This window comes from Trematomus bernacchii, unplaced genomic scaffold (assembly GCF_902827165.1).
Source record: "Trematomus bernacchii unplaced genomic scaffold, fTreBer1.1, whole genome shotgun sequence".
Taxonomy (NCBI): Eukaryota; Metazoa; Chordata; class Actinopteri; order Perciformes; family Nototheniidae; genus Trematomus; species Trematomus bernacchii.
In genome coordinates this window covers 9,716,399-9,860,577 of record NW_022987739.1, presented here as the reverse complement: position 1 = coordinate 9,860,577, position 144,179 = coordinate 9,716,399, and the positions used below count along the sequence as shown (strand labels likewise).

Here is a 144,179-nt window from a genome sequence, read left to right as displayed (position 1 = left end):
GACTATAGTAAGTAAGTATGTATTGCTTTTGATCTGTGATATTTGATTAGGGCTAGTGAAGAGTTTTCAATGTAATTGTATTGATAATGGGTTTAATACTTGATAGCATAAACATTTTCTTATACGCTGTATGTCCCATGTGGATGTGTATGTTGTCCATAAACATAGTTTATTATGTAATCCAAGCAATAAGAACTTTGCGCTGACCGCTTGCTTGTTTTATCCCAATTAACGTGTGTTTACTTTCTTTTTGGCTCATACATTGTCAAATGTTAATGAATCATGCCTTAACACCTTGTATTATGTTGTTTCTTTTCTCCTTCAAAAGTCACATCTGCCTTACCTCCGTCTCTCTTCTTTTACTTCAATAAATCTACATTACTGAGATGTGCTTTTTAAGCTCCTAGACGGCTTTATTTCTTTTGTGACCTTGCGTGTGTCTCCCCATAAAACAACACACTTTTAGGATCTAAATGAAGAGAGATGCTGCTGCTCTTCTTCAGCTCCCCCTGCATCCTGCAGCTGTTCTGCCCATTTGGACTATATTAACCTGCGACCCACAACTAACCCCTCACCTCCCAGCTGTGTGTGTGTGTGTGTGTGTGTGTGTGTGTGTGTGTGTGTGTGTGTGTGTGTGTGTGTGTGTGTGTGTGTGTGTGTGTGTGTGTGTGTGTGTGTGTGTGTGTGTGTGTATGTAGTGAGACGGCTTGTGTATGACCAGTGGTCCATACCTTTTCCACTGTGCACAGCCGTAGGGTTTGTGGATGTGTATGTTGCTATGTGTGTATGTGTGTGTGCCTTGGTGGTGCAGGAATGGCCGGGGGTCTCGCTCTGACGCCCCTGTGTGTACTCATTCAGCACAGAGGTCTTGTGTCAGGGGTCAAAGGGTCTTCGGGGGGGGATGATGGTGATGACTCAGGGGGGAGAGGGCGGTGGGGGGGTGGAGGTGGGGATGGGGATGGGGATGGGGATGGCGCACATGCCCCCAAGGTAGGTAGACCGGCTTAATTGGCCTCTGGAGACTTCAGCGACTTCAGGCGTGTGTGTGCCGCGAGTGTGTAAACCTATGTGAGTGTGAAAATGAATTGTTGTTGATGAGGATGGGGATGATGATGATGATGATGATGATGATTGAAGAGAGAAGGGTGATAATAAACCCAAAATAAGGAAATTCACACTATGTCGCTTGTTTTCGGAGACATGATTTTTATATTCAACACGGATTAAAGTCTTATTTTATATGAATAGTTTTGTTTAATTCCAAATATTAAAGTCTGCCTTCTTGAAATGTGTGTTTGTTTGTTTGTGAAAAGGGTTTTTATATGTTGTTTGGCTTGTGTCTAGTTTGTCATTCAGAATGGGCGATCAAACTAGATTCCACCCTGGGGATTGATAAAGTTATCTAAACTAATCTAATATAAGTCTAAACAAAACCTGAAAGGGAAACAGACAGATGAGAAATATAAAAAAAAAAAAAAAGTTTTGAAAATAAAGATCAAACCCTGTTCAGTTGCTTGTAATTTGGCAAAAATAAATCAAAAAGATGAAATTACAGAGCAAGGTGACTCATTTGTAAGAGTGTGTTTCCTCATCTTTAAATCCTCAAACAGCCCTGGAAGCTGTTTGTGTGTGTGAGAGAGAAAGGACTGAACGTATACGTTTCTTCTTTACGTTCTTTATCTCTTCTGTTTGGGAGAGCTATTGGCCCGTGTCTGTTTGTCTGTGTGTCTGTGTGTGTGTACGTAGGTTGCCATGAGCCTGTTTGCTCAGGGACAGTCAGTCTTGTGCCCTGTGACCACATTATCCACCAATAAAGTCCTGCCATTATTTATCTTCCTCCTCTTAAAGGGACGAGCCATGTCCTCCTGATGAAAGGCTGCAGAGTGCCTGTTTCACTCGAGGCTGGAGAGACCACGACGACTACAGTCACTGAGTGTGGGCAGAGCAAACATTCCTGAGCACCCAGGATCACACACACACACACGCACACACACACACACACACACACACACACACACACACACACACACACACACACACACACACACACACACACACACACACACACACACACACACACACACACACACACACACACACACACACACACACACACACACACAGCCAGGCCATAACTCTGAGAAACAATATAAGGCACATAAACACACTCAAACACATCCAACTTATAGCATTCACAAGCATGGGAATGGGAATTGAAGATATCTACTGATAAAAGAGACACATCTAATAGTGTTTTGTATGTGCTGTATACTAATAGTCACATGTAGAATTTTTTTTTTGAGATGCTCAACAAGATATGAACATGTTTATCATTTTGTAACCTAACAAAGGACGTTTTTATCCTTGATTGTCTCCTACATCATTTTTTCAGTTGTGTAATTATTATGTTGATATAATTAGGGGCCGGAATGTAGGAGCCACATTTGAAGTATTTTTCTGTGTTTGTTACGGTACATGTTTTTGAGTCACTATAGGTGGTGGGCGTGTCATTGAATTTGTGTGGTGACGTTTGCGGTTATATCCGGTTGCTTTTACCTGCGCACTTTGTGATAGATGGAGGGGGAGTGAGCTGGAGAAGCCCAATTTTTGTTGACCGCACGCACGCACGCACGCACGCACGCACGCACGCACGCACGCACGCACGCACGCATAAAAGAATATACGCATATGGATATGGACTATTGAACTTCTGCTTTGGAAATAAAAGGTCAAACGCATACTGTTGGAAAGACTGAGTTTTTGCGCGTCCACAATGTTTTTCTCTTGTTTAGTCCCTCGCGGCACTTTGTTTGGAAGATTACTGCCGCAATAGTATTGATGGGAAAATGATGTGATAAATGTGCTGACGGACACCATTGAAATGGAAATGTTAGTCCCACTGCTCAAATAATCTGTCAAAAGCAAAGCAAAACTATCTTCTCTTATTGTTCATTTGATTTCAGCAACCACTCACACATTTATTTTAAGTTTTAACAGCTTCTTGTTCTTTTGTGCATTGCATTGTAACAGCACAGTGACAAATCAGGTGGCCTAGTTTGCATGCTGACTTTTGAAACTATACTCTTTTAAATTCTGGACGCCAGAACAAGTTTTGATTAAACTGAAATAAAATTGAAAAAATAAATAAAAAAACTTTAAACAAACCAGGGATGACTGTTGTAGTACAGTAGTAGTATTAAAAAGTCTGATACATATGGCTCAAACTGATATTTAAAGAATGGTTTAAGTTGAGCATCCTAAGCCACACACACACACACACACACACACACACACACACACACACACACACACACACACACACACACACACACACACACACACACACACACACACACACACACACACACACACACACACACACACACACACACATTCTCTGTTGGTGGTGAATCTGTTCTTCGGCAACAGTCAAACACTCAGTGGGCAGCAGAGAGACCCTGACTGACTGCTTCAATATTTGCTGGTCCATGAGGAGGCGTGTGGAGGCTGCAGGGGTCAGAGGTCAGCGGGGCGAGGCGGTGGTCTTTCAGGCCGGCACGACTGACCAGCAGGTGAACAAACAGAGAGGCTGCAGCAGAGGGGGGCACCATGATGACCTGATAGGATGGCAGAAATGGATTTTGCTTTTGAAGTTTAGCTTAGTTTTAAAATATGTACGGATGAACATAAAAGGGAAAAAAAGCCTACGATCTGATGTTTTCAAAAGACAGCTGGCAAAAGTGTGTGATCAATGATGAAAACATAGTTTAAATAATCATGTTCACTCCTTTGGGTGGTATATTTCTACATTAGTATTCAGTAAAGGACAAGAGGGTTTCTACATAACGTGCACTGGGTAATTTTCCTGAACTTGTTCTTGTTCGTCTTTTAGTTTTAATTGAATTAACATCTTCTTATCTTATTTTCAACTCTAATTTGTGCAAAGGTCATGTGAAAGAATAAAACTGTTTTTGTGAAGCAAATGTGCAAGAATTCCTGACAACACTGAATATGTAACGTGGCAATTCCCTTGTCTCAATCTGATGAGGTGTCAGGCGGGTTGAAATGGAAGTATTCTGGGAAACACTGAACTATTCATTCAGATAAGCCTGTTTTACTGTTTAAGTCCAAAAACACATGTAAAACAGGCATGTTAGAAAATGCAAATCTAATTAAGAGTATAAGCTCAGTGGAAATGAGATCAGGACTTCCTGAAAAGAGACAAAGCTCACAACTTGATCACTTTACAGGGCCTGTTGTCATTTCTGCTCTGCGTTAACACTCGATGCTACAGAGCCCCGTCTCAAACATTCACACTCAGGCTCTCTGTGTTTGCTCTTGGTTTTAGCGCCTGCTAAGATACTATTGACGGTCAGTCAAGTAATGTCACCAGACCGTTTCTGGTCCAGCCTCACTGCAGCACTTAGGCGATGAAAGCCGGTCCTCAACGTCCCCCATCCTGCAACAAGTGCAGCCCCCTGTCAGCGCCACTCTGCAGATCAGCCTGACTGACGTAAGTAGTGTGGACAGATACAATTTCAGCCTGGCAACACAGCCAGGATCTGGCAACCCTACTCTGTGTTTACCTAAAGGCTAAGGCAGCTGAGCCCAGACCTCACCTGCTGGCCTCACTGGTTGCCATGAATGCTCACATAATCCCACTAAATCCATGCAAACCCAGAGCTGCTTCTTGTGCTAAAAACTGAGAGACCCTCCCACTCACTAAGACCTTCACTCGATTAAGAAACAGTTTGTGCGACGATCAGTTTTTCCATGGCAACTTTGCACAACTCCATTCTGCAGAGGAAAGTTCCCAGCCCTCAGTTGTTACACACACATCCCTTTTCCTTTATTCACCCTCTGTTACAGCATTTTATTACTCAAGTCACACTTTCCCCGTCATCTTGGGGTGCCTCATAATGAGTTCTCTAAGTGTTACAGTCTTCATGATAGTGTGCGCACAAGGGCTCAATTCTTTAAAAGGGCTACATTGTTTTTGCAGGTTTACAAAACATTTAAGTGGCCGTGTTTTTGACGACATTTAACTGTTAAACCAAGTCATAATAAATCAGCTTTTGCTGTTTTGTGCTTTCTTTTTCTTTGTGCTAAACTCTGTATGCTACCACTAGTTTAACTGAGCTGGTGTGAGTACAAATAAAGGTAAAATGACTGCTGCTGCAAGTGAATGTTTTAATTATTTAGTTATGGTTGTGGTGTCAATGATTCTGTATTAAGCATTGAAAATGTCCTTATTTTTGGTATGAAAGTCTTGAGGGAGAGGTAGGTTGAAAAAGCCATGTAATAGAACCAAATATATTATATATACCCCAGAACTATTTTACTGACCAGCCGACAAAATATTGACTCTTCATCACACTCAAATATTTGACATTAAAATGTTGTAGTTATAATCTGTAGTCAGTGTCCAGAATTCATTATTAGTGTATAAAAAACTACTGTATATATGTAGGGATCCAATTTAGTAGTCCAGGTTGGTATTTGGGAGAAATAGCCCCTTTAATCAGGTTTTTGCACAATTAAACAAACAGTGGGGCTCATTCTTCAATGTGCTATTTTAAGAAGCAGTGTGATGAAAGCCAAGCTCTCGTGATTTCTGTTGTATGGCGACCCCATGTGTGAGCAGACACCCTGCATCATGAAGGATTAGTAGGAATGTCTAGATCCACCATCAGGGATTTATTAATGGAGGCTGTTTTCCCTTTACAATGGGATGATTCATTTATGACGTCCCGTGCCATGAGACGGTGAGGTCATATTATGGATTCCTTCAGGGTGGACGTCACTTGAATGGTGAGAACATGCAGTGGGCCACCCCTGTGGAAACACACACACACACTCACACACACACTCAAACAGATACAGGACCACCACAGGATTCACACGGTCGAGCCTCCTTCAATTCCTGAAATTGAAGCACTGAGTACTGCCATAATTTATAGCTCGCACAGAAAAAGAAGAGGGGTGTGTGTTTGTGTGTGTGTGTGTGTGTGTGTGTGTGTGTGTTGGGGTTGTGACAAGAAAGGTCAGTGACCTCTGTGACTTGGCTAAAATCCCCATGGGCCTAATTCAGCATTGGAATGGACCCCACAGTGCAATGGGAAGATGCCTCTAACATAATGAACACAAAGGCCAATTGTGACTCTATTCTCTGAGGGCAGAAAGCAGCGGGCCCCGGGGACAGTAGAAGGTTTTGTTGGATGAAACGGAGAAGGAAGCCTGTTGCTCCAACAAGCTTCTGATAAGATTCATCAGCAATGACTCAACGCTGGCGGTTTGTCTCCCGGGGCGCAAAGTGTTAGATTTACATCCACTGTTTCTGTGCTGGTTGACTGAAGGGCTGATAAGTGACTCTCTTAGGCCAACTCACTGTCTTTTATGTGTTTTAGTGTCTCCTTAAAGAATATCTTTCCAGTAATGTCAATATTTGTTATGGTCCGTGAAACTGGTCCACTCTGGGATCAAGTGCCCTTTCTTTTACTGTCATAGATAAAAACAACCCAATGCATCATGGTCCTTCAGCGGTCGTTTCAACAACTTGGGTAGCGTTTACTGTGACGGCATGCAAAATAATAATTATAAACCAAGGACCATAATCCTAAAAGCTCCTTAAACAAGCATCTCAGCTTAAGTGTGTTTGATCAAATAGAAAAGGTATGCAACAGTAAAGAAAAAAACTTGTTTGCAAGACCAAGACACTGTTTAATCAGAACCGTATAAAATAATAGGGTTTTAGTGAAAATGCATGTTTGGTTAGCATACAATCACATTTTGCTAAACGTAATCCAAATGTACTTAAATTCATCAAGGCTTTTCTGGGTTTTTGTATTTAGTTTTCACAGCAAAAACATTAGAAAAGCTGAATATTCTTAATAAACAGGGGTGAGGTATTGATATAGAATTTTTTTTTTTTTTTGCTGAAGCATTCCTTTAACAGATTCAGATGTTCTGCAGTGCTGCACATTGGTCTGCTTTCTCCAATTTAAAAGGTATACATATCAACCCTTATTGTCTATTACGTTTTTATAACTTCGTGATTTATAAAAAGATCCTTAAAGTGGACTTCTTTACACTTTGATAAGTGTCTACCTGAAGATGCTTTAAAGCTATTCTGCAGTGACGACCAGCCGACGTGTCGCTGTCAGCTAATGAACATGGACATTAATATGGTCGCCATAATCTGGGCCTCTCCCACAGCCTCAACAAACAGCTCGATAACAGAGGGGACAGAAAGATGAGAACAAAGGCAGTGTCGCCAACAAGAAGGCAAACAAATGCTAACACTGCTGCTACCGCCAAAAAACGCCCATCCCACAATTTATTGCCCCTTTCTAACACTTATTCAACGTTTTCATCATATACCGACCAGCCACACCCCCTGCCAAAAGACCCAGAATGTGTCTGTGTGATGAGGTGGGGGATTAAAGAAACGAAGCAACAAGATCGGCCCTTTCTTTTTCTTAAGAAAGACTAGAAATGAAGCTTTGTGCACGTCCGCTGCTGTGGCACATTTGAAAAGTCTGGCCTGGCTGCTTTTGTGTCACCGACATAATGGGGATTGAAGGAAAACACAAACTGAACCACTGTGCCGTTGTGGCGCTGGCTATTAGTCAACGTGACGGCCTTTGCAGATGCTAATGGTGTATAGTGTGTCCCGGCCGGCCTCCCTCCTCCCAGAACGTGGCTATCTGATAGCACAAAGGCCTTCTGCTGGAGGTTGACTTTTCCCCCTTTCTTTTCACGGCTGCTACAGAGTCATTAGGCCTTTTTTCACTCCCCTTCCCTTGTTTTTGAGAAACCAGGGGATATAATGGCCGCAGAGAAAGTTGACGTGAGACAGTTATCTCTGTGTGTAAAGCCTCAGGTGATGGTAGAGAGGATGAGGCCTCTACAACCACCCCCTCCCCACTGTGCTTGGCTTTGAGCAATGTGGAGTAACAACCGGGCTCTTGTGAAAGAAGAGAGGATGCCCAGGAGTGGAGGACCTCTGGACTCTGACTTATTAATCAGGCAGGCCCTCAGCTGCCTCTCCATGGCTGCTGCCTCGGGCTGAGACGTGTCTTCAGCCTGCTCACGGTGGAGAGAACAGCCTGCAGAGTCAAATACTCTGAGGGTTTTAACAGACTGGGAGCAGTGGCCTCATCACAGGAGCACACAGGTCACTACATCCAGCTACATGCAACACAACTCTCAAAGGATGGGAATAATGCAATGCTGTAAAGGTGACTGCCCTTTAACTTCTGTATTTCTTTAGCTAAACATCTATGCGATCCATTGCCATTACTTTGTAGAGAAATCTATCGCCCCCAAAGGATGATTCGTGCAAGATTAGGAGATCTCTTTATTGCAGGGATACTCAACCATACTTTGCCTGGGGGACACTTTAACAAAATGACAGGAGGCCAGGGGCAAGCAAGTAACAATTGGGGATTAGCAAACATGATGTCCACATTTAATGTGTGTGTCTAAAGACATCCCATCAGCTTAAGCTCTTTGTTTGGTGCCAATTAGCAAATGTTAGCTTAGCTGGAAACAATGATTTGTGAACCGTTTGGAAGGTCAGACAGGATCAGACAAAATTGAAAAAATGTCCACACGAGCTGCTAATGAAGATCATATATGAGTGGAAGAGCTAATAAATAAACGTATAGGTTAAATTGTTTTGGTCATCTTCTCGTCAACAATTTATTTGAGTGTTCTCAGTGAGCGACTTCAAATGTGCAAATGGATTCACCACTGACGGGACAAGCTGACACGACATGAAAAAGCTATGTATTTTATTTATTTCAACTTTATTTTCGCTTTTAAACACAAATTCAATAAATAAAGCACATCTGATGGGGTACACCATGCAAACATTACTTTCTACAACATAAAACATTGTTTTGAACCAACTCACTGTTTCTGTTACACAAGTTGCTCCCACATGCTGTACATGATAATAGCTCCATGACCCTCCATTAACTTTTCCTGTACAGAATGCATGGCCTATTATATAATATATATACCCATATACACATGAATGAGTGGATAGGGTTAACACAGTCACTCACCCTTCTTTCTATCAAACACGTTTTCAAGCTAGGAGTAGTGAGAGGATGCCAAGGTGAGGGAAGGAAAGAGTCAGGGTAGTTCAAATGATGGAGGAACATGGGAGATAAGGGGTTTCGGATGAAAGCAAGGAAGAAGATTGTGAGAGGTGGAAAGACAAGAGGAATAAATGAGCTGACCAACACAGTGTATGTGTTGGTCAGCTCATTTGTACATTTAACACATACACCTTAAGTTAAAAATTACCCACCAGCATTTTGGATAATTTCCTGTCCTAGCTTTGGATATAGTTCCAGTTAATTTACAAACAGAGACAATTATTTCCCTTGGTTTTCAGGTGTTTGAGCTTATCCATGAAGCAGCTATCGGTATAAGATCTTAATGACCATTCAGTCACAGTCAGGAGAGAATAAGTGGATAAATACAAGTGCACCTGTGCTGTGTACATGATCATAGGCATAACTGCGCTGAATATAAACCAAGGAAATCCAACTTGGTGAGATTGGAAACCATTGAGACGCCCAAACTTCCCCTAGTGTAACTGCAGCAACTAATCATGATAGAGCGGGAAAGACTGAAGCCCAGGTCCAATGTTCAGACGTTAAAACTGACAGATAATGTCATAGCTTCTGAAAGTCTAATTGAAAGTACCTCTAAACTGCTTCAGGGTGTATTTTTGTATTTGTTATAATGACATCTTTAACTGATGATGCAATGTGGCTTTTGAGTATTGATGTCTGCAACACCTCAAGTTAACTAACTGGAAGCATCCACAATTAAATGGTTGATTACAGTTTAATATATAAAGAGTGTTTACTAATTCTTTTTTTTTGGAAGTTGTATTATGAGCTTAAAGTTGCAACATAGGAAGAATGTTAATGTACAATGATGGAAATGCAAACACCACACACACACACACTGAGACAAGGACAGAAATAAAAGGTAGCATGAAGGGAGGATGATGTGTATTTGGCAGACATATATACATAGTAATGTTGAATAAACGCCGTAAGTTCAAAATAATACGAAATATATTTATACATAATATTGTTTCCAACGCCTTCAGAGTTGGTAGTATCCTTTTTGTTGTTGTGGTGTTACAATGGAGAGTTTTGACGGGAGGGAAACTGAATATTTAACCAATAATGACTCAAGGTTATTATATGTGCTGAAACTAAACACTGTCTCATTTAGGGGGAGATGGAGCATAAATGTAGAGCATAGCTGCAGCTTGGAGGGATAAAGTAAGTGCTTGGGATCAGTGCAACTAAAAAAACGTATGTTAAATAGAGGCTAATTGTTGTGTACCAGGAAGCTATCATGTGAGGTGTGAGTGAAGACAGACTCTTCTAATGAACACAGACACGTTCTGCTGAAGAAAACTGGGGAGATTAACATGTACACAATCCTCATTTATTGAAAATGAGAGGTCAGATGTCTGATAACACTGTGCATGCTTCTCATTCTCCTCGTGATCTCACTGTGTTTGGGGCTCCTGTGCAGAAGTCCCCCTTTTGACCCAGGACAGTTTGCAAGAGATCAAGCAAATCAAAGTGAAAGCTTGAAAACGGTTTCCTTTAGTTCAGGTCCATCTTCCCATCAGCATCAAAGGGGGACAGCACGCCAAAGATGGGGAATTAAAATCAAGTGAGTGGTGCGGTCAGGCTCGGCGGGTGATGACGGTCATTTACAGGTTTAGTTTTCTTCGTTCAGTGCATTTCTCTGCTGTGATCCAATTTACTTTGAATGGTTCTGTAAGGAGAAAAAAAAAAAAATCAGATGCACATATAGTACACAGTCACTTTATTACCATATTTAAGATCCCTTTACAACACTTTTAATACTTACTTTTATTTATTAACTGTTCAATTCATAATCCAATAACAATTTTATAGAAGTGTGACTGATGTTTTTGGTCAATTGCCTTTACAGCACAAAGACAAATACCTGGTTCTCTTATTTCTCCTTGTGAAGAGCTTCGATGAAGGCTTCAAGTTTCTCCTGGATCTCACGGACTTTCTCTGCAGAAAAGCACACCGAGTATAATGGTTAGTCAAAGCCCTGATAAATAAATCAAAATACAAAAGATTGAATAGAAACAATGTCAATTCATTCATTAGACTACCTACAGAAATGGGCTTTCATTTGAATAATCCATATAATCAGTTTAAGTTATTTTTCAAGAAAGATATTATTTTATGAATGTGAACATTTGCTGCTTTTCTTCGTCTTCTAGGATCGCCATCTGTACAGAAAATTAATCAGCATCTACTATTGTAATTTAGTGATATTTACGTCATCTTTTAAACAGGAAAGTCAAACAATCTCTCACATTTTAATGTATTTTGGACTTCAGCTTGGCTTGTGGAAACGGCATGGGAAATTCATTTGTACTTTTACCTGTTAAATATTCTAAACAAACTAATGGATTAACAGAAAAAAAACAATATTTATATACGTCAACTATAAAATAATAATTGGTCCTTGAATGCTGAATGTCTTGGTTTCTGGACAATTTCTTAACATCACAAATGTCCAATTATTAATAATCTGAAAAATAATTGGCAGATTCATGGTTAATTGTTACGATTGATATCTGCAGCTCTAACCATTTCCAAAAGCATCAACTAGTTTCCTTCAAACAATGTCAACGTGGGTGTTTTTCTGTATAGATTAGTCACTAAAACACAATAGGTGTTAAATAAAGCAACAGGTGGGCAGCAGGTCATAAATCTGCTCTTTAAACAGAAAATATAAAACAATATTTCCTTCCCTTGGCTATTCTTCTGCAGGTAGAAATTCCCTCACATTTCCCCCCAAAACAGCAGATGGTCCCCTGTGACAGTGACAGCCAAACCTCAAGGCGGACCACCGTCACACATCTGATGATGAAGGCTTGTGTACCCTTTCCAAGTTAGCACAGACCACATCAAAGCTCCCCCCCCCCCCCCCCCTCCTCATGGTATGTACCTTACGGGCACATTGCTAATGGACACAGGGAGATACCATAACAACAACATTTCACATGAAAGGGGGGGAATCTACTGGAAAAACAATCATTCACTTCTTTTCTTGACTTCCCTCCCATTGTCCGAAGACTGCAAAAGACGAGCGGTCCTTCCACCCAACATGTACTGTCACACGAGAAGAGCGAGCCTCTAAAGCAGTCTTAATCGCTGATTAAACAGTGGCTGGAGGAAGTCTGTGGGCCCACACAGAGAAAAGGCTCGCAGCTGCACCTCCAGGCCTGGCTGGCTCTTCCCCGTCACCCACCCTAATCTGTCTGGATCTCCCCCAAGCACAAACTCAAACAGCGACTGAAAAACAAACTAGCACTTCTCTATCTTGATCAATCAGCCACACGAGATCCATAGGCGACCTATTGTTGGTTATTTTCCCAATGAAAACACAGCTTTAAATCGGACTGGCCCGTTTTCAGCGAGATAAATCATTGTGGTTTGGACTCCAGCGCTACAGTGTCCTAAGTGTCCATTTCAAGTCGGCACAAAGGTGATAACTGTGAGCGTGCTTTGGAGTGAAACTAAATATGGTACTCGGGGGCTTGTGTGCAGCCCCCTTTTGATGGAGCACGGCTGCTGATGTATCCTTTTCCTGATGGATGAAAAGCACACGGTTGTTGGGAGAGATGCAGGCACACCCCCACACACGTCCTGAAACACTAGCAGAGCTGGACACAGTCACACACATATATCCACTCACAGGTAGGCAAAAAAAAAAAGCTTGGCCCTGAAAGACACACAGACAGAAATGCCAATGTCTCAAAAAGCAGGTAGAGCTGTGCAGTCAAGCCCCCTCCACCTTTTTTCACCTTCCTACACACTCAGCGCTGGCAATAAAAAAATCCCCCACCTTTGATACTCTGTTAACACACTCAGGCAAAATGGCAGGGCGTCAGGTGGAGATTACAACACCTAATGGAGGCATTAAGGGGGCCTGTCGAGGGGCATGCTGACAAGTCACTGCAGCAGGTGTGGGGTTGAATGAAACGTAACCCTGCAGTGTGCCATTCCAACACTCAGCCCACCGCAGGGCACGGCTCAAAGGGAGCTGACAGAGTTCAGTGTGGGCTGCGTGCCCTGACCACAGAACAACACAGCTCAATCCAAGCCAATCAGAGCAGGATTACCAACATCTGTCCGACCTGAACAGAAAGAGATGTGTGGTACGGGGGTGGTGTGGGGAAAGGAGGGTACTGCCTGTCAGATCATCAAAACACGGGAAATCCCCTGTCTCAGGCTTCAAAGCTTCTGAGTGGGTTTAGATGTGGCTGATGATAAGGTGCTCTGTGCAGCCTCAGTGCTTCACATGCAGACCGCGGGTCAAACATTAAGGACCCTGCCAACTGTAGGGCAGAGACACCAAGCTCTGCTTAATCACCTGGGGCAGCAGCAGTTAGATTAGAGGGCTTTTGACAAGAAAGATACAGTTTTGATTACCAAGATTGACAGGGAAAGTTGGCTGGGAACGGGAAAATCAATCAATTCAGCAAACCATAGAACAAAACTGTGTTTGTGCTGGCAGCTCTTGTAAAGAAAGGTAAAGAAAACTACTTTATATGCTCTCCAATCAAATGTCACTCATCTCACTCAGAAGGCATTACACTGCACAATACATGACACCTCTTATTCAACTTCAGAAATGAGGTTGACTGGTACTGCATGAAAAAACATGTACAGTTCAATTTTCCTTTTGGAAGGGAGAAGCCAACAGAAACAGAATGGAAATATAAAGGAATATAATTACATTTTGGAGTAAAGTGTAAAGTAAATATTGCAATAAGTATAATCAGTGTCAGAGATGACTTCCAGTTTCATCCAAGCAAAAGACCTCCTCTGCCCCCTCCCATTGTTTGACACAATATTAAGAAAAAGCGCAACCATTATTTCCTGATATACAATTAGGCTTGAGTTTAACCTGCCGCTGGCTACCTGTGCAGGCACTTTCACCATGACCTTCTGAAGAGAAGACCTAAACCTAGATGAGAACAGAAAAACCTTCCCTTACAGCGGGATGCTTAATGACTTTGAAATGAGCCCTCAGCAGCTTCCAGGAGCCCAGGGGGCCACCAGTGAAAGTGAATGGTGTCTTTCAGAAAAGCTAATATTCTGCTCAAAGCAGACCTTATAGCCTTTGCAACATTACTAGCAAGACGTCTTAGTCTAACAAGATGGAAATCACCAACACCACCTTCCCACACTATGTGGATAAAGGACATTTTTAATCATTTGCAGCTTTCCATCCGTTACACATTGAGAGGCTCCTCCGGGAAGTTCCGAAGTGTCTGGGGGCCTTTCTTTGCCTATGCAGGGAGGATGACCTTCCCGGATATTCCGGAATAAGACCTGAATATGTATGTATGTGTGTATATATATATATATATATATATTTTTTAAATTATTTTATATGTATATATATATATATGTATATGTGAAACATTTTTATTTTATTTATTTGTACTCTTACCTGAAGAGAATGAGGTTATGTGTTTGTTTGTATTTTGTTGTGTGACCAAGCCGACTGTTTTTTTTTTGTCTTGTTGTAACGTTTCATATGTTATGTGATCTGCACAACTGTAATGTTACACTGTCAATCACAACCGCTCTGTCATCTCTGTTTAATTTGTGTACGAAAATCAATAAACAAAGTTTATAAAAAAAATAAAGAAAAGCCAATATTCTCTGAATAAAAACTGTGAGAAACAGATATTTATTTCCCCCACACCATCTGTTTGTCACCAAAAGACAGCAGCCAGAGGAAGAAAAGGCCACAACAAGGCTTTTCTTTCCTCTGTCCTTGGAAATGCAACAAAAAAAACAGTGGACAGAGTCACCATTGCCTGTTGCTCACTGCAGTGGGAGTAGCGATCTAAAACTCCATTTAGGCTCCTGTTTACCTAAGAGATGAGCCCCAAAACACAGTCATTCAACCGCTCACCCCTTTATCTGGTCATGAATATTCCCATAATCCTCTGGCCTCTATCCCAGAGGCCCCTTCTTTAAGATGCTGGGTGCTTTTGGGTTGGCGAGGATGGAGGGACTCTTGCCCATTCAGAGAAAGAGTGGGGAGCTTTTCCCCCCCAAATTCCCTCTTTCAGGGCCTTCTCTCGGCTGATCTCCACATGAAATGATATCTCATTCACTCTCACTCTGTCGAGTCTCCTAAGCTTGCTGCGGCCGAAGCACTGGCAGAAGGAGGGCAGAGCCACAAAGCCTTTAATTGACCTGTAATTAGACTGTGAAACTGCGTGGCCCTGCTGGACAAGTAGCCAACACAGGAGAGGGGGAACAGAGGAGAGGAGAAGATGAGAGTAAGGGAGGCCTGCAACGTACTGTGAGATAGAAGAAAACTAATCCTCTTACTTTGGGAGATAGCCACTCTCCTGTAGAGAAAGGGTAGCTGTTGTGGAAAAGTGGCAACAGAAAGATTTTAGCGGATGAAGTTTGGTCCCAAGGTTGAGGCAGTTCACAGCGTGGTCACCTGAGAGAGTGATTCTGAAGGTTTGGTTCCTGTCCCAACCTGTCAGCATTCATGAACAAACATTTTTATATTGCATGACTACCAGGGTCACAGTGTAGGTGGGGACACTGAATTGTTTTTAAGGCTCTGCTGTTTCCCCTCTTTGAAAGCCAATCTCTTAATGTAACAAACAGAAAGGCCTTTTTCCTCAGCTTGCTGCTTGATTTGTCACTAAATCTGGATTGCAATGCTATAAAACTGGGCCATGGGAGACATGGACACAAGGAGAGCGGGGATGTCGACGGCCCAAACGCCATGTCAGTGACAGAGCAATGAATCAGCCCTCGCACTCACGGCTCTTATCTAGAAAACAGATGCCTGGGAGTGAGCAGCCCAACCTGGGGAGAGACATGCGTAGGTCTGAACAGGTCAAAGTCTGGGGTCAGTCACAGGGCAGGCTGAACAAAAAAACAGCAACATGCAGAGAAGAATCCTTTGAAAGAGCCAGGTGACGACTGCCGTTGTCGGTGTGTTATTGTTAAGCATTGCTTGTGGCTTTAAAGGGCCAGACATCTCAGAAGATTTTAGTACTGGGGTAATAAAGCTAAGTATAGGGGTGACTTAATTTAGAAGGAGATGTGCTTAACTGAGGAAATAGCTCTGACACTAAGTGTAAATGATGATAAATGAAACTCATCATCCCAATATTGCCGCAAATACTTCCAATACCCATTCATAACATTGAACAGGTCTGGGATGGTAAGTTTCCAAGACTCACCTTGAACAGTGAAATGGAGCCCTGTGCTGTGGCTAAGTGGCAATCAATCTGAAGTAGTCACATGGGCCTGGGGATGAGAGTCTGACAAGTCTGGTTTAAACTGAGATCCTGCCGTAATTTCTCAGAGAAAACTTCCCTTTGCTGAATCTGCCACAGGTGTGTTGACCAAGTTAACTAATGCTGAACTCAGAGCGAGTGAGAACACAAAACAAACACACTCGAGTTAGGAAGGGCATGCACACATCCAGTCGTGTGGATACCTGGTCCTAAATGAAAAGGATCCCTTTTTAATAACCTTCTCCCTTCTTGACACGGCACTGACCCCTAACTAGCCGATCAAACGAGACGACAGAGAGAGATAGACGGGGGGGGGGGGGGGGGAGGCCCTCCTCTTCCCTCAGGTAAATACATGTTCCCAGCTGCTCTGGACCCCACACACCGTCACAACCATATAACGCTGAAGAGACAGCAAACGCACCTGGAATTCCTTTGAGCCTGTCCAGGCCCATAGGCTGGAGTCCCTGGACTGCAGGTGTTTTACTCGTAAAGGCCACAAAGTAGTACTCATGCTTAAAAAATGGCCATCTTATAAAATCACATTACTACACTAGAGAATCAGATTCTCCTTTTCATTAACTTAGAGATCAGAAATGGCAACATGAAGAAAAAGTAATAACCTACCCACACTACATTAGGAGGAGACACTAAAAGCAAAAACACAATTTTTTGAGCTGGGGTTTTCTGACCTTGTTTGCTTGCAGTGGCTTCTGTATTTTCAACACACACATATTAAACAACATTCCCTCAGCATAAACCTTAGACAACTTTGCTTTGAGGGTCTGAAAAACCTTCATAGCAGCATACAAGAAACGCATAGTATGGTCTTTTCCACTCTAAATTCAAAGTGAAATGTGTCCTATATGAACAAATTCAACTTGCAAAATGTTAAACAAATTAGACCCTTCTTAACTGTCAGTGCTGCAAAGTCATACCTCCACTGTATGATTCTTTCCCACATTGAATACTGTTTTACAAACCGGTCGTTTGCTTGTGCCACAACCCTTAAACCAATAGAACAGCTGTACAAGAGAGCTATCAAGGTGTTTGACCGAAAGCCATATTCATACCACCACTGTACCATCCTAGAGAAACACCATTTCTTGAGCTTTGACCATTTTAAGTCTGTTTTTTTTATAAATGTTTACATGGACTGGCCCCCCCCTCCCTTAGGGGAATTCATCCACAAACAACACACTGGACGCTGCACTAGGTCAGAAACCAGAGGAGACTGTGAAGTCCACCGCAGACGGACCATTTTTGGACAAAATGTACTCTCCATTAAAGGCAGCTCATTGTGGAATAGCCTCCCAACTGAGATACGGGACTGTCCCACTCTCAATAGTTTTAAAGGTCAACTCAAAGAATGGTTGAGAAACAAACAGACGTGCAATCACCGCTAAATGCACTTTAATACAGGGGTAACTCCTCTTGCACTTTATATGTCGTAGCTGCTACATTGTACTGCCATGTGGTAAATACTTGTGTATGCTGCTCTTGCTCTTTTTGCATATCATGTATTTGTTTTTGCTATGTTTATAAATGTCATGTTCTTAAATGTTTTATGTGAGGGACTGCGGATGGAAATGAGCTCAAAGCTAAAATCCGGCATATTTGCATTGTCCCTGTTCAAATAAACGATTAAATGAAATCGTCAGCCACAGAACTGTTCAACAAACAATATTTAAAAATGCTATATGTTAATGAGACAACAATATATCAGGAAGTGGGTTAGACTTATATCCTAGGGCAATATGGTCATGACAAAAAAATTCCAACCTACAGTTGCATATTTTCCGCACCTATCACAGAAAGCAAGGTTTTCCTATTACCTCATCTTAACCGGCATCTGATGTCAGACCTTTGCATGTGTGTGAGTGTGTGAGTGACAGGTGGATGAGTGGGAACGGGTCCCCGGTGGCCACACTGGGCTGGAAACATGTGAACAGAAGCACACACCTCTGCCTCTTTTCTATTTTCCCACACTCAGCTTTTCTTTCTCTCTCTCCCTGAGGAGAGTGAAATATTGCTAACATTATTCTTTATAGTTTACTTCTTTATCACTTCCATTATTGCCTGTTGCTTGGTTGTCATCTAAAAACACAGACCTCTCTTTCCTGAGATTGTATCTAAAGAGATTCAGCTGAAGATGGATTTCAGCCAACTAAAACCGACTGCAAATAGTGCAACAACTGGTACGTTTTCTAAATGTTATCGACCTTAATGTGAAGGAGCAGAGACCCTGGTGAACAAACACAGTTTTATTAATGTACTATGTTTTCTCATATTGAACTACTAGACAAAGATACCTTAATAATTCACTTAGCCTACTGGATAGCCGTGTACAATGTGCCTATGCAACATCTTTTGCAAAGACATTTCCCTGTTCCTGACATGACAGGAAGGATGGATGTACAGGAGTGACGAAAGGAAGCGAGAGAGACGGGGGGGGAAGAGATGGATGATGGGAAAGTGGAAGGAGACAAAGGTCACAACTTTGTTGAAGGAGGGCAGGTTTCTTGGTTGAAGCCTTGATGGAGTTAGGGAGAAGACAAGCAGAGGTGAAGCAGGGATAACAGTTTTAGTTTTTTAACAGTTTAAATTAAAATTCACAATATGTAAAAAAGTATTATATACATTAAGACAGGGGAGCTACAAGGGACACGTGGTGAAGAGTGAAACAATGAAGGGTCCCCTCTTTTCTTTGTCACACTGTTTATATTCTTGTTTTGTATTCTATTTATGAATTTGTGTTTGTATGAATTTGTGTATACACATATGTATATATATAAATATATAGAGACCATTCTCCTAACTTGCCTGTATATATTATATGAATGATTATATAAATTATTCAAGATTATAAGTATACATTTATATTGTATGTTAACATATATTAAGATGTAAAAAAAAAAAAAAGGGAGAAGGGGTCGGATTAAATAATTGTAAACTTCTTCCGACCCTTTTCGGACGTGTAATGAGCTAAAGCTTTGTTGTTTATTGATATCAGACAATGTTGATACTACAGATTATTCAATTATTAATTAAATGTTTCGTTTTGTTATTGCATTCATTTGTATAGTACTGTATCATGTCTGTATCACCTTTTGTTTCATTTGTATTTTCTTTGGTTTTACACGCTCGAAAAAAATAAACTAAACTAAACTAAACTAAACACTCTTCTGCCACGTGCTTTACATCAGTCATGCTTCTTGTGAGTTGAGAGAGGGACAAAGTAAAAAAACAAGAGATGTTCAGAAATGTGAGACAAGATGCAACAGTGGATCGGAGCCAGTAGGACGTGTGAAAACAGAAACAAGCCGACAGCTGGAGCAAAACAGGGTCAAAAGCCAGACTTTGAGGCTAAATGGTTAATTGATAAAAATGTAATGCGGTTTTTAAATGAAAACACGACGTGGAAGATCAAATTAGAACTTAATGGAAACTATATGCGCAGTACCAAAACAAGGCCAGCCAGAAATATTAAGAAGCCTACTGTAGTAAACCAGATACAATTACAAAAACATCTTTCATAGCGTTTAACCTTGCTCTTTTTACTTATCTACTAGTTGACGCAGTGCAAAGCTATCATGAGATGTTGAGGAAAATATCCAAAGACATTTACAGATGTTTTGGGGCACCTTGTGACATAAATGTCTGAGAACTTCGGAAGTCACTTTCACAGAACATTAACAGGATAAGATGAGATAAAACGCAGCTTCAACTGCACTAGTGTTATGACAACTGTGGACCTACTGTCTGTGTGCTTGATGCTCCCGGGGAGAAAAGGATCAATTGGCAGCAACTCTGCAGCCTGATCTTCCGTGAGAAAAAACAAAGCAATATTGTATCACCACTAAGGCTCCTTAGTTTACAGAGTGACGCTGTTTGCTAACTTGTGTCTATTTAAGTCAGAGACAAAAAGAAAGGGATTAAGTGTTACAGAAAAAGCAAGAAAGGTAAAAAGACAAATAGATCAGAATGAGAGATAGAAGCAAGTATATGCATTAGAGGGAGTGATGTGGAGAGTAGTAGCAACAGACTAAAGTGTAGATGGACAAACAAAACAACTAGAGGAAGTAATTCAAATTAATTCAAGAGCAGACAGTCTGCCCACAATCTTCCTGCAGAATCCACCCCCTCAGTCCAGGGTGCAGACCAGTTGACTCAGGGAGAGTCAACGATGATAACCATTTCTTTCAGTTGTGGCGGCTTTTAATCCATAACAGGGTGGCATTTTCATCCCTGGAAAGGAGATTTCCCCCAAAAAGCATAGCTCAAAGTGCACTATGAAGGATTGTGTTTTAGTGTGGATGGTGAAATGCATGATTTCAAACATACTGGTGTGTGTGTGTGTGTGTGTTTCAAGCTACAAACATCCAACTAAAAATGTAAATGCAAATGTCAGTAATGTCTATGAAGCTAATTGGCTGATAAAAAGTACAATGGTATTAAATAGCTGATCAGATCTGAGAGTCCCTGGATTTGGCGAATAATATTAATAATTTGCATATTGTGATCCCGCAGACACATGTGCACACAACACCTTAGGAGGATACGTCATCCGTTACAGAGGAGCACTTCTCATTGAGCGCTCACTAATCACTGTGGAAGAAGCTGCTCACGGCAGGAGGAGGGGGGGGGGGGGGGGGGGAGATGAAAGGGAGAGAAGTGAGCGTGAGGCTGAGAGGGGCATTCCGGCGAGCAAGCCCAGACAACCAGAGCTTTATAGATTTCTGCTTCCACACAAGTGAAAGGAACAGGAGAAAGTGACTGCATGTGAAAACACGCAAACACTTCACACATTATCACTGTTCTTGAGACCACCTTCTGTTGACGACTCTAATTCCTCAATACTAACAACAAAAAACTAAAAATCCTTCCTTTTGACAATCTCTGATAAATCAGGGTCAATACATTTGATGAACTTATTCTCTGAGTGGTGACCAGGTCTTCATTTAAATTGTGGTCTTCAAGAAACCAGTAAAGAGTGAAGCTAAAGGATTGGATTGTAAAATGCTTTGATTCAGGCATACTGGGGGAAATGTACTTTCCAGGATGTTTCAATAGTTAAACAAATAAAAAAGGAAACACTTACTCAGTCACCACTATCCACAAACCTCTCTCTGAATAAACTGTCATACCCATCTTTAAGGGGACAACAATGTTCATGCTTCTCGTTCTGTTCAATTTGCAAGAGTTTCTAGCTCTATAAAAAAAGAACTAGTGCAAGAGTACTGTGACATCTGTGCAAAAATCGAAACTAAACTGCCATGATATATTTAATATAACCTTAGAAAAATGAAGAAACAATACCAAATAGGCAAAATGTCTCACTTCCTTGAAGAAAACGTTCCCAATACTACAAAACCACATTCAAGTACAAGCACACGTAGACACACACATCCCATATATAATGGGTTTACTCTGTCAATGCCTCAGAAAACCTCTTTCCCATGACTAAACTAACTGACCTCAACTTTACAATGAAGAAAAGAGCTGATGTAAGAATGTGTCAAGCTTAAACATCATCTTAGACATCAGCTTAACACTGTATCTAATGTGAGCCTGTGAGAGTTGGTTGTCGTAATTGAGCTACAGTGTGTAATTGTGTATCTGAGTGTGTGTATGCATGTGCTTGTTCCAGTGAACTGTACACACACACTCTTCATCAAGTTGACAACACGGATATAAAAAGCCACCATGAGGGGAGTGACAGCCGGGAACCACTTCTTACCCTTCATGGGCGGCAAATAATGTGACGGGAAGAGGTGGAGTGGAGGAAAGAAAGTATTACTGCAATTTCAATAGCACATTTTCCAAAACTCTAACCAAAGTCAAAGGCTATAGATCACTGAGAAATAGGGCCAGTATTATATAATAAGGGGAAAACTCAAAAGTAATACTGAGAATACCAAATTGGTTTGAATACCATAAGCCTTATGTCCTAATACCAGCTCATTTGTAAGGGGATCTATATGTTATAAATGACAAATGCCCCATATGACATAACCAAAACTGTGCAGTCATGATTTATTTTGAGTGTAAGGTGTCTGGAAACTCACATTATCAAAGATGAAATCCAACACTTCATAACATAGTAGTAATTCTGGACACACTGTGAACAAATCAGACATCAGAGTACTTTTTCCAGTACAACACACACACACACACACACACACACACACACACACACACAAAACTATTTCTATGAGTGGCGATAGAGCAGCCAGGAGACATCCCAGTGGACTCCTTTGCTTGAACATTAGGACTGGGCTTTGCTCCAGAGACGGCACTGTGCCATACAGCTGGTCTGGCACACGCTGACAGACACACACACACACACCTCTCTGCAGTGTACATTGTACTACTCATTAACAGTGCTTTCACGCTCTCACCACCGAGGCACACACCTGACCTGTGTTTGTAACCTGAGCAATGCTGAGCCTGCCTGCGAGTCGGGGCAAACACAGCTTAACAACCCACTGCCTCTGGGAGCACATTTCTGCCTTTGTTAAGTGTGTTTATCCTTTCTCCCACCTCCTATCTGCACCTCTTTCCCTCATCTCTTCCCTCCTTTTCTTTTAGTAGAGGTTGTGAGGTGAAGGTGGAGTATTAACTCTGTTTCTCATTGTTTTTTTGGTTTCTTCTATCAGAGAAACAGCGTCAGTCGGACAGAATTTGACAGCGAAAAAGTGAAAGAGAGATCCTGAGAGATGGAGAGGTGGGAGAGAAAGCTGGCTGGATCAAGTAGCCTGTGGTATTAGCTGGCTGACCTGTGGGGTCAGGCCACAGTTTGGGCCTCAGGCAATCTGACCCACTGCCTTTTAACAGGATGAAGAATGAGGGTGGAACAGGAGCTCTGAGGAATGATGATGATTTCATAATGCATCGAGTAAGGTTGCTTCATAGACAGACACAAATCCCTTTAGCCTGAAAAACATTGCACGGCTGGAAACAGGTGTGTGGCTCCTATCAAGTGCCCTAAACACCCAATTTGAATAACTACATTAAAACCTATATTTTCAACAGGTTGTTGTTGAAGTCGGTAAGATACTTTTAACTGAAAACCCACAGGTTCAATTAGGAATAAACGTTATGGATACTTTTTTTAAGGCTGATGAGATATTTCTGTTTCTTAAAAGAAGTTAATTCCCTGTTTATGTACACTTTAGAGAAAGATGAGCCCAGATCTTTTGAGCAAAGGTGGATGATTTAATATTGCATAGCTCCAATCTTAACAAATCTGACTGGCATCACTATCGCTGACATGAAAAAAACAAAAATCGAATCTTGACGTTTTGAAATGTTTTTTGACAGTAAATGTAATCAAAAATGTTTTGCAATTGTATTGCTTTTCTCTATCTAATTGATCAGCCCCCATATTTATCGTGCATCCCTAGGTTGGATGCTTGCCGACAGACTTAATATGTTTTAGCAAAACACAGTGACTGGGTGATGCATTCTTCCTATAAACTATCAATTACAAATAATACGTAATGCACACAGAATCGATGCTTATTATCCCTCCAGACATCTTTAATCAGAGTCGTTAAAGCTAAAAACTTGCGTGTCGATGCATAATAACAAATTGAGGATTAAACCTGAAGTCTTTTAAAGACATGTTAAGAGCACCACAAGTGAAAAAGTTTCTGCAGATAAAACTTCTTATGAACTTGTTAGTTCACAAGACTTTTGGCCCTCAGAAGCTCGCTCACTTTGTGCTTTGAGGCGTGTCACTGAGTCAGCCCATCAGCCATGCAGTTCAGTCTAGACTGATGGACCCTCACACCCACACACACGGGTCCAAGTTGCATCACACAGAAAGGTCTGCTCAAAGTGTCCGACAGCTAATGACCCAGATCCTACACTCACCCACTAACTCGACTAGACAGATTGACAAAGTTAAAACTCTTGACACGTATTTTTCTTGGTAAAATGAATAGAAAAAGGTGCCATAACCACAAGATTAGGGCTTACTGATGCAGGAAAGCTTAGGGGCATATAAACAGGGAATATGTTACAAAAAAATAAGGTGTTGACATTTTTCGGGGTAATTTCATGCAGTCGCTGAAGAGTAAACAGTAGAGACAGAGAGGAAATGAGGGGAGAGAGACAGATGGAAAAACATGCAACAAATGTCCCCAGCCCAAGGCGATCCAGGAAGGTTGTGGTTCAGCGCCTTAAACCCCTAGAGCACCAGGGCGCCAAAATGGTTAGGTTAGTTTTACATATTTGCATATTTTCTTAAGCTCTTATTTCACTTCCTTGCAGTTTTACATCTCGCCACCATTGTACAAAACAGGAAGATTTCTATACGGCCATGACATGAGTGCTTTGGTTTGTATCTTCATCTCTAGGCTGCCTGTATTGATGCAGAACCTGAAAGGATCTTTCTGCTGCATGAACAATGGAATTGGTCAAATATTATAACATGATAATAATAATAATTTACAAGGCAAAATTGCATTAAACCAGCTTTATATGAACTATTGCATCCTAATTTAAAACTGTTTTGGTATTGGTTTGTAGTTGCAAAGCCAGGCAGGTCTTGGCATTTCCTAAAGTGTGTGGACTGGACAGATTATTTATTGTGTGTGTGTGTGTGTGTGTGGGTGTGGGTGTGGGTGTGTGTGTGTGTGTGTCTACTTGATTACACAATACGGTTTGTATCCTGTTCCTACATGATCAGGAAACACTTGTGTTTTTACTGGTAGTAATGTAGGGTAAAGTCAATGAAGGTGTGTGTGTGTTTTCTCAAGGCGATAGCTGAATCTTGGTCAACCAAACCAAACACAGATTGACCAACCATTGAAAGTTTAACGTCATTCATTTGTGGGCTTTTATAACATTCGTCTCCTATCAGTAGTAAGGGATATAGAGACAGGAAACAAAAGGAATTGTGTGCACGTGTTAAAGTTTAGTTAAACGTAGAGCACTCTTAAAGGGTTAATGTTTGATGGGTGTTACTGGGGCCTCAAACCATTCAATTAGACTCTTTATATTGAAGCCAAGAATATCTGACAGCAGGAAACAACACAATGAGGTTTCTAATGCCAGAGGGCAGAACACCTTGAACTGATGCCTGCCACTACATTCACCAAATCAGAAATATGACATACGAGTCATAAGGTCAGGAAGAGGCAAAAACTGTAATTTAAACACTTTTTAAGCACTTAATATTTCACTTAAAGTTAGATTCAACATCAAAATCAAGTGACATCTGCTGATTGAGAATATCTAATGAAAAGTCTTAAAAATACAAAGATTTGGTTTAAGGAAACATTCATAGATAACAGCCATTCTTGACTGGAATTTTCAATAAAAAAAGTAAATGAGAAAAGACTATTGTAGCCAAGTCCAATAAAGAAAGACCTGAGTTTCTTTTTTCTAGAATCAAGCGTAATTTTTGTTTAAAACTAACAGCAGAGATCTGCACCTTTATTTCAAGGCACTTACAATCCATTACATAAGAATAATTAAAACAAAGAAAATTGTGTTGGTGACAAACAATGGTAAAACATCTGTGCTGTTTTACTGAAAAAGCCCTGTTGATTCGATTGAGATTGGCCGACTTGTTAATGCTAATGTATTGTGTAGCTAAAGGAAAAAAAAAAACATTCATAAATCAAATTTTAAGACATTTTAATGATATTTAGCTCACGCAATCTTTTAATCTTTAATTTTAACCATTTGTTAGTGTAAGTGACAGAATAGTGTCATGTGCAACATTCCAGTAGGTGTGTGTTAATAATGCTTGCCAGTGTGTATGCCTTTGTGGTGACAGGAACTATTATTATGCAGGGGTGTCGGTCATACAGAAAGTTCAGGAAAGGCTGCACGCCTTGCATGCTCCTTTGTAAATACAGAGTTTGCTAAGCAAGCAAAAGTGTTTCTGAAATAGACCAAACGGGAGATGACTCAACCCTCATTGTACTGTAACACAAGCCCTTAGCAAGCAGACAGTTAAACATTAGCAGAGGGCCTAACCCCAGGATGTGTTCTTCTAAACTACCAATGGTGCAGAAATAGTTAATTCACACAGTATAATTGTACGAACACTACATTCATTACATAACTAAATAAATTGTATCAATGTAAATGAGACACATTTCTGTACATTTACTGATTCTTAAAAAAAAAAAAATCACATTTAGAAGATTAAACATCTGCTCCAACAGCATCTCCACAGAGAGTTTAAGGCTTGAATCATGCAGCAACAGGGAAAGATAAGGCAAGAAATGTTCATGTGTAGCACTCCCAACCACTGCTGTCAGGGGGTGCAAAACAGCAGTGGGCCTCAATCAACCCCCTGTGGATAAATCAAGATGTACAGATCGATAGAAACACCAGCCAATGGTGTACAGATCTGTTTGTGGACTGGTTCAGTACAGACATGACTAATACTCAACAACTCGAGGGGTAGCCATTGATGCCAAAAAAAAGAGAAAAAGCTTCTCCATCCGTCTCTGGTTAACATTAATGCCAGAGTGGAGGTCTGACTCATAGAAGTCTCATTCGACCAAACACACAACAAATGAACATGCATGCATGTGCAGTATTGTGTGCCTGGGTCTGGTCCATGACATTTGAAAACACGAGTATTTTCCAAACTATGATTAATTTTAATTAACTGTGCTTTCTAAGAAGAAAACACCCAAATTAATGTTGCCAAAACAACAACAAAAAGCCAGCAGGCCCTTTTTTGAAAAATGAGTGTCAGTCATTGAAATTGTTGGGTATCCGATTTTTTTTGAAATTCTGAGATTTTTATCCTGCAAAATCAAAAAAGTGTAATTATAATATATCTACGCTGAAAAATGATAGTCAACATGTGTATGTGTTTCATAAAGAAAGTTTGATGGACACACGGAGACAGAGAGCGAGTCTAGGCTTGTCTTCTAGGCATGCGGGCACTTGTGCTGTTTTTAATCAGCAGGGCTGTGTTAACAGAGCGGCCGGTGGCTCACCCTGACAGGCAGACAGCCGGCACACTGCTGCTACCGTTCAGACTGACACACTCCCACTCACACCCCAATTTAGGACTCAAAATATTAAGTGAGATCATACAGTATATTTCCGTGTAAAAAGGATTTCATCACCAAGACGTATCATCAGCATATAGGGATAAACATGTCTGGGGTTAGGCCTAAATATAGCAGGGAAATTAAAACGATTAACAAAGTTTAACACTGTTACACCGCTCCTTCACCTCATGAGACCAGAGCCAACCAGTGTGCACAACCCTGTTTACAAAGCAGCAGCATTAATGCTTTTTATAATAAGGTTTTACCAAGTGTCTGAGAGAACAGCAACAGTAACCTTAGAAATAAGCTTAAAGGTAAATTGTCTGTTGACATTAAAGCTATTTTAACTCGCCTGCCCTGAATCAGTTTGCTGGACAAGGCATCTCCTTTAGCACTACTGCCACCTACTGACCACTTTAGGATTTTCTATAAAGAAACCGTTTACTAAACAAACCACAAGTTGAGGTAGTCAAGCATTTCAGATGCACTGGGGTCTACTCGTGTGGGAAATTCAAATCACTGTTATGATCCCTTCAATAACCAAGAGAAATAACTTGCAGTGATAAATGGCCTCCTTACTCAAGTGCACACTTTTGTTATTTTTTTACTTATTAATAATAATGGTATGTGTCTTACTGAGATCCTCGGCCAGCTGGACTCTGCGGCCGGTGATGAGGTGGGTCTTCTTCTCCTGGTCTTCCCCAAAGTCCTCCAGAACCTCCTTCACATTTTTCTCCAATCGGCGCACTGAGAAGAAGAATGGAGGAACAGACACACACAAAGCATAACAATCAATATTTAATCAATGAGCATCAACAATGCATCAGATTTTTGGATGTATTGTTCAATTATACAATCAAAACATTTTACGATCATAACAATGGTTGTGAGCTGAATTGGTGTTTTTTCATTATTAAATGGTTACGGTGAATCGTTAATGATCTTGGGTTAATTAAATACCAAAGCTCTTGCCAGCTATAAGACCACATTTCAATCCGTTTTAACTATATGGTTTTGTCTGGCTGCTTGTGGTGATCGTCCAAAAAACTTAAAATAATTCCTCCTAAATGACTGAAAATGATATTGTTGCAACAATGTACTCCTTTAGAAAAAGGAAAATCATGAGTATGCCGTAAAAACCCCAGCAATGACCTGACAGTATTTTGGAACAGCTCAAAATAACTACTGGTAGCCAAAACCAACTACATAAAGACTACATTATTTATCCAAACCAAATAGGATTTCCCAAATAATACATATTTTCCCCTTTAAACGATGGATATCATGTTCTATTGCCAACCCTTACCCTCAGTGTTGGTGAGCTGCTGTCGGAGAGTGTTCCCTGTGATGACCAGCATTCTCTGGATCCTCCAGAACAGAACCACATCATTGCACTCCAACTGGGGAAGAAAAACATGCAGGCACAGGGCTCAGCTTCTTCACACATTGACATTAAATATATCTGAGGGTAAGTAGAAGAGAAAAAGTGAACTAAGGATAACTCAAACCCTTTCCTTACCTCAGAGTCAACAAAGTGTCTCTGGTAGTAGTAGAAGCCTCTCTTGCAGAGGTTACAGTGAGACAGCGCCTTCTGCAGGAAGTGTCGGCGATACAGCTGATGCCACGTGTCTTTGATCTGAACAGGTACGAAGATCAGTAACTCAGCAGTTGATGGATGATAAGCATAATTAAAAAAGGGGCACAAACACTGTATTCATGCTACAGCTAAAAATATATCAACTTGTGTGGCAATTAGCCAAGACAAAGTCGCATACAAACCCCAATTAACTGAGAAATAACAAGAAGCATTGGATTTATTCTGTTAACAAGTATAACATTAACATATAGAGTGCAACAGTGACGTGTCCTAAAACCCGGAAGTAAGTTAGCATTTTGCCACTTCCGGTTCCTTCGACAAAAACCAATGCAATTTTTCCATAGGATTTTGGAAAATAGCTCGACACAAGGTCTGTGGTTGACACAAATTGAAGAGACAGATCACGTTTTGTTCAGCCGGATAATATCCACATGTCTACCCTACTTTTATAATTTTCGAATCATAAATCTATCGATCATAGATTTATGATTTGCTGAACAAAACGTGATCTGTCTCTTCAATTTGTGTCAACCACAGACCTTATTTCGAGCTATTTTCCAAAATCCTATGGAGAAATTGCATTGGTTTTTGTCGAAGGAACCGGAAGGAGTTTACTTCAGGGTTTTAGGACGCGTCACTGTGGCACTCTATTCGCCCACTATCTAAAACATCTCACCAGCACAGGGTCGACTAACACAGATCGTGCCTCCAGGTTCTTCCTCACTGTGGTGACCTCGTCGTTGGCTAAGTATGCTGTGTGTTCATCGTGGAGCTTCAGCAGGCGCTCCAGCTCGTTTTTTGTTTCATTACGAACGTGCTGCAAGGTTAAACGAAAAGGAAGTGAGCGCCGTCCTTGAGATGGTGAATGGGTTTTAAGATATTGATGATTATTTCCTGTCCTGTGTGTAATTAGGGATAGCTCAACGAAAAGGATTACTTGATTTAAACTACCTGTTTTATAACTGGTATTATAAAAGTTTGACATATGCCTCACAATCTTTCTAAAGGCCTTGCGGTTCCTCTAAAAATTTAACAACCTGGAATTTGGGGAGACCCCTCGGACTCTGACCTGATCTGGAGTGCGACTCGTCCAGTTCATCCATCTCTGCGTCCAGCCTGGACCCACCATATCTCTGATAACTGAATCAGCTACAAGAAGAAATGTGAAGAAAAGAGAAAGAAAAGGAGAAAAGACATATTAAAAGAGATTGCTATGTTTGTTGTGAGTAAGCTACCTACATTAGCAGCCCCTTCTATCCACATTATTTCAAACAAAAATGAGATCGTATGTCAAGATGTCACATAAGTATGACCATGTCTCACAAGCTGTTCTCTTGTAATATGTGTGTCTGTGACTTGTTAACAGTTTACTACAATGTGCCACAGCAAGCGTAATAATTCATTCTGTAATTTACATGGATGTTGATGTTTGAACGCTAACCTTGTATTCTAATGGAGAGGAAATATTTAAATAGGGCCAGCCAGGTGCAGAAGACGCTGAACGTGGCTGCTACTTCAACAATTCTACTCACTGATGTGAAACTGTGTTATACTTAGTCAACTGATCTTCAAAACAACATAAGGCAATAGAACAGGCAGGTTTATAAGTTGTTTAAGACAATGAAGGGAGTCTAATGTTGGCTAGGTGACACTGTATGAAGCCATCATGGCCAACATACTGTCTTTGAGGCGTGAATGCAGGGTTTCCTCCATGAACATGATGGCTGCATCCCACTGGGGCTTGTCTGTGATGGAGCGGTCTTCCAGGGCATTGTGCTGGATCACCCTCTGATGCACACACATAGGAGAAAATAAAACACATGTTCAGCTTCAAAGTAATTGCTAATGCATATTAAGTGTGTTTTGTTTCATGGTGTTTTAGTCAAATGTCAAATTTCCTAATACGTTTTTTATCGTATTAAGTCAATCCCCTCCTGCTTTTTACAAGTTAAGTTTAGTTGACTACAAGTCTGGTGATTTAAGAATCACCTTAGTCAAAGACACCATCACTCTTTTGGTGGTTTAAGGAATACAAAAATTGTGGACATTTTAGTCTTGTTAATTCATCAGATTATTTTGAACATTCAATAAATGGCGTTTAGCCCAAATGTCAGCTCATTTCCATAGCCTAAATCTTGCTGTTGATTTTGTTAGAGTGACTTACCTACTTTAATTCAAGTTGAGTACTGCTAACATCATTTTTTATAATAATCCATCATATTTAGTCTCATCTTTTTTGTCCATGAAAGTAAAACGTTTTTAGTTTTTTTTAAAATACATTTCAGAATGTCTTTCCATGTGAAGAATATATATTGTTTTATAGACAAACATATGTAGTAAGATCATTCATAAATACAAATTAACACTGGTATTTTGTCCTGTACCAGAAGTTCAAATAATTGGCATTGATGGGTCTTCTTTGCTTGATCAATTTCTGCATTTTATTGATGATGAAATGTCTGCTTTAGGAGATGTGTGCTCAGAGTGTATTTACGGTGTGTTTACCAGGCTGTCCATGGCCCTCTCATTCCACTTGTGCCTCTTGATGCTCTCGTCCTTCACAGCCTCCTTCAGCTTGTCAAAAATGTCGTCTTGGTCTTTGCCTTTGTATTCAGCCATAAAGCGGGCAAACTCCTCCTGCAGGGTCTCCCAGGCAACCTAACGGGAGGCCAAGTATAGAGGGGAAAGAGGAGGCTCATATTACCACAAGGCCAGTGCCTGATTGAATATTTCTTACATTTCTGTTCTCTGTGGCTAGTAGATGGACCCAATATATATATTAAGGAACAACAAGTACAGGCAATGCTTATTCTAAGAATGTGATGATCAGTAAAAATGGCAAATGATTTAGAAATAACCTTTTGAATACCATAATGATCAGGTGTAAGCCGTTACCTCCAGTGCTTTGTATGGAAGCTGCTTGTCGGTCCACTGCTTGAGCTTGATGTCAACGGTGGTGTTAAAGGTACCCGAATCCATCGTTTGGGCTGCAGGCAGGTAGATGTTCTCAATCACATGAGTGGAGACACGTTCCCACATCTTCTTCTGCAAGATGGCCTCCCTGGAAGAGAACATGTCAAATAAGGGCACATTTCAACTTGGAGAAGGAAGATATCTCTTCATTGGTACCTCTAGCTTTTGTTGACTCCCATACCGTAGAATCATGATTATTTTCAGATCTATATTTGAGACATATCTAGCAAGCAAGTGTGTTTGTAACAAAGTTGGTTCCAGTAGAGTGACCCGGTCGGGTAAGAACAATGAGTGAAGGATTGTTCTTATGAGCTGCTTTCACTTGTGAAGTCAGTGCTGCTGTAATTACACTTGACTGTAGATTCCACTACAGCTCCAGTGTGACCCTGTTAGCAGCTAACAGCCTCCACACTCTCGCTCTTTCTCTCCAGGGGAGCGTGACAATGGAACAAAACCCTAACCAAAGTCCTCCTGAGAGCAGACCATGGCTGTGCCTCTCTCATTTATCATAAACGACACTCATATTTCATTAGGCGCCCCTTTTGTTCCGGCTAGCACTCCTCACTGTCAATAAGCGTTATCTCCAATAGTGTTGGCTGGCTGCTGGCTGGTTAACAGGGCCACCCCTGTTCCCTTCCATAGGCCATTCATCAGAGTATTGATCTGGGAAACTGATGGCACACACACTGGGGATGGTCCCAACACCATGCATACATCTCATTTAGCAAGGTTTTCCTCATCGGGGTGAGGTATAACTATATATTCATGCAAAGATAAATGACCCAAGAGATAAAGACCCGCAGTTTGCTCTAAAAATAGCTCTGTACTCGTGTCTGGTTGAGTCCTGGGGCAGTGCAAATGCATGATCTTATAGACTTTCAGCAAAGGCCAGGTTTAACACCATTCAGTCCTAAATAGGGTGCACCTAATTAAGATAAATATCCTATATAGAGTAGATAAAACATTAATAGTGACAGTGCTAAAATGATTATATACAAATAGAACGTTTGTTTTAATAAATAGTTGTACCTGTATTTGAAAAGAAAAACGTATTTTTTTAAGATAATGAGCACACAAAATGAACATTAGATATTAGCTTATCATTTACTTACCAGTGTTGTGGGGTCACTTGACTCAAACTAATTACTTCATCCAAAATTTCATTTTTGGCCTTTTCGAATAGTTCATTCTGCAAAAGAACAGAAAGGAATTGTTACGGTCAAATCTTGAAAAGCTTGAACAGCGTGCAACAGTTTTAATATATTGTTTTGTTTTATATCTTTAGATTTTTCAGAACAGGGCCACAATATCAATAATTTGGCTTTTGTTGAGCCTCTAGTTAGGAGCATTATAAATGTGAGGTGTAGTTGCTGTGTGTCTCTCACCCTGTCCAGCTCTCTCAGGCGAGGGTAGTTGTTCTTCCACTCTGTCTCCAGGTTGAAGCGAGATGCTGGGATTGGAAGAGACAGTGAATTTGATGAAACAAACCTTTCTCAGAATGGACAAACTTTTCATATTTACAAAATGTAAATGATAATTGAACATAAATAGTGGTATCATAAAGCTAACCTGGCCACTCAAAAATCTACCTTAAAATATCTGATTTGTTATTTAAATGTCTGGAAGATCATTTCTATCCTGCACATTTCTATTGTTCACATCTGATGTTCAGCTTCATCAAAAATGAATTCTCTATATTTAAGAGGCAATGTCCATACAGGGACAGGGCCTGTTTTCTTTGATCCAAGTATGATATAAAGGCAGCTTTCAGACTGCAAATGGTGCCTATCCTTTAAAAGAAGTGGGTGAGGACTTTGCACACTCGCTGTCTTAACTGGTCCCTCGTGAGGAGAGGGGATGGGTTTAATCACACACTCTTTATCAACAAACAGTCAGAGTGTAAGTTCACTTTTTATGCATGCACACAGACAAACATACACCAGGACCACTGTCCCTCTCCACAGCTCCCTATGCACAATGGGGATTAGGCTAATTGCCGGTTTGAGGAGCCACAGTGGCGCCAAGCATAGAGGACGGAGGCCGGCTGTTTGTGATTTGATGAGATATGGATCGATACGCCACACAATGGGCCTATGGGAACTGTAGTCTCACCGCCATAAATCTCCTGTGCTGTTAGCAATGGGTTTGAGATTGTCTAGACTAATTGCAGTTGAAAGTCAGGACTGAAAGAGTGGGAAAGTGTGGCAGGGCGGGCAGAGTAAGGTACAAGGCGCTGGGAGAAGAGAAGAGGAGAAGAAGCACCTGTTCCCTGTACAGTTAATGGGGATCAAATGTCCATTCACACTGTTTAAACATGCCAGGGACTGTAAAATACATTGAATATTAACATTCACTCAGTAACACAAATAATAAGGAATACAGTATAAATCAGTCAACCCTTCCTGTGAGAGGGCTAGTCCTGTAAGTGAAGTCCTACCTTTGAAGACGTCCGCCTGCTGCTCCACAGACTCTCTGACCATCTTCCAGAAGCAGTCAGAGACGGCCAGACTCAAGTTCTTCGTGGTCACCTGGTGGGCCTTCAGCATGCCGTCCCTAGTTGCATAAATATATTAATTGTCTGTTTTAAATGAATTCCTTCGATGAAGCATTAATATTTGGTGGATCACATGGGACTTACTTTAGTAATCTGGAGTTCTGGAAGAAATCTTCCTCATAATCTTTAATGGAGTCGATGCTTTCACTACTGCTCCCTGCACACAGGAAGACAGCACAACAAGGTGTGAATAAATCACAATTCAGTTAATGTGTGTTCTCATTCAGAATATGTAAATATATGTCATTATGGTACAAGTGCTACATAATTCAGGTTAAAGTGGGTACAAACGTTCTTACAAAACAGTTTAACGATATGCTGTGAAACAAATTAACCTGCAACTTGCTCCATGATAATCATAGTCGGTGTACAATTGAAACCAAGTTCAGACGTAACCATGACCTGAAAATCCTCATTAAATATTGGGATATTAAATGTAGCATGATGGATAACTCAGTAGAACATGTTACCTTTTCCTGTCACCACTGCAAAGTAGCCCAGGGCCTTCATTGGAAACAGCTTCCCTTCCACTATTTGCTGGATCTGAAATAAAAATGTAAACAGAGGAATTTAATTCTTACACCAGTCTACTCTGCACAAGTTTCCCTAACATCAGCTCATTGAGGGGCCAACGAGTTCAAATAAAGGTGCTGAGCTCCCTTTTGTGGAGCAGCTGCATATCGCAGGCACTTTATTCATCAGTTTGCAACTGTTTTGAAATCTACAAATGCAACTCCTTTACTCACTATTTCTGCAATACTAATGCTATTCAACTATGGATGACAAATTATGATTGATTTTTATGACTTCTATGAATTGACTGAACTGTGGCATTGTTGATCCTTTTTATGATAGAAGACAAAGCAAGTAAACATTACAAGTAACATTTATAAGAGCCAAGGTATAGGGTGCAAATATAATCCTTTACATTTATAAGAAACATTGTTGCTGCTTTGTATTTTCTGGATAGTTAAGCCTCTTACTCTGTTGGGGCTGGCCAGGTTCTTCTCAGCCAAGTCCACCTTGGTCAGAACAAAGATGGTCCTCTTCCCCTGGGGGTCCATCTGGCTGACCAAGTCCGTTACGATGCTCCTCTCTGCATCCACACTGCCATCTGGAGGGAGACAAGGGGAGCACAGGAGGTATGATAGTGATCTACACGCCAAAGGCGCGTGTCTGTGTTAAATCAGTGCGGGATTTCATTTAATATACAATACTCTTATTTGCCAAACATGACTTAAGCCTCTTTGGCTCCAAGCCCTGATTGTTGTTACTGAATTATACTCATGGCTCACCCTGTATACAGAGGATGATCGCATTGGGGTTCTGCATGTAGGCCCTGCTGATGCTGAAGATAGTGTCCTTAGTATCTGCCGCCATGCCTGCAGTTACAGTCTGAGAGAGACACATATTTGAAATATGATTAAAAAACCTTTCAAACATTGAATTTGTATTACCATGTTTATAAAGACAAGTTTGGTCAAATAGCTTTAATATTACAAAGCTTAAACATTACAAGGTCATTAAGTATCTGAAATGGATATCCTGCATACATAATATAAAACTTTTAGGAAAGAATTGTAAAAATTCTGAAAGTATACAGTAAACAGCGAAGGAAATGTGTAAACATTCCCATCCTTATTAATGTAATAATGTATACTCACGCTGATGACTCCTGGTAGGTCAACAAGCACCATCCTCTGGATGCCCGGGCCTTTGACACTCAAGGATATTGTCTGTCAAGCAAAAAATAAACATCAATTTCCATGAGACATAAGAGACTCAAATAGGCAAGTAAGAGCTTTGTTTTCTAAATGGAGGCATTAAATCTCACCTCACAGCTGACGGTCTGTCCCGCCTTCACACTCTTCCTCATCCTCAGCTCAATCTCGTGCCTCAGAGCAGCCAGCTGCAAGGCAGAGCAGGACACACCAGATGTAACAATGTATAACTAGTAAGAAGGAGCTGAAACAATCATAAAAGTTGGATGGAATTCATGACTTACGTCGTCCTCCTTGGTAAGGTCAAACTCTCGGCCACTGTCCTTAAACATGGCCACGTGATGGGGGCCTTCGCTGAGTGTTACCTGTAGAAAAAAGTAACTCCATCAGAACTGTACTTTTTCATCTTAAAAAAATACCTCGATTCTGGCTCACAATGGTTGTCAACTCTTATAACTCTTATTCATTTAAGAGTAAAGACTACACAAACATCAGCCAGGTTTGTCCTACACACCTTGACGGGAGAGCGTGTCATCATCTCTCCAGAGCCCCGGGGGAAGATCCTGGCCTGAGCGATCATCTCCAGCACGCTCGTCTTTCCAGCACTCTGATCCCCGACCACCACCACCTGAAACACAAGAGGAGGAAATGGATGATATATTACACATAGTAGGCAGACAAAGGACAGAAGAGGGTATAAAGGACAGACAACATATACCTTTATGTCTTTGATTAAAAAAAGCTAATCTCCTATGAGCAGTAGAAGTACATGTGACTGCTCCTTACCCTGGGTAGATGGTCCTGAGTGTTGTAGTTGGCATCGTAGTCTGACAAGATGTCCAGGACTTCAGAATACAAGTCAATAAGAGATTTCTAAACGAGGGGACACAATGGCAACACATATTATGGATTTGTAAATGTACAGTGTAATTACTTTATCCAGAGTGACAGTGACGTCAAGAAATATCTAAACTAATATAAGAGACAGCAAACAGCAGTGAAACAGACCCAAATAATCTAAAACATTTTAATACAAGTTTAATAACGTAATCCCAATCAGGAAACATTCCAAGCCTAATAGGGACACTTTAATGTTCACATGTGCAACCCACCTTCACTTTCCTTTGGTGGATCCCCTTATCATCTTTTTGCAGCACCACTTTCCTTAACTCTTTATTCTCCTTCTCCAGTCTCTCCAGCATGCGTTGATATTTAAGCTACGGGATAAACCACAATCAGGTACAACGTAGAAGTTTGGGCAATTTCATGATTCCCACAATTACAAACATTCTTCTGTTCCAATAGAGTTAATCAAAGTAACACAGAATCTACTGTACCTGGGTACGGAGCAGTTCTTCTTGAAGTTGGTCGAACTTTTCTTTGTCTGATGGCTAGAGGTTAAAGTAGAAAAGATAGAAAAAAGAACAGCAACAAATTGAGTTAATGTTTTCTTTTAGGTTTTGAACAATAAGGGCTCCCCGTGCTCTCACTGTGCAAGCATGAAATCCCACCAGCACCACGAAGGTTCATTATGTGCACACTGTATTACAGAAAGAACCAGAGTTAATCACATTATTGCATAAAGAGAGGAACAAAAAACAGATTTCAGGCAAACACTAATCATTCTGGTATTCCTTTGGTGCGATCAACAAGCTATTATTATCAAACGGGCACAAATCATCAGAGAGCCCTGAAACACAGCCGATTTAAATATCAAAATCATTTTGTCATTACATATTGATTTCTCTGGATTAGGCAAACCTCATTTGATTGTGTATTTTGTTATACTTCAAGCAAATTGTTAGAATGAGAGACAGGACAGAAAGCAGGAGACACAGCAAACATGAACAAATGGGATTGGCAGCAGAGGAAAGGGAATTTTAAAAGACTACAAAACTACTGTTAACTATTTTGTACATTAAGAATGTGCGGTCATTTTCTTTTTAGCAATATTTGCCAGCAAGATTAAATTGTTTTTTGAAACTCCATAAATAAGACACTTATTTAGACATTAAAACAAACTGCTCATAAGCTCGAGGCATCTACCTTGTTAGTCAAATCTCAAATTATATCACACAGCTGGGTGCATTCATGGTATCTTCAATAAAAGCAGCGCACACCATGCAGCTGGTCTCCACTCCACTCCATGCAGTGTGTCCGTACATTAATGGAGTGCTGCTGATGATTATCCGTCCATGTGCATGAGAGTGAGACTGAGCTACGTCACTGGGCTGCTGGGACCAAGCTATGGAGGAGCATGCATGCCTTCTCCACAACCGACGCTTAGCCTGACACTATGGGGTGATACATGGAGGCTACTGTTGGATGTTGTAGGGGACACACTATATAGTATTGAAAGGCCAATTTGCCTGCACTACAAATATTATAATATGAGCTATACAAAGTAAAAATATATTTAACATTAACGCCATTGCTTTAATAACAGGGCTAGACACGATCACCTGTGTATAATGCAATCCGATGCACTAACAATGCAATAAATACATCGAGTCAGGGAGTTGTGATTTATGGTGGTGGATTCTATCCAAAGATGTTACCGTCGATGTGGTCTACATAACAGACAATGTATTTATTGCATCGCCAAAGCACTGGAATGCATTCATTTTAATGAATTATTTGGCAGCTGTTCATGTTGTTGTGTCTACCATGCCCTGTGTTAGAGAGTAACAAAGCACTGCTGCTAAAATTTGGATTTTCAATTATTGTATGAAAGAGGTTTATTCAATTAATATAATTGCCAGAGCAACTTAACATCAGCTTAAACTCTTGTGTTTACCAACCTCCAGTGGCTTAACTTCTCACCTTGCTGAACTATTGTTGGTTGTTATAACAGGTGCAACAGCCTTTAACACATCAATGCCATAAGATTATATTTTGTAGGATAAAAATGCTTTGTTCCGATTTGTTTAATGTTTGGAAATATGGTATGGATATACTTTCGGCCAATTTACAGTACAACTTTGAAATGTTTAGATGGCATGAAATATCACGAAAGCACAGTTGTTTAAAGGCTATATGATTTAAAAAGAAACCTTTTCAGCCAACAAATGTGTTCAGATTGTGTTAAGGCAAGCTCAGAGAACGCTTTCACCAATGACAATTTAAAATTCCAGTTGCGGGCACAAATCGGTTAAACCATTACCACAGAGGATGTTAAACACTTATTTTCAGCTTGATGTTACGGCTGGTTAATTGAAATGATCCTAGAATATATATATATATACAGTATATATTTTGAATACTGTTTCTTCTCTGCAGCTGTGGCCTTTAGGAGACTTTGGTGGGAGAGGGCGGATCTAAGTGGAGTGGGACCTTCACCTTGCGTTTCTGTTGAGGGGGGCTGGGTTTCGGAGGCGGACTGGGAGCAGGCTCTGGCGGTGGGGGACACGCAATATTGGCTGCTGCGGCCCGCTGGACCTCCTCCTCGTGCTGCTGGATCTGCTGCTGAATTAGAATGAGCTCGCCCAGCAGACCCTGCTGGGGTACGTCATAATGAGAGACATGTAGGAGCAGCAACAAACACAACAACCAGCCGCTGGGCTCAGCCATACGAGCTAATGCTGCATCCAATCAATGGGCTACAACAAAGGAAACCTGGCCCATTATGGCTGTTCAAGCTGGAGAATGGTGGCTCAGTCGAGGCTCAAGTTTAACAGAATCAAGGCTTTTTTTAATCTTGCAATCATCATTAGTGCCACCCAACAAAGTCCGTCTCTCTCGAACACTAAGGGGAGATGCCAAACTTTGCCGGACTGAAGGTGGAGGAGGTGACTGATACTACAACCCACACCTCCCAGCATGAGGCAACAACAGTGACTCTTCCTTCGCCATCAAGCACCAATGTGGACTGATGAATGTTTACCAGACAACGCTACGTTTATACTTAAACTCAGGATTATAGAATAGGATAAGAGATTGGAAACTTGTGTGCTACAACACAGTGATGTTAGGTGGTTCTGAACATCATCGTCCTGATGATGCTGAACATGATGATTAAAATAAGCAAAGCTAGCGCTGAAACATAGCTCTATGAGGGCAAAGCGTACAGTACAGCAGGTGAAATCTACTTTAGTCCCCAACATGACATCATCATTTTACTTGTGGTGGCTTGTGCTTCCTTCTGCTCTGTGAAATGCAGATACAATATTTTATCAATGTAATTTGAATAGAAACATCAACTTGTTGTGTTTAGTTTGTGCTCATGTTGGAGACCATGATTAGAGATGAGAAGCAGGAAGGAGGAGAGGAAAGACTTCATCATATTTGTTGTCAAGCCATCTTGCTTTCATCGTTAAAACTCTAAGTATGCATTGACAAAATAACACATGAAAACACAATAGGAAAACAGAGGGACACTGAAACGGGTCACTTACTGGAAAAGAACAAAACACAAGATGAGCAAGACGCAGAGAGGATAACAGTGATGAAAACAGATGAGTTCTGTCAATGTGCTGCAAAACATAAAGCTAGAAAATGAATGGCCTCCATGAAAGTCATTTCTGAAACAGTTACGATGCATGACAAATAATAGAGGCCCTTTTGCAGCAATGACAAATATTAGTGTGCCTAAACTATATGACCATACCATTTGTACATTACCTTAATGACACTAAAGCCTGCCAGCATGTGAACCTCAAAATCAACTGAACTGATTGAATCAAAACACACTCAAAAGGAAAAATATTTCCCTGCATCACACAATATATATGCCATTTTGATTAAAACCTCTTTGTGATTGAATAGGGTTATATAAATATACTTAGGGCTGTGTTTAAGGGCAACTTAAAATGGTGTATACAGTATGATGCTTTGAGTAGATTTTGATTAAATCGACCAGCGTTCTTGCCACTGAAGTGGAGAGTTGCCAGGTCCAGAGGAAGCCGAGTGAAACGGAGCAGTGGCAGAGTACAGAGGGCAAAGATAAGTGTCCACAGGTTTAAGAAACTTGCCTTTTTATATTGCTTGTCGTTGGCATCTTGCTTGGCTTCAGCAGAAGAATCTGTGGCCTTTAGTGGAGGATCGCCTGTCGTTTCTACCAGTGATACACAACAACACAGAAAGAGGTTACTTGTGAAAATGAAGATGGAGAGATGGCAGAAAGCTATTATATAAAGCATGCATTAATATAGAGAAATAAAGACCGGAGTGATTCAATTTCAAATGCTTGGAAAATGTTGCACTGAACATATATCTAACAATATAATATAATATAATATACAATATATAATGTAAATAAATAACTGTAAAAGCACAAAGACCAACAGTGGATACAAAAGATAATATTTTGTTGTTATTTAAGTATTTTAATTATTTTGTAGTGACTATACTTTGACATTTATTTATTTATTTTTCTGCAGCAGTAATGTTTAAATAGTGCAAACTACTTAAGATTATTTGAAGAAATCATGGCTAGTTATGTAATGAGTAAGAAGAAAGGGTGTCTACAGAAGATAAGCAGATACAAATAAGCAATATAAGTTTAAAAATAGTTATAGCTGGTTACATTTAGGTTTACGGTTAGACATTTTGTATTTCGTATACCCACTTTGAATAAAACTAAAATTCTCATGATGTGAAATGGCATGCTGTTATTGCCATGCAAAATGCAAACTCAGCTTAGCAAAATAAATGAAGCAGGTGTTTACAGAGCCTGTGACCTGCATGGTAACAATTAACATTAAGTACACTTAATATATAATATGAAAACTTAAATCAGTCATAAGAAAGGTATTTCCCTTAGGCTATGAAAAGGGTGTGAGGTCGAGAGGTTGAAGACAAAAGAGCCAGGAACACTCCTTTGCTGATTGTATGACTCACAGCAAAGGTGTGGTCCCGTCTGGCAAAGTGTCCCCAACTGTAGAGGACCATAACACATTTTAGGGTTTTATTATTATGATTATTTGTATGTTTTATTTAAGACAATATGCATGTTCCAATATCTTGATATGTTAAAACATCAACTGATGTTCTATGTAACATTTATTCTGTGTGCATTTTCCAAACATTTGAGTAGAAATGACTGAAAGCAGAGTGAGCTCATCCCAAAGAACAGTTAATGCGAGCGTTATTAAAAAGAGAGCAGCCCATACAGGCCAGGGGAGAGAGGGTGGAAGTCAAAGGAGGCAAAAACCACAAAAGTAGGACAAAGTACAGCAAGGACAGTCAGGTTAAAGAGTCAGAAGGGAAGAGGGGGACAAACTAAATGCAAACACACTGGATCTGCATTTAAGTGCTTTTCAGACCAGGAAGAAACATTTACTATTATGGCATGTCATTGCCACTATTTAACACGCTAATATAACTGCACTTGTGCATATGTATGACGTTTGGAATATTAACTACGAATTTTGAAAGAGTTCAGAAAGGAGAGACACATAAAGAGTTCTGATTCAGTAAACAAATGTTGAGTCACAGGGTTAAGTTGGGAATACTTTTTCGCCATCCTGGTGACAGGTCATACATTTCACTGAATACAGAACTTGTGTTAACCATGAACACTGTCATTGTTGACAGCAGCACTGCTCTGCAACCTGGAAGCCAACGTCCTGGAGGAAGCTCTGCTACCGCCTTTACAGCCGAACCATGGCAAGCAGGAAGTCACAACCAAGCCAATTTTGTGGCAAGGTGGTGATCAAACAGCGACAGAGAGAAAAGAGGGGCAATGCTACAGAGTGCTGGGTTTACACACCTAACAACAGACGCAGACCAGAAGCTCCTTTGACTTCACTACCCAAACTCACACCTGTGAAGAATGTGGAGGAGGACAGGAGGGATGGGGAGGAGGAGAAAGGAAGAACAACACAAGATAAAAAATCATAAAAGACAGAAGCAGAGGGATGGTGGTCAAAGCAGGGGCACAGCTAAATGATGTGTATTAAAATCAAGCTGCAGAGTGCAGTAGCCACAGAAAATGAGTAAGCACAAACCAAACTGGTCCTCAAATGAGAGGTTACCTTTACTCGCTAGTGGTCTATAGGCAGAATAAAATATATTTGTCTATGTTTCATTATAACATAAAACATTACCACTTCTTTTACCATACTTTATGGAATAAATCCTTTTTGACTGAATCAAAAATAAACCTTGACTTAAGACTGGCATTCAATTATAATAACTAATAGCTTTGGATATATTATGTCATTGTTTACAAATCTTAACAAAAAACAAAAGCCAAATTGCTAAAAGAATCTCAAGGGTTGTTTCAACTGACATGGTCATGAGTAGATACTTTTATTTTTAAACCATTCTTCTATTCAGTTCAGCTATGGGTGTCATTGTGCAAAGAGCACATTCAAAACCAGCAGTGCAATACAAAGCAAACTACACAGCACTGCCCAGCCATGTGCACCACATCCCATAACAATAAATGACTATATGCATGTCATATTTTGTATGATTGTCTTTGAAACCACTCTTCGTTCTTTGGTGTAAACGAGGCTTTTTGTAGAATATTTTAGCAACCACAACCATAGGCAGATAGACTATTGCAGAACAAGCAGCACTTAAGAGGATAAAGCAGGTTAAGTCATTTTTATAACTCTTTTATCTCATTCCGCTAAGGCCACTTTGTGGTAGGTGAATTACAGATACCACACTATAAGCAAAGCATATGGCATCCAAATGTACTGTTAGATATATTAAATAAAGGTAGAGACCAATGCAGATGTCAGAGAGAATTTAGCTTGGATACAATTATAGTTTTTTTTATTTGAAACCTCTCTGACATACTTTGATGTCGTCAAATAAGAATCTTATAGTTTTGTATACTCACCCGAGGACAAGAGGCTTTTGAGGAAAGAGAAGTTCTCGCCTATCTTGTCGAAGTCAGGTAGAAGTTTGACTATTTCTTCAATCTCTGGTAGAGCTTTGGTCAGTTTATCTGTGGATACAAGAGACAATATGGCAAGTGAAAAAACACTAAAAGTTTGTCAGTCTTATCTCACGATGCATTGTTGTGCAATTTTTTTTTATGTATAATGTATCAAAAATGGTCTCTGTTTTTGTAACTAAACTCAGGGATTCTTTACAATGAAAAAAACATATGAAATACAACACATGTTTTTGAATAGTGAGATAAAACTTGAAACACTTACCAAGATCAATTTGGTTACTTAGTTCCCTGACGAAATCGGGAATGACCCAGTTGTATTCACTAAAATCCGGCAGCATATCCTTCCACTCCTCATAAGTCTGGAGATAAAATGACAGACTTTTGTTATTTTCATTGATGAATTGTTTGTTTTGATGGTTTCAGACTGCAATTACAGCTAGTGAAGGCTGTCTGCTTTTCAACTCTCTTACTAAATAAAAATGTATTAGAAACACTGAATATTTACCTTTTTAGCAGTATAACCTCCTCCCACTGCCGACCCGAGCAGAATGTATCGGAGCTTCAGCAGTCGGGCAGCGAGACGAATCGCCCAGAAGTTGCGCTGCTGCTGGTGGCCCCGGCCCCCAGACCCTGGGGGAGGCTTGGGGGGCCGCATGGGCAACCGTGACATGGAGGTAAAGTAGCGCGCTGCTGCGCGATGAGGGGGCCGCTGGGGGTTGCTGTTTCCAGAGTAACGGTGGTGGATGGCACGGGACAGAGGGTGCAGCTTCTGCAGCGGCACCCGAAATCTCACCCCCATGTTGGTGGAGACCAGGTTCCTGCAGGCCATGCTGAGATGACAAAAATATTAACACAAAAATGACCAAACCTCCCCTTCGTCATTGCATAAACATCATAACCCCTGAAAATATATTCACAGACGAAAAAGTAATCCCAAGGCAGTTACTCGTCAAAGAGCAAACATTAAATCAAATTCTACTCTCAAGAGAATATTTCACAGGACAGAATTGTGATATTTTGGAACAAGACAATCTAAAGCTTGTATCATTAGTACATGTGTTTGTTGATGAAACAAAAACAGAAGAAGTAGCAGTTGTAGGATTAGCAAAATATAGCACTATACACTAAAAGTTCTTAATATCTAGCCTGTAAGCCATCATCAGTCCTAAAGTAGTGAATTGAACCAGCCCATGGAATACTGTAACAAAGAGAAGCAACTGATAAGTGCCATACAGTACATAGTTAAGTGAATGTTGATAACAGGGAGCTTATCTTTGTTCCCAGGGTCCTATGTTCCCCTGCTCAATATACCTCAAATAAGACATATTAAGGACACATTTAAAAGGGTTTTATATTCACAGCAATGTTTTCCATTCCATGTTCAATGTATGTTTCCTTCTGTCAATATCTTAACATCATCCACCTACAGATGTTAACTCCTTAAATTCTAAAATAGGACCATTCCTGAATTAATCTTTAAAATTGTAAATTATTTTTTAATCGACAATCCATTATTGGTTATTTGAACTGCAATCCACCCCTTACAATGTTATTTATAACATAGGTAAGTGAGAACACAGGGATGACCCCAAGTTACAACGTGTAATGTCACCAATAGACATTCAAATACACTGCAAAATCCATCAAGTTCAAGGTATATTACCATTATAATGTTAGCTAAACAACCCGTTATAAACTCATGTCAGCTTACAGTAAGTGATATTAGTCTGTAAGTCCACATTTGGGTAGACTCAATAGGATAAACCACAGTACCCTAACACCGGGTTAGCTAGCTTGGTTAACTGGCAAACATTAAGCAGCGGCACATGTAGCTTATCAGTAATAGTGCTGATAGATTATGGAGAAGTTAATCAGCATCTAGTTAGCGAGACGACATCTATTAACACGAAGCAGGTAGCTAGCTTCACTGTCCTCCTCAGCTGTCAGAATGACCAGCTAGCAGCTGTGTGTGCTTTCCTTCTACACAGCTAACACACTTAGCTTTAGCTGCCGTTTCCTTTATTAAATGTGAACTTACCAGGCAGCTTTATCCCCGACACGTAGCATGGTGCTGTTAGCAACAGCGGGTAAACACAAATCTGTTTCAAACTCACTCTTTATGTACAACTTAATTCATCTTTCCAAATGGTACACATTTGCTTGCCTGTTATGGAAGGCAGTTAGCTCTTAAGCTAACAAGGACACAGCAAGACTGACAGTCCACTTCCTGTACACGGTGCTACATTCAAATCAGCACTGACAGAAAATGCATCAATTAAAGAGTTCCTATGTTTAGGAGGGTTCGCAGTGCTTGCTAAAATGTAGCCAACATTAAGGTAATCATGGCTTACTGTCAGCCGATGCTTTTAGTTTGTAACATCAGAATGGAAGGACATATGGGGGTCACAAATACAAAATGTTGAGGGCTACCTGTTAGTCGGGACATTTGCAACTGAAATACAGATAACATTCAGATAAAATGTCATTTGAATAAACAGGTGCAGCTGTTGTGGACAATTAAGATTAAATATGTTAACTTAAATACATTTGCCTATTTCAATTATTAAAATATGTAAAGAAATGTCTGCAACCTGGTTTATAGGCAACATGTTGCATGTCTCACAAATGTAATGTGTGTCAGTGTCAAACTTTCCCTTTTACAGGACATCCAATGTAAGCATATATTCTCCAGCCTTCTGATATATTAAAGGTGGGGTAGGTAAGTTTGAGAAACCGGCTCGAGATCGCTAGAATTTGAAAATACATAACCGGAGAAAATCTGCCACTTCCTTACAGAGCCCCTCCTCCAACACACACGAACGCGCACATGACCAATGAGGGCACGAGATAAGTTTGTGCACAGATGGAAGGCTGACAGGCAGGTAGGCCATCCAGTTATTTTAGCCGGGCCGGCTAAAATGATTGGTCGTACTTTTTACAGTATTACGGCTTCCACAGATGACATTTTTTTCATGGATTATTTGTCAAAGCACTTAAGATATTCATTGCTATCGGGATGTTAAGAGCATTCCATGGAATATAACAAAAAGTGATACTCCAGCCTGTATCTCGAGCCGGTTTCTCAAACTTACCTACCCCACCTTCAAGGATTTAATGTATCAGAAAGCTGGGAAACCAAGTTTAATTTGGTGGAGACCAAATTAAAAGAGGTGACTCGGGAGAACGACGACCTGGCCAAGAAACACCAGAGCAGAGAGAGTGAATTGAAAAAGGTTCAGTCTAAATAAAAAATGGTCGAGGATGAGGAAAAGGACTCGGCCAAGAAGAACCAGAGCATGGAAAGGGAAGTCAAACTGTTGGAGACGAAAGTCAAACAGTTTGAGGAGGAGATGAAGGAGCAGAAGGAGATGTTCTCCAAAGACCTGGCCCAGAAACACCAGAGTTGGGAGACCAAGGTTCTTTTGACAGAGACACAACTGAAAAAGGTACAGGAGCAGAGGGACGACCTGGCTCAGAGACGTCTGAGCTGAGCAACGACTGAGAAAAAGATGGAGGAAAATAAACTTCTGGGAGACCTCTGTCTTTACATGAAGAACAAGAGGAGAGGTTTCTTCTCTCGCAGGAGGGACACTGAGGATAGAGACGTCATCTTGCAGAAAATGCTAAGCAAGATGCAAGAGAAGGAGATGAGGAAGAAATCAAGGAGGGAGGAAGCTGAGGCGAGAAACAACTCCTCAGAGGAGACGATGGAGAAAAGGGAGGCTACTGGTGATTCAGCTCCGGCTGGACAACAGTAACTCCATCCCTCCAGCCTCTACTTCCCTCCTCCATGTCCCCCTCCTCCTACCTCACCCCCCTGCTTCACTTTTTGCTCAGATGGGTTTTCTCCTGTTTTATCAGGTTTTCCAGCAATCCATATTACAAAGGATTAAAAAAACATCCACACTAAGTCCCTCCTCTATGTACCTCACCTCCTTCCTCCCCCCTCTCCCTCCCTCACCTCACTCCAACCTCCACCCCACAATACAATTAGGATTAGAAAGACTTGATTTAAAAATAAAATACAAATTCAAATCTATCTGTTTATGTGTGCCTCACTGTGTAAACATATACAGTATGAATTATTTACTGTATCACATTTTGGTTACTAAAGTACTTATATTTATTCATTGTATATTTCATAAATAAAACAACCCATGGTATGAAATAGAAAATGGTGTATTTATACACAATGTATGCTGGTGTTGCAGCAATATCAGATCAGCTGTTCAGGGCCGAAGCATTAACCATCATGTGACATTTAGGGCCGTTTGCAGCACGTCAGCTGGCGTTATGATATTGTGATCCATGGCATTATGACAAGTTGCATTCCACCACTTAAATAAATACATACTTTGCTGTAGCTTCTGCAGTATAATGGTATATCCCATTCATGCACACTTGACACAAATTACTCGTAGACAGGCTAAAGACCGTTTTGAGAACATTTATTGAAAAGAAAGAAGTCAAGATCAATCTGAAATACAATCTTCAGGGAGAAAGAAATTAAAATAAATAAAAAATAAATTATTAAGTACAAAATTCTCCAAAAATGTACATATCTCTGCCAATAAAAAAAAATACATATACCCCAGATTAGCCTCTTGTTGAGGTGCGGGAAATGGAAATTGAAAGCACATTAGATAAACTGTGCGGAACGAGCGGACATACAGATGGACCTAAAAGTTTCACCAACAGTATGTTTTCATTCAGTTTGGGTTTCAACTTTGATTTGCTTTATAATTACAAATAGACACATTTCCCTGAGGGAACATCCACATGAGTCTGTATACAGTATACTCAGTGGCTGACTCAATCTAAATGCCATTGATGGTTTGTTTCAAATACTGTACATGATGCGAGTAGGCGGCCAACTGTCAACATTCGGTATATGTTGTACCTTTAGAAGAGCGTAGAGGTTTCAGCATAAAAGCCATTGCTGTGTCAGAATAAAAGGCGTAGCGTAGAACACAAGCAATACTAGTATTTACACTTTGCACCTCATGAAATTGTTTAATTGTCTGTACGAAGGTGCACAGTTATGACTCAGCTCAATCATTTAGGCCCTAGCAGCAATATAGTAACTTTTACAATAGACAGCTGATGTAGAGCAGCAATGCACATTCTTTTTGCCAATTACAATTTAATGTTACATGGATGCAAATGATCTTTAAAAAAATACTAGACAAGAAAAAGAAAATACGTTCATTGGATGATCAAACAGAAAACTAACAAGATTGTCAGATGTTCTGAATTTGCTGACGAGCACGAAATTACAACAGTTTAATTCCCTTCTTCTGTCAGGTCCTTAAATGTATACAAAGCAATTAGAGAAAACAGAAGCAAAAGAAAAACTGATAAGTAAATGTACTTTAAAGAATCTGCAGAGATAAATGTTTCTACGAAGGACTCTTTCTTTAAACTCTAAAGTAGACATGTGCTGCTTTCTATTTTAACCAATACTTAAGTTCTAATACTTCACATTAAATGTTTAAAATTGTGAAATAAATGCCCAGAATTCATGCCCAAAAAAGGAAGAATAAAGCTAATGCAACTCCATAGCAACATTTTAAACAAAAACAAATCACAGACAGTACAAATCAAAAGTAGACAGACAACTGATTGAACACAGTACCAAAATAGTAGAAAAACACACCAGCCCTTTGATAATCCAAAAACAAACATTGATATAACTAAATATTTTGTACTTGTAAGCACACACTAGAAATGTACATCTCATATATACAGATAGAATCCAACATCTCTATTATTATTATTATTATTATCACCTTTTTAAGTCCACTTTTCTGCTGGACAAATCAGATTTGACAGAACTAAACACAAGCTATACGTTCTTTTTTTTTTTTTTAAATAAGCAATACAAATGTAATGAAAAGTCTTTGGAAAAATAATCAATAGCTATCGTATTGCAATACAATAAATGTAGTCTTTTTTTTTATACAACATTCAGTTTTAGCCTCAGTAGGTATCAAAAGAAGAAAAAAAGAAACCTGAACGCAAATATAAAACTGAGAAAAGCCACTGATAATCCAGAGGCATAGAAACCCATGTTGTTGACAACATATAAGAATCTTTCTGCAAATTGGCACAATAATGTCCATTTGAGCCATGTTATGCATTTTTACCAGTTTCATCTACAGTACTATATATATATCTACAGTACTATATATATATATATATATATATATATGTGTGAGGCGGAGTAGATACCTGTGTGTGTGTATATATATATATATATATATATATATATATATATATATATATATATATATACACACACACAGGTATCTACTCCGCCTCACACAATGTACCCACTACATCCTATAACAAAATACTCTCATCAATTAAACAATGTATCTGTGAAAATTAAAAGCACACATTTGAGCTCGTCATACAAAATTATGGATCCCAAGTTTCATGTGCATTTGTAATAAATATTACAAGCATCTCAATAGACAATGGCTTTAAGGAACTGCGCAGACTTGTTATTGTGGATATTGAGTAAATCTGTTGATCCATCTTTGCTTTAAAGTGATACTCCAGCCTAAATCTGCTTTTTGAGAATCAAACAATATATTTTGTGGCTTTAAAGGTTGTCCTGAAAGCTTTTCCTCCTTGAAGTAGCTGTGGTCAGCTTTAATTCAATTAAAGTACAGTCATTTCCATTGCTACCAATTGTAATTGCTGAATCAAGCAGCAAAATGCAAACTAAAATGGCTCAAACAATTCCAACAATGTACATTTTTTAAGCATGGTGTGCCATTATTATTGTAATCTTCAAATAAATGTACACAGTCAAGTTTACATTGAATAATAAGCAACCCACTAATACAGCCACCTTCAAGATGCACAAGGAGTGAATGTTTGTTACTCAACTCGATTTTTGCGAGTATCCCTTTCAACATCAAAGTTAAATCAGTGAACATAAAAAAATAGCCCTTAACTCTAGGCAGGTAGCCAATGTGTAATACATGAATTTGCATGTATATGGTAAAATACAGAATCCATCATTACCAGCTTTTGTTGTTGCATGGATGTTTTGAATGTGCTGCAAACTGAGAAGATGCAAAATGCTTTGTCCTCATTTACTACCACACTTTTAATCAGTCTTCCATAGGAAGAAATGTGATTTTTATAGAAAATAAATGCAAGTAGCACTGCTGGCTTACTGAGCCAGTCTGACATTAGTTTTGTAAATGTAGGATGCTCAGATTTGTATGGTCTCATGTATGTGCACTATCCATGATAACCAACCAAATTCATGCTGTTCTTGTGCAGATTCATTTGATGAAGAGATGTTTATGTAAATACTCCTTCATTTTACAGTAATGCTGTGTCTGTAGTAATATTTATAGTATTGCAACCATCAAGTCTTAAACTCGATCGATAGGAAGCTGGCATCATGCGAGTCTTGTTATGTTTTCAATCTCAGTCTGATGACCAGCCATAGCTCATAGATGCAAAATCACAAGATTTAAAGTGTATAGCCGTGCTGGTGGCTCATGCGAGTAAAATACAGACAGGTTGGCTGATGCCACATTTAAACCACTGATGGGGCAAATGTTTGGCCTAAGGGGAGCGGCAGAAAATAAAATACCTTTTAGAATGGTATGCAAGTATAACACGATAACATTTCATATGTTAGCATGCTTTGTTAGAAAAGTACAGTTGAGGAAGTGGAGACTTCAGTTATTAGATTCAAGAATAAGAACCGTTGAATTTACATGCCTTGAAAAGCGCAAATGAAATGTATGCATTTGTTATAGTCTGGTGTTTTTTGCCATTTCTACTGTTCTAAATAATACTATTTTTATCAAAGCTCCTTAAGGTAAACTGAGAAACTGCCAAAGCAATGAAAATCCTACTAGCTGAAATGTTTTAACTGTTTATGAAACTTCTGGGTGAAATATAAGAAAAATACAACCATAGATTATTTTCTGAGGTTCATAACTTTCTAGTTGCAATCATCAATCTGATGTATAACGTGCTGAAGTTTGTGAAAAAGGCTTCCCATTTTAAAAGCACACTTTCCCTAAGTGTTCCTTACTTTTAATGTGAACAAGTTCTATGTCTGAGGGTTTAAAATAAAGGTGGCCGGGTACAACAGCAAGATTTTATGGACATGCAACATTATGGATGATGACTACATTTATACAAAAAATGTAATGTCTCCCATATTTTCAGACCTATTGTGCAGTTTCCAAATCTTAAAAAGTCGGGATATTCCCCATTTAATTGTCTATACTTTTTTTAAACCTTGACCATTGGCGCTTGAGAGGCAATCAACATATTCTTTGTGTTTGTCTTTAAATAGGAATATGCCTGAGTTGTGCAATTGATCAACAAGTTGACAGAAGCTGATTTAAATCTGCTACAACTCAGTGAGAGTTGACTATATGATTTCTTGTCTCAAGTTAATAATTTCATGTATCCCTGGGGGTTCATGGCAAGCATAAAAGCTTTCCTTTTGGTTATGGTTCCATGACTATATATAAATTATATAGGTTAGCTGTAAGAGACGACTACATAGTAGCAATCCGAGTATGGTAACTGTGAACATCGTAACAAGTGAGGTTGTGGCTGCTGTGAATTAAAGCATACAGAGTGGACTTCAAAACAACCAATAAAGTAATCGCTGTTTTGGTAATAGTAAGTCTTACTTTAGAGGGCCAAAGTACAACCTAGCACCTGTTTGATAAATATACTATACTTCTACTTGTTTTTTTAGGATCATTCTCAAAGGCTATGAAGACATTGTTCCAGAACATTTTTGATAGCACATGTCAGACGCTAGCTCTGGAGTGGACTTGGAAGTCGATTTGAAAAGGTCAAAGTTATATTAGACCCAGCCTGCTCAGACATTGCAATAAGGAAAGAGACGTACATTAATGTTACTGCTGTTTAAATAACAAGCAACAGAGACCTGAGAGAGTGCAAGTGGTTGAGAGAACTGACACTATGTTTTGTAGTCATGTGCAATCATAAGATTTTTGCAGCAATGTCTCATGAACTCCAGCATTAGACTGAAGTCGCTGTGAACCGGAACAACAAGCAACCTTACTGTAACGGTTTCATTCGAATAATTTAAAGGTGCATTCACTGAACGCGCCTAATATGCATACACTTCTCCTGTAGGTCATGTATAGAGTACACACTGTGGGGGGTGCTAGGAGTTTTTCATGATTTGATAGGTGGATCCATTTTCTGGGAGGGTCTTGGCTTCAGTTGTTGTCGTTGGCTTTGGAGGCCAGTCGGGGTCCACCCTGAGCTCCTGGGCCAGATGCATGTAGCGAGCCTTGGGGGTCATCCGGCTCGGGCAGCAAAGCCGGGTCAGACACTTGTAGTATCGCAGGTCTATACCACCCTGAAAATACCACAACCCCAATAAACAAACAAATAAAACAAAAAATACCAGGGAAACAAGGAAAGGGAGGGATGAGAGATGCCATTAACTGTTTTCATTTTATTGCTCAGGTTTTCTAAAACCCTTTTACTGACCAATGCAAATCTGACAGTATCATGCTAATGCAACCATTGCATGCAAAATATTTAACTGGAGAGAAGCCATTTGCGTTAAACGCAGGCACATTTCTTTACACTGATAACTTGCAACAAGAATTTATGCATGCAGGTCATTCCAAATAAAATTCAGCATGATAATAGTTTAAAGGAGTTGGCAGCAGACGGCTTAATGACTGAGCCCACTCCCTAAAAACAAGCTCATGGAGTCAAAGATCAACAAACAAAAAAAGGAGTTCACAACATATTTTACAGATGTTCTCCTTAAGCTTATATATTGGACATTCAAGGCTAGCCGGCTTGGATTTGAAAAACACTGTACTTGAGACCTACTGTACACTAAGAGTGCAGCAAATGGGATTAATACGGCCTTTACCAGCTTGCTAAAGGTGTTAAAGGCCTTCAGCACGGCAGCTTCATGGTGGTTTCTAAAAGTGGCAAGAGCATTACTCATTTACTTAATCAAGCTGCAAACCGATGCTTTGCGTTAATAAACTTTTGTATCTCAATTTAAATACAGTAACTACAGTAGCTCTAAGTTTGAAAATAGCATTAAGTTTGACCTTATTTTAAATAGAATATTTGTCTTTAAAAGCAGTTATGAAGTATATCTTAAACACAGAGCAGGAGAATATAATGAAGTAAAACGGCAACTGTTATCAAGCCATGAACAGCAGAGGGTCACGAGAGGACAAGTCAGAAAGAGACTGACGTCTCGCACATGCACGTCTTGGTTAGTACAAGAGAAAGGTGTGCTCTGTTACTTTAGAGAAGGAAGTTGGAACAGAGAGAGGGAACAACACACAAGAGGAAAATGAACGGGCGATAGAAGAAGGTGTCTGGTTTTCCCAACCTGTGGTGTCGGGGCAACAGGAGTGACACCAAAGCTGCCCTGTTTGTCTCGGCTGAACACAAGCTTCCATAAGACGATGTCAAGGATGAAGGTCTATGGAATAGCGCAGTGGGCAGGGGAAAGAATTAAAGAGAGGCTCATTTGGTTCCTAATATCTTCTGCATTGTCTTTTGCACAGAGGTCTACAATTATTTTTGCAGACCCACCATTTATAAAAGCTTGTGTGGCAACTTTTTCCTTCTATCAAAGGTGTGTTAGTCATTACATGTGATGTTACAATTGAGTGAAACAAATGAGTAAGATAAGCATGGATACTATTGCCACTTAAAACTGAAAAAAGCTATTATTCTTAAATGTTGTGCGAATTTCCTTTTGGTTATATTTCTGACGCACTAAAAACTGAAAGGAATATGCAATGTTTAGGAAATAGCATCACCTCGGCAATGATGCTAAACAATGCATGTATGCAAGGGCAGTCATCTTAAAGGGAAAGCAGACATAGCTATACTGCTCCAAAGAGCAGGGGCAAGCTAGCAATAGATATAAATTGCCGTGCAGTGGCACAGCAATTTATTTTCTTAAAGAGCATCCATCTATCAAGAGACATCTGCTCAAAATCTGCTTCAAAAGCCCAACAAACTTAAGCAGTTCTGTAAGTGTTAACCATTACAGATACCTTAGTTTGTTTCTTTAAAGACAAGAACACTTTACAACATAAATTCTTCTCACAACACAAGATTGATCTTGCAGTCCGGCTAAATGAGACAAATATGAGCACACTGCATGAAAAAACAAAAAGCTGAACATGAGAAAAACACATCAACAGAAACCATGTGAAGTGTGTGTCTTACCTCCATCACAACAGACACTGCAGCATTGACTAAGATGATGAGGAAGAGCTTTACCCTCCAGTCAAACGGGACACAAACAATCTGTAGACAGAGACAGAAAACAAACACTCCAACGCTGACCATCAGAGAGTATTTACAAGGAGCCTTGTTTTAAGGCTTTATGTGTCTTCATGAACTTACAGAGTAGGACTTTATATAATATCATAATTATAAAAGAGTATAGAGCTTGCCATGAAAAAACAAGATACTGTACAGCAAGCAATATATTTCTTGTGTTTGACATCTTCTTACCTCTAGAAACTCGTCAATGGCTTTTACAGGGTAGAACATGATGAACAGCAGAAAAACATACAGAGTCAAGGCAGACAGCACAAAAGGCCCTAAGGAGAGAACACATAGCAAGCACAAACACATTTATAACATATAACAATAACTTTGCAACTATTTTAGGACCGATTTAATAGGAAGTAGGTTTCTTACAATTCTTGTAGCTAGGCTGCCTGAAGGGTTTGCCCTTTGAGAAAACGATGGCAACAACGAGATACTGGAAGGAGGAGACATAAAAGAGGCTGGTGTTCTCGTAGTTCTGGATGTTGTGGTCGTCAATTTCAGTGTCGTTGTGGCCAAACATGTTAATACGTGATGAGTTGTTGCAGGCACTGGGAGAGAGGGGAGATCGATTTGAGAACAATCAAATAACACTTTCAGGCTGTGGTTAAAATACAGAAATCTAACATTTATGTTTTGATGTTATTTTTGTTTGTGTGAGGTACATGGACAAGGACTCACTCAGAGAGCGGCGTCCACACTGTGTACCACGGCTGCTGTCGGACCCAAAGGAATGTAATGGTCTGGAAGCCCAAGCAGATGAGAATCTGGGTCAGCACGGAGAACAGCAGAGGCCCTGAGATCAGACCTGAAGGGGGACGACGAGACACCAGGTCTTTCCACGCTGGGTTCAGACTCACTGAAGGTGAAGATGGGCAGGGTGGGTGAGGAGAAGAGGCAGAAAGTAAGATAGAGATTAAGAAAAAGAAAGGGAGACACACTACACATTACCTTATCCTTATACATATACTTACTAGTAAAGACAATAAGAAGGATGATGGCAATATCGATGAAGAGGAACTGGAAGTCTCCAAGGTTACTGAGGATCTAAGAAATGAAAACAGCACAGATCAGAGATGGGATTTCTCCTTTTTCCCCCATCACCTACCATTGATTGTGAAGCAGCATTACGTACAGAGTAGAGGAGAGTGACACTGATGTACTGGATGATGCTGTAGAGGGCCATGAACTTGAACACACAGAAAGAGGTAATGAGAGCGGCACGCCCCTCCCTGTAAAGGAAAACAAACACTGTGTCATCTCTCCGTGCAACATAGAAGCTAACATTGTGTCATGTGGCTAAACAAACACAACCTGACATAAAAAGGCCTTTTCAGCACTATGAACAGGTCCAAATAAGGAGGATTTTAAAAGCATGGGTTGGTTTTCTTGTGTTAAAGAATAGGAATTGAATCCATTTTAAAGACGAATACATACAAAAACATAATTGCCTGCTAAATCAATAGCACTTTTCAATCAGTATATTAAGTGTTCATGCATCATTACCACCCCATCTAAAGAGCATGTAATGACAACGATATTGTCCATCTTGGTGCTTTTGAGGTGAGATAATCCTTCTGGTTTCCACTGTCCTATTCATATTTCCTGTGCCCTTTATTTATTGTGTGAAAAAAGAAGTAAAGAAAGACAGACCTGATGAGGCTGGGGACACAGGAGATGTTCGGGGTCTTCGAGGTGAAGGGAGAGGCTACTGAGGCTTCGAGCTCCGACAGAGAGATGCCACCATGAGCCCTCTTCAGAGCCTAATGAGAAAAGTGAGAAATATGTCCAGAGAGCAATTCATTAATGTCAAACTCTCATTGCCTCATTAAATGTTACTTTTAAAAGTTAATGTACATACCCCACAGTCGTTTGCTCCATCTCCACACATCCCAACAAAGTAGCTAGGAGCAGATAAAGAAGAACAGTGACTTTGTGCTCAGTGTTAACACTTTTTTATAAACAGAAACAATACAAATCATCTATACTGACTCTACCACTGAAGTTTAATTAAGTCGTTTTATTGTAGATAAAATACTTCTTTAAACTTTGGGGGACTTGTCAAAGTATTTCCCATCTCTACATCATGTGTTGGGACTAAACACTCACTCTACGCCCTGCAGAGCCTCAATGAGTTGAGTTTTCTGGTCCGGGGCCATTCTTGCAAACACTGTCCCATGTAGCACCAGCTGCAACGCAGAACACATGATCATATCAAAAGAAGTATTAGTTAGCATGGAGGTAGATCATACAGCAGCAGGAACTAGAACATTTCTACTCCAGTTACAGGTAAGGAATAAGTGACACTCATTTAAGAGACCTCACCTTTTGAAGCATGTCAGGGAAATGTTCAGAGATGACGGCAAAGGATTTTCCATTCATGGCAAAGTGGTACAGCTCCTTTTTGGGCTCATCTATGTGACACACATCATCCAGAGTGATGTTCACTTCCTGTTGGTATAATAGAGCATCAATTAGATCCAAACATTTTTAACATATTATTAAAAAGTTGCCTCAAAAAACATTAGAGTTGAATCAACCTATCAGAGTGTATTAACATCGATTAAGAATGCTGTGTTTCGCACAGGTCATATTTTGTCATTTAGTTTACTTATCATTCACTATGTGGACACATGTATTCTTGTTAGCCTCACCTCCAGATGAGATGTCTGGCTCGCCTTGTCAGCGTATCTCCAGGTGATCTTGGCGGCCTGTCCATCATGTGGAGGGAGGGCATCAGCAATGATGACTGTGTCTTGGGGAGGAATCATTCCACAGTCCCTGGCCACAGAGATGGCTGTCAGCATGTTGTCACCTGAATGTGAATACAGCACACATTAATAAATGCACAAGTCTACAGAAACTTGTTTTATAATGATCAGCTAATATAATAATATATAGATATTTCTTTTGTAATGCTACTCTGTTCTTTCATCTCTTTCTAATTTCTTCTCCGTTATACCTTTCTACACATGCATTACAAAGATTCTATCTGATCCACTACTCAACAACCAATATTGGTATGTCATAAGTATGAGTCAATTGTAGTCTTTAACTGATGGTTAGGTAGACAATGGGAAGAGGAGCCTTTTGTGCTAGGACATTTGAAGAACAAGACTGGTTCTGAAATGGTGCCTTATACTGTTTGTGTAGAACAGGATTCACAAATGAATAACTACATGTATTTTCAGCTTCACTTTGTTTCCTTTTATGACCAGTAAAGCAAACTTTAGAAAATAGTTTAAAAGGTAAAAGTTAAGCAAGGACGTAAAAAACAATTCTAGTGGATATTGGAGTTTGTGCCAGTTACAGTGAGCAACCCAGAAAAGTAATTAGTCATGATATCGCAGGTGCAGCAGATTAAATAAGTGCCAATACGCAGATTACCAAACCCACCGGCTGCCTGTATCAAATAAATAAAAAAGTTCTGCAAGCAATTTGCGTTGGCATAACTGTATGAGTTTTCTTTTGAGACTATAATGGTGCCGTTAGTAGTGGTTTTGATAAAAACCTGTGCAAATGTGTGTGTGTGCATGGCCTCACCAGTAACCATGACAGTGCGGATGCTGGCTTGGCGGAGGTCCTCCAGCACTGCTGGGGTTTCTGCCTTCAGCTTGTTCTGCATGATGATTAGACCCAGGAACTCCATGTTTGCCTCAATGTGATCCCTATTTCAAAGAGAAAGAATAACTTATTTATCATTATGGATAGGTTTAAAATTAAGGTCAAAGGCAATCTTATCAATAATGTACAAAACTCTACCTGCTGATGTTCTGGACTTTGTGCCAGCTGAGTTTGGATTCAAGTCGTCGATGAGCCAGAGCTATGACTCTGAAACCCTCCTTGGTGTAACCCTCTAAAACATCTGCAAAGTTTTCTGGCACTGCAAAGACACAGAGAAACATTTATGAAGTGAATAAAGCTAGAGAAGGACAGATAATTAATTAACTTCAAATATCTATGGCTTCGTTGGAGGAGAGGTATGATTCAGCCTTAGCAACAGTGTTTACCTCATCCGTAGTTTACGTAATTATTGGCTGGAATTGTAATTCTTAAACCGTACCGAAAATCAATTTAGCTTATTTAAATATATTATGCATCTATTCATTTAGTTAGTTACAATAACTTTGCTCCTCACCTGTGTCTTTCTTGCAGAGGCTAGCCACTATCTCGGGGGCCCCCTTCATGTAGGCGTCCATACGTTTCTCCCCTAGCAGACGAGCCACCACACACATCCTCTGGAGGGCTGAGGAAAAGGGAAACTGGCGCACGATACCGATCTCATGCGCTGACTGCATGTGCACACGGACACAAGGATACACAAAAACAAATACGGTTCTTATTAATAATGTCAAGAAGGACAAGAACATTTAAAATAAAATAAATATAGAAAATGTGTTTGAATACAGCGGGGAAAAAAATATATTTTTAGGTAAGAGGTAACTCACCGAAAGCTCATACAGTTCCTAGAATTGGAAAAGAACAGAGTGGGACGAGTCCATGAGAACACAATATGTGACCTGCTCCATCGAAATCAGTCGCATTGACCCAAAGACACATTTTGAGTTGTATACACTGTTGGAAAGAGGAGATTCCTAGCTTTCTAATGATATCAGGATTGTTTTTGTACTCCAAATATTAAGCAAAATATGTCACATTATATAATGACTGTCACCGAGTCATCATTTTGAGAAAAAGGCCTTCAAAGTTTCCTCTTCTCTGGAATCCATCGATCTGATTGATTATTAGCGGAGCAAATGATCAAAATACTACGGAGGGAAGATATTTTCGTTTGGATTGCTGGTCTGGGGGAAGCTCGCGAGTGTGTGTGTGTGTGTATACGTGTGTGTGTGTTTGTGTAATTTTGCGTTTCTGTGTATTGTTTGATTCCCGGGGAAAACACTCACGAGAAACACCGGCTGTTGTTATGCCTGCTGTGACGTCAAGTTACTCCGTTCTCCGCTTGTAATTATGCCGTTACAAGCTTCAAAGTTGTATTTATCATCTGAATTTGCCGAAACAAGTTTAATATTCTGAAAGCCAAGACCTTGTTTAATTGAAATCAGATGAAAACAAACTGTAACGGACCCTGCCGTGTTATCTATTTTACTATACGCCTTACATTCATAATGTCAGCCGGAGGGAGGGGAAGCTGCGCTACGGAACAGCAGAGTGGCGAAGGAGAGCTGTCATCTTCCATTTACAAGCTTCAAAAATGTATTTATTGTGTGATTTTGGAAATAAAAGTTTCATATTCTGAAAGCCAAGACTTTGTTTATTTAAAATCAAACAAAACACCCGAACCCCGAAAAACTATTTCTTTACGCAAATCCACGTTTATTTTGAAATGAGCCGTTGCGACTTCCGACTGATTTCGATAGAGCGGGTCACATATGTCAAAACAACCAATACAGTAATAGCTGAAAAATGTTTCTATTAACTGTCTATTACTTATATTGCATTAAGGCAACATAAAAATTCTGGTTTTATTTATAGCCAAAATACTGTAGAGTAAGACAATCTTTTATCACATGTATAAGGATGACCATTAAAAAGGAAGAGATAAAAAAAAAAGACTACACTAAAGCTATTGTTTTTTTTATAATATCATCAGGTTTATACAATTTTAGACATTTCCCATATATTGAGGAACTGTGGTCATCTTTCTGAACAACTGGGTTAAATTCCGTACCATGTCCTGCTCTGGTGTTACGGCAGGCTCTGGGGGCAGCAGCTGTTTTGGGGGTTTAACCACAGTGGGCATGATACGGTTGTGGAGAGATGTTTCCTCCTCGGTGGCCTCCTCCAGGATCTGTGTAGACAAAGGTTTATAAAAAATGTCTGTCATATAGATATCTTTTTTTATTCCATCTTCTTCTTTCTGTTGCACACTGTCAGCCTGACTCAAAAGGCTATTTGCCCTCATACACCCTTTGAAGGGTGCTATTACTAATCTCCTTCCCACTGCGTTGCCCTGACCATCCTCATGCTTTAGGATGGATTCAGAACCACTCACCCAGCCTGTGGCCTCAAACATCTTAAGGTCCAGTGGGTCTCCGGACAGCTGGCCCTCTATTTTGGTGAGAGAGTGGCAGGTGGCCATACATGCCACAAACTGGGACTTGACTAGATTTTCCTTGTATGCATTTTCCTCTGACAGATGGAAACTGGAGGCAGAAGAAACATGAGGTTAACAAGAGACCTTCAAAAAAACAGTGGATTCTGAATCCTCTCACCAGGGCCCAGTAGTTAAAAACTTTTAATCTCAATCAGATCCGATCAGATTTTGAAATCCCATTTTTTGTGATCCAGGATCAGACAACTCGGCCAGATTTTGTCCCAGTATTTCAAAGCAATTCAGGATAGGATCACCCTGATCCAGATTCAGACTTTTCAAGATTACTAGATCCTGAATATCAGTGCTTTAATCCTACCGATCTCCATCTAGTGGATATGAAAAATAATACAAGGAAGACAAGAGACCACATTGCAGAGACATCTATTGTCCGCAATTACTTTTGAAAGGTGATGACAGATGGACTTTTTTTTTGTTGAAGATATTTTTTCTTTAATCTAAATTACATTTGTGATTGACAATCTTTGTTGTGATAATTTTATGAGCATAAACATTTATGTCATCAACATTTGGTTGAAAACAAAATAGGCCACCACAAAAATGGTGTATTATTTCAGTTAACAAACTTTGCTATCTTATTTATATTGAAACATATTTTTAAATAAATTGTACATTACATTTTGCTCTGGTAATCCACTGGAAATCCACCCCTCTGATGGGATCAAGATAATCCAGTTTTTTGGGATCAAACTGATCCCAATCCTGTGTTGTCGGTTTGAACTACCCGTTTTGAAGATTTGATCCAGATTAAAGCTTGGATTTGATTTCCTGATCTGATCGGATATCAAAGTGATCCTAATCCTGTTTTTTGGTTTTGAACTACCCAAAATCCAAATCTGATCCGATCAGATAGGGATTAAAAGTTTTGAACTACTGGGAGGTGATCAGCAAATCCATACAAGTTCATCAATGGCTAACTAAGAGAATGACTTCTTTCTAAAAACCTTTAAGATAATGATTTCTTTGGGGTTTGAATATTTTGGATGCAGCTGAAAGGCAACGAAACAGTGGCAGTTCCCTGTTAGATAACCAGACCAGCTTACCTGCCGTTCTCTACCCTCTGAACACCCCATAGGTCTAATCCATCTTCTGTCAGAGTTCCAGTCTGTAAACAGGAAGAAAGTTTAATTTAACTGAGTTACATGTAATCAAATCAAATATAAGAGGTACAAATATCTCTCTATTTCTTCATATTTTGTTTATTTTCAGTTGATATGTAAAGTTAGAGCTGACTACTAGCTGAATACAACCAGAGGTACTCACCTTGTCAAAGCAGACCAGATTGAGTTGACCGCAGATGTTGATCCTTTGTGGGCTGATGCAAAAAATGCCCAGGTTTTTGAGGCGTCGCTGGGCGTACACAATGCCAGCTGTCATGGCGGCTGGCAGCGCCGGGGGCACAGTAATGGTGATGATGTCCAGAGACTCTATAATGATGGTTTTAGCTGGCACCTGGGGGAGGGCAGAAAGGACAGAGTAAGGGCACTTTGAAATGGTTGATAATCACATTGATCAGAAAACTCTCCAGCTATAAATCAACATGCTGATGCTTATTCTGCTGTAATGCAACAAGCGATAGGGAGACAGGACAACTGATGTCTCAAACCATTCATGTTGAGCACAATGTTGCACAGAGGGAATGAAGGGCTTGACACAGGACATCATTCTTTATTTCACAGAGCCAGTGAATCTTCTATAGGAAAGTATGTGATTTTCTTGCAGTTGCCCTTTCACCCCCTCTTTTACTTCTGTAACACACAATGCTTACCTTGTTCATGATGCTGAGGACAATGGAGTAGACAAAGCCAATTCCAGCTATAGCCACCAGACACAAGAGGAAGAGGTAGGCATCTCGGTACAGCTTGAAGTCGGTGGGTTTTGGGTAAAGGATGGAGCGCACCAGCTGGCCTTTGGCTGTGCTGAAACCTGGGTAAAGAAGTTTTTATGAGAATTTTTCAAATATTCGATTTTACACTCCTTTCAGAAAGGGTCTCTAAACTGTGACGAACAAGGATTAAACTGCAGAGCACCTAATAAGGTGACTCCCTGAATAAGAGGGATATTTCCAACCTCAGAAAGGCTGTGTTGATCTTTTAACAAATGGCAGTAGAACCTTTGATTTATTTCTTTAGACAACAGATGAAACCCTTGTATTTCAGTCAAGTATCTAAGTACAGCTTACTCTATGGAAGTAGCATCTCCAGCAATAGAATAAAGTCCTTACACATGGGCTGAGCATGTATGTAAAGTTATAACATGCATAAAGTGAATAGTGTCTCATTGTAAAATATATAAAACCACTTTTGAATGTCACTGTTTTAGATCCAAAGTTTCTACATATAGAACATTTACACCAATTTAGAGATGATCTCAACATTACATTCCTAAATTAACATCCCCGGACACACACACGTACCTGTGCAGACCACCACAGCCTTGACCAGGTCGCCTGTGTAGAAGCGGGTCTGGATGACGTGGGTGCCACAGAAGAGTGTGTGTCTCTTATGCTCCTCTGTGTTGAAGACACTGTCATTATCCTCCCCCCTGTCCCCAGGCAATGGGTCTGGCAGGTTGGTCTTTGTCACAGGAACACTCTCACCTAATTAGAGGTTAGACTGATATTAGCACTGGCAGATGGAAAATTAACAAGAAGAGCTGTTGGCTGTTTAGAGTCTCCTATGGCCGGTTGTTAAGCCAACAGCCGCGCTCTCTCCTGAGTTTCTTAAATGTTCAGATGTCGCCTCTAACCTGTGAGCATGCTTTCATTGACGATGCAGGTGCCGCTGACCAGCACGGCGTCACATGGCATGATGGTCCCATTGATGGGGATGACCATCACATCACCGGGCACCAGATCAGTAGATAAAATCTCTTCGATTTCTGTCGGGAAGGGGGGTGCAGGGGAGGAGTGGAGAAAGTAAATGTGTGCATTAAATTCAGACAAGTGGAGTGTGGAGTAAAACAAATAGGAGACTGTTAAATGAGGAGTGTGGAGAAAGGTGAAAAGTGTAATTCAACAACAGCAGATGGAGGATGTGGGGGGGAGAAAGGAGACATTTTGTGTGTCAGAGCCCCAGAGCCTTGTTCAGCACTTCTCTCATTACTCATGCCTAGGAAGGCAGCAGGAAAAAGCTGAGGCATCACAAGCAGGGGCCAGTGCAGTAAATGGATGCATACATAAAAGTATAAGAGTGTTCAAACTTCCACGGCAATGTTTTCCAACTGAGCATGAGTCTAATTTTGTCTTTTGGCCAATATTCATTTTAATTGGCTACAGCTGATAGGACACTGGATGAGAATGTCAAGGCTCTTCAGCAGATACTATAACCCACACAGACCTATAATATTATGTGCAGAACTATTAACAGGGATGCAAACTCATCAGGTATGAAAAAGGTGACAAGGATCCGAGCCCCCCGACCCCCATATCGGCTTTAAAATTAGGAATAACAGAGGATTTTAGCAGTCAGAACAACTAAAGCAGTTAATAATAACAGAAACGCCAAAGAGTCACATCTAATAGAAATGTATAAAAGCATTTATTTTAATTGCAGCACTGTTGAACATTTTGAAAATGTATTTTCATGCCTCTGTGCAAGGCTTAGTCTTTCTATCTTTATAGCCAGTGGTGTAAAGTAACTAAGTTCATAAACTCAAGTACTATACTTGGGTACAATTTTGATACTTTATTTAAGTATTTCAATGTTTTGCTACTTTGTTCTTCTACTCCTCTACAGTTCAGAGGTACATGGTGTACTTTTACTCCTCTACAGTTCAGAGGTACATGGTGTACTTCTACTCCTCTACAGTTCAGAGGTACATGGTGTACTTCTACTCCTCTACAGTTCAGAGGTACATGGTGTACTTTTCCTCCACTACATGTATTTAATACCTTTAGTTACTTTACAGATGTGGATGAATGATGTGAAATATAATCAAGTGTTAAATCAGACTTTAGTTCCACCTGGAGTAAATTCACAAGCTACCCTGCAGTATACAAAGTCATTCAAACTAGCTGCACCTTTACCAGCTTTGAGAATACTTTCATGATCAATCATTATAAAACATATCATATATATTATTCTGAAATGGACCAATCTGCACAATGACTACTTTTACTGTCGCTACTTTAACTATATTTTGATGAGAATACTTTTCTACTTTTACTTGAGGAACATTTTGAATGCAGGACTTTTACTGTAACAGAGTATTCCTACACTCTGGTACTTCTACTTTTACTCTAGTACAAGATCTGAGTACTTCTACTTTTACTCAAGTACAAGATATATACTTATACCACCTCCGTTTATAGCCTATGAAAAAAACTATTTTTGATAAGGCTAAAGCTAACGTTAGCAGATAGTGACATTGTATGCTAGTTAGCTAGCTCAACGATTCATTAAATAATATTGCGACAGAAAAATGTTCAGTGCACATCACGCTCTGCTGCTCCGACAGGTGAACACCTGAACGGCCAGTTCTAACAGCTGTTCACCAGCGGTCCAGTCTGTGCCACGGTGACTCCGGACCGCACAGTTAATATTAACGAACGCACCCGTAGGTAATGTAGCTGCTGAAGCTAGACCCTCATCCCGGAGCAGCAAAGCCTTATTATACATCCATGAGCAGAGCTGACAGGCAGGAAGACTTGTGCTCGCGCTGCATTATAATATATAAAAAAAGAACACCATGCGTGTCATGATGGCACATAACAGCTCGCGGCCGCAGATTACTCCGGGTCCCAGACCCCCCCCATACCCCAAAAATATTTTTATTGCAGATCTACACGAATCACACAAACGACCTATTTTGGATTCAAAACGGCGAATTTCGCCGAAAGGTGACAAGTTTGCATCCCTGATTAAAGAGTGCTTAAAAATGAATGCATTTCCCGCCATCTACAATAAAACCTATCTCTCTTTAGATCTGCATTGTCCCATACTAGCAGCCATCTGAAACACAGCCAATGGGACTGTGTAATTGAGTCTGGGCTAGCACACAAGCAAACAGAATAAAGTCTACTGCGAGGTTACGTTTGGAGAGAATAGAAAAAAAACGTGGTGTACTACTATTTAAATTACCATCTGCAACAAACAACAACAGAAGAAAAGAAGGACAACAGAAAGGTACAAACCATTGTTGGGTCGGCATACAGACACACGGACAACACTGTGAGTTGCCACCATATCGTGGAGCATGATGTATTGCTGGAATAAAAGAACAAAGACGACAGACTTTAGACATTTTTTTGATTCGCATATTTACCGGAGTATAACTATGTAGCCAGATGTGAGGTCAGATAAATGTCTCTGAATTTATTGAAAGTCTCAAGATTTGTGGAGCCCACCTTTTTAATGGTGTACAGAGAGGTAGCTATGGATATGATCGACATGAAAAGGATGGCCACAGCATAATAGTAATACTCATCGGCACTCCACAGGATCACACTGAAGAGCTGGAAGATGTAGAAAGGGTTTAGGACCTGCAGGAGGGAGACAGAGAGAGATTAGTGAGGTTATTCAAAGACAGAGATGTCTACTTGAGGATTTAATCAAGATGCTTCCTTGACAACGAGAGGGAAAAAGAAGATTAAAAAAAAGTTTGCATATGTCTGCATAAATTCCCATTTACAAGATGTACATATATTTATTTATGTAGCTTTAGATATGTTACATGCTGTACACAAGTTTACTGTGTAAGGGGATGAGATGTCCCACTTTTGTTCATTGTGTTGCCTGCACGGGGCGGTAGGTGTAGTATTTATCAACGTACCTATTACATACTGAAACTAAACTCGTCTTATAGAAATACAGCAAGTAGATATCTAAAACAGTTTCCTTAAAAAGAATGCACACAACTAGAAAGGTCTCTTTATCTACTAGCTGGGAAAATATTGGTTAGTGTGGTATTTAATTGTTTGAAGGAACTGAAATGCAGAGATAAATTCACAACATTGTAACTTTAATATCGGGCACACAAAAGTCGACAAGGAGTCTTTAATTCAAGACAATTCAAACTTCAAGTCAAAGACGTGCTGCCTGTGTGAAGGCAAACCGGGCCTTACCTCTTTGATAAGCAGCTTGAAAACAGAAGGCACTTTCACTGCAATTTCATTCACTCCGAAGAACAGTCTCCTGACAAGAGGTGAAAGAGACATTAATGAGCAAAGTGTTGTAAACAGCACCTTCTTATCAAAACATAACCACATACTCAAACACACATCCAAGCATAAACATAGTAATATGTGGGCTCTATAAAGTCTGACTACAGTTAGTTTGTGCCACCTATCCTTCAGACAGGTGAGCTGTACCTGTACTCCTGCTGGTTCCTGGTCAGGCCTACACTGTGCTCCGAGTGGAGGGTGGAGCAGCTGACCTGCAAATCCTCCAGGCCGCTGCAGGGGTCAATGCAGGGGGGCAAAAGTCAAGACTTTTAATTACACATAATGGTGCAAGCAATGCAAGTCTAATAATTACTGCAGTTGTAAAAGGTTAAGGATTTCAGATGTTAATGTATTGGTCTTTACAAGTTAAAACATAATTACAAATGGAGTTATAATTAATCTGCTTACTCTAAGGGAGGAGTTTTCAGAAGCAGTAGCACCTACAAACTGGAATAAAAAAATGCCCATAACATTTCTGTAAATATCCAAAGAATGCTTACGTTAAAACACCAAAATTCTGCACCTCGTCGCTCCAATAATACGTTGTGCTATGGAAGGTAAAGTAGCGGATCTAGCAGAGGGAAATACAAGAGGGAGGAGCAGGGAGAAGGGATACATGTTACTTTTACTGTATTGCTGTCCACATGCTAAAAGGCAATAAGTAAATGTGCATGAAAGAGAAGGGTAAAGCAGAATTCAGTTTTATGCAACATATTTTTGACAATTTGCAGCATCACTATGAATATAGAATGTGATTAAACATTATTAAAGCGTTGTAATACTTTGATCAACTGTGGAAGAACAAACACCGATAGGTGCTTGGCAGCCAGTTTATGGTTTCTATCATCGGTGTGTTCAGCGTGTGTGTACATACTGTATACTGTGGAGTTTGAGCCTACCTGTGTGGGCTGGTAGTCGGCATATCTTCTGATGAGCTCCTGGTCGGGGTTGCCATCAGAGGGGTGGGGGGTGTGTCCATTGCCCAGAGTGGGGGAGGAGAAGGGGCAGGAGGGAGAGGAAGGGGAGGTGGTCTGGGTCTCCAGGCTGTGGAAGGGGTTCCTTCCCGGGGCCAGCATCACTCGTACCCTGGCCAGGAACCAGCGCCGGAACTCATCCTGGTCAAACAAATACAGGCAAGGTTGTTGTAATGGACTTTTTATTACAAATTGACCTACATTTTCTGCTGAACTTACAGTAGGTCATTTCTATAAAAGGCAGCATCACTAAAGAACATAAGGTAGCCAGACATAGCATCAATCCTTATTTATCCATCTTCAAATACTGATCTGCATTTGGTGAAGACACTATGTATGTCTCCTAAGTCAACATTTATTGTCAAATGGGTTAATACAATGGGGATTTAGCCAATAGCCCAATGATCAAAGTATTGCGATATTAATATATTTTATTGAAAAAGAGTTGTCAGTGGCAATATTCTTCAATAAATCAGAATAGGTTTGGTACATATAATATATTAACAGGGAAAATGCAGACACATTCAAAGAGACCAACACTGCGAGATAGGAAAGACACAAATGACACATATGGGTGTTATGAACACATGGGCTGACACATGGCAAATGATCTGTGTATTTCTGCTGGTGTGACTCTCAGTAGGATCAGCCAGGCTCTATTTACTCTGCTTAGACAACATATACTATAAATAATGTATACATTCACAGCTTTAAAAGCTGAGGTTTAAATATTCTGCATAGATTCATGATACTGTTCTATTATTAAAATAACTGAAATAGATGTATAATAATAATAAATGAATGAATGAAAGTGCAATTTGAAAAGGGACCACTTGTTTTCTATACAGCGTAGGCTCTTTTATACCAATACTCACAATTACAAGGACTGAAACAAAATCAAATGTCCAAGTATTTCATGAACTATTGCAGCTGTGTATTCTACCTACCGTGGAGCGCAGCAATACCACTTCAGCATCGCGGGCTGTGGTGCGGGTGCAGGTGGATTTGACGCACCACTCCGGCATCCAGTAGAGCAGCAGGAGGAGGAAGCCCCCTGTGAACAGCACCCCGAGGCCCACAAGGGCCAGCCGCCAACGACACAGACGGTACCCCTGCAGCTCCTAAAGGGTGAAGGGAGAAAAGGGGGAGAAGTCTTATAAGCAAGAAAAACACTAATTCCAAAATGTTCACGAATGTAAAATGATATGGAGAGCCGTACCAGCTCCTCCTCTTCCCCTTTGTTGAGGACCTTCAGGTCTTCTTTCTCCATGCTGCACAACAGTTTGCCAAGCCCCTCCTTTAGTCACTGCAAATAAAACAGACAAAATGTCAGAGTGGACAGTGTGGGAAAACAATATAGCTCCACAACCGCAAATCAAAACAGTGGCTCCACACCACAGGGTCAGACATCTTAGGCTGGGTCACAAGAGGCTTTCTAATGATAAGTGAGTTTTGTGTGGAAATGCTGGGTATTTCTCATTAACAAATGTATCACATGTTTGTGATATAGAGAAGCAGAGAAAAAAACTCCAGATAATCATTTGCTTGTTTTTATGTTATGCAGTTAACTCTACATTTCTGTGGTTGCAAAATCATGCATACAATACAAATAACTTCATAGTTGAGGTTTAGGAGCTGAAAGGATTGAGGACCATCACTGTTTCCAAGCCAATTAACATCAATTCTGGAATGAAAATCTAGTATTAAATCCATAATTACAATAATTAATGTTCATGTGTCGTACAATAATCCGATAACGTTATCATCTTGACAAGCTTAGGCCCTAATAAAAATATGTATCAATACAGTGTACTTGTTTTCACCCAACTGTTGGATTGACATGCTGGTCATCAGTGGGTTCTGATAACACAGTCCATAATATTCAGGAGGTGTTAAGTGGTAATGTGTCAGTTCCCTTCTATTTGATGTATTTTTAAAACATTCACTCTCCTTTCCCCATGCACACCCTACGCTATCTTTTGAATGGTTGTTGGAAGCACTTGCCCATAGTAAGTAATCTACTATAGATACAGAGTTATGTTTAGTCAAATACCTACAGTAGATGGAATGCAGAAAAGAGTCTTGTGATAAGAGAGAATCTCCTGTAAATAGAAGAGTCAATTGTCCACACACTGTAAATGTCTGTCCACAAGAGAGCCAAGTACATTGGCTAAAGGTCTGAAATACATCTTGTCCTAATGCAAAAGTATTTGAGCAGTGAAAATAAGTCCGTTGGCATATCAGAAACTAGTGAATGCATCCAACCAATCTTTCTAAAAGCCTTAGGCATGAGAAAACTTTTCCAGTCTTTGCTTTTGCCTATATCTATGTGAATAACAAGCGCACATTTTCTACCATAGACGTAGGGCTGTGCAATTAATCGTATTTTAATCTCGATTACGATTTTGGCTTGCAACGATTACAAAAACAATGTAATCGAAATAAAACGATTATTATTTTAATAAAAAAAAATAAAAAAATGTAATTTTTTTTTTTTTTTTGGTTTTTCTGTTGAATTATACTTAAAGTTCAGGGTAATCAACTGTTCAAAACATACTGTTCAAAAAAAAATTTCAATATATGGATGTTTTCAAAGTAAATGGATAATCGTTTTTAATAATCGTGATATCAATTATTGACCAAAATAATCGTGATTATGATTTTTGCCATAATCGCACAGCCCTACATAGACGGATGTTGTTTAAAAAGCACATGAATGTCAATAAAAACCAGAGTGAGCAGGGATCAAAATGTTTTTTTCCGAACTCCACCTATTTAACCCAAGTTGACCCCTTTAACTGTCTGTGGGGAAAGAGCTATAACAAAGGAGGGTATAACTGTCTGAGGACACACATTGCAGGAAAGCTGACAGAGGTCAATAGTTCATTTGAGCACATGGGAACTGCTCCAACTACAAGAATGCACAGCACTTCACAGACAGCTGCTAATTGTCAAAAACCTAAGTTCACTCCCAAAGATTGTTAACGCACCCACACACAGAACAACTGAGTCATCAACCTATTAACTCCTCCCACTTGTTTCCAAGGAACAGGCAGATACCAAGGAGGGCACACTGTGACTCTTAACAATTTATATTTTATGCTGCGTTTATATAGACTCAGAAGAGCATCTACGACAAAAATATGTTCAATCTCTTACCAGTTGTGTTACAGACAAACGGTCTCTTTGGCTAATAGCAGAACCAACTCTGCAGGCTGCTTTTTTCCATTTTGCTCTAGCATAGTATTATACAGGGAGATCCAGTGAAGCTGAATGTGTGTGGAGGCAAACTGTGTAAGAGGTTAATTCGACTACTGGCTTTGTGGTCAGGAGCTGCTAATCACTAGGTCCACTGTGGATTACACTTGGGCTTCTGGGTGACATCTCATCCAGGGCTTAAAACTGCCAGCATCTCCTGGATCTGAATTTGAGCCGGTTGTAACTCATATAAACTGTTGGGTAAATTTGAGTTTTTTTTATTTTATAAGTACAGTACAGAAAGGTTTTGGTGTTATTTATAGTGGCCTCTCCTGTCTGTCTGTCTGTCTGTCTGTCTCTCTTCTCTGTCTGCGTTTGTTGACCTAGTCCTAGGGCAAGGCTCAACTACACCACACATGCGTGCACTACCTTTCAGGTGGTACTGTTCTTCATTCTTTTCAAACTTCATTTATTGCCAGGAATACTATTTACCGTATTCAAATGTGTTATGGTCGAGTTGATAGCGTGATTGTGATCTTGTAAATATTGCTGTAGCTTTTTGGATGAATTCTGATCCAATAGTCCAAATAAATGTACTAGTGATTTGAATACAGTTCAAGTTTTCAGCAACAAACATCATACAAACATACATGCTATGAATAGAAACATGCTAATGTAAACCAAAAGGTCTCACTCCTTTTACATATTCTCTTTGATTATTTAATGGTTACTTCCAAATAGGTAGTGTTACAATATGCCGGAATTGACCATAACGGTAGTCGTTTAAAAACAAAATATTGTTATCATGTTAATCCTTCATGTATTATAAAAGTGTGTTAAAAATAAAAGCCTCTTTTAATCAATTCCTTTTTCTTTCCGTTTTGTCTCTCTCACCGAACGCCCCACACACACATACAGAACATTTGTTTAAATGTGCCAAACGCGACAAAATGCACATCAAACAAAGTAAAATATAACTGTAACTAATATATTTTTTTTTATGATTTTAAGTTCTTTAAGTATTCTGTAAATATTGTACAAATATTGGTATTGTGAGATGTTTTGGCCATGATAATTGTGTTGTGTATTGAGACAGCCCTACTTCCAAATATTATATTATAATATATTCTACCAGTCTGTCTGCTTTAGTGCTCTGCCTTTACAGTACAACTGAACAAGAATTGCTGGCAGTAAGCACCAGTTTACCCAATACATGTTTAAGAAAGTATAGCTACATTCTCCATTGAAAAACAATGGCCATTCTCTGTGCTCTCTGTTCTTTGGTGTAAAGGCTAGTACACCAAATAAATAAAAAAGAATGATACAAAAACCATAGGGTCACCCTGCTACAGCCCCCACTGATCCTGTATCACTGCCCCCCACACTCTGATTTTATCTGCCAGCTGCACCCGGGTGGACTTTTTCCCTGGCATACAGCGGGATATTTTGCTTAGGACCAAGCCCTTCCTAGTATTTTACAATAGCAGCCCCCTGGCCGGCGCTATGCAGAGGGTGCAGTGCAACGAGAACAATCCCTCCCCAAAACCTGCTATGACTGGAAATGCCGACACCAGTGCATCATGCACACACTCTTTTACAAGATGGTTGTCCTGCCATGGTGACTAACAGATAGCACTCAAAAAGGGTTTAAAAAGTACCAAGCTTGTAGTTACTGTCACCAAAAAGTGTTACATAGTCTGTCAAGTTGGAATGATTACATAGAAGACAGAGGCTAGTAACCTTCGAAATCATTCAGTGTCCAATAATGACAGGCTCAGAACAGACAGGAGGCCAGAGTTGAAACTTAATGGTAAAGGAGCCGGACACGTTAACCCTGTTTATGACTTCGGTAGTAATATGTTACACTTTAACTCACGTTGGAGATAAAATTATACTTTCATTTAGGGGAATTTGTGCAAAAGTGTCAGGATAGGGTACTGTCGCACAACACGGCTATACAAATTGCAATTATAATGTACATCAGAGAAAGAATAAATAAATAAATACAATTGTTAAAACAAAGACACATCTTTCCCTAGCCCTTACCAATCGTATATCCAAAAAGCCTTGAATGACCCCTTACATGCAATAGAACTGTCTTTTAATGGGCAAACCTAAGGGATGTAGCACAATGATTATATTTATACTGTTGCAATAAGTACATTTCCTCCCGTGAAATTATCTCCTCTAATTATAGTGCAGTATTAAATTGTATTTACTATTCCGAAACCCGTGTGTGTCAACAGTGGATGTTTGTTTGCTGAAAGTGTTTTGTTTTGAGGAGGTTTTCTGGTTTTTAATCTGTCTTTAAAATGTACTCATGGGGAGTAGAACATGTTGTTTGCTATTAGATGCTGCCAAAGTCACTTCTCAAAGTTTTATAGCATTTGTGCAGTGCCATCAGCTCCAGGAGATTCACAGCCTTTGTGTCTGTTTGAAGGTTCTGTGGATGATGTGTCTAAAAATTATAGCAGATCACTACAACAGCTATAAATAACAATACTAGCCCGGTAAGATCTCAAAACAAGAGTTTAAGGAATATTTGGATCAAGTTAATGGGTGTACGACTGAGTCGCATCAAAGATGTTGCACGTGTTCCTTTCAACAATGTGTCTAATTTAGACACTAAGGATCGTTCACTCTTCCAGGCTGTAACTCCACAACAAGCGTAATAAAAACAGGTTTGCGGTTGGTCCCTACCTAGAAAGCCAGGGACACGATGCCCCAGGCGGTTCTCCTTCCCGCAGTTAGCTTGCTCTCTCAACACAGCAACCTGGAACCCTGTGGGGGAAAAAAAAACACAATTGTACATTACAAACACAGCTTTCCAAAACTTCAGGTCTTTATTCTAAATGAACTGTGATACGCTGGGAAGAGAGACATTCCCAAAACAGTAACATATCATCCAGAGGGGAAAAACAATGATGGTTAATGTGTATTGAACAATCTGCAGAACAATTACCAGGTAATGTAATGCACATTCCAAGGTGTTCTCTGGTTTACTGTTTTGAAGAGCATTTAATGTATGCAATTGACAAACAACTGAACATCATTTGGTTGTACCTACAGGTAGCAACAAGATTTTGTAATTTTAAAAAATTGAGAAAAAAAAAGGTTCTATATATGTCATTCAGAATATTATTATAGCAAACAACTATTTGCTATGTTTAGAATGGAGAAAGTGATCCTCAGCAGAGAATGAAGTCAAACTCGCAGTTTGTGAAACAATCTGAGCTTCTCTGTGTCTTGATTTGATAGAGAAGCTTGGCTGTACATGCATCATGTAAGGGCATGCGAGTGTTTCCCACTGGCTAGCTAATTGCTGCTCTTCTTCGCGGGCTCCGACAGCAGATAAAGCTGATAATGTGTCCCGACCCATGTGGCTTTGTTGCAGAAATGTAACTGCCACTATCCGGTTCTCCTAGTTAATTTACGCTATTGGTTTTGTCAGGACTTTTGCCGACCTTTGCACTGTTAGCTCAGTTAGCACTGTAAATTGCTATATACTGGATTAGCCTTTGCTAAACTGAATCGTAGATATGCTTTGCATTTTATATTGAGCCCTTAAATAGAAATGGGAAAACAGTCTGGAATTAAATCTGAAAACAATCAGCATCATTAAATAACCTACAGGGAAGTTCAGGTACCAACACCAAGTCTATGTATACAAATGCAGATTTTTTTTAAATAATATTATCCTACTCGCATAAAAAGGTTCAAATTCAGATTTATATCTTCCTGTACAGTATCCAACATCTCCGGAAGACTTGTGTTGATGATAATCCTGTTCTGCTCTGGACCTGTTTGTTTTATGTTTTATTGCCAGTAATTACTTGCGCTTAATAATTAGCAATGGTAGCCTCATACCGAAATAGCTGCAGTATATGGAAGAACTGTCAGGTGATTCCTCCTGACTCAAATCCACTCACAAGGCTTGTTGTTTCTGTCCTTTTCCAATGCCATAATATGATACATAAGGATGACAGGAGAAACCACTGTATTTACTGGAATATAGAGGACCCTCACGGGGCCTCTAAGAGTCAGCATGACTTCACAGATATTTATAGAGTCCTCCAGCCCTTCCTAAAGCCACATTGTTGTCTCTCATTTGATTAGTCTGCTATTGTATTAATAAGCAAAGCTGGCTTTGGAGAGAAGAAACATGACGCAGCTGTTGTTTTTTTTCCAAACTACAAGATTAAACCTGACGATCATCAGAGTTCCTGAAAAGGAATTGTAAGTTGTCAGATATAATATCCGCAGAGTACATGTTTATCAAACCACAACAGAGTTAGAAACATGAACAGCTATGAGTTTAAGAGCAGATGTGATTCTATTATTAAGCACAGCTTTTATACAGGTCAATCACACATGTATTATGATATGACTACCTGTTGACACAATTAATGATTAATTTAGTTGACTGTACTATGAGCTGCCTTACTCCAAATCATCAACTGCTTTCAACCAACCGTCATAAATTCATTTTAATTTGCAAATGAACCGTTGCCAGATTAGTGAAACAATTAACATTTGTATTTGTTCTTTATTTTTTCTAAATAATTACATTCTGAATGATTACAGTAGCACCAAACCTCCAGGTCAAGGACGGCTGATATAAAAGAGTCACAATATGATATTACTGATAGTTTAACTGAGTCAAAAGAGTCATGTATTAGACTCAACAGTAGCATAAGCACAGTCATGCTTCAAGTCCAATGCTTGCATGGTATGAGGGATGTTAAACAAAGTGTCTCAATATTGTTTTGCTAAAAATATTATCTGTACACATTTCACATGTGAGCCTGAGCCTTTTGTAGCACTAGACACTTAACATGCATGAGGTAAAAGTATACAAATAAATATCTTCAGTACAGCTGAGAGTAGACATATTATCCTTTCCCTTTCTGTCCTCTTATTCAACACACCGACACAGAGGAAAAAGTGAACAATGAGCCATGACCTAATGACATAAGTCTATAATTCATGGAAGCATTTGAAGGAAAACGCGTTTTGTTGCCATCATGCTCTGAACTCAATGTGCTTTCTTTATCACTTCCCCTCCTACTCTCGGGGTATTATAGCCAAGCTTTGTTTCCCGTCAAAGGCCAATCAAGCTGTTTATCACTGTGACCACTGGCCTTACTAAGAATCTATGAGTATCTGCCCTTCCTCTAGGGTCGGGACAGCCCACCATAACTGATAACATCATCAATTTAACAATTACATCTTAACAAATTGCCTAAAAAGAAAACTAGCATCAAAAGGTATTCATAAAAGAGCTCATATAGCAAGGCAACAACAACTACAACTGAAATAATAGGCAGGGTGAAAAAACCAACAGGAGGACAGAATTAAATGGTTTCTTGATTCTAAAACTTTAAATTCAGTGCAAGCTTAAAGAGGAATGAATCAACTGGGAAAACTCACCTATAGATTGAGGAAACATCCACACCTCTTACAAATAATCCAGAGCACTATCCTCAAAATGCATTGTAGTCAGGTATGTTTTGAGATGACATACACACACTTAAAATCACAACCAAGTGAGAAGAATTGCTGATCCTACAGGCTATACGACCAATCCAGAGGAAAGGGGAGTTAACAGGGATGAGATCAGGGAGCAGAGGACGACGAGAAAACAGATCTAGGAGTCTGTATGTGAGCTCCACTCCTGCGAAAGAAATCGAGAGAAAGAGCTGGGAAAACAGCAATAATCCTACAGATCAAAAGTTTTAAGTCAGACCACATGCTCTTGGATTAAAAGGGGCATTGGTTACAGTCTATGAAAAACAGCTGATACCAATTTGAGAAAGATTAAAACACCCTGGGTGAGAAATGTTATTTCTATATGGGAGGTAATAGGTTGAATTATTCATAGTTTCCTTATTATTAAATGAAGTTGCTAATGTCAGGTCTTCAGCAAAAACTAGGTGAAAGTTCAGATTAAGTTTATAACAATCATACATACTTAAATAGAAAATGATTTATAAATATAATTCCAACTATTTCTCACTGCCTCAATAAAACAACAATTTAATTTACCATCTAGCCCCACAAAAACAGTAAGACAGAGATCACCTTTGTGTTGCTATTGCCTGGCAAATGGCAGGGAACTGTGATATCATGATGTAACCAATCGGCAATTTCTTCAAAGATATTTTAAAAGCAAAGTTTGCTTATGAATTGTTGTTTTTTTAAAGAAGATGCAGTAGCTGGTCATCATCTGATTAAAGTTTTGTAACCATGAAATGAACCGCTCTGTGACTCAGGGCAAGAAGTGTGTTGCTGCGTCACTGTTGTAATGCCGGATGGATTAGTGGTGTCAATTGCATCTATGTTGTTGTCATCTCTTTTCTGATCTCATCATCATGAGAAGCATTTTGGGGAGAGAACTATTGAGAGATGTGTCCTGAGCTTGTGTGCTGAGCTTTCTGTCACACATTCTTAAAGCAGCTTCTAATATGTTTGAGTTGGGACTAACAGTGCGGACAAAAAACAGAAAAACTACCAACGATGGTCCTCTACACATTAGGTCAGCAAACAGCACCTGACAACCAGGAGCAAGTCGTTCAGTTAGTTAAGACTTTCTTGTCTGCATCCTTGAAGACTAGAAGCAGATTTGTAAGGGATTAAAAGCTTTAATTTGAAGGGCCAGGCTATGCAAATAATTTGAAGCGCTCAGTAAAATCTTTAATTCAATTTAAAAAAGGACTACCTGAGTTGCTGGACAGTGCTGATCAACAATATGATTGAATTAGCAAGGCAATTTCAACCAGTGATTTACTCAGTCCATCTGCAATGCCCGATTGATTCACCTAATTGCACAATTATATTCTCAAGTTTGGGTTACGGTGTTAAATTTCAGTTTCTATTTTCAATTCAAGTGTTTTATCTCACTTCCACTGATGGAGGCCGCTGGTTTGTGCTGCTCTTGTTGGAGGAAAAGCGCTAGACCGGCACTAGAAAGATATGTTTCTCTATCACGCTGCTGTGGGAATCCCAAACAAAACAGTGCTATGCTGCAGACAGGACTTTTACCATGTCAGGATATTTCTCACCTCCACTCTGAACAAACACTGGCAGGCCTTCCATCCCAGGGTGCTTTCTTAAAGCTCACATGTGAAAAGTCTTGAGGCATTGACTCAAAGGCCAGTGGAATATTGGCGCCTCACTGCATCTTTGTACAAGACCTCAAGTTCTCTCACAGATAGGAAGAAAGTTCAAAGGTGAAAAGGGCAAGTTCAATTTCTTGATTATAGGAATCCAGACATAAACAATATGTGAAACGGATCCAGTATCTAAACAAAGTCATCATGTCAACTAGTCCTAAAAAAAAAAAAAAGCATTAATACAGAGAGTATGTCTAAGTTCCAATTTGGCCAAATATTTAAGTAGACTTTATTCTGGCAGAAGACAGTGACACTTAAACTAAATAGTAGGACTACAGTGATTAGTTGATTATTTGTAAGACTAAATTGGAATTCAGTAGATGCTTTACAAAGAATGGGAAATCAGAGGACTCTTTACTCACCAGTTAGGCTTTTCTCTGAATGCTGCACATACACAGCTAGAGTTTGTCAATAATGCTGCCAATTAGAATTATCACCTTGCAAGTTTCGACCAATCAGTTTACAAGTTTCAGTTTATGTCATCCCCCGTCATTATATCCTATCAAACATTTGATTCTCTTGAGTAATGACAATAAATGCATTTTACGGCCTGATCTTTCATCTCTCAACCAAATTCTAATCAGTTAATCCAAGTTGACTTTTGTGCCAAATGTAAGGAAATTCTCCCAAAGCTTTCCTGAAATAATGCCTGTCTATCCTTGACTCCAAGTGGAAGTTTGTGCCGTATGTCACCTGTGAGATATTAAGTGTTTAGTGAAAGGTTGCACTGGGGTATTTGTGTGAAGATTCTTTATTTGGACTACAGTTAGTCATTCCTTCAACTCAAAGGTCACATTTTGATTATAGCCACACACACTAATCATTTAATTTAATTGTCTCTGTTAATGTATAAACAGAACAGACAATGAATACTGCACTGTGCAAATGAACCCGACAGGACCTCTGATAGGACATATTTATATTGATTGTTGTTGGTGATGACAAGAAAAATCCCTTTCTGGTACCTTGTTAACTGAAATGGGTTAGGTATCGCAGGTGTGTGGGTACAAATTGATGAATGGCAATCAGTTTGAATTACTGATATACACATGGACAGCATGCAGCCTCAGCCACTTCAAGACTGATTTTAAATCAAAGGAAAAAATGAAACTAAATTAACAACAGTTCAAGAATTGACAAAACAAGAATAACCCGTTCCCTTTGCTTTAACACACTTAAATCCTCCCAATGGTTGCCTGAAGTTACACAAAACTCAATGGAAATCATAGTTGCAAGTTAAGTTGTAAGATTTTTTTTTTTAATAAATAAGCCTGCCTCTAGAATGCCGATTAATCAATGATCTTGTTAAATATGTGAACCATCCCTGTTAGAATACAAAAAAGGCACTGGATGTTCATTGAAAGTAAGGCCAATGACAACCAAATGGAAAAGCAAAAAGTAAAACAGCAAAGCTGTAAGACCATCAAAATGCAATGTTTTGAAAGAGTCCACCAAGAGGCCTAACGCACCTCTGAATGAGCTACTGTAAAGGATCAGAGATATATTCTTACGACCATGGTGCTTCACCAGTCACAGCTCTATAGATGTTCAGAGAGAAAGCCACAGTTGAACATAACTCGCATGATATCGGCTACCATTGGAAGGCTTGTGGGATATTCAAAAATAAAATGTTGTGGGAAAGTCACAGTCCAGACCTCAAATCAATTTGATAATTTGTGGCAAGACATTAAATTACTGTTCACTCTTGGTTCCCATGCAATTTGACATTACAATTGTATGAGGCCAGAAGTGCAAATCTAAGACTTGTTTATAAGCCAAAAGGTGACTATTTCACAATGTGTAAACATAATGCACATTTTCTGTCTAACAAATTGTTTGTTCAAAATGTAAAAATGTTCTTCCCTCATAATCTTTTCTATCCTAAATTAACTTCCAGAAAACATCTCCCTCAAATTATTGGTATTCAGTTAATGTAGCAGCAGGAACAGGAAATATATAAAGCTTTATTCCAGCTATTTTCTGACTAGCTAGAACAACTTTCTCATACAGTTTTGATGCTGCAGTGGGATTTCTTCTTGTTGACCCTTTGCTGGCTAGCTTTGATTTCTGTATGCATTCAGGCAGCTAGTCTATATCATGCAGCACCTAATAAACAGTGACAGCTGTCCCCTCATGACAAAAGGATGTCTGCACACTGTAATGTTTCACAAATAAAGTGTGTTCCTCTCCTTTTACATTTTAGGGTAAAGTTTTAACCTACAAGATCACCCTGAGGCAAGCGTGAAAGAGACAAACATTTCATTTATTGAAGAAGGCATGATCATGCATTTACATAGTTTGCTTAGGTTTCATACAGTTTTATTTACATTTTGGAGTGACCAGTATCAATACTTTCGCTGTTGGCAATACTGTTTTTTCATTTAAGAATGTCCCGGGAAGGATCAGATTCATGCTTTTGAATTTAATTAACTCTCAAAAGAGATGATAATGTCAAGTGTTAATGTTCAAGGTAAAACAATTAAACAAGGACATAGTTCTTACAATAAGTGTTTGTTTATATGACAAATTACATGTTCTCATTACTTGAATTCCTGGCAACTGTTTAATAGGTACATAAGATGGCTTGCTTGTGTATTGTACATCATTGACTCTTATATCATTACAGACTTTATTTTATTATAACTGCTTCCAAAGAAGCCTGTCGTTAAAGACACTGACACATCACAGCTGTTTCCCTTCAGCAATTACTCACCACCACCCATATCCTTCTCCATCTAACATTCCCTATGTTAACATGTGTCCTCCCCTTTTTCCCTATCTATATGTAATTTCAGGGTCTATGTTATTAAAAATAAAATAAAAGAAGAATTTACTGCCTACACTAAATGAAAAGTAAGACCAGTAACTGTTAGCAACCACCCCCAACGGAAGAAAACTCAGTCTTAAGCCAATTAGGACCAAATAAATACTCTTACAATCACACCTGTGTCCTGTGTTACTGTCACTTATCTACATTGTAAGAACATACGTGTTTTATCTTTCACTATCTCATGTTTCTGACAGACCTGATAACATTCACTAGCGATTACTGGTGACAACCAACCATGGCTTCAAGACATCGTTGGCTAGCTGGCTAACGTTAGCCGATATCCATTGTTAGCCCGCTACGTAATACTACCTCTAATAACAACCTTCACGTGTCTTTCACTGCTCATCCTTCTTTCGGTTTCAGAAACTATTTGAGAGAAATAGAGTTTCAATATTAAGCCAGGCCAGTTTTCCCGGAAACGCATCAGCTAATGTTAGCTTTTCCCCCCAACTGCAGCTAGCCACATGGGTGATGATGACAGCGATGAAGGCAAACATAATCTAACACACTCACCCAGAACCACCGGGACACTCTGAAGATCACCTCCGAGTCATGGTGAGAAGAGAGGAGCTGTTATCTGAAGGAAAACGTCGTTGAAGAGAAAGAGGGACTAGGTTTAGTAGGAAAATGTTGTCGCAACAGCCAGGTTGCAGAGTGGAGGGCTGCTGTGTTGACAGCTCAGTGGGACAGACTGAGTACTACAGCCGTGGTGAACTGGCCTGAACTGGCTGTCTGACGGCAGGAAGTGACTTCACTGGGGGGAGCAAGGTGGAGAGCGAGACCACCCCCATGTAGTAAATGTCATTTCAGCAATAAAAGGAAAGCGTATATTGTCTTGAGAAAATATAAATTCACGAAACATACGGTTGTGTTGATTGTGACATATGTAGCATGTGTTAAAGTCTGTGTTAGTAGCTAGCACATGGTGTTATGTTATGTCATGGTTTACAGAGTGGAGCCTTGTCTTGATAGACCACACAACAGCATTTTTTTCTAAATAAACAAGTTATTCTGGATAATTTAAAGGATATCTAACCCAAATACACGTTTATAATGCTTTTTGATCATGCTAAAGTGATTTTGAGGTGTGGCGAAAAAATCAGTTTGAAAAAAGTTGTAGTTTTGTACAATAAGTAATGCTACTTTATTATTGTAGGCCTATACATTTATAAAACTATAACATTATTGTAAAACAATACATATTTGAAGAATACTATGCTTAAGAGACAAAAAGTGAATGTTAAATGTAATGTATTTTAAATTAAACACGTTGCAACCGTCCCTGATATATTGCAACTTTCCACGGATTGGGGTCAGTTGCAACATCTGACTTTCTTCCATTCAAATGTATATTGTGAACAATTTGTCTTGTATATTCATCTTGGCCACAGAATAGCACATGATGGTAAGGTAACAATAAAGGTTTTATGTATGATCAGTGACACAAATAATTCATTATAAGGATATACCATTTTTTTTTTTTTGTTCAATTGTATTTAAAATTCAAGAAAGGCTAGATTACCAAATGGACAAATCAGGCATTAGCTCAAAGGGCCCATATTTGAGTTTATGTATTGAAGGTCATATAGGCCAATGCTTATTTTTGCAATTTTGGGATTTTAGCCACACAGTTGAATACTTTTTACCTTTTATTTTTAAAAGGATATTGGAACATTAATATGTCAAAAATAGTCCCCCTTCTTATGCAACTCATAATCTTTATTCAAGTATTCAGTAAAAACTAGGTATTTGTTATTCAGCTTTCTGTTTATGATTTATTGCTCGCACATTCTCTGCAACCATTCAGTATGTTGTCTCACTCCTGAACATTTCCCCTCTCCCCCTGTGTGAGGTGAACAAAATGTCCTGCGGGCTCAAATCAGCCAATGTCTTCCATGTCCTCTTCAGTGAGGCGATCTCTGACGCATGGGCCAAGAAAAACAGAAAAGGCTGTTTCCCACTGCAGCTTCAGATGTGCTAATCCGTCCTCTTCATCACTTCTGCAAACAGAATTCCACCTTTTTACATGGGACACGCGGTTTGTTTTCCTTTGGCCTAGTCTCAGAAGGGACAGAGATGAGGCCCAGAGATGTAGCAATGCTAGCTCAGCACTCATCATGACATCAGACGGCTTAGTACAAACATGTCATTTTTAGTTTATTGAATCTGTTGGATATACAGATAAGCCATTTTTTAAGGTCCATTTACATGCAGGCTAATAGCTTAAGTTTTTAACCAAAAAGATTAAACTTTTACAAAAATATTGACCCCAGTGAAGTTGAGGAAACATATTTTGCAATCTGAGTTCCAGTTAAACAGCCACTATGTGAGTAATCATTGATCTTATTCTGCATTTCAGATGCCAGGCTTCTTAACTAAGCAGCACACATGGGATACATTCCTATCCATTAGCAACACTACATTAGCCTATGCAGCAGGAAGCACCCAAGGCATTTCTATGTGGGTTGATTAATCACATCCCAAATTCATTCAAACAAAAATAACTGAATGAATTTAGGAGGTCAAATGTCCACTGGCAGTAAGGGTGTGGTTAACATCACATTATTAATAGGGATTTCCTGACATGATTGTATATAAAACCACATGTGAAATAATTATACAAATGTTTAAAGCATGTATTTTTTACAATGTTACATGAGACCTGAGGCCTGTACTACGAAGCTGGATTTTCGCTTAGCCGGCTAACTTCAGGGAAATCTCGGGCTTTCCTGTCCTACGACGCTGGTTCTCTTTTTAGCAGGCTAGATGTCCATGGTAACTTATGCTGAGCGGCAAACCTGCTCCGGAGCAGGTTAGGTTGCAGGCTAAGGCCCCGGCTCCACGAGGACGAAAACTGGTTGAATCCGCATATTTCTCATGCGTATAGCCCTCTAAGCTCCACGACGCCGTAAGGGAAACGTAGAAACAGACCCCGCAAACGACAACGGGTCCAAAGGTGGATAGATCTGGGAACAGAGCGCTCTGGGGGGTCCAACGGGGCCGTGGAGTCGCCTATACGGTCATTCGTTTTTATAGCCCCGCCTCTCCCCGGCAGGGTTGCTATCGTGTTCCAGTCGCTACTGACCATGCTACAGTTCTTTGTGCAACATCTACAGGAGCTCCTCCTTGAATTCAGATTATTTATCTTTATCTCGATATGGACATAAACGCGAGTGAAGTCTAATCTGACAGGACGGAGACACGCAGCTCCTGCCGCTGTGATGCAGCGGGAGCAAAACACACAGTTCAAGTCAGATCATCACCCTTAGCTATTTTAATTACCTCTCAAACTACCTAAACTAGTTATAAATATGTTCATTTTTACTGTCGGGTCACTCATTACAGGATCAGCTGCTGCATGAGACAGACACTGACGCTGTGAGAAGAGAGGAAAAAGAGACAGGCTCTGTGTATTTGATGATTATATATCATTATATAGTCGTTATTCATTTGTTTTAAAGCTCAATAAATAACAATGAAGACCTTTGACCGGCACTTTTATAATTTTGTCCGGAAGATTTAAACTTTAACACACGCTGACCGGCGAAAAACTCTGCCCGGTTCTGTCGGCCCCCACCGCTGAGAATACACAGAAGTGCAGCCATGACAACCATTCTTCTTCGCTGATTTTGTGGAGGAAGTTGCTGCTTTTGTGGAGGAAGTTACAGCGCCACGTACAGGTTCGGCATATGTACTGTAGCTTTTCCAGCGTTTGGATGTAAACGGAGCCGTCTCGTGGAGCTTGACACAATCCGGTGTATATTGCGTGGGGACGGAAGGTTTTTTGCGGTTGCATTTGCGTTTCTCCGATGCGTTTTGCCGTATTTGTCCTCGTGGAGCCGGGGCCTAAGAGATCAACTCAGTGAAAGCACCGCCTGCTGACCAATCAGAGCTCCGTGTGCGGAGTTTAAAGCGATCAATTCATATTACAGGATAGAGGAAATACAGAAAAACTGCCGTTGCAGGAAAGACGGCCGGCCAAAATCAACTGACTGTGTGAACGTGAAAATTAATAGAATATCCCCTCCCATCTTCAGAGCAATCTGACTATTATAACATTAGCGTTAAGAAAGCTTACTTAAATATCTGCCACGACATAAGTAACCGGATCAGAGTAACATTAAGTACAGTCCGCAGCACTGTGAGTGCAGACGTCGATGTGTCCCATTATCATTCATATCATATCACATCATAATGTATCATATATTTCCTTATTTGAGTCAGCTTCTTGAGCCGTATCTGGCCGTGCAACACTCACAGTGTCACATACTGTATGCAGAAGTATTATTTTAAGCAACACATTAAGTTGACGAAACACTCGAGTCAAATGTAATTAAAGTCAGATCGTGTCTTGGACGGGGCAGTGATTTCATAAACCTGTTAATGTACGCATTCAAACGCTTTTTCTTTTACCAGCTGTATTCACCTTGCAGGTGCAGCTATGTGGCTTTTATCCTGGATAAAGTGTTTAAGTCATGGATGTTTAAAGTTTAACTTCTTCATATTTGACTAATATTAAAGTTCACTTTTCATTCAGGAAGTATGACGCTGCGCTGTCAGTACGCTTGTCCATGTTTGTGATTGGTCGAATGCTCCAAATACCACCCCTTTCATGTGAACGCGCACCTAACTAGATAGGACACGGCTGGCTTGAGCGATCCACCTGATATCCAGCGTCGTAGTAGTTTAGCCAGAGCGCGTATGTTTTGGATTGGGCCAACCGGCTAACTCAAACATATCCAGGTTAGGAAAATCCGGCTTCGTAGTACAGGCCTCTGATCTGCAGAAACTAATGCACAAAAAAAGACCTCCTGCTTAAAATGTAACCTAATAATTTACAACAACAGATAGAACAATATGAGATTTTATCATCTTGACATGGATAACCCATATATAACCATAAGTAAACAATATTATTGAATTATCTCCCAGCCCGACCTATCATGTCACGTTTACACACCGAACAAGGTGTTGAATGACATTCATTTCTACAGCCGATGTCAGCAATTGCTGTTCAACTTCATTAGTTGCTTCCCCGTAATTTGTCTCAGACAGGCATATCACTTAGGGAAATGTAACAGGGAGTAGTAAAATGTGCCCCATAACTTTGCTCTAATCTGTGTATTGTTCCGTTATCAGTTTTAGGAAGTCCCTTCAGTTAAAAATGGCCTGGTCTGTTGCTCCAGCATCGTGGTCTAAAGACTGGGAGCAGGCAGATGGAGCTCTGAGGGATGATGGAGAGGACGGGGGAGTCATGGCCGTCTAGTCTGGGGCCTATCTGCTCTGAGGGGCCTTTTCCCAGTCCAGCCCTGATAACCTGGGGCGACTAGCAAAATACAGGATATGACCCCATAACCCTGCAAGGCAGCAGGGTCGCAATATTGTTTTATTAGGGAAAGACTTCTCTCAGTTCTCAGAAGGCTTTGTGAATGTAGTCAAGACAGAGCTTTGACTTAGTTAAGCCACAAGCTTTAGTTAAAGGTACATTTATATTTAAGAGACAAACTGCACAATACAAAATCACTAACCACATGATCTGCAATTGTAATCGTCATTTGATCAACACTGGCCAGTCGAGTTGACGAGAAATATACTGTTTATTGCATCACACACATCAGCTTAAGTAAAACAAGACAGATAACAGGTTAGTGTTTTATCTTTTTATTTCCCCTCAAATAAATGCACCAGATGTGTATCACATTAGTAATTGATAATGACATTTGTTTGTTTTTCTGTCAAAGCTGAATCTCATTCTCTTTTCTAGAAGACAGGGATTTCTGTGGGAATCCAAACATGGCACAGGTGCAGAAGGGTTTGGGGTTTGTTGGCCTTTGAGTCGGAAACTCTTCTCCCTCCTGTTGATTTGCTGTTGGTTCTCTCCACGGGGCATTTGCCTCTTCAAAATCCCACTGAAAAATACAGAACAGTCAAGATATTATTTTGAAGCATTTTGATGGGTCATAGTTTACAATGCTTAGATAACACTCATACCTTATTAACCATCCCTGTAGCTATTCATTTATTCTGTTATGTCTTAGGACACAATACAAACATATTGTGCTTTAAAGACATCCATATCGGTCGGTTTCTATTTGATTAGCCATCAGACTCTTTCCAAAGCTACCAGACACTACTGACAAAAACACAATATTCATATTTTTGTCATATCTTTCATCATAAAGGCAATCTCACAGCAAGTATTAAAGCAGGATAATATTCTAAATATGGCTTATGTTATGTTGTGTTTTTTTTCGATGGGGCTTTTATTTTTCTTTAAAGTATGGCTATAATACTTTAATCAGCACATCAGCACATTGATTTTCTTTTTCGCCTGCCCTCCTGTCTGATCCTCTAAACTGGGAGTATGTAGACCTTCATCTATTGTAGGTAATAAACAGACTATGGATAGTTACCTCAATCCACCCATAAATCCAAACTATCCCTTTGGGGCCTAAACATTGGTATTTTTTTGGGTGACAGATAATGTCTCAGTGGTTACAGTGTGCTCACACCATCTAAACTACATGCGAGCAGCTAATACAGTCCATTTAGCACTTCTTTGTCTTGCCTTATCATTTCTGGAGTACAGAAATACTTGTGGTTACTTCAGACCCTGATCCTTATCCCATTTAATACTGGTTATTTGTAATGTCCGAGGTCCTTTTTTATGACTCATGTTGTGTAAGAGCATCAGTAAAATGTCAAGAATGCAAAATGCCTAGACTTGCTCACACACACACAGTTAGATCCTGGCCAGCAGGCATCACACAGGAGACCATAAACATCTCCCAAAATAGCAGCGAGGGTAACACTGGCCCCCTATAGACAAGCAACTATTTTGCACTACTTCCTAGGCAGACAGGCCCAACCCAGTGCTGGTCTTTAATCAAATATCCTTTACAGGAGAACAATTGGGCCACAAAGCAAATCTCAAACAATTCTTACCCTTGCTTACACCCCCTCCCCTCACCTCCACCTCAGCGAAAAACTGGCGCTCAGCAGAAATGTGCAAGAAAACAAAGGGCACAATAGACAAGTTGGGTGCAGTGAACTCTGACTGCTCGCTGTATGCAAGAAACACACTGCAAAAACTTGTGTGGTTTTATCATGATCCGCAATTATGGTGATTTCACGAGAAGCAGACAACTTTTGTATTCATGTATACACATCTAAAATTGTTCCCTAGCACTATGATCTGTTTCTTTCTTTCCTCGGCTGGCTTTTTTACAGTTGGGTGACCTCTGCGTTTTATGTAGTGGAAAAGTTTGACAATCAAATATAAAGCGAGAGTTTTCAAAGCGCAGGCTGGAACTCATCTGTATATTTTGTGTTGGAGATTACACATTAGACACTGTGGAAACCAACTTTCCATTAAATCACCAAGTAAACAGCTTCTGTTAATAATAACCAGCAAGTGGAAAACCTGCCAGAAAGGGAGGGGCCAATCTATGAATGTACCTGCTGTCTGTGTTTAGAAAAACCTCAGACTGGTGATGTGTTGATCAGAAAAGATTATCAGATAATATCAGGAGTTTACAGATTGTGTATTATAGCCTCGCAGACTAATGTGAGCTGCACCCAAAACATTGAATATTTAGAAGCTCCTGACATTTTCCGGGAAACAAACCTCCACCAACCATTGAGAGTTTAGATTAGATTAAGGTACAGAGGAGGAGTTTTCACACAGCCAGATACAACTGTACACTCTACCACATACAACATAACCACATAGTACATTTTGAAACCTTTGTTAAAGGCCTCTTACTTCTCTTACATGTACTAAGGGGCATTCGCGTCATTTGCTTTTTCCTGTTTCATAAATGGAATCAAGATGCAATTGTTTGCGCTGACACCATTTGCCTTTGTTTCTGATTAAATTACATCCTCCATAGCTTGGTTTTCCACAGCAGAACAGTAAGGGAGTTTCTCTTGTGGCTCGAGTGCCTGAAAAAGAACAGCCAGTAATTTCACTCTCCCTGCAAACTCAAAACAGTGGAGTTTGGAGCTGTCGTCTCAAACAAGTCTGTTTTTTGCAGTGTAGAAGATGTTTAATTCTGGGCAGATATTGTACGCTGTAGAATAAAGCCACTTTTTTTCACTTCTTCAAATCATCATTGAAATACATACTCTGCTTCTCACAAATATTCTCCTCATAGACTTTTACCCACAAACCCTCACACAAACAGGTGTCTCCAAAGAGTTTGACTCATCAATCCAACAAGAGCATGCTGACTGTTGTCTTCTTAAAAGAACCTCTGATGACTGTCTGGCTTACTTCCCTCAGGGTCACATGTGAAAGCAAAAAGCTTGATGTCCATTAACACAAACTCCTGACCTCTCCTGACAGTTACTTCTTCTTATGACTAAGCTCTGGACGTTTCATTTGCTCAATATAACTTCTAAAATGAATGAGGCATTTCATCTATCTTATCTCAATAGGACAGCCCTTACATACTAAAAGTATATTATCTACAGACACTGGAGGTACAACCGTATTTTTTCCACCCTTTTAGTAGGTCAATTATAATGTTTTGACTTTAACCTCTTTATGAACTTCCGTGCTGTGCTTTGCAGGGAAACCCGTTACATAAGCCCATCTATAAAAAGGCAATACAATTACAGATTCATGAATAACAGCAGTTTACTCGAGGGGGATATTGCACAGCAGTCAAACACCCTGTTGTATTCATTTATGCTGTCGCGGTAGGCATTCAATACTAAGTATTGTCGCCCCCCAGTGGCACATAATGATAATTACACTTAAAAGCTTGGTCGGTCTGAGATTATAAAGGTTTTCAGTATCCACAATTGCTGAAATATTGCAGAAATAATATGGAAATAATATATGTAAAAGTGAAAATTAGAGACTTTTTCCCAAGATTTTCCCTTTTGACAACAGGAAATACCAAATTGAAGTCACTGTCGCACTGCTGGCTGAAATCAAATAATGGGTGAAATATCAGTTTCAGATAACTACAGGCTTAACATTTAATCCAAGGGGTTCAACTTTGCTTATGCAGTTGCTGGCTACTATATTTTGCATTAAATGTAACGCATTTATTTTAGACCTGTGCTCTGACTGAATAGCTTAACCTCTTAAGCCCTGAGCCAGTTTTTCAGGTCTCAGGCTCGAAAATGACATTCCCAGAACAAATGACCATATCTTCCCTTCTAAAAGGGTTACATTAATAATCTTTATTCTCAAAGTAATGATAAACCTGTGAGTTGGATGTAGAAAAGTCAGAATCAATATAGATGTTTTTTATTTTAAAGAAAATTCAGATTTTACATAGTAAAAAACTGTAAATTATAGTGTCCGTCCAAAAATAATGTTTTACTTATAGTGAAAACTACTCTTGGATGATGGGTTAGTAGACTAAAAGCTTTAGGAATCCAAAGTACAACATATAATAAGTACCCTGTATCAAGATTGATGCAAAACAAGTGAAATTTGACCTTTTTAGAGAGATTTAGCCAAAAACCCCCACTTCTGGGGTCATTTGGGTGGATTTGACCTATCTCTGGCCCCCCTTGGTCGATTTTGATGAATGAAAGCTCTTTATAACCGCTAGAGCCAATGGAATCGAGGGAAAGTTATATACACACCAACACGTTAACAAATAAGGAGTGAGAGTGACGCGTTACCAAAACCGGAAGCTGCATACACTCTGGTGGCTACCATTAGCAGCTAACTTTTCCGCTCCGATTTTTACATAAAAAATGGAATTATGGATTATAAATAATTTCTTCAAAGGCACAGGTACATTATCAACCTATGGATCAACAGTTGTAGACCTTTTTTTTTTTCGTTTTAATGCCATTGAACACGTCTTTTGACCTAATTGACAGCTACGGTGAGACGATCTGCCGTAAAACCTCCGTAAAGGTACGTGTTGTGATGTCTGTGTTTGCTTCCCCTGTCACAAGTTCGGCTCGCTCAGTGATGATACTATACCTAAATAATCAGTGGAGTCTCAGCTTTAATAGGCTATATTGTATGTGCAGCTACGATAAGTAATAAGGGTATCTTTATCTTGAATTGTGTGCCGCAGTGCGTTAGAATTTTTTCGCTCAGGGGTCATTTAGACGCTTCTTATGAGACTTGTGTTTTGTTTTGGTAAAAATGGTTCATATCTTCAGTTAGCTGAGATTCTTCCCGTTAATCTGGTGCTACACATTAATAGTTTCATAAATGTTAAGAAGCCCTGAGACATTATCTTGAAAACAAAAAGGTGGGAGGGGTCCAATGGGGGGACCACCGTGCTTAAGAGGTTAAAGTTTGTAAGAAGATGTCATACTGCTCACCAACAGGGCTACACAGGGCTCCAACCCACCTCCAGGTCAGAGCTGACCAGGGAAGACTCACAGGATGTATCTGAGGAGTAGAAACAGTCACCTCCGATCACTCGCAGCGTCCTGTTGAGAGGCAGGTCCTTCACCTCGGACAACGCCACTTTCTGAAGGCAGGTCTGCAAAACAAAAATAAATATATTCCAATGCAAGAATTGACCGGTGATGGAGGTGCAAAACAATGTAAGTGAGCTTGCAATCTGTTCCACACCAGATTATTCGCTTACTTTTTCCGCAGGATGAAGACTGACATCCATATAACCACCCATCTCAGTCATCCTCTGGACAGGATTTGTCTTTGAAAAAAGTTGTAGAGAATTATGCTCAAACTAGAAAACAGCACTGGCATTGATATTATAAAACTGACTCATGCACATCCACACAATTAATGAGTAGAATGAGTAGAAAACATCTTATTGTCATTGTTTATATAAAACAATCAGTTCAGAAGTCTTGTATTGTTGTTAAACATACTTTAGTCCTTGCTGAAGAATGAACTTGCTGTTTTCTTTGTCTCTTCATGACAGCGTTATCCTCAGTCGGGATGCCTGATCCTCCTAAAAGGTTTTCTCTGTCTGGAGAAAAATGTACAAGCTGCCGTGTTGTTCCTCTCTTCCACCAGTGGATGACAAGAATCTGATGTTAGATTAAAGGTCAACAGATTCCAACTGGTTGAAAAACCATACAATTCACATACATTCAAGCATTTCAAGACATCATAAATATTGTGAATCCTACCAGAAACCCTTTGCAACACTGTTCCCAATGTCCTGGTTAAAACCTTTTCAGGAGTGTTACGCTGGAGTGTAGCCCTGAGCTAAACGGAACGTTTTTCCACATTTCTGCACAAACCTAACACTTCCAATTTCTTTAATAGCGTTATTTCTCTTCTATTTTATATTGTTGATTATTAAGTGCTCCTTCACTTTTAAATAAAAGTTGTTTGATTTGTTTTCCTTGTATGTGAAAACCTACAGACTGATTGTGAGCAAGTAGTATGTAATCACACTTTGATTTATGAGGATACAAGAAGGTCCAGGGTGATGCAGCATATCGCTGACAGCAGCCACGGCATGACTCTTAAAATAAACCCAAACCGAGTGCTGTAGAGGAGTATGGCCGCAGCGTACAGGGCACTAGCCAGGGAGCACAGGAGCCCAGAGAAGATGTGGGCACAGGTCAACATCTCTCCTCTGTACTAAAGGGAGAAAGTTTGAAAGAGATGTAATACTGGGACCAATTTTGTGAATGCAAGAGAAAGGTGCTCTGACATCTTGTGTACTGTCACTTACTGTTCTACAGAGGGCAGGGAACCTGGAGGTACAGGCGATGACAGAAGACAGCAGGCCCAGTATGTAACCCAAGATTTCAGTGTTGTCCTGATGGGACAGTTTTAGGTTGTTATTTTGTAAAAAGCAATACAAGGAAAGGATATTTAGATTTTAATAAGCTGTGGTGAAGAGCGTGAACATGAGTGTGAGTAAAAGGTTAATGGTCAAATGAATACACTAGCAAATGTGTTCAGTACAGTCTTCCAGTCACTACAACTGTTAACATATTTGAGCAACACAGTCTCACTCCCTGATAGTCCAATAGCGACGCTTGGTCAGGGTCCTTTGGCGTGCAGTTGTGACGCGCCGAGTCTCCTTCAGCTTCATAAACGGACGCAAAGAGCTTTCAATGTATTCCCATGAGCGGCGGTATTTGACGCTCAGGGAAGCACCGCATCGGTCCATGTCGGCGGCAGTTAAAGGCAATGTGAGCGTCCATTCCCATTGGATAACGGAGAATTTTACAGCCGGAAGTAAGTATTCTCCTTACTGTCGATTGATTTTACAGTGATTGTTTTAAATTAAACTCACTCTCCGTCGCAATTAATAACTCAGCTTTTCTATAGGGTCAAATTAATATATTTTCTAAACCGTCTCTGTACTGTAGCTCTCACTATGTATGTGCTCAACTTCATTACTACGAGGCGGCGGTCTATAGCCGAATCACAACCCCACCTTCACTCATGTCACATTGACATTGTGTCACGTGAGCTAAAAGGATGGTGCCTGTAGCAGCTGAACGCCCAGCAGGGCAGCGAAAAGAAAGAAAAAGGAAGAGAGAGTGGCGGCTGCATTAAAACATTTCCCAACAATAAATAGCTTTTTTTTTTTTAAAAGCTAAAAATTACGAATTAGGCCAGCAACCACAAGGAACAGTCACGGAGCCTGAGGATGTTGTTGAGCTAGCGTGCAATGTTAGGATTTTGATGAACTTGTCACAGACTTTGCAAAGAAAAGGGCAAGGAAGAAACACTTCTAAAAGGTAAGATCCACTAGTGATGTGTCGGTCGCGAACGAGCCGGCTCTTTTAAGTGACTGACGGGAGCCGGCTCGCGCCCGCGAACGAGCCGTTTTTTTTGTTGTTATTTTGTTGTTGTTAAGTAATACAAGACAGAATGATATGATGATCTCCGCGCTACAGCTGCTCCGTGCATGCATGCAGTGACATGTAATATCCAAGGATTAGAGACTGTTGGATGCTGCTGTTTTGAGCATTGCAATACATTTATTTTTATTATGTTTTTTTATGATTAGAGACGGTTGGATGCTGCTGTACTGAGCATTGCAATATATTTATTTTCACTATGTTATTTATTTATGATTATCCTTGGGCTCAGCAAAGATTTGATGTCAGCTGTTGCTGTCTTTTTTTCTATAGTTACTACTGAAATAGAGCCCTGCTGTTTTGTCAGGGCCTTTTCTTTAAATATAATTTTAAAATGTCGATACAGTAGCCCCTTTTTTAAAATGTCTATGCTTAAGTTTTTATCTCAATCTCAATCTTTATTTATTTATATAGCACATTTAAAACAACCTTCAGTTGACCAAAGAGCTTTACAGGCAATAAATATTAAATAACACAATGGGAGTACAATAATAAAACAATAATTAAAAACATGATAAAAAGCACAATAACTAGAAAAATATTTTTAAAAAAACACATACAAATGTAAAAATGTAATTTTCAACTAGTATTAAAAGCCAGTGCAAAGAGGTGAGTTTTTAGCTCAGATTTAAAAAGTTCAATAGACTCAGCAGTCCGGATATGTACTGGGAGGCTGTTCCACAGTCTGGGAGCTGCAACACTGAAAGCCCTGTCACCTCGGGTTTTGTTATACAGTAGGTGTTGCTATCTGCTTTGTGTAGCGTGGTTCTACAAGCAAGTCTGTGCATTCATTGGGTGGTATCAGAGAGATACAAGGGTCTGTAAATGCAATGAAAACAATTGGCCACAGCAAATAATTGATATTAAACATGTAATTTTTACTTTTGAATACTTCAGTACAAAGGATGTATTGAATAATTTAAGTGATATGTGTACACATATAAATCATTAGTCAAAACAGGGCTACATTTGATTGAATTATAAAGGTATAATATGTGGTAAACTGAAGAGCCGTTTGGGAGCCGAGCCAAATGATCCGGCTCACCAAGAAGGGCCGGAATTCCCATCACACACACACACACACACACACACACACACACACACACACACACACACACACACACACACACACACACACACACACACACACACACACACACACACACACACACACACACACACACACACACACACACACACACACACACACACACACACACACACACACACACACACACACACACACACACACACACACACACACACACACACACACACACACACACACACACACACACACACACACACACACACACACACACACACACACACACACACACACACACACACACACACACACACACACACACACACACACACACACACACACACACACACACACACACACACACACACACACACACACACACACACACACACACACACACAGCTCTGAAGTTTTGAGTGATATTACCTAGGTCTTCTTGAGCCATACACTGTCTTGAGATCTTATCCATTGTATACTTGTCTTGTGATTTTTGACTGAGAGGGCAAAAGGCTAGACCTACTTTGGTTGAACTATGTAGCTGCGTCCCTGCTTTTGACAAATAGGTGTGCGATTGACATTCCAGATTGAATGACAATGTAAAATATTGTTCATGTTGGGTAGGCGTGTTGTTACGTGTTGGAACGTGGGTTGAGGGGCCCTGAGCTCAGTGCCCAGGGGCCCCTGGAGGTACTAATACGGCCTTGCCCACACCCACTCGATCGGCGATCGGCCGATACTGATTCCGGCGATCGGCCCCAAAATTGGCGATCGGAGCATCCCTAACAAAAATTGTGGAAGTACTGTCACTTACTTTTGCAGACACCAAAATACATGACGTTGACCTACAGTAATACTCACATTCATTATATATGTTGAATAAATAGAGATTGTCTTTGCAATGGTACTAAATAAATACGTGTTATATATAAATATATGTTTTATTAATAAATTGCAATTTATTTAAAATGCCAAGTTCAAGGAACTGCCTTGTCACTTTGATCATACATGGAAGTGGAGCCTATAGTTTTCATTTAAAAGATTTATTTTTCAATAAATAAATCTCAGTCACATTTACATAACATACATTAAATATAACACTGAAAGTCAAAAAAACGCAAATTATTATTAATAATATCAAATAAATGTCAGTCACCCAAAATTACGTCATTGGTGTTACTGCTACACAAAACGCTTTTATTTTTGAAATAATGTACTGTCTCTGAAGAGCTTCCTGTAACAAGAGATCATTTGAGGCAGTGCAGTGGATAGGGTAAGTCAGATACTTCTTACTTTGTTTGTTAAAGATGTCATTTTATCTTCAAATTTTACGTGCAGCTTTTAAGTCTGTCATTAGTGTTACACATTTCATAGCCCTAGGGGTGAACATTTGAACGGGGAAATGTATTGCATTGAAGAGTTAAACAATTTTGATATTGACTGAAGCCATGTGGTCTGACACATGTTAAAATGGTAGTGTTTTCTCCAAATTGTCACTGGTGTTACTGTCACTGGTGTTACTCTTCTTCCTGGTAACACCAGTAACACCAGTGACGTTCCTATATAAATAAGCTTTGTATAATGTATAAAAATACTTTAAGCTCTACTTGTTGTGGATTCATCAAGTTAAGAAGTTAGTTATTGCTATTCAACAGGTTTTAGATGTGTAACAAGGAATGCATTTCAGCAGATTTGTATCACCCAGATTCCACCTTTTCTGTAGAATGACTCATTTGTATATGGAAATACACTAGTGCTGCAATAATTGTTTATTGCGATTTGCAAAATCGTTAAAGTAATCTTCCATGCAAAAATGGAAGAAACTGCCATCTGCTCCCTAAATATCAGAGTTATGCTACCTTTGTCAGTTTAAATCATGATAAAGTAAATATATCTGAGTTTTGGACTGACAAAACAAGACATTTAATGACATTACATTATATTTGAGAAACTGGGATGTTTCACAATGTAACAAACAATCACACAACAAATGATTGTTAGTTGCACTGTGCAATGGGTTGTACAATTACAACTAGCCAGCATGGTGGTGTGTTCTTACTTGGAAGGTGGCATGCAGCAGCTTCCTCCCGCTGAGATGCCCGTCTACAGGGTGGTGTGAGTCCCTGGACTTCAGAAAACCACCAGCAACCACCATCAGTACACACACTGCCAGGAGGTGCTGCCTCCTCCGCCCCCTTATCATCCTCAGCCTCTTTTCTGAGAAAGAACACAGACACAAGAGGAGATGTTTGCATTTGGACTCAGTTCTAACACAGTCTATTCATGTCTTTGGTTATCTGTAGAGTTTCTCTGATAAGTCTCCTAACTGTTTTGCCTAAAAGGTGTGGGCCTGGGTATTAGTACTACCTTACTCCACTCTGTTTGAATGCTGAACAGTGTCTGGGAATGATAAAGTTTGCATTATTGTTGAGATTAGGCATTTCTCTTAACGTACCTGCCTTTGAGTTCCAGCACAGGAGTACAGGTAAGCAGCAAGAAATAAAACCGATACCATCCATAGCAGCAGCAAAAGCACCCAAAACAATCTAAACAAGGGAGCAACACATTATTATTATCACCAGTGCATGGAAAATATCTTAAAATGTATGGTAACTTAAGTATTTTACCTGAATATGAAGCTGTCTGGACAGAATGGCTCCACTTGTGCTACACAGGTTACCGAGGAGGCTGTAGAGGAGAATGATGCTTTCTCCCGGATTTTTCCCGCGAAATGTGCACCTCTGATACACGAGCCTTAAAGAGTTAACAGGGTTTTAATGGTAGAACATTTTAACATTAAAATAACTAGAACAAGTGCAATAATTACTTACAGAATGCATGACAGCAGTAGAAGCAGCGCAGATAGAGAGCTCAGGCCGATGGGGACGCAAAGTTTGTCAGCGCCATGAGAGAAACAGGTGGTGACTGCATCGACGCAAAATTCAACCAAATTGAAGAGAACAAAGTTTGGATTTCCTCCTGTCTGACCGTCTACGGTCAATATACGCGGTTCCATATTGATTTCAAATAGGTTTACATCTTCTGTTACTAGAAAACAAATAATCCATGCAGCACCTGTTCAGCCATGCAGCCGCCTGACGCACAGTGACCTGTTTATTTTGGGGAGGAGTTCACCTGGCTGATAGACACCTTACAGAATACTGGAGGTTGTGGAAAAGTACCTACAGAAGTATCACTTTAGGAAGACCAATCAAACAAAGCTTGAGTTTATCATTTAGTTGGAGATCAACCTGTCATTATTATATTATGTGATCCTAGTTCTTCCTTTTAACATTAGCTTGTGTTTGAAGAGTCATGGCCTGTTGTCATCAATATGCTAATGTGGGTGCTAAATTAAAAACATAACCTCTAAAACATACAAATAAACTCTAGATGTTTCAGGTTTGTTAGCTTTTTATTTTCCAACAATCAATTCAACACTTCTGCACATTTTTTAATTTCATGAGTTTAGGTCAACTTAAGGTGGGGTAGGTAATTTTGGAGAAACCAGCTCGAGTGCTCTAGAATTTGAAAATACACAGACGGAAAAAGACTACCACTTCCTTACAGAGCCCCTCCTCCAACACACGAACGCGCACATGACCAATGAGGGCACGAGATAAGTTTGTGCACAGATGGAAGGCTGACAGACAGGTAGGCCATCCAGTTATTTTAGCCGGGCCGGCTAAAATGATTGGTCGTGCTTTTTACAGTACTACGGCTTCCACAGATGAAATTTCTTTATGGAATTTTTGTCAAAGCACTTAAGATATTCATTGCTATCGGGATGTTAAGAGCATTCCATGGAATATAACACAAAGTGTATCTCGAGCCGGTTTCTCAAACGTGCCTACCCCACCTTTAATACTCAACACAAGAGATGATCCTTTTAACGTTAGTCATTTCATTAAATGCGGATATTAAAATACTTATTTGTGAACATTTGTATACTACTAAACTGCAGTGAATATAGATTAACCCCCAATATGAATCCATAAGCCCTTGTAGGTTAAGAAGTATTTTCCAAATATTGCACTGGGAAGCATTCAATAGATAACCTTGTGGAAATGATTAAAGAATTGAAACATGAACAATTTGATTTATTTGGTTTACTATTTGAGTTACATTTATCACAACTGTATATGGATAAATGCAGTATCAGATATACAATCATTTACTTGGGTAATAAAGACTTTGTGATGAGTGTTTCTGAAATGTCTTCGAAATACAAAAATCTGGTTCAATCTCTTGTAAAATCCCAATTTAAGTGATGTTGAGTCCCTTTCCAAACACTGTGGTGAGATCTGTTAAACAACTACTGGTTCATATGATGGAATGCATTTCACCAATATGTTCTTAACAGATTATGCATCTCAGTAGTTAACATAGACTGTCTTACATTTCCATACTCAAAGAATTAAAGGGCCTTCATCTACCGTCAGATACTGCTCAGCATTAATTCCTTTGGAATCACATCATGTGAACTGCAGTTAAGGGTTTTTACATTCCCAATGAAATGATCTGTAATTAAAAGTGGTCAGGCCTCGAGATGCCTGTTAAGACGCCGTACTTTCTCCTTCTTGTTCCTATTGCCGTGTTTTTTCCAGGGTTTTCCCTCCCTCACATCGGTTCCAGGTTTTGGCGCAGGGACAGGTCCGCAGCCGGGCTTGTAGCCCATTACAGACTGAACCCCCTTAGAGAGCGCCCGCACATTTGCCTGGAGATGGAGATCAATAACCATTAGTTTCACTTTTTTTTTTCCACGTCACAATATGGAGGCATTTTCTTACTAACACAAAGACTGTATACGAGCTGTACCTGATGGAAGAAGTTTTTGTCAACCACATTTTCAATCCTCCTGACTTTGTTGTGGCTCGTTGATGTGGAGGAGAATTCACTGAAGTCTACGTCTGTTTTCAGGAACTCGCTGTGCTGCGGCTGGAAGTCTTCAGGATTAATGTGTGGAGGAGGATGGCAGTACCGAAGCTTTCCCTGCAAGGAGTCAACATTGTTAGGAAAAAGGGTCAATTCAGGATGCACATATTTAAAATTGCAATAATGCAAGACAGCTACTCCATTCTGCAGCAAACTGGTCCCAACAAGGGCTGTATCTTTTTTTAAACACAAAGCAGAAGATTTCAGTGGTATCACAATTATTATAGGTGATGCTGCAGGTGGGTGTAAAATGTATGTGGCAAACAGTAAATCAAAAGGGAAAGTTCACCCCAACCAAAATATGTTTTTCTCTTACCCGTAGTGCTACTTAATAATATAGATGGTTTTGGGTGAGCTGTAGTGTGTTGGGGATATCAGGCATAAAGATATCCGCCTTCTTCTCAACATAATGGAAATGGAAAGCTTTTGATGCTTAAAGTGCCAAAAATAAACATTTAAAAAACTCAACAGCAACCCAATAACTCAACATCATCAACAGACATTGTTGTGAGCAGTTTCATGTTGGAACTATTATCTTCTAGGCATTACATGTTGCTTTTAAAAAGACCATCTACAGATTTGGATAGGTTGATAAAAACCAACCAACAGAATAGCTTACGTTGACAAAATCCTTCAGGATGTACCGGGCTGATCTGGACTGATCAGGCTGTCCATGCGCCGTCATGAAGCCTCTCATGTCTGTAACAGAGGGAAACATAATTATAATTATTATTCTGATTTTATGTAATTGCAGAGTTTATAATAACACAAGTCTATGAAATCAATTGTAATATTTGATAGAAAAGATGAAGTACATGGGTGACTATCACAGCTCATCTTCATACAGCACTGCCTTGGCCTGTTGTTTATTTATTCTCTATAAAAACATAATGAATATCTGGGAGTCTCACATCCATAAGCCATGAGCAGCTCCTCAGAGGAGGGGAACCGGTCGGGGTCTTCGTCCTCTCGCGGTCGGATGATGTTGAAGCCGTAGATTCCTTCTAACACATGCCGAGGGATTGCTTGACATATGTGAAAAAACTGTCAAGGACTTTAACAAAACCAAAGAAAGTCTTAAAGTTGGACACACTGTGAGCTTCATGATGTTGAAGATTCTAGGTATATTATTCTAAACACCAACATATTGTTTAATTTTTGTTTCCATCACAGTAAATAGAAATTACTGTTCACACAGTAGGCTCCACCATGAGGTTATTTCATGTAGTAGATTATTTATTTATTCATTAAATAGCCCAAAAACGTGCTATATTGGGATTTATATAGATATCAGTGTTTTAAATTAGCTATATTATGATAGAAGATTTTGAACATTTTACCCCTCCCTAAGTACGCTAGGTTTTTGTCATCAGAACATTACCTACTTTAATACACTACATACTCCAGACAATAACTACATCTTGCTTTTTTTTTTAAACACCAATTTTCCAATTAACTTCTTTAGTTACTGCGAGTTCCAACTCAATTCCCATCATGAGAATTTGTTATAAGCTCAACATATAGCACATGTAATGCTCATCAACACTTTGTTTCCTCAAAGAAAAAGCTGCAAGTGGATTCTGCAGGTGCTGCGCCACTATCACAAAAAGGATATATGTGAAATTGCAGGGACGTGATCTCTCATCTGGTCGATGGGCAGGATGCCAGAGCAGATCATCTCAGCTTTAGTAGAAACAAAGGAGGGCAGGGTCAGACCCGGGCAGTCACAGAGGCACAGGCCCGGCTCCACAAACAGAGTCTGTTAGACAAGAAAGGCAAAACAACCGTCATTAAACTTTCTCTAAATGAATGACTGAATTAATATTAATAGGTTTAAATATTAGTCTTGTACCTGAAAGTGCTTCGTGTGTCCAGGAGTCGCTGAGACGGAAACCTTCTTGTTCCTGAAGATGGTGTTGATTGTGGAGCTCTTTCCCACATTCGGATATCCAACCTGTTGAATTCATACATATAGTCAATGATATAGTCAATCATAAAACTCATAGGGTGACGTTATTACAGCATTTGTTAAACGAATAATTCCTTCACAGAATCAACCATTTATATATGAATTAATGGCCTCTGCAATTTAAAGGATTCAAGGTCTTACGGGGACGTGAACAAAAATATTTGTTCACACACCAATGTGGATAATTCGTCTGAAACATTTCACTCACCAGTCCCACTGTCAGTTCTCCTTCTCTGCACCTGGTTGCGTTGTGAACAGACTTAAACATGGCCAGCAGCTCGTCCTTATGCAGCAGGCGGCTTGAGTTGTGGAAGGCGGATTTACTGGATGAACCGGCAGTGTCTTCCTCTTCTTCATCTTCTGAGCAGGTGTTCCAGTCCTCCGCCTGTACAGTTATCTTTTCCCGCTGATCTTCATCTGTACCACTCTCTTCTACCTCATCATCCTCCTCCTCCTCACCGGCTGTCTTCATCTCCTCCTCTCCCGCAGCCCCTTTCTGGGTAAAGTTTTCATTGTCTGGCCCGTCTTCCTCTTCGTCACTCTCTTCAATCTCTTCAATCTCTAGAGCCTCCACTTCAAGGCCCTATGAGAAGTTTTGCATGTTAATACAGAGTTTAAGGCTGAAATTACTTTATCAATTAATCTGCATTTTTTTTTCTAGATTAAATTAAAGTGTCCATCACAGTTTCTCTGCAACCCTTAAATGCTTTTTGTGTCACTCAAAATCCCAAAGATATTTGAACAGTGATGACAAAAAAACAGAAACTGATAACATTGAGCTTCCCAAGACAAGGATCTACACCATTAGTTGCTCCCAATAATTGTAAATGAATGCATTCAAATAAACAGGTGACGTTCAGGGTAGATATTCTGAAAGCTCCTCACCTTCTCCTCTGCCTCCAGTCTCTCGTTCTCAGCCAGGGCCGACCAGAACACTGCCCTCAGCCCTTGTTTCTGGAAGTATGTGGCCCAGGCTCGCCTCTGCTGTCTGGTCAGCAGGTCGGCCTTATTCACCAGCACCATGTTCACCTTATGCTCTGACACTTCCTTTACATACAACTCCTGGGAACACAACAACAGAAAAGTGTCATATGTTTAGTTCACCTTTGTACAGTATTTCCCGTCTGTTTAATTTATTTCAATTATTAGAGTATACAATTTGTACAAATTTAAGAGATAGAGACAAACAAATCAACATGAAAGATAACAGCTTAAAATAAATCAAACTCTTCAAGAGAAGTATAAAAGAACAGAAACCCAGTATTTAGAATGTGTATCTTAAAGCAGAGACAACTGTCATTGAAAAACGTATTTAGTCACAGTTAAGAGTCACTTACCAAGTCAGAACTTCTGAACAGCAAAGGATTTCTGCCATCAACAATCTGAACAACGACGTCACTGCAAGAAAAAACAAAAACTGTTGTGCCTTACGTTTTAAACAAGTGAAACAAATTCCTCATTGAAGACAGAATAAAGCTAACAGTTGTACACAGCTCTTGTTTTTGTACCTCCTCTCGATCACTCTCCACAGTTGTCTCCAGAACTCCAGGTTCCTCTCAAATGGGGTGAGAAATAGCTTCTGCTCCTCTTCGAGACTTTAGGGGAAACACTTGACGTTAGATTGGTCAATCTAATAATCAAATAGTTATATAACCACATATAACACATGCTGTATGGACAGCTTTTGTACACCATTTCTTAAACAATAAACATGAAACCACAACACTACTGTTTATAAAAAAACAATAATTGTTAGAGCAAATGTGACAGAGTTATCAGAATATTACACACTGTGCAAGCTTTCGTCTCCACTCCAAGAAGCTGTCTTTCTCCGCTTGTTGAAGTACTTCAGCACTGGTGTCTTCATCCCAGTGGGGGCTTTAAATTGGGAGAGAGATATCACAACATGTTATTATGACAAAAGCTAAAGGTATCCCTAAAAATAATGTAGAAGAATGTTCTACGTACCGTCGAGGAATTCTGAGGAAATGCTTGTTTTCTTCATGAAGCTGCTTCAGCCTAATTCTCTCCTCAGATGTTATTAAGCCTGCTCTTGCTTCCGCTGGCACAAACTTGATGTTGAGTTTCTCTAAGAAAATAAAGCAAGAAATAAACATCAATGGCATCATAAGGCAAAGAAGCAGTGGATAACACAGGGACAGTTAAAGGTAGGGTAGGGTAGGTAAGTTTGAGAAACCGGCTCGAGATACACTTTTTGTTATGCACTCAATGAATCAACATGACAATGAATCTTGAATCCAGAAACATTTAATCAATGAAGCTCTGAGGCTTAAGCAGTGAGGCACACTGTGACTGCCTAGGCATGTGCTCAATAAGACTAAGTGACATGAGCAATAAGTCCATTTAAACAACTGTACATTTGGTTTGAGGGCATTTAATTAACTATTTAATCTGGGTGCAGCTCGAAATAATACAACAACTGTGTCTAGAATGGCATATATTGTACTAAGTACGATGCTTATTGAGTACAAATTATTGACAGTCTGTGACCACAACACACATCCGAAGAACACATACGTTTAGTGAGGTATTACTAACCTGCAACAAACTCCGTTCCTGCCAACTCTGCAGTGGCCAGAAAATCATCCATTGAACTCTGTTCTGTCACCGACTGCAGGTTCAGCCGACCCCAGTCATAGCCATCATTCAGCTCACTTGTGTGGATCTGCAAAGGGTCAAATAAGGGCTTCATTAATAACAAACCTCACATAGTCAAGGATTACAGTGAGTACTTAAGAAAAAAAAGTATACGGTGTTCTGCCCTAACATTACTTAGGATGTTTTTTGTTTGCTCACTTTATTTAACATTGATTTAACCAAGCGAGTCATTAAAAAAAGAAAAAAAGGCAAAGGTAGAAATGTAGCAGGCACACGTCAAACCATTTCCAACAGACCCTATACTTACATACAATCGCATGTAACGAAAGATATTACATTAACATAATGCAGTCTGAAAACAAGCTTCGGGCAGGTACAGTAGCTAGCAGACAACAGCATCAGAAAATAGAGCAGCTTCAAAAGTGTTTATAACAGCAGCAGCATGAGCACACTATGCATGTGGCCACAGTAACAAGCAAACAGACAAGGTTAGGGAATATAATGTCTAATTTATCTCCATGCCGAATTGTTCACAGGAGCATATTTATTACGAACAGTTGTTTATAGTGGCACTTTACATTGAATATATTCAGAGCAGCGATAAAATAATATTTTCTCAAGGGAGTTTGGCGCAAGCAACTACCCATGTTAGTCAGATCTATTGAGAGCTCACCCGAAACACACATGTTGAGTGGCAGTTCAAACAGCACCGACAGTGAACTTAATAAAATATCACGAACAGCAACATATACAAAATTATTTGATAAAGCACGTGTAATATAAGTTCGTTTTTGCCCTGACATACCCATGAGTCGCCTCTCTTTTTTCCTCGGCCTGCATTCAACCTTTCCTTTATCAGAGTTCGACCCAGTGCTCCTGCTCCTCCTACTTTCTTCTTACCCATACTAACTTCTGATGTTCTGTAATATAATATATAACAAACAAAGCTGTAAATTAAGATATCGGGAAGGTGGAAAATGCTATCTCCGACTAGCTACTGTGCCCCATGTGCACAACGTTGTTGTCGTCAGAACCGGAAGTGGGATAAACCAATCGAGCCTCATACCCTGACTTCAAATACTAGGATATATTTGTTAAGATGTTTTATTTAAGCATTTGCATACAATATCTGGATAAATAAACAATAAAAAAATCGGAATTAAAACTCTCCTTTATCTTTATTTGTAGTATATACAGTGACGTAAATATGGTACAGTCCACTTTTTTGTCCAGCTCTTAAAGGTGCCCTGAAGAAAACGGGACAGTACCGATATACGTTCCTCATGCTTAACTGCGGTCAGTTTCGAAATAATAATACAAATAAATAAAATAAATATAATGCAATCCACATCAAGAAAGTACATTGAATTCAACAAATAAAAAGTTAATGTTGATCAAAGTAACACATTAATTATCTCCCATCATCACAGATTAACAGATGCATTTCTGATGCGAACCAGAAGATGGCGATATAAAACAGCAGCATGTCATAACCTTCTTCGTTTGTTTATTGTGTGACTTTAGCATTACTTTGCCTGTGTTTTTATTTCCTCTGAATTACCTTATTATTGTATGCACAAAACCCTAATGCAAACAAATTCTAAGTGAAAACATAATTGGTAAAATGTGTTTAATTTGTTAAAATTAAAACAATTAAAATATGTATTATGCTTACTCTTCCATTACCATTATAGTATTCTAATTTACATTTTGAGAGATTTTGTAAAACAAAATATTTATATGTGTCCTATTTTATGCATATTTATAGCCGAAATATAGGTTTCCCCATTGTAAAATAATATTTGGTTATAGGCTCGTGTTATGCTAAAATATGTAAAAAATTATAACGAAAAATATATATAAATAGTATATTTTATCTAGTTAGAGCGAATGTATGCTTCGGTCATTTTTGAAAAAAGGGCAAAAGGGAATGTAGTATCAATAAACACAACCATGTTTATTCTCATTTGGTTCAGCCCCCCCTACAGTCTCCCTGAAATGGTTTCTCCCTGTATATAGTCCTGAAAGCTCGTCCTTCATCAGCAGAGCAGACTGGTTTCAAAATAGCGAAGAGAGAGGACGGGAGACACAACAATTGGACATGAGCTCTTTAGAGGCAGAACAGATGAAGTACGATGTATTTGAGTTAAATTCTCATAGAGTAGCTCAAACACTTCTTGGATTTAGCAGTTAATACAAAGTTTATTATTTTCTTTCTCTCAGTAGACTTTGTTGCTGTTGACTGGAAACAGCAATAAAATGCTGCCTTGGAAGAAGAATAAGTTCGACCTGATCGAGGAAGACAAGCAGTCCAAGCAGAAGGGCTATGCGGTGAGCCTCAACTACTCTGCGCTCACCTCCTTCGCCAAGTCCTGCCCCGAGAGCGCACTCAACAGGGTGGGCAGCATGTTCAAGTCAAAGAGGAAAAAGGTGAAGATCACCAGCGAGGACCCGACATACACGGTGCTATACCTGGGGAATGCCACTACCATCCAGTCCAAAGGGGACGGCTGTACGGACGTTGCCGTGAGCAAGATCTGGGGCAAAAGCGAAATGGGCAAAAACGGCACCAAGATGAGGCTGACCATCAGCTCGCAGGGCATCCGGATGGTGCATGTGGACGACAAGGCCAGGAGGCCGGGACACTTGTACTTGCTACACCGGATAACATACTGCGTCGCGGACCCGAGGCTACCCAAGATTTTCGCCTGGGTTTACAGGCACGAAATGAAGCACAAGGCCGTGATGCTGCGCTGTCACGCAGTGCTGGTGTCCAAGCCGGAAAAGGCAAAGGCTATGGCGCTGCTGCTGTACCAGACCTCGGCCACGGCCCTGGCTGAGTTCAAAAGACTAAAGCGAAGGGACGATGCCAGACACCAGCAGCAGCAGCTCATAGGGGAACAGACCATCCCGTTGGTCCCCATCAGAAAGCTGCTGAACGGACAGTGCTACTACAAACCCCCGGTGGAGCGCAGCCGGAGCGCACCCAAACTGGGCTCCATCACAGAGGACTTAGTCGGGGAGGAGGAGGAGGAGAAAGCGATGCACTTTGAGTGTGAGGACATTCTGGACACGGACGGTGATTGTGTTGCTAACGGTAAACAGGAATTGACTCAGATTATTAATGACTTGGGGGAGATGAGCATAGGAAACGACCTGCAGACTCTGAAAGCTGACCTCAGAGTCACCAGACTTCTCTCTGGAGAGAGCACGGGCAGCGAGTCCTCCATAGAGAGCAACCAGGAGCCCCCTCATCTCTCTAATGGCTTTGAGGAGGTAAAGGTGCAGGAAATCGCCTGAATATTGTTAAGGTATTTCTGGGCGAGTCTCCTATGATGAGCCATGTCTCCACAAGAAACATTTTCCCTGTCCTTGTTTTGGAGAGTGTTTGTCCAACCTGGTGCCTATACACGACTTAAGCTCTGGGACAATAACAGCACATTGACACACAACAAGGCTACTGAACGATATCTTAATATTGTGTCAACCTATGAACAAAACAATTAACAAGTGCATGCCCATTTGAGAGAGGAAACGACACAAATCCAAGTGTGCCCAGGACGCACTGCACTAATTCCATCTCTTTTATTTAAGAGGATTTGTGTATCCTCAAGCTTGTTTACCTAACTTTACTCTCTCTTGCAAATTGCGTTTTTCTGTTGAAAGATGCTCTTAATGATCCAAAAATACTTAGTTTTTAAGCACGATTTGTTATTTTCCTAAGTGGTTCAGTGGGTCTAAACAGGCATCCTTAATTTTCCTGTCAGGGCGCTCTTGTTACTGCCTGTTCATTTACTTTATTTTGCACTGTTGTGGAAGTATTATGTTGACTACATGTACTTAATGTTTGTTGGTATGTTGCCTAAAACATCAATGTCTTATCTTTGCTGTGCAAAAGAAACACACCTTTATGTATTGAGATGTAAAGTACGATGTTTAAAGTATAAATATGTTATTTTTTAAAGAAAAATGTGGTTTGTTATGTGAACCTCATAGACTTATCAATAAAAAAGAAAATTATATGAAACTGTGGAACTTTATGTGTAGATTTGTGTTGGAAAACATTTAGACATTTGTTTCCCTCTTGTGCAATATGAGTGGGGATTTACCTTGAGAGGCTCAGATTCAGGTCAGATTTGCAGTGTGAAAAAAGCAACATGGAGGCAGGAAACACGGAGAGATATTTCTTAGCTGTATGGACTACAGGTACCATCATATTATTATTTATTTATTTAATAGCCTTGGCTGAAAATGTGTCCTTTTTCGCCAAATTGTTTTCTGGGAACAGGCTGTTGAAGTTATTCAATTAAGGTACTGAAGGCCCATTCATTCTGCCTGGCCTCAGGGAAGCCAGGACACACAGGAGGACGTCATCACAAACAAGCTATTAGAACATCACATGGGTCCTTTAATGACAAGACGACTGACCCCCAGACGCCTTAACAACATACTGACTGTTTTATTTTATTTTCCATTACGTCTATCTTCCTTTCATGAGACAGAGAATCTCTCAAGGGCAAAAACTAGTTCTCTTTAATCCACATGGCTACTGTAATGTTGTATGTGTAGAATATATCCAAAGCCAGCCAGTACATTTCTTTTACATTTGGTCTATGTATTGAATCAGAACAAGGTTTATGGAGGAAAGATTGAGGAACAATTTGATAATTCATGATTTGGAAAGAAGTACATACCTAATCATTTCTAATAGAGGACTTTACAGTACATAATCATGAGTTACTAGAGAGCAGACTGGGATATCCTATATTAATCAATATTTTTGTAATGATTAGTTTAACAGTCATACAATGACAAAACACTACATTTCATTATAGTGGCATAGGCCTATGTATTGACACAGTACCATTGAAGCCTAAATGAAATGTTTGGGTGAGTTGCTACCATTTGAAGACATGCATAGAGTTGAGTTGTACCATAAAACAGTTCTGACTTACGGTTAAAGATGTCAAAAATGGTAATATTCACAGCCATAAATATGTGAACATTATTTCAGCACATATATCGTCCTGCTAACTGGTTTAAATGTGTGTACCAAAGTTTTATTCAGAAGTACTGCATTAGAAGTGTTGTTACTTCACCAAATTATAAGTTGATGAAGAGAAGTGACACATTAGGTTACTTCCTCCTATTTAAAGATAGTGTATCAGGCGCAATATCTGATAACTACAGTGGCAAAGAGGCAGATAAACTCTCATCATGCGAGGGTTGTGACTTTGCAGCAGTGACACAACTTCCCTTGCAGCTCTAAAAGTAGAAGACCTGCCACTGTCACTTCCCCTCTACATAACAACCGGCCTACGCCTACTGCACACAGTTCTTACCAGACTTTCATATGAAACAGTATCACCACACTTATTTAGTTTATTTATAAATGTATATATATCTTTGGAGGTATGAATCTGTCTGCCAGAGCCACACCCCGAAAGCCCGCTGCATTAGGGCTGCAACTATTGATTCTATTCTTGATTATTCTTTGGGAAATAGTTTACATGTCCCCCCTAGTGTCTTAATGTCCTAGCTAATGTTTTTTAATGTTTTGTTTTAACAGTCCGCAGAACACCCAAATATATACCTATCAACTAATTGATCTGTCGACTAATGTTTGCAGCTTCACACGGCATGCACGGGTGCTCCCCCAGCCCAGAGCCAGGCAGATTGTCATGTACACCACCTGCAGTGATGCTGCACAATAACAGGGCTGAATAAGACATGAGGAGACAGAGAACAGGTTCCCTGCTGCCCAGAGGAGGTGGGTGGATATGGGGATTGTTATCTGCACAGACAGTGTTTCACCAGCGGACAAAATCGCATCAGCCATGTTGAGGTATTCACTGAAAACAAAAACTACTCCCACCATGGATTTAATATGAGATCAGGAGACAGAAGGTTAATGTATTTCAGGCAGCGGTCGGCCAGTCCTATAAAAAGCTTCACAGCAGCTCATTATGAATTGATGTGCCTCTGAGAGACCAAACACACGCACACACACGCACGCACGCACGCACGCACACACACACACACACACACACACACACACACACACACTTAATCCATGGCTGGTCGTGGTTATCCTGCATGTGAGTTTAAATAGCAACATAGCGCAGGAACCCACGCTTCTCTTCCTCATGTGGTGTGATGCCCTGTATGCAGCTGCAGCCTCACAGGAGTTGCCCTTTCCTGCAAAGAAAACATGACATCATCAGCAAGTGCCCTGCTCAATGTAATTAGTGGACACCCAGAACTTTTACCACATACAAGTATAGACAGAGCAATAGGGGAATTTTCTACAATTACTGCTTTTAACAGTTGCATAATGAATTTGTAGTCCAATATTTCTACCTGACCAACATTTTTGCACAACGTGTCTCATGTCCCACCTTTGCAAAAGCAATCATGGCCTTGGACAATCTTCCCGGCATACCTGAATATAGGCCACAGGTGCAGCCGGACCACTCACATGATTACAGGATTGAAAGTGTTTGTTGACAACAAGTGGTTGTAGAAGATGTGTTAATCTGCCAAGGGAGAGAGCAGAGTTCCTGACTGATAAGAGAGGAAACATATATGGTTTTCTTGTAAAAGTCAACCTTTGCTTTTGCTTATCTCTCAAACAAATCCTCAGGTGTTTTCTTAACTTATTGTTAGGCACGTTGGAGTCACAGGTCAAGAGGCTACTTATGTAGATTCTTTAAGAGTTTAAAGGTATCAAAATATACAAACCATGCAAATTGAATTATATTGTTGACATTACAACTTCCAACTTGCAACAAATCCTTAATTTCTTGCGTAATACCCTGATTAATTGTTTATTAGGTATAACAAATAATTACAAATCATGAAATAATGACTGATAAATTATTCTACCGTAAAGATTAAGTGTTCCACAGTCCAAAGAGTACAAAAAACATAACTTGCACTATACTCGTACAGATACACATACATTCTCCTTTGCAACAAACAGCAACAACAAATGACGTGTAATGTCGAGATCCCCAATATTTCCAGGAAGGAAAGGATGGGGGTTATGATGCTTGAGCGGTAAAAAAAACATACAGGACAAATGGAAATTGTATACATTTTTTGTGAAAAGCGGAGGACAGTACAACCAAATACTGAATAAAGACCAATGAATTAACCTAAGGAGAAAGGTAATCTGGCAGTCCTTGTGCTGTCTGACACCCATGCAGAAGAGCAGAGTTGTTTAATGATGTGCTGGTTGAACGCAGCTGCAGGCCATCGATGTACCACACCATCACCAGCGCCAGCCAGACACGCCACGGCAGAAAATCTGTTCGTCTATAATGCATGAGGAGGGCTGGGAAAGCAGCAGAGCGTTAGTTAGTGTGCCCGGATCTGATTACACCAGCAGCACGGCGAAGTGAGAGGATGAATCAGAGCATGGAAGGATGGTGACCTTCTGTGGTGTCTGTGGAAACATAAAAAACAAATCTCTAGGAATAGTAGCAACATGTCCCAGCTTGCCCTCAGATGGTAATTAGATGCTTTACGTAGACAGTAACTCAATACTTGACGCAGGTGAGGAGGAGCTGGAGGCGACACTACTATTTGTAGCATGAAGGTGTAATTAACACCCAACTCAAATACAGCAACAACCACTGAGGGTCATTTTACTCACACCATAGAATTAGAAGTGCTGCAGACCGTATAGACATAGTTGTGGTGAACTTGTTGGCCTTTTTCTCTTGGAGGATGGTGCGTTTTGATTCGTGCTTCGCAGGCAGGCAGTGTCAGATGATGTCAGTGTCAGAGTCCACTCACGACTGTACCAGGTCGCTGCGAATGTGAGAAAGACAGAGACAGACAGTGAGGGACAGAAAGAAATCCATTACGGTGCCATCCTCAGCTCTCATTAGTTTGCATCTGACAGCTGTCCTCCGGGAGCTGCATAAATGTGTGTGTCTTTGCATGCAAGTCCACTATGTGTGTATGTACAAGTCACTTTCATGCCCAACTGTCTTCATTCGTGCCGCGTCCTTTAAGGTGCTGCTCTGACTGAAGTGCAGAATCGACTTAGCAAAAAAGACATGCTTTAATTAATTATTGAGAAACTGCATCCATCAAAAGGGACTGTGTCTGAAAATTCAGATAGATGTCAGTGATTTTATGCAGTTGGGTTATATAATCTAAGATGAGCAACTTGGAAGAAAACAATGAATGTGGAGACAAGGAGTCTACGGCCATGCTGGAAGCTCTGTGAGTCTGTATAAGGCACAGAGTTGCTTTTAGCTAGATGTTAACATGAGCATGCTAAAATGCTCACATGGTAATTCCAATTAACTGATGTTTTGCAAATGGTTTGTACCATGCTAACAAACTTGGTTAACACGCCTGTTAGCGTGTTAACATTGTATCTTTAGCATTAAACAGCTTAGAACTATGAGTTGTCACTTGTTTTGTAGATGTTTGGTCAAAAATCTAAGTATAGCGAGGAAAAGTACATTCCATTCCACCATCCTTCTCATTTTTGAAGAAAATAAATCTACAGTAGAATTATTATTGGCAAGAGACAAATACTTGTTCATCATGTTTTCGTTCTTCCTTTCTGTCTTTCTTTTGTTATTTTGCAGGGACAGTGTAAATGCAGCAGAGTTAGCCAAGGGGCTATTTTGTTATCCATAGTCCTTGGACAAATGTTGTAAGATCACCCTAAAAAACAAAATTATTTATGACTTATATTATGTTCTTAGTCGATTTAAACGATAACATTTTAGGTCAAGAAAGTGGGAGTTTGCTGTTAAACTTTTGAAGCATAGGATGGTTACATTACATAAAATTGTAGTTACATATTATGAAAACGACACAACCAAAAGACGCACATGATTGACATTTTAACTTTCTTTCTTACTGTGGCTACAGTGCCTCTGTTTCTGAGGAGGCGTGTGGCGCAGTGGATTAGTGCGCTGATCTTCGAATCAGAGGATAGCAAGTTCGAGTCCCACTGCAGTCAGCATGTCGTTGTGTCCCTGGGCAAGACACTTCACCCCAAATTGCTCCTGTGGGGATTGCCCACAGTATTGAGTATGTAAGTCGCTTTGGATAAAAGCGTCTAACAAGTAACATGTAATGTTTCAAACTGGAATGGACGAGCAACTGGTCATGCTCATTTTCTTGCTTCCCGGTATAGAAACCATCACCAGACTTGTAGTACCATGTTGGTGTTGGTGTTTATTGTGCAAGACAAGAGATGTAGTTAATGGGAAGAAGCAAGATTATCAAAAGTATTATTAAACTTTATGTTAGTTTCGCCGAAGTTAGCATCATAAACTTGCCTTCCTCAGTTGACCACATACACAGTTGCAGGTACTCACAGAATATCTCATCACTGTGCACTCAGTCATCATTCAGCTCCGGACAAAAGTCCAACTTACAAATCCCCCCGTGAATCATACATGCTGAGTGTCTCACAAGACACTTCTCAGTCGGCGTCCATACAGTCTGCTCATGTAATGAGCCATGTCTGTGTCTATGGGCAAAGCCCCATGAGGCCTTGAACTGGAGATATCGCAGTGTCCCATTCAGCCACCGCGGCTCTTGTTTTCCACTTGCTCGGACACAAAAGCTCTGCCCCTGGAGGGCCATAGATTTCAGCAGGGTTATTTCGGTCTTTCCGCACACGGGGAGGAAATGGAATAATAACAGAGGGGAGAGAGAAAATCACGGTGTGACACTCAGACAGACTTTCTTTTTGAAGAGAATGAAGAATCCAAAATGGGATCCTCATTCTGTAACGGTACGTCTACACAGCAGCGTTAAAAAAATCTTGGAGGTGGGCGTATCTGAAGCTTGAGGATTTTTTGCGAGCAACCAATCACATGAATCTCCCCGCCCGCGACATACGAAGCAAAAAAGCCCGAAGTAAACTGGATATAAACTCCCCAAACAGGCGAAAACCTACCACTGTCTCTGCCACCTCCCTCCATGCCTGGCTCCTCCGGTTTATATCCCGGTAGGTCTGGTCATAAAGCACCGGGTGATTGATTCGCTAACGCTAATTTCTCCTCCATTTTTTGGAATATGAGGAAATGACCTGCGGTATGTCTCTCCCAGCATACACGCCGTTTGATTGGCTAGAGCTTGAACTGTCAGATTTGCGTACACGGGATTTGATTGGCTGACGCTTCCACCTCAGCCTCAAAAGTTGAACATTGTTCAACTTTGAATCCTCAAAATCCTGAAAATCTCCGCTCGCCTGCCCACAATGCATTTCGGCGAAAAGTGAGGGAAAGTGACGTCACCCCATTCAAAGTGAATGGGCAGAAGCGTTTCAAGATTTTTTTTAACGCTGCTGTAGGGTTTGGGAGGCTTTTTTTTTTTTTTTTGTGATACCCATCAGCATGTTTTGTATAGGGGGAGAGTTGAGGGGACATCTATGCCCCCAAAACACTTGCTTCCCTTTGCAACTATTGGTCAGTGGAGCAAAGTGGAAGCAGGTTTTGAGCATCTTTATGTAATAGATACTGTGGCCTATTTTTCAGATCTTACCTGAGGAAACCATGGTGAAATCCACATGTGCAATTTTCCTGTTTCAAATACAGACAGGAAACAGATGCAATGTCCAACACCTCAGTTCATAGCCATGTCCCATAGGATGCACATGGTTCTCTGTGTGTGTGTGTGTGTGTGTGTGTGTGTGTGTGTGTGTGTGTGTGTGTGTGTGTGTGTGTGTGTGTGTGTGTGTGTTTTGGTGCTTTTATCTGCTGACAGAAAAACTTGGTGCAGAAGCTAGATATGCAAAATACAAGTATATTCCCAATGTAAACAGGAAAAACCCTCAGTATGAATATTTACATGTACATTACTATCAAAAATCGTACGTGTGTTTATCCGCTTTGCAGGTCGCTGTAGTTTTATGAGCCTGTCATCTGAATGCATGAGCTTTATTATCCACGCTGCACTTCAGGCTAAGGGTGTTTTGAGTTTTCACACTTATTATTCTTAAATATATTACTTTTTCTATTGAGCCGAATGACGAGCATCAGCCAAACCTTTTCATTGACCACTGCATTTAGATCAATGCTGTGCAGAGCATTGTGTCAGTGAGTAACTGTGTTCCACTCATAGCATTTTGCCAGCATGTCATCAGACGTCATCCATGACAAGTCTATTTATAAGCCTTGAGCTTGGAGCCCAGCTGAATGCTTATCAATAGACGGCCTGGTCCTTTGAATACAGTCAACTTTGCACTTGTAGAAAATAGAAGATGACAAAATGTTGTCATTAACTAAACATTGAGAGGATTCTTTTTTTTTTACTGTTGCCATACTCCTCATATAAAACATACTTTTATGTGTATATATTTCAGTGATTTTTAGTAGTCCATGGTAGGGAAAACCCATAATGTCGAGTCCCAAGATCTGAGAAAACATTTTTTTTTTTTTTTTTTTAACACTATGGCTTTATACGCTTTTAGTGCATCACAGAATCTTTCGCTTGTTGTATTAAATAACAATTACATTTTATTTTGACATTTCTCATGCAGCCCAATTACCCATACACCAGGGGTTTTCAAAGTGTGGGAAGGTGAGCCTCCCCTCAGAGAACATAAGAACAGCCGCGCCCCCCCTCCCAATTATTATTGCTATTATTATTATTATTATTATTGTTGTTGTTGCTATAATGCAGGGGTATTATTATCCAGTGGAATGCCCTTACCTACTGGCCTAGTTAAATCAAAGTGGTTACTTTTTTTTGGCTTGTCAGTGTAGTTTTACACACCGTCTTATTTGACTTTCTCAGGACTTAAAACAGTTTTTTGGGGGAAGACCCCCACAAAGGAAAATATATATTTACACACGTAAGGTCATCATCTTAACAGTTTGTTATGCTCATCGAGTCATCCGTGAGCAGAGCATCAAGTTGGCATGCCTATAACAGCTGAATGCGGCGATTACCATCTTGTTCAGCAAAACGCCTCACAAACTCATTAAGATCTAAAGCTTTAGTGCGTTTTGATTCAATGCTGAGTACAGCCAAACTTGACAGTCTCTTCTCTGACATTGTAGACCGCAAATACCTAATTCCTTCCGTCTACTTGGTTCCGAATGCGCCATCCCGTTCAAATGAAATCGCCGCCAATCACATTTCCTCGCTCGTGCCAAGGCCGGGGGAGGGGTTACAAGGCTCGCGTCTTGTGCTGCATTTACTTGCACTCGGACATTAGGGATTTTCTCTCATAAATGTCCGATGAGCCACAACTTTTATTTCAAAACCTGTTAGCCTGTTCCACAATTCTTCGTTTTCCGAGGCTAGGAAGGATTCTTGCCTCGCTTCTGAAGCAAGTGACTCGGAAGACATGTGCTACCAAGCAAGCGTCCTCGACATTGAGAAACACCCTGGGTCTCCACCAAGCCCCCAGGAAGTGCGCCGGACTCTGAGGAAAATATTCGTTGTGGCCAAACGGCGGTACTACACTTCCGTATCAGTCGCTGGGTCCGGAAATACTTTTTCCCATTGACTAACATTGGGAAAGAGACGTCTGTAAATCGTTGGATAATTTTATATTAAACTAAATAAACTACTCAGTATGAACATTTGTATAGCCCTTATTAAAAACATTCAGTCCTCAAGTTGTAAAATGTGCTAATAACGTTATTCTGAGAGTTATTTTCCTCGGCATTATGAACGCGGATCTAACCCACGGGACCGCGCCCCCCGGGACGTTCATGTGATGTGTTTAGTACTACATGAGTTTTACCTTTACCCATGGATGCACGATAAGAACGGATTATATGACTATAGGAATACTTTCGTGACGTTTCGCTCTCTCAAAAGTTGGGCCATTTTGTCTTCATGCGCCAATGCGCAACTCTCATACGAATGAACGAGGCCCCGCCTCCCACGCTGTATCCAGTTCTTATTATACATCCATGGTCTCCACAGACAGCCAAAAGTGTGCAAGTGACGTTTTCTGCCAGACGCTGTCTTTCACTTTAGGTAACTTCACTAAAAATCGATCCATGTTGCCGCTCGCATAAAGTTAGCTGAAGTTAACTAGCTAGATTTCACTGTTTCTCGTAATTTTTTTCTCACGCTGCGCCTCCCCTGAAGCTCTCTGGCGCCCCCCAGGGGAGGCGTGCCTCACACTTTGAAAACCGCTGCCATACACAATTTAGGAGGGAGACACTGACCATAAAAAATGGAGGGTACCCTCAGGAGTGTTTCTTTATTTCTGTTAAGTCTACCACATAGCATTGGAAAGTTTTCAATCATGGTAAAAACTTTAAGTCCAATTTCACTTTTACGGTTTATTAGGTATGGCATTATGGTCAGAATATTGTTACCGTTTTTCCAACTCATGTATATCAAAAACGAGAGGCCAAATCCTTGGTTTTGTAGAATGAAATAATATAAAAATGAATTTTAGATCGGTTATTTTGTAGATGCAATTTTGTTGTGAACCAGCATTGTGTGCAGATTTACCACTGAAAACCTAAACATTTGTAAACTACAATATTATAGTTTGAGAGAATATTTTGTTGAGTCATTTTTGCAGCTTAAGAACAGTCTTTTATTGGCCACATCCCTCTTGGTCACCTTCCCAATGCTGAGCTTTTTATTTGTGCCGTTAAAAGCTTACACTGTTGAGGTGATTGATTCCCAGGTTTGACCCCTTAACCCCTATCAGGAGGTTTCAGAAGAACTGAACATCAGAAGTTACTGCATGAAAAGAGCAAAGCAGCATTCATGCCTTTGTGTTTCTACACTTAAGGCAGACTGTCCAAACCACACGTTTCCCTGAGATGGGAATTTAATAATCCAGCAATGTTTATCAGTTGTTTCTAAGAACCACTCCTTAGAGTCACACTAAAATGAAAAATAGAGAAGTATAGGTGACACTCTATTTCCCGGTTGGGTGTTCTCTAATGTGAGTTTCTCCTTGAGTCACTAAAGGAGTGTACTTAATCAGCACATAGTCTACATGACTGACTGACAGGACCTGTGATGCAGTGTTGCGGTGGCTTAAATACATATCAAAATATTTGAATCTGTGGAGAGCTGTCATTTTTACAGCTATAACAGTACACAAAGTAAACTGTTTTTGAAGCATGAATGCCTTTGACAGACATGAGCAGACTGGTATGGTGAAGGCTCTGTGCCAGCATGTTCCCTTCCTGCAGGTCTGTGCTGTTCCTAAAACATTGATTTAAGGACACAGAGCTGAGGGACAAACATGATTCATCTGCAGGGGCCTGACAAAAATAAACTGGAAGAAGGTCATGGCATGTTTGTTAACATCTTGTTTGAGTAAGAATCATCATTAAAAACTCACCTGTTCACCATGGCCTTTGTCCCCTAACCCATCACAGTCCCCCTGCTTCCACTCCTACTGCTATTTATTTAATTGTTTACTCTATTATTTGCTCCTTTTGTTTTGTTTGTTTGTTTGTTTGTTTGTTTGTTTGTTTGTTCACCATGTAAAACGGCCTTGGATCCCTTGAAAGGCGCTATACAAATGTAATCTATTATTATTATTATTATTAAGAAGGTATATGGTGTATGTATGTAAACGTACATCTGTACATATGCTTGTGAATACATGTCAATTTATGTTAAAGGTCACCTATCATGCTATTTTTAGGCAATAGCATAGGTCTCAGATATATGCAAATATATAAAAAACATGTCTATGAAGTGTTTTGCTCAAAATACCAAGCAGATCACCCATTCTAGCCATGCCTCATATCCTCTATTTTACTTCCTGTTTCAAAAGTGCTGATTCTGGGTATAAAGCTTTAAAAAATTGATAACAAATAAAAAGGGAGGGGTCTGAGCTCATGCGGGACCCGGCAGCTACTGTCTAAACTAAATACTGTAGTGATGAAACGCCATATCATGGATTATCAAGGATTATTTCTGAAACCGTATGGAGCTCAAAGGCTTTCTCTCTTGCCGGTTATACCACAAGGTGAGTTCCTTTTTATATCCAGCTTCTTCACACACATGCTCTCCAGTACAGGTTAGCTCTGAGTATTAGCCATGCTAATGTGAACACTGACCATATTACGTCCAAAACAGTCGGACATTGTTTCTGATAGCAACTTTCTGATAGTGCCGTGGGTCCACATTTCCGATATTACGTCATATCGGACGCAAATCTGGATCAGCTCCGTTGTACCCCCGTTTTTAGAGATTTGGGTACGGAGGAAAAGAGAGAGGGTTTTATTTTCTGACGCTGTGTGAGTTCCCTGACACACCGGGGACACATACATGTATTTATGTAGAAAAGACATCACAAAGTGCATTTTGCATGAAAGGTCCCCTTTAAGGTATGTATAGATATATATATTTCTTGTTATGTTTTTATGCTAGGTAATGTTTTTTACAAGCAAAATATACCATGAAGATTCATCATTTTTAATACATGTTCATTTCTGTTAATATTTGTATTAATGATTTTCCTTAAAAGAAAAATTATATTTTTAAAGTATATATATATTATGAATAAATAAATCAAACAACAAGGAGCTATAAGTAAGGATAAATGAATTGCATAAAGACCATATTTCAGATTTAAAAATTGTTTTCACTTTATTCAAATCACCTTGCATCATCTCTTCACAATGTCGTCACAGGTGGGAGAATCCTTGTTTTCCGTCAGCAGCATCCGATGCTCCATCAGTGGCGTCAACATTTCCCGACCAGGTGCGACTGCCTGTTCAGTATTTGGCCAGATGGCAGCTCATCTCCTCCAAGCCTCTTATAGCCTCTTAAGACACAGGCCATGAGCTCTAACAAAACAACAGAGCAACCTTGCTGGACGTCCACTGCCAGACTGTAATCTCACCCCCCCTCACAACGCTGTCTCCAGGGAATTAGCATGTCATCGGGGCTAATGAGCCACACACCGTCTAGGAAACCCACAGTGCCCGTGGCTATTGCTATGCCCATTTGGCAGTAGACCTTAATGTGACAGATATTTAGTCAACTTTGCTTTTATTTTATTTATGCCATGTATAGATTTTTTAGATTCTCATCAGTTTCTGTACTGGTGTTGGAGTTTAGTCAGGGTTGTTATTTTGTGAAGCCAACAACAACGTTTTTCTTCAGCTTATCCCCCTGTTGCTGCTGCCAAGAACATAAAACATCACTTCCTGTTCAACAGAGGATTGCTCCTGGTAAAGGGCCACCTTACTCTGTGTGCTTACACCAGCAAGGTTTCATGAAACTTTGTAATATATTAACTATTAGGAGGTTTATCTTTTCTAAAAACATTACTGATTAAGAGATTTATTTTGTTGCATTAGAAATCAAACTCAGCAGTTGTCATTAGAACAGCTTTTTACAGTCTGCCAGTTTATATCTGTGGGCTCATTTAAAAATCTGTCATGAGTTTAAGCATGTGACATAGAGTTTAACACTTTTATATCACAGAATGGGATGTTGTGTATCTGGTTGGTGCCATGCCCTGATGATTAAAAGCAAATAACACAAAGTCTGACTCAAGGCAAAGCAAGTTTATTTATATAGCACATTTCAGCAACAAGTCAATTACAAGTGCTTTACATAAAACACCAACAATGAGACATATAAAAAGTAAGCATGCACACTGGACAAACAGTCATATCCCTCACAGAGCATGATCATTAAAAAAACATTTAAAAAGAAAACTGAAATGTACCAACACACACACGCAAATTTAAACAAGATGTCACCTCTGTATTACATACAACATGCTCGTAAGTCAAAGAGGGAAACATGCTTTTTATGTTACATGATGAATCTCACTCAATTGTTTCGCAGAACACACAATCTAAATCAAAACAACATTGTTGAGCTGAAAGACGAGACCCAGATTCTTTTTTTCGGGACATCAAAAGTGTGTGTGTGCGTGTGTGTGTGTGTGTGTGTGTGTGTGTGTGTGTGTGTGTGTGTGTGTGTGTGTGTGTGTGTGTGTGTGTGTGCATTTGTGTGAAAATATGCGATAACAAACATTCCAATGACATTCTTGTAGTGACCTTTGACTTCCCTTTGACGTTCCTTTCTTGTTATTGTGTCAAGTCCCTGCAGATGAGTCATGTTTGTCCCAGAGTCCTTGAATGTAAAGGAAATGAGAGTCCCTACATCAACAATGTGTGTATTCTGTGATTTACATTAAAGCTGCTTGTGTTGCTGCTATGGCCCTGCAGCGTGGTTAAAGTGAAGGCCTGTCGTGTTGTGACGGCAACAACAATGTTAGTGTCGCCTCTGGAGCTCGCTGCCACCGGGTTATCAGTGATCAATGAGGAAGAGCTGACTTCCTATGCTGCCTCACTCTCAGGATAAAGTGTATGAAAGCTTCATTCGTCCACAGCTCAGCCAATACATGTGCAGTAATCATTTTGCCTGCTTACACTGAAAACATTTATTTTTCAAGAGCTAACTGTCAAACCGAGATGACAGCCTTTTAAAAAATGGGACGCTGACTTTGACAAAACAGGTGCTGAATAAAAGTGAAAACTGTTGTAGTTATATTCTGTCTAAGATTTCTGCTTGGAAAGTAGGATAACACTTGCTAACTGATCTAAAGTTATATTGTGTTATATAAGTGTCAAACAGTTGCCATTACATTTTTGCTGTGCAGGGAAGTCAGGTTTGTCTTTGTCTTCCCACTTGTTTTTCATTTTTCTTTGTTTGTCTTTCATATACACTCTGTCTGCCTCGAACATGACTTATTTCTTCCCCCTCTTTCTCTCTTTCTATTCTCTAAGTTCATTGTCTCCCATCCTGTGTCTCAGATCCCGTAAACCAGGGTTTTCATCACAGTCACAACAACAACAGGCTGTGTGTGAGTATGTGTGTGTGTGTGTCTGTGTGTGCTTGTTACAAGTTTCCATACAGGACGACGAAGGGAGAGTGGCAGTTTTGCAGTTTCGGAGAGCAAGCCTTCGTCATTTCCTTCCCGTTTCCTTCATTTAATTCTCCGGTCCCCTGCTGCAAGCTGCCCCCTCTTTCCTCCACCTGCATACACACACACACACACACACACACACACACACACACACACACACACACACACACACACACACACACACACACACACACACACACACACACACACACACACACACACACACACACACACACACACACACACACACACACACACACACACACACACACACAACACCAGATAATCTGACACACTGCACAAACATCCAGACAATAAGGTTTTCATGCACATGCTTTTGAACACGCACATAAGAAGTCTATGCAGGTGCATTCAGGATTGTTAAAAAACAAACAACAGTAAATCAGCCCGGCACAACTGATCATTTATTGAAAATAGCTTTAATTTGTTCATATTACACGCAAAAATGAAAGTGTTACAGAGTGATTTTGTTGTATGTTTTTGTACTTTTGTGTTGTAGCTTTGTCATGGATTTTCCGCTAAAATAGATAGAATATTTGTTTGCAATATTTATAATATGAGTTTTCTTAAAAACCACTTCCACAGTGCATGTACAACTGCTTATATTGTTACAATTTGCGCACATTTTTGTGCCATTAATCATTTCTCTTGTGCATTAATCCGGTTTGCTGCTCTGAATCAGCACATCATTTTCAATGATACAGCAATGCAGACTTTCAGGTGCGACGGCTCATTAAAATGTTCAGCAGGTCTGAACAGATGCGCCTCTGCAATACTTTAGCAATAACACCTGAGAAAGTGCTCGTACATTTGAATATTGGCACCATAGTGACTGAGAGATGCCATTAGAATAAGCGTGGTTTAATAACAGGAAAGTTGTTAGTGGTTGTAATGTATACACACTAACCTTATGGTTTCATAATATGGAAAGAGTTTACTGTACAGAACATGTGAGCAGGGTTTGAAACCCCCTGACCATAAGTTTGCTTAATTCACATACAACATGGTGCAGATCAGACGTGGGAAAGCAGAGGAGTTTCAGTGTGCTGGACTGGATACAGAGGATCAGCACATCGCTCTGTAATCTTTCAGCTTATGAAAATGAAATTGACAGATACCATTGTTTGCTCTAATAAGCAAATCTCTCTAACTCTGTGCGACAGGAATGCACCCAGTCAGGATTCTTGTGATTACATGGGATTGTTCTTGAACACTGTGTGTGTGCATACTTTACAAACCAAGGGTGAAAGGAACATAGCTTTGTGTGACTGGTTGTTTGTGTTTTTAGGAGCTTGCTCTGTCAACAGAATCTAGCGTAGACATATTAACAAACAACCTGCATTTATTTATATATTTTTTGCTATTTATTCAAAAGCACTTGCTCCTAAAACCAAGCGCTTATTTTAAACCATCGCATAATAGTCAGCCATGTCACCAAAAAGTGTTTACTTTCACATAAATTGCATTAGCTAATACTGTACATTTTGACGGAAACAGCACTCCCCCAGATGGTTTTGTTTTTAAGGAATAAGGAAGACTTTACATTGAACATATTGCAAAGTTACTGCAACACGAAACATCGCAAATGTTAAATGATTGCCTCTTGTCAACTAAGACAGAATTAGGACAGCTGAGAACACAGGGTAAGTGACGGATTGTTGATTTGGTCAATTATTTAGAAACCTTCGTCAGCTCAAAAGACATGTCATTTGATTTTCTCTGCAATATTGTACAAAGCTGCAACACTGGGGACTATTATAGCACATTTCTCTCTTTCATTTATTGTCACCTCTCTCTCTGTCTATAATAAAGGCTTAGGATAAACGTCAACATGGCTAAACTGTGCTATGACTAGGTGTGAGACTGAGAGCCTGAGAAACTGAACTCTCCAGTCAGAAGAGTTGAAGCGGGGGCTGGAGGTTACAGAGATGGATTCCTCTGGGTTTTGTTCCCATCATCACCAGAAGAGTCACGTGCCTCCAGCCTCCTGTTTAACCTGTCCACCTCGACACAGCAACGCAGACAGGAATGCAATGCCTGCTTCTATCTGGCTTCTCTAGAGACTTTGGCATTCCTCCGATCGTTGGAGAGAAAGGGAGATGAAAGAAGAAAACATTTGAGACAAGTTCAAAGAGAGGGAGGAGAGAGAGGTTGGGACTGGATGAGCAGAAGACAGTGAGAGACAGATCCACAGATAAATACAAGGATCTGACAGCCTCTTCTCTCCTCCTGTGTGTTCTCTGTTTAGTTAGATTACAGAAATCCAGACAGATCTGAAATGAGTATACAGTTTACTGTCAGAAAGCACTGAAAGACTAAATGTATGACACTGCTTACAGTCTTTTATCCAAACATTTTGTTGTTGAGTGACAGAGGGTTGCATTTGTTTTCCCAGGGTTCATGAAAAGTATGCTGAGAGGTTATAAATGTAAATTAATCAAAATGGAGAGAGAAAAGGAAGAACTGGAGCCACATAATCATGTAGAAAATCTAAACAAATGTTTCAGATATCCATATATATTGCAAGGGGCCATACATACTTTATGAAGGCTAAAGCTGTCAACATTTACTTTAAGCTGCACCTTCCTGCATGTTGCCACCCTCTGCATCCGTGAGCAGTCTACAGAAAAGATGCTGAAGGCTTTTGTATGAATTCGTCATTGTGATTCTTAAAAGGGAGGCACCTAGCTAAGCGTTATGCAAGTGGCCTTCGTGTTCGATTTTAATGTGTGAAAAAAAAAACGAGATGTGAAATGCTACTTTCTCTGTGATTATTTAACAAAGTATGCAGTAAGTTAAAATGTTATTTCATTTTATCTGACGTTTTCTTTGCTATTTTTAACCATGTTACAAAACGTTATTCTAACGCTCATTCCCACTGGTATCCGACTAGGTAAATAGTTTCAGTTTTATCTGCTGAGGTTATACAGTAAAAGCTATTATAATATTATCCAGTACAATTGTTAACTCACATTCCATTTGTTATTATTATTATTATTATTATTATTATTATTATTATTATTATTATTATTATTATTATTATTATTATTATTATTATTATGCGCCGCTTTCCACCTTCTTCTCCAGTAGGAGTCAGATGAGGGTGTTGCACTTTTCCTTTTCCTTATACATGTGATGTTTTGGTGTTGTTGTTTTTTGTTGTTTTGTTTCTTTCCGTTAACCGTCAAGTGGGAAATAAGTATTCTTTGTGTTTCTCTTAGTATCCTAAGATACTGTTATGTTTGGCTGTGAAAAAAAACAAATTATTATGAAGGGCAGACCATCTATTTCTATTTATTTTTGTTTTTTTTAGAAAGGGGCAGGTCATATAAGATTTGTTTCTTCTCCCTGCTCCTTTTCGCTCAATGGTGTGTTTGTAGAGACATGTTTTGTTGGCAATTATTGTACATTGGGTTTTGCGTACCATGAGCGGAACAAATACAAATGAAGTGAAATTTGTTGTGCTCCAGACATTGAAAAATAATCTTTGAAACACACCCGAGGCCTGTACTACGAAGCTGGTTCAACCTAACCTGGATATGTTGGAGTTAGCCGGTTGGCCTAAGCCAAAACATACGCGCTGGCGCTAAGCTGTACTACGACGCTGGTTATCAAGTGGATCGCTCAAGCCAGCCGTGTCCTATCTAGTTAGGTGCACGTTCACATGAAAGGGGTGGTATTTGGAGCATTCGACCAATCTCAAACACGGAGAAGCGTACTGACAGCGCAGCGTCATACTTCCTGAATGAAAAGTGAACTTTAATATTAGTCAAATATGAAGAAGTTAAACTTTAAACATCCATGACTTAAACACTTTATCCAGGATAAAAGCCACATAGCTGCACCTGCAAGGTGAATACAGCTGGTAAAAGAAAAAGGGTTTGAATGCGTACATTAACAGGTTTATGAAATCACTGCCCCGTCCAAGACACGATCTGACTTTAATTACATTTGACTCGAGTGTTTCGTCAACTTAATGTGTTGCTTAAAATAATACTTCTGCATACAGTATGTGACACTGTGAGTGTTGCACGGCCAGATACGGCTCAGCTGACTCAGATAAGGAAATATATGATACATTATGATGTGATATGATATGAATGATAATGGGACACATCTACGTCTGCACTCACAGTGCCGCGGACTGTACTTAATGTTACTCTGATCCGGTTACTTATGTCGTGGCAGATATTTAAGTAAGCTTTCTTAACGCTAATATTATAATAGTCAGATTGCTCTGAAGATGGGAGGGGATATTCTATTAATTTTCACGTTCACACAGTCAGTTGATTTTGGCCGGCAGTCTTTCCTGCAATGGCAGTTTTTCTGTATTTCCTCTATCCTGTAATATGAATTGATCGCTTTAAACTCCGCACACGGAGCTCTGATTGGTCAGCAGGCAGTGCTTTCACTGAGTTGATCTCTTAGCCTGCAACCTAACCTGCTCCGGAGCAGGTTTGCCGCTCAGCATAAGTTACCATGGAAATCTAGCCTGCTAAAAAGAGAACCAGCGTCGTAGGACCGGAAAGCCCGAGATTTCCCTGAATTTAGCCGGCTAAGCGAAAATCCAGCTTCGTAGTACAGGCCTCAGAGCGGCTTCAGAAACAATTGACTGTTTACTGTGGGTAAGCCACAAACCTCACTGTGATCTCACTTTACCCTGTTACAAGTCGAACATCCGCAATGAAACACTATGGCGGTATGAAGTGAGAAAATATGGTGATATTCTGATTTGCATTTTTGACGTTGGCTTCTGTCGTTGTTTTTGAATGGTTATTATCACCGACACGTGTTTTGGGTACATTTATTTTTAGCTGACTTCCAAAAAGCTATATTTTGTCCTTGCTTTGAGTCCATGAGTTTGCTTGCATTTCTCTTTGAGAATGCCAAACTGTATTTACAGTAGTTTGATATATTCTCCAATCTTTTCAACAAATCCCTGCTCTGTACCTGTGATATGACCTCTGACCTTTCGGTGGAGCTGATTGGAAGAAAAGTGTAGTGCCCCTTCAGTTCAAGTGAGGCTCTCTCAGCATGAAACATGTGAGCCTGTCTTAAGAGCTATGTTTGCAACATAGGCTACACTGTATATAAAAAGGTTTGCAAGCCTCATTAAAACAGTCAGTGCCTTTGTTACAGAAACACAGGAAAGAAGCTGGACAAGAGGCTTTAAATCAAACCAATGAATGTAATGGGTTTGTATAATCCTCTTCGTATATAATCTGCACATTGCAGAGCTAAAAGGATTGCATCAGAAATAATTGTTGTGGTTTCTCCTGGAGCCATACGTCCAATGATGTGACTGATAATTATCATCAAAGAGCAAATTGGACAAAATAAAAGTGACATTTGAGACAAAGACAAACATTGTGCATGACAAGCTCTGTTGGCAACATTGGCATTCAGCTGAAAAGGGCTGTGGTGCATCAAACAGAGGAAACAGATTGTACGATAAATATCACACAGGCAAATTCTACCGCAGTGGTGCTATGCTGTTTTGACTTTTCCAAATGAGAACATCTGCAGCGGGTTGACACATTAGATCACAAGCTTTCAGGGCAACTCCCTCGGGGTTCAACCTGCTAAAACACAAACACGGCTTTCATTAACTTTTGAAGGAATTCCCCTAATCATTATGCATAGCTTTAGTCGCTTGCCAAATTCCTCATTCTGTTGTCTCCACCTTTCTCCCTTCATCCAACCTGAGAGGAAGAGAGGCAGAAGAATGTGCAGCAGAGATGGATGAAATGATAAAATACCAGAGGGGAAAGTAGGTCAGAAAAAGCCTTTCTATGTCAAGTGAGAGATTTGAATAAAGATTAATAAAAACAGCAGCAGCAGCATCAACAAAAACAACAACAACAAACCGTGTAATGAGATTCAGCTCAGCTATGAGGGCGTCCTCTCCAGAGAACGTTGATTTTGGCGGCTGGCGCTGGTTTGGTGTCACTTCTCACCCCTTTAATAAACACCTTTGCGTCTAAAGAATGAAGAGATGCATGTGGGTGTGAGGCCTGTGTGCATGCATTCTTCATGCCTGTGTGCATGTACAGTGTACTCATATAATGGGTTCCTGAACTGTAAGCTTGTGTTGTTGAACATAATCCGGTAACCATTATTATCAAAGAAGATTGTGTTAAAGTTACATTTAGATGCTTTTTAATATCCTTGACAAAAATAACCTCATGTGGGAAATTCATCATCAAATAATCTTTTCTGAATGATCAAATTTAAAAATAAATCAGCAGCTACATTCTAAAAATAATAACCTTGTATGCACAGTGTGCTCATTTGTTAAGGTTTGTATGTGTGTGGGAGTGAACAAGTTTACACGTGTACACCAACACATGTACAGAGAGAGGGGGAAAGAATGTGTGTGTTTGTTTAGCATGTGTGTGTGAGTGTCTTCTGCATGGCTCGCTGTTAGCTGAGCAGAGGGCGCCTGTCTGCCCGAATAACAGAAGCCCTCTTATCTCTGCGGGTGGATGGGAAACATGGGTTTACCGAATTTGTGTTGCGAAAGCCAGAGCTCAGCGCTAAGAAACACACAAAGCTGACTCAATACACAAGCGTGTGGTTAAAAATAGACACCCAACACAGGGTATCTGAAGCAGCCTGTCACTGAGCCTCTGCATTCTCTGACTGCTGTGTGGGAACAGAAAGAGGCGGTGGGTTTGGTTGGAGCAGCTTAATAAAGACTGTGTTGGTGTGAGGGTGATCCCCTTCATGTTTTGTCTAGCTGGTTCTGCACCTTTCTAAAAAAAAAACTAAGTTTTAGACACAGGGTAACAACACGCACATTGACTCTACCATAGTTATTGCTGTACACTGAAAACCCATGTCTTTTAGGCGTACAGTTGTGAAGCCATGGAAGCCAATAACCATCCAAAGAAAATGTGGGAATGAAATATTTACAAAAGGCAGACAGTTATTTAAGTTTATAAAACTATTATTTTCTTAGTTTGAAGACATTATTTAGAGGTGGAGGAAGTACTCAGATCACAAAGTAAAAGTTGTAAAACTACAGTGTAGAAATTATTTGTTACTGAAGTAAAGTGAACAACATAAATGTTCTAACACTGCAGCACCCTGAGTGTGAAATGACACATTCACAAAGCTGCAATTTATCAGTTGGAATTTGTGTATGTGTGGGTGTGTGTGTGTGTGTGTGTGTGTGTGTGTGTGTGTGTGTGTGTGTGTGTGTGTGTGTGTGTATATGTGTGTATGTGTGTGTGTTGACTGTGTGAATGAGACAGACAGAACAGATGCAGAAAAGTGGAGACACACACACACACACACACACACACACACACACACACACACACACACACACACACATGCACACAGACAAGCAGTCCAGCACACACACACAGGAAGTGTGATAGATAAAAAGGCGTCATGGTGGAGGGCCAGAACAGACCGCTGCACTGAAATGATTTCCTTGATTCACCGACCTGCACTCTTTTACCTCCAACGACACCTTTGACCCACCTCCAAATATAGAGAGAGGACGTTTGTCTTTCTTCTGTTTTCATTGTCTGCTGCAAAAAACCAAGAGAGAGAAAAACAATTCATCTTAGCAAATCCCTGCATGAAGCCCCAGGAGGGCTTTCCATTCTTTACAGATTGTGAATGAGTGAATTAGGAGCAGATATACCTCATATGGAAAAATTGTAAGATGGTTCATTTGTCATCGTTTCTGAAAAAAATATCAGAAATCTTTGGGAAGATTCATGTGTTTCGGTACACATTTTAAAGAAATAACCACCATCATTAAGTACCTACTCAGTGAACAAAAAAATTCACATTTTAGTTGCTGATATCTAGAGGAATGTGTGCCTTAATGGTAGCCCCCTTAATTTAACACGTGTTCTATTGTTAAAGCTGAAGGCCTCGCTTCATGGACAAAAATAGCCATCACATTGCTGTAAACAGGAAACCGGACAGAGGTTTTGACTATGTGTGTTTTGAGTGTGTGTGACTGTGTGTGTGTGTGTGTGTGTGTGTGTGTGTGTGTGTGTGTGTGTGTGTGTGTGTGTGTGTGTGTGTGTGTGTGTGTTGGTGTTTTTTTAACTTCTTTATCCCTGTCATTTGCCATCTCTCTCTGTCTTTGTCGCTCTTTGTCTTCGTCATGTCCCACACACTCGCTGCTTTCACTCAGGAGCAGTCTGGCTGTATTTGTGTGTGTGAGTGTGTGTGTATGAGTGAGTGTGTGTGTGTGTTTGTCTCTCGAACTCCTTCCCCCCAACAGGATCAGCTGACATTACATTCAATCAGGACTGCAGGGTCAGCTGGAGCCATACGCTTCGGAAATTAAAAAAGTTGACTTCCACGCGCACATTTTACTTGGTACAGTCAACAAGATAAGACAATGGCTCCGAGAGATAATTAATTGTATATCAGGATTATAACAAGGAACACCTCTGTAAATGTTTGCACAATTGCACAAAACAGAGTTGAGAATCTTGGACAGCAGCCAGTAAGGAAGTGTGAAGGAGCTCCAAACACCTGGCCTGTTTACTTTTAATCACCCAGCTGACAGTCTCCTCCACATTTACAAAGAGTGCTGCTGTGGTATACACTCCACTTCTGTTATCATATCTGACATGCACATAAACATCAGCAGATGATGCAGGGTGCCCTTCGAAGGCCTGGGCTTATTAGTAATGCAATGCTGAAATGCCACAGTCCATCAAGTGTGGGATTGTCTGAGATATGAAATAAACAAACAAAAAAAGGCCGCCTGAGGCTGACCCACAGCTCTCTTATCAAACTAGGAACACAGAAGACAGATTATACCACTAGAATATAGATTTTATCTTGACTTGCCCTGTGGAGTTTTCTTATAAGCAAACAAGAGTTGTGTTTACAAACCAACCGAGACCTTATTAAAGGAAGGGATTAACATGTTGGGACATCTTATGAAGAGAATACTTTCACATCTGTGAAGAAAATATAAAGCTAGCACCAGCAGTCAGTGAGCTAACCACAAAACACAATCTGAACACCAGTGCTAACAAACAAAAGTTATGTTTACATTCAGTGTTTCCCACTAACATGCTTTGTGTGTATCCCTGAGGATGTGTTGAATTGTTTTCCTTCCTTATAAAGAAATGCAACAATAATTATTTAAATATTTAAAAACATTGCATTCATACTGGCTGAATTTTCTGGTCGTCTCTTTGCTGTGTTTCTTGGCGCATTACCATCACCTGCAGATAAGGGGTACAGTTAGAGTCCAAGTGCATTAGACAAACAAAAGGTTCTCATTAAAAATGGCACTGCCAGAAGTCAAAAACCTCTAAGGCCTTCATCAGTTAAATATATGCAGCCTGCATTCAGCACATAAACACGAGATACAAAAGTACACTCTAATTATGGTGTATCTTGAACCCCAAGAGTCTTGTGCAATCAGTTTCTGACATCAAATCTATGACTATGCTTTCATGTCTGTAATAAAATCCTTTGTTTGAAAAGTGAAAAGGAAAACAGATCATTATTAAGTGCTTAAAGTCGACATGTGTGTGGGCATGTTTTTGGAAAATTGCAAGTCATAACAGTGTCAAACTGTTGCAATACACAGAGTACTTGTTCAAAGTTCTTCTACTATATGAACAAATCTCTCTTTTGAAATAAGGAAGTAGAGAACTAAGACAAAAGCATCTGATGCACATAGGGAAGGTCATTGAACTGTCACATGATGGGAACCTGATATCACTGCAAGTATTTCCCTTTGGGCAAAAACAAAAAATACAGAGCACACAATTCAGTTACTCTTTTCTATCAAAGCTGAAAAGTACCTTTATATTTCACTGCAGAAAAAGAATGGAGATCAGAGAAAAGGTCAGACCACAAGGATTGACGTCAAGCTGTGCGCTGTATTTTGCTGTGGATGGATACTTTTTTTATTAATTTCGGAAAAGACAGCAGGTGTTAACATTGGAAATTCAATTAAAAAACCAGCTTGATTGCCATTTTTATTGAAATGTTTGTTGTATGTTTGTTTGTCTAATTAAACAAATCAGAGGAACAGTAAACACTTTAATTGCGTTTGTGGGTTGTAATGACACCTAATAATAAATGATTAAATCCACAAGATAGTGAGTTCATTATGGCTGCACCTTGAGTCCTGCAGTGATTACAAAAGCAGTGGTAGGAGTATTTTGATTTTATTGAAGTTAAATATCAACACAACATTTTGAAAATACACTGTGCAAACTTCTGTTCTTTATATTTCTATTTAAACAAACTGCATTTGATATACTGCGCTCTGATATTTCATTTTTGGGGCTTGGTTTTAACTTTTTTTTACAAATGAATCTGGGTTTGCTTCTGTAGAATCTGTTAGGCAAAGGGTTCTCTTTAAATAGCGTCTAGGAACAACTTTGGAAGAAACTTCTCCCTTAAGCAAGAAGATGTATTTTATTTCAGTGGATTCATTCTAGATCTCCTGCTGTGAACTGGTGGCATGGAGACATCTCTAAAGTTTTTGAGCGTGTGAGTTCTGTCTTGAATGGGAATGAGGGTTTTCATGAGCTGTAGGCGATTTTTTTAAAACCACGTTCCACATTGCACTGAATACCCAGGGAGCATTGCACTGTGGCCTGGCATCCTTCCAGTGACCCTGTGAATTTGTTATGTAGTGCATTCCCTGAACTGAGTAATGTTTCAAACCTGTGAGATCTCTGTACCCCCTTTAGTATGTATGCTTTATTTCAGTTTCGTTGTTGGTAACACTCTCTATAACACCCATAATGCATTTATTTTATTATAATTATAAGCACCCACACACATTCGTTATGATTTACAACAATAATCATAATATACTTTAAAGCATTTTAGACTCATAGGGTCAAGTATCATCATTCTTATATTTTCAGATTTTAGGTTTTTAGATTTCATTTTTCTTTTTCACTTCACTTTAGCAATCAATCACAACTTATAGTGAATTATAATCAGCTTTTAATTAATTTGATTGACCTGTACATTAGGAAGTTCATTCTTTTATTTAAAGCACCAAATGACCGACTAATAATCAAAATATAACTCTTTAAAATGGATTATAAAGCAATCTGCTTGTACCTATCATACTGTCGGGTGTGTATCCTATGACACTATTAATATATACTGTATAATAATTGTATTAAGATGAAAGAATCCAAGTTGAACTGGGCCACTCCCTAGCTTCCTGTCAAAAATTAGGCACATGATCAGAGTTACTCATGCAGATTCTTGCATACAGGTAAGCGTGCATGCACACCCAGATAAACACCCACACACTTGCACACAGGTACTCTCCTGTCCCCTGCCTCACCCTGCGGAGCCTGATCTGTGTCTGGCTCCTGACCCGCATGCTCCTCTGTCTCGGCTGATTAGCGGCACGGCTGAGGAAGGAGGAGGAAGAGACAACACCGACAGCGCTCTGCTTCTTCTTGGCCTGCATGTCTGGGCTATTTCCAGCCACCGCCTGCGTGTCCTCTGGATGCAGCCCAGAGCCAAACGAGAGAAAGCAGAGGATCCTGACTCCTATCTCCTCCAGGATCTGGATTGTGTCTTTAGTGGCCCTGGAAAGATTCCTATAGAGGTGTTACAATCAGAGTGGCTTTAGGAGACAACAAACCTGGTCGTGAACCCCATGGCTTTGTTTGAGATAAGACACTAATGGATTTTCTTTTTGATCCAGTGCATAACAAAGGGGCATTGATGTTAAAGGATGTTGGGCATTGTGATGCTTTTGGCTGACACTGCATCTTCTTTGATCAACTTACATGACCTCTACTTGTATTTTCTTAGTGAATTTCAAATTGTACTTACTCTGCAAGTGTGCTCTGTTTTCCACACACTCCCTCACAGTCACACAGGGCCACAAGCACGTCTATGCGTGTTTATTACTCACCGTCCCCACCCATAGTTTCTCTGAAGAACTGAACTGGCAACCGTCCAGTCACTACTGACAGACTACATCATCCCTGTGTCATTCAGACATGTTTCTGCTGCTGTCATTTCACAGGAATCTGTGAAAAGGACATCTTATTCATTAATGTTTGTGTGTTGTTGGCTGGGTCTCAAGGTAGCGTGAGTGGACTAAGCAGATGGTATTTTTACCAGTAGCCATATTTATGTAGAGGACTTAAGTCCAGGATAGTCACAGGGGTCCTGACTTCTCTTAGTCTAAACTGCAACTCCAGAAATAAACCTTCAGAGACTTTAAATGCAGTCAAGCCCCTGATGACCTGATCTGAACTTGAACGTTTTAGAGTGCACTGAATGGGATACGTTTCCTCACATTTAAAAAATAAAATAAAATGGAGGATTTCTGATGCTTTGAAACATGACAAAGATCATCTAACTCTTCACTACTTAAAACACTTATTTTAGGAAGGAAGCTGATACTGGCTACGTACTTGTTTCTGGTATTTTCATGGGTTTTGATGATATTAGAAAAATACAAAATACAACCTAGCCTAGGGTCTATAATACCAAAGTTCTCGCTCATTTATTGTTCTTACAGAGAGGAGACAACAACGACATGCCGCTTCTGGTGTCTGTAATACTAACATGTGTATGCTGGAGCTGTAAGAGTTTTACAAAGGAGAATTTCTGGCACTTCTGAATAAAATGTCTTAGTTTTCAGCGTTCATGTCCTGCTGGCTACCAGGACGTTCTGCTGACTGTAAGAAGTCTGTAATCAGTGTGACTGGATTGATTCAGTTCCAGCGCAGGGTGCCGCGTGTTTGCAGCACAGCAACAGCACCCTGGTGTCAGCACAATGACAGTGGGAGCTCTGTAGTTAACACAGCTTTCCTCACACACACATTCAACACATTCTCCATCATTACCACAATTGAGAATGTGAAACGGGTTACACAGAATCACATACTGATGCACTTAGCAGGAGACTGGTAATTGTCCTGTTCATTCCTGAAAATGGTTGAGACATCTTATCAGTTTTGTGTAAACCCACGAGTTACTGTCTTGTGACAATAAGCAGGTCTCTTCCGCAAATTCCAGCTTACTTCTAATGGAAGACACACATTTACAAGGGAAATCTATGTGTAATGTCTTGTGGGCTGTTTCTATTTCCTATACAGTAACCCCAGTTTGACAAATACAGGAACAGGATACCTCATCTATTTTTACACTGCACATTATCTTGCTTGTTAAAGACAGATTTACTTTACAGGCAGGAAATCACAGAAAGAGTACAGATCCATGACTCTGATCACTCATGTTTCTCCGTAGAGCATACCCAGCTAGCGGGGAACGTTCTCACAACTTCGGCTAACGTTACCTACAGGTTCTAATAATGTTTTAAAGAAACGTTTTAATCTGATGTTCAAAGAACCTTTTTAGGATGTTTATTATTTCAAATAATGTTCCTAAAAGGTTTAAGGTTAACTAAGACATAACGTTTTAACTGCAACATTCAGAGGATGTTTTGAGGATGTTATTAAGGCAAGAGATGACAGAACGTTTTTTTATAAAACGTTCCTGTGGGGTAGGTAAGTTTGAGAAACCGGCTCGAGATACACTTTTTGTTATATTCCATGGAATGCTCTTAACATCCCGATAGCAATGAATATCTTAAGTGCGTTGACAAAAAATCCATAAAAAAATGTCATCTGTGGAAGCCGTAGCGCTGTAAAAAGCACGACCAATCATTTTAGCCGGCCCGGCTAAAATAACTGGATGGCCTACCTGCCTGTCAGCCTTCCATCTGTGCACAAACTTATCTCGTGCCCTCATTGGTTATGTGCGCGTTCGTGTGTGTTGGAGGAGGGGCTCTTTCCACTTTTTTCCGGCTGTGTATTTTCAAATTCTAGCGCACTCGAGCTGGTTTCTCCAAAATTATCTACCCCACCTTTAATGTGATATGTTAACAAAGGTGGAACGTTTTGCCTGCAACATTCTAAGGATGTGTTTTGGACGTTGTTGGGGTAACACATTAAAGATGTTCTTTATAAAACGTTCCCTCAATGTTACATGATAACAAATGAAGAACATTCTCCATACCAAGCAACATTCTGAAAATGTTTGGTGATAACCTTCTTACAAGATGTTTTTGATAACCTTCTTAAGATGTGTTTGATAACCTTCTTAAGATGTTTTAGATTACATTGTTAGAACATTATGCCTTACTGTTCTTAAAAATTCACTCACATGCACTTCTAATCACACTAAGGTATGTAGGCCCACAGTATTCATAATATCATATGTGTCAAATATCAGAAAATAATCACACTTTTTTCTGACTATAAAGGTTGTGTCTCGTATGTAGGTTCTAACTGTTAGATAAGCTATTGGCCGTGTGTGGTTTGTGAGGGCTGCGTATAAACAGTGTCCGCTGTTTATGCATATTGGATAAAAATAGTTATTGCACCCTTTAGATTTGAGACCGACAGACATATAGAAGAACGGACCGACTGTCACTGCCCGTCCCTGAAACCCCTGTTAGTGTTTGTATGTATTTGTTTCTACTGTGCCTGCTGGTCTGCTCTACACGGCTGGGAGCAATCTCCAATCAACCACACCTGCAACCTGCTCATCAGCCACACTATGAAAGCCTGCAGCATGCACTCATTCCCTGCCGGATTGTTGCCGTGAACGGTTTGTTGCATGCCGCTCTAGCTTTTTGCCAGCATATTCTTTGACAACTTTGCCTGCTTTTGCCTCACACTCATTTTTATGTCTCTCCCAGGAGGAATCCAAGGCCTTCCATACTCCCAAGACCAGCCAGGCCTCTCTACCCACCGTGGAACAACTTTCCCACTGCCGCCATTACCAACCTCCACTCCCAGCTTCCCTTTTCTAATAAACAAATGTTACTTTCACCAGCTGATTCCGAGTCTGATTCTGGGTCCCCTCCAATACATGTGACACCGACAGTGACTTGTACTAGCTGCTGGTCGCATTTAAAAAAGAAGAAGAAAAGACTTCTGATAAATCGGAATGATAAAGCACGTTATCCTACTCTAAAATAATAACATTCTGGCAACATAAAAAAATTGCAGCTGAAAACGTTTTAAGAATAGTAGGGCATAATGTTCTAACAATGTTATCAAAAACATTTAAAAAAGGTTATTACCAAGCATTTTAAGAATGTTTTTAGAGAAAGTTATCCTACCTTTCAGAAGAACATTCTGGGAACCAAAATAAAACGTCCCGCTGAAAACGTTTTAAGAACAGTAGGGCATAATGTTCTAACAATGTTAGGTTATCACCAAACATTTTAAGAATGTTTTTAGAGAACGTTATCCTACCTTTCAGAAGAACATTCTGGGAACCAAAATAAAACGTCCAGCTGAAAACGTTTTAAGAATAGTAGGGCATAATGTTCGAACAATGTTATCAAAAACATTTGAAGAAGGTCATCACAAAATATTTTAAGAATGTTTTTAGAGAACGTTATCCTACCTTTCAGAAGAACATTCTGGGAACCAAAAGAAAACTTCCTGCTGAAAACATTCCTAGAACAGTGAATGGTAACATTCTCAGAATGTTTTTAGAAGCAAAAATGTCTAGCTGGGTAGTGTTGACAAGTCTTTAGGAATTTTTTCTGACTGATGAACTCAACCGCATGTTCCCTTGCATAAGTGCCGCACCCTTTGCCCTGACTGTGATCTTCAGTTGAACTCTTGTTGTGATGCTTTTAATGTTGACATCTTTTACCAATTTTATACCGAGCAATGATTTTTAAAAGGGTTAACCCGTGTTTGGTGCTACAATCGAGCAGTGGTTCTGACCAGGGGTTATTTTGATGTAAAAGTACTACCACCAGGGTCGCTATTAACTATGACTATGACTATAACTATGTCACTAAGTTGCAAAAGGTAGTAGGATTGTTTTTAGCTGCACCGAAGGTGAAAGACTGACGATTTGAACATAGATATGTGGAAAGGCTTTGAGGTTCAGGACATCCTTGTCATCCGTGCTGAAGAAAAAATTAAGCAGCAGATGACTGGGACAGTGAGGGATAACGTGTTCATGCAAATATAACAAATATGCTGAATTGGAGAGGCATTCAATACATAGTTAACAGAAAAACACTTTGCATGCCAAACACCTCAAGGTACACTTTCCTAATACCACCATCATCCCCTCTCTCTCTGCAATCCTCGAGATGTGTAAACCCCTGAAACATTTCCAGCAGTAATTGGTATGCATTGCAGGCTGTGACCCAGGTCATATCCTAATTGTCATGACCAGGGATTAACCTGTGTTGACCTGCTCAGTCTTAATTGACAAAAGAAGGGTTGTACACTGGTCAGATGACACAGGCATGACCCTGTTCATTAGATTGAAAATATTTTTTTTGTCAGTACTTGAACATAATCCTCCCTTCTGTTGTAAATCTACAAGAGTTATTTTAACAAATAAACAACACATCTATTTTAATATAATTCTTCTTCACTTTTTAGGTTTCATTTACCGTCCAGATTGGTGATAGAAATGTCCTGAAGCATTACTCCTGTCCTTCATCAATAAATCGTAAATCTTTGCGTAAATCATGTGACACTAAATCATATTTGATATTTTTAATTTGACTTTAATCTGGCAGTGCCAATTACATATCTATTTTATACACACTTAAAATATAATTGTAGAAGCATTCACAATTCTTGTGGACCATGTAATGTTCCACAATCCAGAGGGATAGGCATAATTTTTTAGAGAAAGGCATGACTCAGCCACTATTTTTTGGGAACCCATTAGAGAAGATGAAGTGTGCAGTTCCTGTAACCATCGAGCTTGAGGGAACAGATGGTTCTTGATTTGAGTAGCATCCAGAAATGTCACTGTGTGAACACATAACTGTCGAGACATGGGATGATAAAGGACAGAAACCTGACTGCTGCACTGCTTATTTTAAACTTTACAGCATGTTGCCCACTCAGAGACATTAAAGCAGGCATTTTACCATTGACAACTGATGGATTAAACATATTTTAAAGATATAATATATATATATATAATATAATAGCCTAGTAGGTTTACTGACATTCAATATTTGTGATAATATATGCATTTTCATAGACTATCATTCTAGAATGCAAAGTAATTGGTTCTCTTACAATGTAAAAAATATGCACAACATCATTACTTTCTTCAGTTATCTGTGAAAATGTGCATTGATTTCCTCGCAACAACATCCTTTTTTTTTCATATTTGTTGCAGAAATCAGGAAACTAGGCATCACAGTAACTGGCCTCACTGCTGACGTCCATTCATCTGCTACCTATGATTGTGTAACGCCGGATGAAAACAGCACAGGCCATTTGTTTTCAATGGGCTCTCTTGAAAAGCCCATTGAGGTTTATCCTCAGGCCTTACGTAGAACTAGTGTCACTTAGAGGGGAAGATGTGTCATGTTATTATTACACATACACGCGTACACACACACGTGCACACACACACGTGCACACACACACACACACACACACACACACACACACACACACACACACACACACACACACACACACACACACACACACACACACACACACACACACACAAACACCCTTTTTTTTAAATCCCTGATCATGTAATCGGTGAAGTATATTGTTCATTGGAGGGTGTGGTTATATTCAATTATCTTCTAGGTCACATTGAACATAACGTACCTTTTTAAAAGCAGTGGTAAAAGTACATGGTTCGCCCAATTAGCGGATAATAATGGGTCGTTTAGGGGTAATGACAAGGCGTAGATATGCAATGCCGAAAATAAATCCTGAGATCAACATAAAGAAAAAGAACATGAGTCATAAATGCAATGCGCGTATATTATAAATGGATGATGCAAATTTAAATGATCAAAAATGATTTGGTCAAGACAAGGAGAGTACAGTTTTGTGACCAATATTCTAATATATTTTCATGGTGGGGTTATAATTTCCCTATTACCTTAAATCCACTTTTTCTCAAACACATCTTTCATTTCCCTTTCTGTGGCTTTTTCTTTTTTTTACTGAATATGGTTATACTGCTGTAAAAATGGCGAACATTGTTTAGTATCTCTCTCTCTCTTTCTGTTTATAACATGTGAAATGATTGCCAACAAATTTGTCTTCTTCTTAAAAGAAACAAATGCAAGAGTAGAAAGTGTATGTTTTTCATCATTATCTTGATTGAGTAATCTTTGACAACTGTTTTAAATTCGACAAACAAATAAGCTCAGTTGTCAAGACAAGCTTCTTCCAGCTGCGGCTTCTGGGGAAGGTAAAGGCCTATCTTCCCAGTAAGGAATTTGAACAGCTAATCCACCTATTTATAACGTCTCGCTTAGACTACTGTAACTCCCTGTATATTGGTGTTGATAAGTGTTTGATCCGTCGCCTGCAGCTGGTCCAAAATGCGGCTGCACGCCTTCTTACTGGGAAGAGACGTTATGACCACATCACACCCGTTTTGGCAGACCTTCATTGGCTTCCTGTCAGTTACAGGATCCAGTTCAAGTACTTACTTGTTGTTTTTAAATCATTGCATGGACTGGCACCACATTACCTGTCTGAGTTGTTGCACCGCCATGCTCCAGCTAGAGCATTGCGATCAGCTCAGCAGAATATGTTGGTGGTTCCTCGGTGCAGGAAAAAGACCCGAGGTGACAGGGCTTTCAGTGTTGCAGCTCCCAGACTGTGGAACAGCCTCCCAGTACATATCCGGACTGCTGAGTCAATTGAACTTTTTAAATCTCAGGTAAAAACCCACCTCTTTGCACTGGCTTTTAATACTAGTTGAACATTACATTTTTACATTTGTATGTGTTTTTTTTTTTAAATATTTTTCTAGTTATTGTGCTTTTTATCATGTTTTTAATTATTGTTTTATTATTGTACTCCCATTGTGTTATTTCATATTTATTGCCTGTACAGCACTTTGGTCAACTGAAGGTTGTTTTAAATGTGCTATATAAATAAATAAAGATTGAGATTGAGATTGATTATCTAAATGCAAACAAAGATATTGTGTTAGGAGTGGACAAATCACCCCATGTGGTAAAGCGATTTATTTTACCAGAATCTGATCTTTTAAATGAAATCTCAAACATCCCCCATCTGTTCAGCAGCTGTCTCATGCTGTTATACTGTATACTCTGGCAGCGGACATAGAAGACCCACCAGCGCTGTACCTGCCATCCACACAACACACTGCGCATACAAATCTACTCTCACACACACCGGCACTGTCTGATGCAATCTGCTGAAATCAACTCGGTTCTACATTTCACCTGAGGATCGCCAACAGGTCATGATGTGGGAACAATAGGCTGTAACAACTGTGTTTTAGAGGAACTAGGTGGAGCATCAATGTTATCTTTATTGCTAGGATCAGATTAATACTTAAATGGTTCTGCTTTACTGAGTGATGCACAGGTTTTCAAATACACAGACTCCTGAACAATTCTATACAGATGCTAAAAAGGTACATAGACTGCATGGCACAACGACACAAATACAACATTTGATATTCGCAAGGTCATTTCCAGACGTTTATAACAGTACTGTCTTGACAAAACCACCATGAGTTATTTAACCTCATGAGGAAAAGAAATGAAAAGGATTTGTGACATTTAGACAAAAGGTATGGATTTGTTGAAGATGTGAGGAAAGGTCTTATCTAAATATGGAAACATCGTATTACAGACCCGATTTAATGTGGATTTTAAAAAGAGTTAGAGTGAGAGAGAGTAAGAGAGTGAAACATAATGATGCAACTATGAATCTACTTCTTTCTTGTGATGACCAATTTTTAAACAATATAAAACTACTGTGATTTTAGTCCTTAACAGAAAGATGAAACAGTTATAGTTTATTGGGATGCAGCACTCTAATTTAACTTTCAGTGCAGAAGGAAAGGTCACAGCCTGCTCTATGTGTTAAACATAATAGATCTTCTTAAAACATCTGTTGAGAACTGTACTCAAGTCCCCCGATGTTGTTTATGTATGTCTAGATAATCTGAGTGTGCTCACCTCTCTGCTCTGAGTTCAGCTGTTTAGTGGCCTTATATAACACACGGCTGTATAAAACTCAGAGATAAACAATGGGAACACGCAGAGAGAAAAATAGCTTGGAGTCTGCAGGAAGTCTTATGGCTTGCCAGAATTATATCTGGGCACAACACAAAGATTATGAATCATCTCTTTGTCTTGTTGTAAATGTACAACCTGGATTTTGGATGCAAACCAGTATCAGTTAAATGTCTCAGAAAATACATGTCTATCCAGGCTCCCTAAATACAACTGTACTTTCCAATCTGTTGGCTTTTTTTAGATTGGTCTTGTAATAGGTTCATTTTCATAAAGAACTTTTGCTTCATTCTGCTAATGTGCAGCTCCTCTAGCTGTGGATAAAATGTGTGTCTCATAAGCAGAAACGGAAATTGTAGGTGAATAGGAGAGCAATAATCCACTAAGCTTTGAGATAAGATTCAGGGTCACTGTAGAGTACGATGGGCCTTTTTCAAATAAAATCATCTTGAACTGTAGAAAAAAGCGGAGGTGTTACTTATAACTTTGACGTTGGCTCTGTTCTTTTTATGTGTCTCAGTAAGTCATGATAGTGTGACATTTAGCCAGCATTTACAATACTAGGACCCTGAAATTGAAGGGAACTAAGGCATCAGTGAATCATCATTCAGCTTCTGCTCGTCATCAAGGACGAATCTGGCAAGATTTGGAGCCTGGATAATTACAGTAAAGAGCAATTGCATTAGACAGTGTGGTATCTAAAGTCTTTTATGAGATTGTTTGTGTACATAAATGTGTTCGACTTCAAGGCTTAACATGGCAGTGATTTGTGTATCTATGCTTGAGTAGACTAAATGTAAAGAAGGCAAAACTCTTCTTTATTGATATCTCATAATCATAAAAAGTAGTTTCTGAAAATTGATTCAAAGGGATGATCCTGACAGCATGATAAGAATCCTGGATGAATGATATATGAATATTGATGAGCCAACCAAATTTCACACGTTGAATGGGGTATTAGAGTCTCTGCTCCCTC

The 144,179-nt window shown here is 39.8% G+C and overlaps 5 protein-coding genes across 11 annotated transcripts; 1 reads left to right on the top strand and 4 right to left on the bottom strand.

The window, feature by feature from the left end:
• Positions 1 to 8,780: 8,780 nt before the first annotated feature.
• Positions 8,781 to 46,339, bottom strand: opa1 (OPA1 mitochondrial dynamin like GTPase). Of its 4 annotated transcripts, XM_034147165.1 has the most exons (31): positions 46,144 to 46,339; positions 44,611 to 44,935; positions 44,368 to 44,464; positions 44,046 to 44,153; positions 42,963 to 43,016; positions 41,224 to 41,306; positions 39,593 to 39,748; positions 37,591 to 37,644; positions 37,366 to 37,470; positions 37,040 to 37,126; positions 36,768 to 36,881; positions 36,538 to 36,618; positions 36,367 to 36,441; positions 36,197 to 36,268; positions 35,828 to 35,927; positions 35,516 to 35,646; positions 35,003 to 35,075; positions 34,617 to 34,689; positions 34,416 to 34,531; positions 33,364 to 33,428; positions 33,091 to 33,167; positions 31,901 to 32,066; positions 31,511 to 31,663; positions 30,685 to 30,793; positions 30,075 to 30,154; positions 29,682 to 29,822; positions 28,928 to 29,044; positions 28,715 to 28,808; positions 28,045 to 28,155; positions 11,017 to 11,090; positions 8,781 to 10,821 (listed from the first exon to the last, which is right to left on the bottom strand). In XM_034147165.1, the coding sequence occupies exons 1-30, from the start codon at positions 46,170 to 46,172 to the stop codon at positions 11,026 to 11,028; spliced, it is 3,111 nt and encodes a 1,036-aa protein (XP_034003056.1). In that variant the 5' UTR covers positions 46,173 to 46,339; the 3' UTR covers positions 8,781 to 10,821; positions 11,017 to 11,025. The 4 variants fall into 4 exon arrangements, with proteins under 4 accessions (XP_034003056.1, XP_034003058.1, XP_034003057.1 ...); XM_034147167.1 differs by lacking the exon at positions 39,593 to 39,748; XM_034147166.1 differs by lacking the exon at positions 42,963 to 43,016.
• Positions 46,340 to 50,382: 4,043 nt separating this feature from the next.
• On the bottom strand, positions 50,383 to 82,628 carry atp13a3 (ATPase 13A3). 2 transcript variants are annotated; one of them, XM_034146727.1, is made up of 34 exons: positions 82,444 to 82,628; positions 74,629 to 74,709; positions 69,950 to 70,036; positions 69,678 to 69,851; positions 68,656 to 68,871; positions 68,257 to 68,327; positions 67,904 to 67,987; positions 67,658 to 67,727; positions 66,941 to 67,075; positions 66,728 to 66,800; positions 64,342 to 64,473; positions 64,010 to 64,192; positions 63,362 to 63,519; positions 62,857 to 63,045; positions 62,637 to 62,698; positions 61,474 to 61,624; positions 61,150 to 61,269; positions 59,906 to 59,923; positions 59,596 to 59,749; positions 59,220 to 59,340; positions 59,001 to 59,125; positions 58,112 to 58,272; positions 57,783 to 57,908; positions 57,567 to 57,646; positions 57,319 to 57,361; positions 57,111 to 57,220; positions 56,593 to 56,689; positions 56,432 to 56,504; positions 56,139 to 56,316; positions 55,830 to 56,008; positions 55,641 to 55,729; positions 55,350 to 55,430; positions 54,499 to 54,591; positions 50,383 to 53,490 (listed from the first exon to the last, which is right to left on the bottom strand). In XM_034146727.1, the coding sequence occupies exons 3-34, from the start codon at positions 69,998 to 70,000 to the stop codon at positions 53,293 to 53,295; spliced, it is 3,795 nt and encodes a 1,264-aa protein (XP_034002618.1). In that variant the 5' UTR covers positions 70,001 to 70,036; positions 74,629 to 74,709; positions 82,444 to 82,628; the 3' UTR covers positions 50,383 to 53,292. The 2 variants fall into 2 exon arrangements, with proteins under 2 accessions (XP_034002618.1, XP_034002619.1); XM_034146728.1 differs by lacking the exon at positions 54,499 to 54,591.
• A 4,880-nt stretch (positions 82,629 to 87,508) lies between these two features.
• Positions 87,509 to 98,888, bottom strand: tmem44 (transmembrane protein 44). Of its 3 annotated transcripts, none has more exons than XM_034146726.1 (10): positions 98,593 to 98,888; positions 98,389 to 98,515; positions 98,217 to 98,307; positions 97,821 to 97,978; positions 93,573 to 93,659; positions 93,308 to 93,478; positions 92,755 to 92,916; positions 92,508 to 92,576; positions 92,297 to 92,399; positions 87,509 to 87,839 (listed from the first exon to the last, which is right to left on the bottom strand). In XM_034146726.1, exons 1-10 carry the CDS (start codon positions 98,775 to 98,777, stop codon positions 87,829 to 87,831), a joined length of 1,164 nt encoding a protein of 387 aa, XP_034002617.1. In that variant the 5' UTR covers positions 98,778 to 98,888; the 3' UTR covers positions 87,509 to 87,828. The 3 variants fall into 3 exon arrangements, with proteins under 3 accessions (XP_034002617.1, XP_034002615.1, XP_034002614.1); XM_034146724.1 differs by having other exon boundaries at positions 92,236 to 92,399; positions 98,593 to 98,885; XM_034146723.1 differs by having other exon boundaries at positions 87,576 to 87,839; positions 92,265 to 92,399; positions 98,593 to 98,884.
• A 952-nt stretch (positions 98,889 to 99,840) lies between these two features.
• On the bottom strand, positions 99,841 to 106,306 carry lsg1 (large 60S subunit nuclear export GTPase 1). Its single transcript, XM_034146722.1, has 14 exons — positions 106,090 to 106,306; positions 105,225 to 105,351; positions 104,634 to 104,754; positions 104,457 to 104,543; positions 104,174 to 104,260; positions 104,003 to 104,063; positions 103,551 to 103,727; positions 102,874 to 103,248; positions 102,549 to 102,650; positions 102,312 to 102,455; positions 101,608 to 101,731; positions 101,316 to 101,395; positions 100,580 to 100,753; positions 99,841 to 100,478 (listed from the first exon to the last, which is right to left on the bottom strand). The coding sequence occupies exons 1-14, from the start codon at positions 106,186 to 106,188 to the stop codon at positions 100,299 to 100,301; spliced, it is 1,938 nt and encodes a 645-aa protein (XP_034002613.1). The 5' UTR covers positions 106,189 to 106,306; the 3' UTR covers positions 99,841 to 100,298.
• Positions 106,307 to 107,336: 1,030 nt separating this feature from the next.
• fam43a (family with sequence similarity 43 member A) lies at positions 107,337 to 109,315 on the top strand. The gene is made up of 2 exons (XM_034147711.1): positions 107,337 to 107,414; positions 107,508 to 109,315. Exon 2 carries the CDS (start codon positions 107,544 to 107,546, stop codon positions 108,582 to 108,584), a length of 1,041 nt encoding a protein of 346 aa, XP_034003602.1. The 5' UTR covers positions 107,337 to 107,414; positions 107,508 to 107,543; the 3' UTR covers positions 108,585 to 109,315.
• Positions 109,316 to 144,179: the final 34,864 nt, after the last annotated feature.

Bases quoted from the DNA above. Each gene is read 5' to 3' on its own strand.
- opa1 (XM_034147165.1), bottom strand. From the start codon at position 46,172: ATGCTACGTGTCGGGGATAAAGCTGCCTG. The intron at 44,465-44,610 runs GTAAATATTCAG...TTTTATCTCCAG, and splicing joins GAGGTTATACTGCTAAAAAG to ACTTATGAGGAGTGGAAGGA. The intron at 41,307-42,962 runs GTGTGTAAACCC...TATCACTGGTAG, and splicing joins TGGTCTGCGTCTGTTGTTAG to AAACGACAGGCGATCCTCCA.
- atp13a3 (XM_034146727.1), bottom strand. From the start codon at position 70,000: ATGGAGAAAGAAGACCTGAAGGTCCTCAACAAAGGGGAAGAGGAGGAG. The intron at 56,690-57,110 runs GTCTGTCTTTCT...TTTCCTTTACAG, and splicing joins TGTGTCCCCAGCCTCATCAG to GGAGGGGCGTGCCGCTCTCA. The intron at 56,317-56,431 runs GTAAGTATATGT...CTTCACCTTCAG, and splicing joins CCTTCTTATTGTCTTTACTA to TGAGTCTGAACCCAGCGTGG.
- tmem44 (XM_034146723.1), bottom strand. From the start codon at position 98,777: ATGGAACCGCGTATATTGACCGTAGACGGTCAGACAGGAGGAAATCCA. The intron at 92,917-93,307 runs GTATCCTCATAA...ATCTAACATCAG, and splicing joins GCATCACCCTGGACCTTCTT to ATTCTTGTCATCCACTGGTG. The intron at 92,577-92,754 runs GTATGTTTAACA...CTTTTTTCAAAG, and splicing joins ATTCTTCAGCAAGGACTAAA to ACAAATCCTGTCCAGAGGAT.
- lsg1 (XM_034146722.1), bottom strand. From the start codon at position 106,188: ATGGGTAAGAAGAAAGTAGGAGGAGCAGGAGCACTGGGTCGAACTCTG. The intron at 105,352-106,089 runs GTATGTCAGGGC...GACCCTTTGCAG, and splicing joins AAAAGAGAGGCGACTCATGG to ATCCACACAAGTGAGCTGAA. The intron at 102,651-102,873 runs GTGAGTGAAATG...TGAATTCAACAG, and splicing joins GAGAACTGACAGTGGGACTG to GTTGGATATCCGAATGTGGG.
- fam43a (XM_034147711.1), top strand. From the start codon at position 107,544: ATGCTGCCTTGGAAGAAGAATAAGTTCGACCTGATCGAGGAAGACAAG.